General features: G+C 64.3%; 5 protein-coding genes and 2 long non-coding RNA genes across 20 annotated transcripts in view; 2 read left to right on the forward strand and 5 right to left on the reverse strand.

Moving 5' to 3' along the window:
- MICALL2 (MICAL like 2) overlaps positions 1-13182 on the reverse strand; it is a 19572-nt gene extending 6390 nt beyond the window's left edge. Inside the window, exons 1-7 of one of the 3 annotated variants that reach the window (XM_047838889.1) lie at positions 12843-12979; positions 6699-6782; positions 6289-6337; positions 4217-4358; positions 3155-3342; positions 2252-2367; positions 1200-1976 (exon numbers count right to left, since the gene is read on the reverse strand). In XM_047838889.1, the coding sequence (XP_047694845.1) occupies positions 1200-1976; positions 2252-2367; positions 3155-3342; positions 4217-4301 (1166 nt within the window). In that variant the 5' untranslated portion in view covers positions 4302-4358; positions 6289-6337; positions 6699-6782; positions 12843-12979. Of the gene's footprint in view, positions 1-1199; positions 1977-2251; positions 2368-3154; positions 3343-4216; positions 4359-4534; positions 4927-6288; positions 6338-6698; positions 6783-12842 lie in introns of those variants that run through there. The other 2 variants (XM_047838888.1, XM_047838890.1) reach the window with 2 other exon arrangements.
- Positions 13183-13464: 282 nt separating this feature from the next.
- LOC125154476 (uncharacterized) lies at positions 13465-18100 on the forward strand. Its single transcript, XR_007147805.1, has 3 exons — positions 13465-14234; positions 15742-15997; positions 16529-18100. It is a non-coding gene; the product is annotated as an uncharacterized LOC125154476 (long non-coding RNA).
- Positions 18101-22583: 4483 nt separating this feature from the next.
- Positions 22584-52288, reverse strand: INTS1 (integrator complex subunit 1). Its single transcript, XM_047839240.1, is given in 48 exon segments — positions 22584-22874; positions 22970-23079; positions 23231-23322; positions 23625-23695; positions 24602-24715; positions 25316-25428; positions 25751-25878; positions 26506-26698; positions 27055-27188; positions 27959-28082; positions 28173-28399; positions 28477-28564; positions 29083-29213; positions 29866-29989; positions 30110-30275; positions 30507-30647; positions 30913-31072; positions 31569-31823; positions 32502-32626; positions 32864-32962; positions 33295-33441; positions 34151-34312; positions 35294-35405; positions 35496-35663; positions 36682-36786; positions 36880-37059; positions 37447-37596; positions 37681-37860; positions 38114-38243; positions 38480-38677; positions 39600-39660; positions 39828-39919; positions 42712-42808; positions 43346-43360; positions 43363-43502; positions 44067-44144; positions 44493-44613; positions 45219-45327; positions 45852-46028; positions 46920-47061; positions 47161-47306; positions 47391-47577; positions 47690-47795; positions 47939-48098; positions 48360-48497; positions 48584-48780; positions 51108-51398; positions 51938-52288. Coding segments are annotated over 48 exon segments (6558 nt in total). The 5' UTR covers positions 51996-52288; the 3' UTR covers positions 22584-22758.
- Positions 52289-62757: 10469 nt separating this feature from the next.
- MAFK (MAF bZIP transcription factor K) lies at positions 62758-84591 on the forward strand. Of its 7 annotated transcripts, XM_047839245.1 has the most exons (4): positions 78537-78556; positions 78954-79098; positions 80743-80822; positions 82047-84591. In XM_047839245.1, exons 2-4 carry the CDS (start codon positions 79017-79019, stop codon positions 82479-82481), a joined length of 597 nt encoding a protein of 198 aa, XP_047695201.1. In that variant the 5' UTR covers positions 78537-78556; positions 78954-79016; the 3' UTR covers positions 82482-84591. The 7 variants fall into 7 exon arrangements, with proteins under 7 accessions (XP_047695204.1, XP_047695203.1, XP_047695202.1 ...); XM_047839248.1 differs by lacking the exons at positions 78537-78556; positions 78954-79098 and adding an exon at positions 62758-62776; XM_047839247.1 differs by lacking the exons at positions 78537-78556; positions 78954-79098 and adding an exon at positions 72534-72731.
- LOC125154705 (uncharacterized) lies at positions 66307-74145 on the reverse strand. Its single transcript, XR_007147887.1, has 3 exons — positions 73332-74145; positions 71016-71177; positions 66307-68611 (listed from the first exon to the last, which is right to left on the reverse strand). It is a non-coding gene; the product is annotated as an uncharacterized LOC125154705 (long non-coding RNA).
- A 2553-nt stretch (positions 84592-87144) lies between the features above and the next one.
- Positions 87145-101187, reverse strand: TMEM184A (transmembrane protein 184A). 6 transcript variants are annotated; one of them, XM_047838398.1, is made up of 10 exons: positions 99119-101183; positions 94572-94673; positions 93446-93646; positions 91153-91318; positions 90670-90760; positions 90485-90560; positions 90312-90403; positions 89331-89500; positions 88593-88787; positions 87145-87949 (listed from the first exon to the last, which is right to left on the reverse strand). In XM_047838398.1, exons 1-10 carry the CDS (start codon positions 99158-99160, stop codon positions 87714-87716), a joined length of 1371 nt encoding a protein of 456 aa, XP_047694354.1. In that variant the 5' UTR covers positions 99161-101183; the 3' UTR covers positions 87145-87713. The 6 variants fall into 6 exon arrangements, with proteins under 6 accessions (XP_047694354.1, XP_047694357.1, XP_047694358.1 ...); XM_047838399.1 differs by having other exon boundaries at positions 87807-88477; positions 99119-101187; XM_047838401.1 differs by lacking the exon at positions 94572-94673 and having other exon boundaries at positions 99119-101181.
- Positions 101188-101796: 609 nt separating this feature from the next.
- Positions 101797-104323, reverse strand: PSMG3 (proteasome assembly chaperone 3). The gene is made up of 3 exons (XM_047838404.1): positions 104198-104323; positions 102894-103133; positions 101797-102306 (listed from the first exon to the last, which is right to left on the reverse strand). Exons 2-3 carry the CDS (start codon positions 103107-103109, stop codon positions 102154-102156), a joined length of 369 nt encoding a protein of 122 aa, XP_047694360.1. The 5' UTR covers positions 103110-103133; positions 104198-104323; the 3' UTR covers positions 101797-102153.
- Between the last annotated feature and the right edge of the window lie 30822 nt (positions 104324-135145).

The following is a 135145-nucleotide window of genomic DNA, read 5'->3' on the forward strand; positions in this document are numbered from 1 at the left end:
GACCAGCCGGGCCTGCCTAGCCCCACCCTCAGCAACACGCTCGAGGCCTCCAGGGGGCTGCCTGTCACTGGGCCGCCCTGCATCCCCTGGGGCACACCTGCGTGCAGGGCGGCAAGCTGGGCGCCTCCTCCAGCCAGGGCAGCTGCTCTGTGCCCTGTTCTCCCTCTGAAGCCACTTTCTCTCCCCCCTGCTCTCTGAGCCCAGGGCAGCCAGGAGGAGCAGACACCCAGCCCGGGGTCCCCCGCGCAGAGCTCTCACACGGCCGAGCAGCCTTGGCCCCCAGGTGCCCGGACATCCCCCGGCCTGCAGCAGGGGGGCAGGCTCACCCTCCCTGGGCACCCCCAGCTGATCCAGAGGGGCCAGAATGCTCCCCCCAAAACAAGGGGCAGCACAAGGCGGCGGGCACAGCGGCAGCAGCCAGCCCGGCACGCGATCCCCTCGCTCACTAGGCCACCGTCGTGTGGTGAGTGGCGTCCCCCCCAAATTCAGGTCTACTCGGAAGGCCAGAGTGTGGCCTCATTTGGAAATAGAACCTTTGCAGATGGAATCAAGTTTAGATGAGGTCATCCTGGATTAGAGTGGGGGTGTCCTCATAAGAGACAGAGAAGTAGAAGACGGACACAGAGGGAAGAAGGCCAGGTGACCCTGGAGGCCAGGAGGGAGCGTGTGGCCACAGGCCGGGAACCGGGGCCACCGGGAGCTGGAAGAGGCGGCAGGGCCCCCCACCCCCGCCGGCCCTCGCGGGGAACGCCCACCTGGAGTTCAGCCTTCGGGCCTCAGGAACTGGGAGAGAACGGTTTTGTGTTGCTTTAGCCCCCAGCGCGTGGTGTGTGTCCCAGCAGCCTCGGGAAACTACCGCAGGGACCGTCTGACCCGTCAGAGCCTGCTGTGTCCGGTGTGCGACACGGGCGGGGGGGCTGAGCTCCGCCAAGGCCAGACTCGACACCGGGACCACTCACGGCCTCTGGCTCCCCATCGGGGGTCCTCAGGTGGATCTCAGGATGTGCCAGGGGGCGGCCCCCAAGAGTGTGTCCGGCACAACCCCCTCCTGCCGACCACCAGGCACTTTGGGCCCCAACTCATTTTCCCCATTTCCCAGCTGAGGAAACTGAGGCTGGGGAACACAGCCCCACAGTCAGTCCTACAGCCAGGCCAGGCCTGGAACCCTCCTTGGCTGCCCCCGCCCTGCCCCCACCCACCTGCCAGGCTCCTGAGCGCCGGTCTCCCTGAGCCCCGGCAGGGTCTTCTGCAGGAAGCTCAGTGCCTGTTCCCTGCCGCCGTCCCCAGAAGGCACATCCGCGGGAGCTGGGGCCCTGCCAGCTGGGCTGGGGGCAGCTGCGGGCGTCTGGAAGAAACTCTCCCGGGCCTGCTGTGTCCTGGAGGCCGATGGGGTCCAGTCTGGGGTGTCTGCCGGGACCGGAGACACTGGGCCCAACCTGAGCTTGGTCTGGGGGGCTGCCCCTTGGGGGGTCACCCGGCCTTGCAGCGTGGCTGGGCGAGAGTCTGGGGCACTTGGGGTCGCGGCAGGGTGGGGGCCGACTGCTGCCCTGTCCTGTCCCAGCGACGACCACCCTCTCGGGGAACTGTTGGCCACGGGCACGTTGGCTTTGCCACCCGGCGGGCCCGCCGAGGACCCGGCTGGGCTCCCCTCGTGGACGTGGGAGGAGGCGGTGGCCCGAGGCTCAGTCGTAGTGGGGGCGACACCTTTGGGAGTTGAGTTGCCCACCACAGGCTCCCAGGCCGCTGGCCTGGCCTTTGTCCCCGTGTCTCTGTGCCCATTTGCTTCTTGGGCCTTCCATGGGGCTCTGGGCGGCTTGGAGTCCAAGGGGACAGCCCTGGGCTGTTGGGGGGCCAAGCGCGGCAACGTGGGGCTTGCAGAGGTGGCTTCGGGGTGGTGGCTGGAACACACGAAGACGCCGGGCTCGGCGGTGGCCCTGTAGGCCCCCGAATGCAGTGTGTTGGAGCACTGCTTACACCTGGTGCAGGGCAGAGGAGGACCCGTGAGCAGGCTCCGGGCCGGCGTGCACTTCTCCATCACACGCTCTGCCGGGAGCGCACGCTCGTGGAACCCGGCGTCTGCTCATCCAGCAGACAGCCCTCCTCACGCACAGTGACCATTCTGAGTCACAGACCCCGCAAGGATCCTGCTGGGGGCTCAGATACCCAGGAAGCATCTGTGCCTGTCAGCACACACGCACACAGGGGCTCACAAACGTGCGCGTGTACACACGTGCACGTGCACAGGCCCTACCTGAAGCAGTTCCGGTGGTAGAGCCTCCCGTCAGCCAGGTGTCGTTGCACGAGGTGCACGTGTTTGCCACAGATCCCACAGGTGCTGCTGATGGAGCTGCCCGCCGAGGCCTGGCCCTGGGGGGGGGGGGGGGGGGGTGGAGGGGGAGGCTGACACGCCTGAGCCCCCAGCCCAGGCCAGTGTAGGTCGTGTGCCCCGGCCCTCCCTCCCGACAGCTGCCTCATCCGCGGCAAGATCCCGCTGCTTGGACCAGAGGGCTGAGGCCCCGAGGATAGCTGTCTGCCAGGCGCAGCCAGGATGGCCCATGCCCAGGCCGGCTGGACTCCCAAGTGCAGGGTCTGCAGCCCGGCCCAAGGAGAGGGGCTATAGGGACCTGACCTCGAGGGTCTGGGGGAACAGGAGACAGATTCGGGCCCTCCTGCTGCTCCGTCCCCCCCTTCCCTCCCCCCAGCAATCTTAAGGCTGGGGCCGCCGGCTGCTCAGTCCCTGGGACAGCAGGGGGCGCCCAACCACAGCATGTCACTCGTCCTCTGTCCCCACCTCTGAAAGTGGGGGCACCCTAAAGCGCTGGACAGGCAGGAAGGACACACCCAGGGCTCTTTCCTGACCCACCCGGGAGGCCAGAAACGGCTTAGGAACCAGAAAGTTCTGGGTTCAAGGTTCTAGCCCTGCTCAGAGCAGACCTAGACCTTCCTGGGCCTCAGTTTACCTATCTGTACAACGGGGATCATATCCCGACCACACAGGGTTGAAGGAGCTCGTGGAGTCACTCCCGGTGGGTTCCTGATAAACAGCAGCTAAGGCCGTGCCAGGGACCCAAGGGTCCTCCATCCCAGGTGCCCAGGGTGTAGAGGCCACACTCAGTCCCAAGAGCCAGAAGGAAGGCAGGGCCGGGGTGCTTACAATCTTCCGCAGGGGGCCCTCTGAACTCCCATCCTTCCACTGGGCGGCGGGCTTTGTGCTGGCTGGAGACAGTGGCCGGCCCTGGGCTGGGGTGGGTGAGGGTCTGGCCAGCTGGGGCAGGGCCTTCTTCCCAGACGGTTCCTCGTCGGAGTCCGACGGGGGCCGCTTGATACCGGCCATGCCCCCAACTGGCACCAGACACAGAGGGTCAGGCTCTGAAGTCATCTGGGCCCACCCCTGCTCTGGGTGCCCTGCAGATGCCAGTGCCCAACACGGGGCCCGGAGCCGGGGGTGTCGGGAAGGGCAGCTCCTGCTGTTCTGGGGGCCTGGGAGGGGCAGCCCCAGCAACCCCAAGTGCACATTCCCAGCAGGGGCCTGGCCTCACCCGTGCCCCTCCCTCTGGCTCTGAGAGCCCTGATCTGGGTCGGGAGAAATGGGACTTTTCTGTTTCTCCACAAAGTGGAAATATCAAGGCGGGGCTGGTCCTGTGCCCAGAGTTGTTCCGGGGATTTCTAAGGCTGGATGAGGAATGTGGGGGGAGGGGAGTGGCTGAGCTTCAGGGTGCATAAAGCAGCGGGAATCAAGTCCCTTGGGCCCGGCCCCGACCCTGCCCGGAGGACCCACCCGGCCAGGGTTAGCTTGGTGTCTGTAAGGCCAAATGTGGGGGGTTGGGGGGTGGGGCGGTGAGGGCCTCTGGAGTCAGGCCCGGGAGCCCACCCTGGGGTCCGCCAAGCCGCCTGAGGCAAGATTTGTGGGCATAGGCTCCAGGGGTGCAGATGGGCAAACCGAGGCCCAGAGGGGAAGGACAGGCAGGATCTGGGTTCATGCGTTCAGTGGGCAAGTGGGTGTGGGGCCGGGGACACCCGGACCCTTGCTCAACCCTTGCAGCAGCACAATGGGGGGCCGTGCTCCCCTGAGGGGAAGCATGGGGATCATGGGGGGCTCCACATGTGCGGCACCAGAGGGGTGCCAGAACAGACTGGCTTCCCACTTCCCGCCCCCGCCGGGCAATGCTGGGGGCCGGTGCTGAGCTGGCAGAGGAGGCCTCCAGCCCCGACTCACTAGGGGAGCGTCCATGGAAGTAGTTGTAGTACTGTGACACGTAGGTCAGGATGCTCAGCCGGTCGGGCACCTTCAGGGCCACCATGTCCTCAGCGTCCAGCAGGGCCGGGATGCCCAACTGCTCCTCGGCCACACGGAAGGCCTTGGGTGGGAGTGGGAGTAGTCAGCACGGGTGGGCTGGGAGACATTCCCCCCTCCCTCTCAGCCAGGCCACCAAGCTCCTCCCGGAAGGAGACCAGAAACCCCGTCAGGCCCAGAAAGCTCTGGGTTCAAAGTTCAAGGTCTGCTCAGACATGACCTCCCTGAGCCTCAGTTTACCGGTCTGTACAATGGGGATCACAGTGCGACCACACAGGACTGAAGTTGCTGGGGACTGGGTCTCAGACTTGGCCAGCCTGGCATCTCCTGCCTGTAGACACCCATCCCTCACCTGACAACCCTCAAGTCCCCATCTGGACCCTTCCCCTAAACTGCTGGTCTTTAGGTGTCCGAAACGGGGCTCCTGAGCCCTCCCAGACCTAAGCCCGCCCAGCGGTGATGTCCCTCCACACTCAGGTCAAAGATCTCCAATCTCCTTGGACTCCCCTTCAAAATACACCCCAAATCTGACTCCTCCTGCTGCCACCATCGTCTTCTCACCACCCACCCCAGTGTCAACATAGACCCTGCAGACCCCGAGCGCAGCCAGCACAGCAGCCCCCAGGGAGGAAGCCAAGTGCTTCCCTTGCCCTGCTCCGGCCACACCCCCACTCTGTTCAGGCCACACCCCCGCTCGGTCCGGGCCACGCCCTAAGTCTTCCAGCCACACCCCCACCCTTCCCACCACACCCCCTTCTGCTGTGGCCACGCCCCCACCCTGTTCCGGCCGCACCCCCTTCCTCCCGCTCCGGTCACGCCCTCACCGTTCTGGGCACGCCCTCACTCCGGTCCAGCCACACATCCCACTATGTTCCAGTCACGCCCCCACTCCGTTCTGGCCACACCCCTCTGCTCTGGCCACGCCCCACACTGTTCTGGACACGCCCCCTCCGTTCCAGCCACACCCCCACTCTGTTCCGGTCACGCCCCCATTCTGGCCGCGCCCCCCAGCCACCCCCCTCCCCGCTCTTACTCCTCCTAGCCAGGTGCCCTCCTGCCTAGTGCCCTGGTCCCTGGCAGTACCCCCACCAGGCCGCCCCTCCTCCAAGAGTCCACAGGGCCCCACTGTCACTGCAGAGGCCTGCCCTGCCCTGCTCATGAAGACCACGGTGGCATACACCTCCACTCCGTTGTCCCCACGTGTTCACTCCCGCACACATGCTCTAGTGCCCCAGCACAACTTCCTGTGACGATGGACCAGCTCTATTTCAAGCTGTCCAATGGGAGGGAATGTTTGAAGTGTGGACAGTGCTGCCGAGAAATTAAAGTTGTCATCTTATTACTTCTTAATTCAGTTACACTTAAATTGAAATCGTCCACCAGCCGAGCAGGGACCGCATGGGACACGCAGCTTTGACCTGCAGAGCTCCCTCTGTCACCCCCGCTGGAAAGCCAGCTCTGGACCCGCGGCCGCAGGGTGTGCGTCTGCCTGTCCCTCTGGGCGTCAGCCCATCGAGATAATGGGGCTAATTCTGCAGCAAAGAAACTGAGGCGAGGACAGGGCAGGGCCTGGCCAGCCAGCAGAGAGCGGCCACAGGCAGTGTGCTTGAGACCCTGGCGGCCAGTCTGACAGTCCAGCTCAGGGCGGTTGGTCCCCCACAGGGTGGGGAAGGGCCAAGCCAAGGGCCCCATCCTCCCAGAGCCACATCTGGACCCCACTCAGCTACTCGCAACCCCTTCCTTCCCCGACAGGAAAAAGGGGGCCGGGAGGGCCTGGGCATCAGACTGGAGGCTATTTCTGAGGTTGGGGTCACCCGGCTCAGGACCGGTTGCGGAACTCGGCAGCGTGCCTCCGGTCTCCATGTGCTCATCTGCCCTGGCAGCAACTACCACAGCTGCTCCCGGAGGTGCCCGAGGGTGGTCCACGGGACCTGGGTGCCGGCACAGGGCAGGCCCACCAAGCCAGCTTTGAGTCAGGAGCAGGGGGCACTCACCAGTTTGTTGTTCTCATAAATGTTTTCTTTCCTGAGAGCATCAAAGTTTCTGGAAGACAAAAATATAGGTGTCCAAAGCAGCTCAGAGGTGATCCTGCTGAAATAGGGAAACTGAGGCCAGGAGCGGCAGCTGGGAAGGAGTGAGGTCACACAGCAGCCACGAATGGGCTCGCTGGCCCAGCCTGGATAGTGGGCCTTCCTGGAGAGGCCAAGAGCAAAGCCAACATTCAGACACTCAGGCAAGCCCTGCACCAGGGCCAGGCTGGCCCGGGACTCGGTGCCCACACCCACACGGGCACATCTCAGCCCACTGCACCCCTGCAGGGTCGCTCAGAGCAGAAAACACAGCCAGGCCCAGCAGGGGCTCAGCCGGATGCAGGCTGACGTTTCTGGGAGGGCCGTTCAAATACCCATCTGTCTGTCCTCTCTGCCGTCTGTGGGGTCCTCAATGGCAGTTCTGCCCCTTCAGTGTGCACTGGATTGTTCGGGAAGCCCTGTGGTGTGGGGAAGGGCTCGGGCTGAAATCTGCGTCCCAACTCAGCCAGGCTGCACCGTCGGACCCTGGGGGAGCCCTCTCCTCTCTCGGCCCACGGTGCCCATCTGAGAGGGGGACAGCAGCTTCTGACCGCAGGCTGGGGGGCCCCAGCTGCAGCGGGTCCCAAAAGAGCAGGGCCAGGGCCCCGGGCCACGTGGCAGGGACGGGACGGGGCTGCCGTTGGCCCACCTCCCTCCTAGGAGGACCCCCCCTGCCGGCCTCCAGCCCCACGTCCATCGCCCTGGCTGGCTTTGGGGAAACCTCACTGTTTCCGCTCGGACCACCTCCCAGGTAACGTGTTCCAGATGCTAAGACCACCCCGTGAGCACAGAGGGTGCTTTTGTGCAAGGACAAGATGGCGGGCAGCGCTATCTCCAGATAGACATGGCCAGAGGGGGCGGGCATGGCAGCCTCCTGCTTCATCATCGAGGCCACATGAGCGCTTCACCCTGGGTCTGTCCCACCAGTGTCCATGGCGCGTGGAGTGGCTCGTCTCCATGCATCGCCCCAAGGGGTTCTTGGCAGGCCCCGGCCTCCAATCTCAGTGGCTTCCCTCCCTCCCCCACCCCATCCCTTTGAAAGCTCAATCTCTTTTCCAGACCTGCCCCGGGTCACTGACCCAAACGGCCGTGTCTCAGCAAGATGCCCCTGTGGCAGGAGGGCAGGGTCACAAGCTCTGTTTTGTCTCCAAACATGCAGGAGAAGGAGGTCCCCTGCCCCCTGCATCTGCCTTGGGGAGGGGGCTGCAGTGGCTGCATCCGGCAGATGTCGTGGGGGCCCTCTGTTCCCCCGGACCCTGAATGAGCATCTCAGCGCTCCAGGCAGGTCCCGGTGCCCACAATAGTGGTGCCAGCCCCTGCTGAGCAGGTCAAGGGGGTGTGGGTCTGAAGCTGCAGAAAGAATTGCCTTCCCACTCAAGTTCAAGGGCCACCACCCTCAGGACCCTGTCCCAGCCGCTTCCCTGGGCCCTCAAGGCCTCCACAGTGGAGCTGGACCACCCTGGCCAGTCTCATGGCTTTCACACCCCTCCTGAACCAAGCTCTCTACGGAGGGTCCTGCCCTCCCAGCCTCCCAAGCTTGGCTCACGCTGTTCCGGGAGGCTGGAACACAGTTTCCCTGCCTGACACACCCCACCGGGGTCCCTCCCTGCAGGCACCCTGCAGGTCCCTGAGTGGACACTTCTCTGCCTCTGGCTGGCGGCCCCATGAGCTCACATCCCCCGCAGCATGGGGTTCAGCCGGCATCGCCTTTGTCCCTGAGGCTGCCTGGCCTGGAGCTCTGGGGCCGGCGCGCTGGCAGAAATCTCCGGACTGAGCTGCCTTGCAAACCCCTTCAGAGAGAGCCAAGTAGAGACCACGCCCATCCCTCTCAGGAAGCCCGGTGTGACCAGCTTTCCGCCATGGGGGGGGGGGGGGGGAGGACTCTTGTTGAGAAGGGCTGAACCGTGCCCCCCCACCCAAAACGATCTGTTGGAGTCTTAATCCCCAGAACCTCAAAATGTGACCTTCTTTGGAAGCAGGGTCTTCTTTATAGACAGAATCCAGTTAAAATGAGGTCAGGAGGGTGGGCCCTATCCAAAATGGCTGGCGTCCTTATAAAAAGGGAAATCAGGACACAGACACGCACAAAGGGGAGACAATGGCCGTCCACAGCCAAGGGGGAGAGGCCTGGAGCCTCAGGAGGAGGCTGCCCTCGGGCACCTGACTCAGCCTCCTAGGGCAGGCCTGACAGACGGACAGCCCAGCTTTGGCCAACCCTCCGGAAGACGGCCAATCTGTGTGCAAGGCCTTGTTGGACCAGCATGCACGAGCTTCGCCCTCGCTGGCCCTCGGCGAGGCGGCTGCGGCCCAGGGCACTCCCCAAGTTAGATCATGTTTTAGTCAAACTCCCGTAATTTGAATTCAGGTTCTTTCTGGTAAAACTCCAAGGTACCTGCATACAGCTGGTGCACTATAAATGCTCTCTGATGAATGAGTTCTTCCAATGCTTGCCAAGCAAGGGGACTTTTCAGGCGTCTATTCTTTCAACGTGAGCCAGTGAACGCACCCATTGGGTCTATGTGGGCGTCGTGTAAACGCTGACCTGTCGGCCGTGTGCCAGGTGCCAGCATGCGTCCAGCCCTGGCCTGGCCTGGCGTGGCCCAGAGAGCCTGAGGCACGGGCCCTCCCCTGGCCACGGCTGACCAACACTGTTGACCTCCCACTGCTGAGACAGCCAGCCTCCTGCCTCCGGGCTTTTGGGGCTGTTGGGAATGTGTACCCCCTTCCAAATTCCTGGAGAGCTGACCTCACGCTGTTTATTTCCTGGAACAAAACGCAACCACGTGGGGGGTGGGCGCTGGGCTGGGAAGATGCCTTTTCCAGGTACCCTCAGCACATCTGGAATTAATCCCAGCGGGAAGGGGAGCGGACAGGAAGAGGGGAGACAATCTCAGAGATGTGTCTGTCTCCACAGAGATGGAGAGGGACAGAGACAAGACAGAAGCCACACGGCAGTGGGGAGGGAGACGCCGGGCAGATGCTAGCACAGACCTTGCGATAGAGTGCTCAGCCCGGGGAGACATGGGACATGACGAGGTACCAAGGCCCCAGGGAGAAGGTCTGGGGTGGGTGCAGGGCCCAGGCCCCACCCTCCTTGCACCTAGTGGGCAAGTCAGACACCTCAGCCTCACTGCCAGGCCGGAGCAAACCCTGACCCCCAACCTTGGCCCAGGGCAGGGCCCATCTGAGAGAGTCAGCCCTGGGGCTTCTGCGGTGGCCTGAGTGGGGCGTCACAGGGTGCCCGCGGCCCCTGCTGTGTCCATTCTGGAGAGTCTGGCCGGAAGGCGGTGGCGGGGGCCCGGGAAGCAGGCCCTCAGGCTGGGGAACAGAAGGCCTCTGTCCCCAGGAGGCTTCCTGCTGGCCAAGAGGCCGGCGTGGGAGGAGAGGCCAGCCCGGCCGCCTGGGCCCAGCCCACCCTCCGCTCCGGGCCAGGAAGAGGAACAGTAGTGTCTCCGAGCGTCTGCGTGGGGGGCCTCTCCTGACTCCGGGCTGCATGTGGTTCTCAGGGAGCCCTGCCATGGCCAAGGGGGGAGCCCCCAGCCCCTGCTGTGCCCCAGCACTGACACCTGACATCGGCCTCCCAGGCTGGAGGGACCTGGAGAAAGACCAGGTGCCCCTCCCCATGGGCCTGAGGGTCTGGGAGGCCCAGCGAGTGTGCAGCAGGAACCCCCCCCCGCCCCCCCACCGGCCTTGTTGACACACCGGCCTGGTCTGTCCGCTCCCCCTACAGACGGCCCAGGAGGAGGAGCCCACGGAAGCCCTGTGCCTGCTGCCCGGAAGGGCTCCTGCCCCTCCTCCCTGGCGGGAGCTGCTACCCCTGCCTCCTGCCTGTCCCCTGAAGCCCTCAGCCCCCTCTGGTCAGCCCAGAAGGGGCAGGAGCCCAGCCCTTACAGGTTTTCTGCCCCGAGGTGGGAAGGGGGCCGTTTGTCCTGGGCAGCTCCTGCGCTCACCTGCCTGCTGGGCAGAGGTCGGCATAGCCAGGGAAACAGACCCGAGGGCAGAGCAGCGGGCTCCCTTGAGGCCGATATGAGAGACCCCAGGGGCCCGGGCTGGTGCTGCCCGGCTAACTCCCAGTGGGGCCTCGCTGGGTGGGCCCACCCCCCAACCCATGCTCGCCTCCTGGTGTCCCCGCGGGGCCAGCACAGGTCACACGTGCCTCCCGGACCGGGGCCGCACGATCTCATGGGCGGAGGCAGAAGCAGAAGCGGACTTAGCGTCAGGGCAACACAATCGCCACCTGTCTGGCTGGGCGCCCGGCTCCTTCACAGCTGCTCCCGAGGAGGCCGCAGGGAGGAAGCAGCTTCTGTGCAGCAGGAAGGCTGGACGTGAGGCGCAGGGAAGGACTTCCTGGTGGCAAAGTCAGCTGCCGCCAGAGGGTCTCCGAAGGATGGGGAGCATGGGGGTGGGGGGGTCGCCCCCAGTCCGGCCTTGGAGGCGACCCTAGGAGGGCGGCACCCGGCACCTCTTCTTTACGGCTACCCCCCTGCCTGCACCCCCGGCCTCCTCCCCTCCCTCCTGCACACAGGGACCTGCAGGGCCCCCACCTGGCCAGGACACCTGCCAAACTCTTACTGTATCTACGGAGTCCCAAGTGCAAGCCCTCAACCGTAATAGCTCGGTCTGTACCAACTATGTGCTCATACCCACCACACACCTGTCGTGCCAGGTACAGTTCCAGGCACTGAGGATAAGCAGTGAACAAAAAAGACATCCCACCCTTCTGGAACTAAAAGCCCGGTGGGGACAGATGGACATTAACCAAGGCAGCAGTAACTGAGATTACCCGACGCCCTCAATGCCACTCCCTGAGGCAGGGGCCAAGTCCACTGTATTCAGTCTGCAGTGCAGGGTACAGAGCAGAAACTCATTAACGGTTAAATGAACAGTTATATGACGCCTGCCTGTGCCAGCGTGGTACACACCCACGTGCACGAGCCTGTGCTCATGCTCAGGCAGTGCATGCTGGGACAGGCTCAAGTGCCCCGCGCGCGCGCACACACACACACACACACACACACACACACAGGGGCCTCCGAACCAGCACTGCTAGAAGCAGACAGAAGCTCCAGGGGCTCCAAAAAGCCCCAACTCTGCAGCTATACCCGTGATGTGGTCCCAAGGCTCCCGGCCAGCAGACGGGCGTACCTTACTTCCCTACAATTGCAGACTTGTGCAGACCTCCAGGCTGCCTGGGCTCAGTCCCCAGCCAGCCTCACCAGGGACCTGCCCGCACCCAGGTGGGGGGGCTCGGCCTGTCCACCTCCTCTCCTCGTCCCATCCCCAGCCCACCTCCCCATCAAAGCTCAGCTTAGGGTGTTCACTGCCCAACGTCTTCTGCCTGCAGGCACATCCCTGGGCGGGGGGCACACACTGCTGCCCAAGTACCACATGGGGCGACTCCCCATGAAGCTCCACAAATGTCTTTCACAACCTTGGGCAGGAGGAGGAAATACGTGCAGGCCTCTTTCTCAAGACTAGCTTCCCGGTAGAGTGCCTGGGAGTACAGGTTACAGCTGGGTGAGGGGGAGGAGCCCCAAGTGCCAGCCTTGGCTCTGCAGATGTGCTCTGAGACCTGAACAAGGGTGCCTCATCTCTGGGCCTCAGTTTCCCTATCTGTACAGAGAGAGGCCTCACTGAGGAGCTGCCTCTGGCCCCTCGCAACCCTGAGACCTCCCTGGCAAACGCGCACCCCAAGCCACCCCTGGAACGAGCCATGACTTCTCAGAATGCTTTTAAACATTTGTTTCCAGGAGGCAAGTGGCTTTCTGAGGACAGCTCTGTCCCAGCAAGCCAGGTCCCAGCCGCCCAGCCGGAGCGTTTGCTGAGTGAATAACTGGTGGAATGGGTCCCAGGTGGGGACAAGGTCCAGCAACAAGTGCCAGCCACCACTCCAAGACCCTCCCTGGGGAGTCGCCTTAGTCCTCTCCCCTGCCCACGTGCCTTGGTTCCGGGGGATGGGAGCTCAGCCCCCATCTCATACCCTGTCACCCTGGGGTGCCCCGGCAGGCCTGCCCGCAAGACCCTGGGAAGTCTGGGGCTTCCAGCTCTGCGTCGGCCCCTCCCCCACGGCGCCCCGGGGCTGCATTCCCAAAGGTGCCTGGACCTGCTGGGGCAGGGTCAAGGGCATAGCGCCCTTGAAGCTCCCAGTAACCCACTCCCTGATGTGGTGAGTGGTCCCTGGGGCGGCGGGGCTCTCAGGCGGCGCAGAAGGGTAGCCCCGCCGGCCCTTTCCCAGGGAGACGCGCGGGGGGAGGAGTGGCTGTGGCCGGAGCCCGGACGCCGGCCTGACTCACGGACTGACTAAGTCAGCGGGGGCGGCCGGCAGGGCTGGCTCCGGCCCAGCACCGCTTGGTGGACGGGCGAACTGAGGCCACCGGGCGGGTCATGCCCGCAGGACCCCGCTCCGCGCGCCCTCCCCCACCCGCGCTCCCCGGCGCCAGCAGCCTGGGGCTCAGCTTCCCCGCCCGAGGTGCACTCACAGGAGGTCGGGCCGGTGGCGGTGCAGGATGGCGCAGAAGGCCAGGCCGTCGCGGAACGACGTGGTCATGTTGGTGATGCTCACGTCGCGGTAGCCCTCGCACTGCTGCCGGCACCACTGCTGCAGCGCCTTGATGGCGGCCATGCGGGCAGCGCGCGCGCCCCGGCGGCCGCGGGGCTCCAACCGCGCCTCCCGGAGCCGCGGACCGACGCCCGCGCCGACCGGCCGGACCGCCGACCTCGCCGCCGACCCCCGGCTCCGACCCGCCGCCCAAGCCCGGCCCCGGCCCCGGCCCCGAGCTTGGAGACGAAGAGGAGCCGCGGCCGCGCGGCCGGCGGGAGTGCAGCCCGAGCCAGCCCCCGGCAGGCCCCGCCCCCCGCCGGCCCCGCCCCCAGCCCCCTGCCCCGGCGAGACCCCGCCCCCGAGGCCCGCCTCCAAGGGCCGCGGCCCCGCCCCCTTCAGGCCGCGCCCCACCCAGTCCCGAGCGCAGACAACGGCCTCGAGCCGGCCACGCCCCCTACAGGCCCCGCCCCTCGAGGTCCCGCCCCCGCCCGGAGTCACGCCCACCCGCCTTCCCGCTCCTGTCCCGGGGTCCTGGCCTCCAGGGCTCCCGGGCGGCGTTGGACTTTCTTTTCAACCCCACACACCCCCACCCCCGCCGCCCGCTCTCGTGGAGAAGTGCAGGACAAAGCCCCTCTACAGACGGGGAAACTGAGGCTAATAAACGGTGGGGCGGTCAGGCCAGTCTTCGGCCCGGGGCACCCCCGGCCTCCCGGGAGGGCGCCCCCACCCCAGCGCGGGAGCTCCCCTCGCGTTTCTGGGCTTTCAGAGGACTTTTCCTCCTGGGTGCCCCTGCCGGCTGGGGTCCAGGCGAAGCCCGGCCTCTCGGTTTACAGAGCGCAGCTGAGGCTGAGAAAGGGGCGCGTGCCCGCGAGGCCAGCTGGCGGGGGCGGGGCGGGTCGGTCCGTCCCCAAGTCTGCCCCTTCGGGCCTGTCCACCGGGCTGTTCCGGGGCTCCACGCCCCTCGGGGGTCATGCTGGCCTGATGTTTCTGACTTTCCACTGGGTACCTCCCGTGGGGGCCCCAGTCACCTGGGCACATTCTCTGTGGAGCCCTGGCTGTGGCCTCGCACGCAGATGGACAGCCGGAAACAGTGGGCAGCAGAAATGTGAGATGACCTCAGCCACCCAGCCACCAGGCAAGGCTTGTCCAGACAAGGCCTGCGGGAAGGAAGGTGTTTCCTCATGATTGGCCCCTGGCAGGGCTGCAGGGAGGCCGCTCTGTGCCCACTAGAAGGAGCAGAAACGGCTTCGGGGCCCGAGCCAGCACGTGGCGTTCCAGCTCTTTCCTGTGGCCCAGCCCGGAGGGATGGACACTCCAGGTGCCTAACAGTGTGAGTGAAACCTGTGGGGAGGGGGTGTGCAAGCAGGTGCTAGACAGGGAGCTCCCGGCCCTGGACTCAAGGCGGACAGGACCCTGCCCTGCCCTGCCCCGCTGGGGCTTTCCCAGCAGGAGGACAAAGGACGATGTCCTGCTGGTTCAGCCAGGCGGGTGGCTGGTCCTGGAACCTAGAACGAACAGGGTTTTCCTGAGTCCGAGGGCAGCAGTTGGGAGAACTGGAAAAACCAGTGAGGAAGGGAAGGGCTGGTGGGGGCGGCAGGGGTCCGGCGGGTACAGGAGGGGCAGACAGGCCTGAGGCCCACCTCTCTCAGAAGGAAGTGGGGCGGGGGGGGGGGGGGCGGGCAGAGGTCTGGTCTTTGGGAGTTTAAGCTGCACTCTTGCCTTGCCGGTCACCACGCAGCCTCCTCTGGGGACAGTGACTTGGGGAGCAGCACTTGTAGTGTCCCCATGAGCACATCATGTCCTTCCATTAGCCCTGCTCCCCTCCGGGACCCCCAAACCAGCACACCCCTAGCCCACCCATTTCCTGCTGCCCCCCCTCTGGCCACCATAGTCCACCCTTCCCCAGCAGCTGAGGGATCTTTCTAGAGAGCCAATTGGCCAGGCGCTTTCCTGCTTGACCTGTGCAGCACTTGGAATAAAGTCCAGGCCCCTTGTCACGCCTCCTGGCCCTTATCACCCCTGCCACTCCCTGACCTCACCCTCCCCACGCACCCCCCCTTCCCCTTCTGGCCTCAGAACCTCTGACCTACTGGTCCCCTGAACTCAGCCACTCCTCCAGGACCCCAGACAGGCCCCACCCATGGCCAGCCACGCAGTCGTTGATGGCTCCTTCCTGCCGGTTGCTCAGGCCACAAGCCCGGGGTGCCCCTGTCATCCTGTCCTCTCGATGCCCACACGCAGTCCAGCAGAAAACCGGCCAGAGCCACCACCTGGTATGAGCCGGGATTTCTACAGAAACCCTCTAACAGCGCCTCCGCGGCCGCTTTGCCACCTACAATCCATTCTCAACACAAAATCTGTAACGGCGGGGGTGAGGGTGTGCCACACCTGCCCAAAGCCCTCCTCTGCACCCCCACCTGACGCACGAGGAAAGCGCGGTCCTTATGACGGGCCATCCACCCCTCCCTCCAGTCGGTGTCTTTCCTGCCTGTCCTCCTCCTACAACCACCCCTCAGACAGGCTCATGTTCCTGCCTCAGGACCTTTGCATTCACTCTTTTCTCTGCCTGGGCCGATTTTCTAGCCTCCCTTGCAGGTGCGGAGGGAGGGGGGCGTGCGACTGAGTTCTGGCTGATGGAGGTGGTAGGTATACCTCCAGACTAACCGTCTTCCCTGCCTGCTGGCCGCACGCACGGGACACTGCAGGGCTAGGCTGACCAGGAACGGCTGTGTTGGTCTCTGGACGAGGGGGAGGTTAACGTGCACTGGGCTCAGTTGCTGGGACTTGGGGATGTTTGTCACAGCAGCTAGCTGGCGTTCCTCTTCCGTTGCATGTAGGCAAGCAGAGGCAAAATTGCACCTGTGACGGCAGTCCAAGGGGACACGCAGTGTCACTCGTTCGGTGGTAAAAGAAGAGCCCTGTCTTGGTTCAGAAGGCAGGAGGGGCCGTCCCTGAGGAGGGAGCGTGACAGCTGAGACCTGAAGGAGAAGCACAGCTGATGTGGTCGGAGGGCAGCAAAGAATTTCCCAGGCACAGGGAATGGTGCGTGCAAAGGCCCTGAGGCGGGAATGAAGGTCGAAGGACTACAGAAAGGTGAGTGTAACTCCCACAGAGGAACTGGGGAGGGAGCAGGGCCGGCCAGGCTCCCTCCTCCAGCCCATCAATTTTCACAACCACTTTACCTTTGAATAGAACCACTCTTTATTTTTTATTTAAAAGAACTTTTTTGAGTTTATTTATTTTGAGAGAGCAGGGGAGGGGCAGAGGGCGAGAGGGAGAGAATCCCAAGCAGGCTCCACGATGTCAGCACAGAGCCGGATGCGGGGCTCGAACTCATCAGCTGTGAGATCATGACCTGAGCTGAAGTCGGACACTTATCTGAACCACCAGGTGTCCCTACAGCACCCTTTAAAAGCGGTCCGGGGGCACCTGGGTGGCTCAGTTGGTTGAGCATCGCACTTCGGCTCAGGTCACGATCTCGAGGTTCGTGAGTTCCAGCCCCACACTGGGATGGCTGCTGTCAGCACAGAGCCCACTTTGGATCCTCTGTTCCCCTCTCTCTGCCCCTCCCCAGCGTGTGCTCTCTCTCTCTCTCTCTCTCTCAAAAAAAAAAAAAAAAAATAGATAAAGGCTGAGCATACCTATCCTGCAGCCCAAGAAACTGAGGTTCCACAAGAGAAGGAGGAACCCCCTGTTCAGCCGGGAAGACCAGGCCCCGACACGGGGTGAGGACCTGAGGACTCTGGGTCAGCACAGGCCGGCGTCCCGCCCGAGTGGCCGCCCTGGTCGGGGGCAGGACTTCCGGGCCAGTCGGTCTTGATTCCCCCACCTCCTGCTTCCAGCACATTCTGCTTCTCTCAGTGATGGTGGGGGACCCACCCTGGGAGGACGAGGAGGGACAGGGCCAGAGGCATCACTAATCTCAATCCAGAAGCCAACTCTAGCTTGTGTGTCCACTTAGCTTCTGGAGGACGTGTGGGCCACAGGGCCCTGGGGAGGGTCGCAGCGGCGGGGCGCTCTAGACCCGTCACCTGGATTCAGCCCCCAAGAAACCGATTTGACCAGGACTGATGGGCCAAGCTGGAACAGAGTCGGGGTCACTCGCCCAAACACAGCAGGCCTGAGCCTCTGAGGCAGACGGGGAGAAGCCGGGCAAGAGGGAATGGGGGTGGGAGGCAAGAGAACAAAGGGAGGCCCTGGCCCTGCAGCTTTCCCTGCAGGACTTCTCAGAGCCTTTATGTCCTGCAGTACCCCAGGACTCCCAAGGGAACAGCCACACTGCACAGGGGTTCCCAAGCCGACCTGCCCACAGAACCCCTGCTGCAGGAACGTCTCACAGAAGCGGGCGCCCCGACTTCCTCAGGAAACACGGAGTGAGACGGGTGGGCTGAGGCCGGGCTGGAGTTCTCGCTCAGACACTGGTTTGCCCTGGGACCCTATGGAATCTGTTCAGGGTCACACAGGGCCTCTCATCCCTGGGCGTTTAGGGAGGAAGGGGCCAGGGGTGCCCCGTGGAAATAGGGCTCCCTGCCTGGGGCCACGCAATCATGGCAGTAGGAGACGCACCCTCATGGGGGAGAGGTGACCAGAGCCCCCCCCGCCTGAGTGGACGGAAGCCCCCTCACGTACGACCTGCACAGAGAGGACAGCTGGGGGGGGTCATACTGGCTTCACAGAACAGCCAAGGTTTGTCCCTCCCCCCACTTCCCAAGGCCACGGTCAGGTCGGCCAGGGGCTCGCTCAGGCGCTGTGGAGGCCAACGCCATGCCCGTGGCTCCAGGCGGGAGAGGGGGCTAGAAGCTGTGACACCTCATTTTAAGGGGCCACCCATTAATTAATTAGGCCCAATGAATAATTCATGCTGCCTTGGGTATATTAATAGCATATTTATATGGCGTGCTATGGATAGTATACATTCTTGTCTGAACACTTCACAAATAATTCATGACCCCGCTCCTTTCCTGGGCTCCGGGAGAACCTGGCCAGTGCTGAGGCTAGGGCTCGTGGGTTGCTTCCAACAGCCAAATTTTACATTTCATTATAAATGGCTTTGCTGGGCATGTCAGTAACTTTTACATTTCCATCCACTTTATTATTAATGGCTTTCCTGAACTGTAGCAGCCAGGCGTCGCGCACAATGCGTTATAAATATTTGATCCAGCATCTATAGCCCGCCATTTATCATTTATAACGGGTTACAAAAACATTATAAAACATTTACCGCACATTTATAGATCATTTTCGGCTACCACGATGATGTGTTATAAATACATTATTAATCCTCCTCACGCCATTTATAGGAGCCTCTTGTAATGAGGCCCGGCCTGCCCGGCCCCTGGTAAACAGAGCACACGCAGGGGCTGGTGGGGGCGGCCAGGCAGCAGCACCCGGCCGCCGACGGAAGCCCGGCCCCGCCTCTGATGGCTGTGCGTCCTTGGCCGGATCACAGCACGTCTCTGTTCACGGAACGGGTCATTTATTGAGCACTTTCCGGGTAGGACGCTGCTCGAGGGCCACCCTGAGCCCTGGGTGTTACCGGCAGGCCCATTTCAGAGATGTGCAGCCGGGCGGGGGTGGGGGGATTTGCCCAAGGCCACAGCCCAAGGGCTGAGCTGGCGTCAGACCCCGGGACGCTCTGTGCCACAGGTGTTGCCCATCCCCGGGCTGGGGCCTCCAGGGAGCAGGATTGGCGAGCTCCAGGCGGGGGAACTCAGATCCAGGGTGAGGAGCTCCTGGGGCCGGGGGTCCTCCAGGGCTGGCCTCTGACCTGGCAGCCCCTCGGCTCCCGCGGCCACACGCTTTGCCATCGCAAAGGCCCTCGGGGCTGCGATCCGACTGTAACGCTGCCCCGGGGAGCAGAGGGTCTCCGACCCAGCGGCCCCTCCACAGAACCCCAGCTCCAGCTCCGAATCCTCGGGAGGCCAGCAGGAGGCTGAGGACAGTGGCAGCGGCCCAGGTGTGCAGAGCAGGTGGCTGTCGGCCATCAGACGGTCAGAGGGACCCTGGGCCCTCCAGTGGGAAGTCCTGCGCCAACCCAGGTCCCCTCTCTGCGTGTGGCCCTGTGACCTTGGGGTGTGCGGCTCCCCCTGACTGCTCCTCCTAGGGCCTGAGCTCCGTCTGGAACAGTTGGGGCCAGGCCACTTCCTGCACAAATGTCCCCCCAGCCCCACCATGTGCAGGCCCCGCCCTTGTTCCACACCAAGAAGCCCCACAGTCCCCTCCAGGCCAGGAGGGCACCGGCAGAAAACCAGGGCTGTGGGCTCATCACTCACACTTGATAAAGGAGGAGAACCCTGTGGCCCCAACTGCAGGATGGTAAGTTGAGTCCTCACCTCAAAAACTCCTATTCATCCTTCAAGACCCACGTGACATTCTACCTTCTCCGAGGAACCCTTCCAGACTCCCCCTGGCATAGGCCTTGTGGGATCCAACCTCTGGTCTCTGGGGGCCCAGTCTGGGCCGGGCACGGGACCGGGGTCTGGTTGGTGAGGGAACTGGACAGGCCTCCCCCAGAGTGTTCCCAACAGGTCCCGGGGGAACAGGTCCCCCCTCCGACACCTGAAATAACCCTCCCTCTGCCCGGCTGGACCTATCCGGGTCAGTTCTGGGGTGCCCTGAAGAAGGAAATAGGAGAGATGATTCTGACCCTCGACAGGAGCGGATTTGCCCTGCGTGGGCCTCATGGCCCTCATCTGCGAAACGGGGGCATAAGCCAGCCCTCCCAGGGTAAACACAGGGGCACGGGCCCCGGGGAGCCTCGTGGGGAGAGATCTGGGCTGCCCGCGCCTTTCTGCCCCTGGCCTGCAGGACGAGGGCGTGTTTGTGGGTCAGGGCCCGCCCCTTCCCGGGACTGAAAATGAAACCAGGTGTTTTGTTTGGAAGCTGTTGGGGAAGCACCTGAAACCATCACCATGGCAACGCCTCACCCGGCCCCACCCCTTCCCACCTGCCTTAGGAAGCCCAGTGACCAGCAGCCCTTGCAGCCAGCCCGGCCTTTGCACAGGCATCCTCTGTCCTAGACTGAAGGGGGCCGAGAGTCTGGGGCTGGACTCCTGTGGAGTTGTCCGGGCCACACTGGCCCCAGCCATGGGGAGCTCACTACCGGGCTCAGCGCTGGCCCTCACTGATCCCAGAACAGACGGGCAGGGACCACAGGCCCCGCCCCCACTTCCCGCCCCCCTGCGTGGATTCCACACCTGTACCTGCCGGACCTCGGCTCGGGTGTCCCAAGTCTGCAGTGCGGCCACTGGAGATAGTGCCGTGAACACAGGCTCAGGCCCACACAGTGGACGCCAGGCCCCCACGCCGCCTCTGTGGCTGGCACCGTCCCCGGGGGAAGTGGAAAAGCCTGGCGTGTGCAAGGGCCAGGACCATCCGCCCCACGGGCGCCCCCACTGGAGTCACCCAGTCACGGTGCCTGGTACCAGCCCCCTGGACGCTGGCCAGCAGTCACAGGGACGCCGGGAGGATCCCCTCATCGGGGAGCAGGTGCCCTGTCGCCTGTGCCCGCCACCACGTGTTTCACGTGGGACACCTCCGCTCAGGTAGCCTCCATTTTCTTGCTGGGTTTCTGCAGCCCGTCAGCTAGAGACAAACTGAGGCCCAGAGAGGCCCAGGACTGTCCCCCCCGCCACCTCCCTGACACCCAAGGATCCCCTTCCCCAAACCCAGTCCAGCCTTCGGCGGGCCTCTGGTTACTGAGCGCGTGCGAGGGGACCCCCGCGGGGAGCCCGGGTTTGCGGGCTGGGGAGGAGCACACAGGCGGCCCGTGGGCCTTTGCCACAGCCCTGCCATCATGGAGGGACAGGCGGCAAGCAGGCCCCGAGCCCAGCGGTGCTGACCCGGGGTAGGGGGCACAGGACCCGGAGGTCCTACCTGGGCTGAGCTCAGGGGTCTCACTAAGCCTGTGCTGACAAAGCCCCGCCCACTCGGGCCTGGAGCTTGGGGGTGGGGCCCAGCAGGCAGGTGACCCGGCCCCCACACCTCCACTCCCTCGAGCACTTGCCCCGCACAGCCGTGGGCTGGGGGACACCGCAACCCCCGCACCGGGGCGCAGGCCTGGCCTCCGTCCGCCTCCACACTCCAGGGGCTCCACGGGCGGTGTGGCCAGGGTCAGGGGCACCGACTCTGCCCTTGAGCCCCCAGCACTCCCTCAGCCCAGCCGGGGCCCCACCAGAGACCTGGCCCGTCGCCCACCCCAGTGCCTCAGTTTCCTGGCGGGTGAGGGGAGACCGGTGCCGAAGGTAACAGCCAGCATCTCAGCAGCACCTTCCGTGTGATGGCGGAAACTGCACACCTGATTCGAAGCCCGCTGTCCCCTACAGGCCCCGCACGCGTGCCCAGGCCCCCTGCAGCCCCACCTCCATGGCCACTGCACACGCCCGGCCTGCCCGCCCGCTCCCTCGCGGGGACCCTTGGTCTTTGCCACGCTGGGGGACAAGGGCGGGATCTCGTGGCTGCTGGAGCCCCTGCCTCCTGCGCTTCTCCACCGGGAGGTTTCAGAACCTGCCGACACTGCTGTTCCATTGAGAGAACCAGGAGGGGAGGCAGCCCAGGCGGACAGGGGCCCAGGCTGTGCCCGGACCTGATCTCCCTCGGGGGCCTTGACCTTAGGCCCTGAGGTTGGTGAGACTGGGCAGGGAGGGGGCCCAGAGACTGCCCCCGAGAGCCTCCTCTGCCTCCTGGGATCCCTCACACACCCTGGTGCCGCGGTTCTGATGGGGGAGAGTCCCACCCTCCTGCGGGGGCTCCGGGTCACATGCTGTTGATGGGGCTTTCTGGCCATGAGGGTCCCAGCAGCCTGAATGGGTGCCCTCTCCAGTCGGGGTTGGGGGAGGGGTGCCGCCTCGGAGGCCGCCCTTCTGGGGTCTCAGGGCTGCACTGGGTGGGGGCTGGGATGCTAACTTCCGGGAGCTTGGGACCAGGGAGGCTGGGTGCTGGGAGCAAGGGTTCCGGGAAGGGGCGGGACGCCAGCCTTCTCCACACCGGGAGAGGCACTGCCGCTGTCCGCTGGGTGAAGTGAGGCCAGGCTGGGGCACAGGGGCTTCCGGGGCAAGGAGGTGACTCTCACACTCCCCAGGGCTAGTCTCCCTCCAGGGGCGGAAGTTCAGCCTGGACGTCTGCCTCCCGCCTCCTTGACCCAGCCCAGCACCTTTGGGGTCAGTTTGTTGGCCACGGCGCCCCCTGGTGGCCCCAGTGGAGCACAAGCGGGCAGGGGCGCCTGCTAGGGGGTGAGGAGGGGTGGGGTGCCGGAGTGGGTAGGGGTAAGGCGGGGTGGTATCTGTGCTGCTGATAAGCATGAAGGGGGTGGGGCCGACTTTATGGGGCGCTGTCCCTGCCCCTCAGGGCCCCTGGGGCCACATTCTCGGGCAGGGCGCCCAGCCTAGCACCCGCAGCTCCCTGGGGGAGCACTCGCGGGTGGGGACGCTCTGGGTGGCTCGGCCGGCACCGGCTTCCAGCCCTGGTGCCCTCAGCCAAGGGTCCTGGGCCTGTGGCCCCTCTGGGGAGCGAGGGGACCAGCCTCGGCCCAGGGGCTCCTACCCGACAGAAGTGCTCAGGGCCGGACAGGTGGAGCAGGACAGCAGGGAGCAGGGGCTGTGGCGGGCGGGCTCCCCCTCCCCGCCCCGCTCAACCCGCAGGCGTCTCAAGGGAGGCGAGCACCAGGCAGCCGACACTCAGGTAATTCACAACGTTTTATTTAAATCCAGCCCCTCTCCGAGGCTTGCCGGGGCGGCGGCATCCTCCTGCGCGGGGCCGCGGGCCCTGGACGCTGCCCCTGCCGGGCCCGGTGCTGGCTCGGCGCCCTCCCTGACCCGGAACCACCGGGCGGCCAGCAGACGGGCCCCCGCGCGGGCTCACATCACCGCCTCCATGTTCAGGATCCTCAGGGCCTCGGAGATCTGGACGCTGGTGTCCATCTGACCATACATGCCCACCAGGAAGGCCCGGTGCAGCAACACGGCCGCGTGCTCTGTGGGCGACACGGGACGGACGTCAGGGTCCCGACGGGCAGCGGACTGTGGGAAGCAGGGCGCCCGCTTCCCCGTGGGCCGGGTTGGGACTCACCCTGGCAGAGGAGGGTGTATTCTGGCAGGTTCCTGAGGGCCGTCTGCACCACCTCAAAGTCCCGGCTGCCCAGGCAGTACATGAACGTGGGCAAGAAGTCCGCCGCGATGCTGCAAAGACACGCGCTCAGACAGACGCCTCCCCCCTGCGCCCAAGACCACCCTGGAGCCCGCGGCCAGGCCCCGGAGGGGTTAACTGACCCCCGAGAGTCTGGTCCGGGGCTCCCTCGACCAGCAGGGTCAGGGCAGGCCCGGGGCTCACCTGGGGTTGTTCTGGATGGAGCGCAGGGCCAGGCCGAAGGCCAGGTGGCGACACGGCTCCTCGGCAGAACTCATCAGCCGCTGTAGACTGGTCTGCAGGGGTGGGGGCGTGACGGGAGCTCAGACTGCCAGTCCCCAGGCTCTCGGCCATCGGCCTCAGGACAGCGACAGCAGCGAGGGTCGGCAGGGGACCCTGCTCCCCCAGCCCCCACCCCCACGGCCTCGTAACACGAGGTGGGAGGCGTCGGCCGGCCGACCATAGGTTCCCAGAGCGAGGCTGGGCTCCCCGCTCCCTGGGAGCACCTGGGGCAGGGCCAGGCTCACACCTGGGCTGCCCCCATCCCCGCGGTGACCCGCTTCTGACAGAAGGCTGACCGGGCCCTCAGCTCCCTCACCGAGAAAAAGCCCAGAATCTCCGGTCTCCGCCGAGACATCTCATCTATGTCGCTCAGAACTTCCAACAGATCTAAGTGGGCAGAGGGAGCACGTGAGGGCCAGGCCTCGGCTGCTGGACCCGGGCGGGGACCTCTGTGTGCCCACGCAGCCCAGAGGCAGGAGCCCCAGCCCGCACCGTCCCCCATCCCGCCTGCCAGGCAGGGGCCGAGCAAGGACACCACCAGGACCCTGGCCGGTCCCCGGTCTGGTCTCTGCACAGGTTCCAACAGAGAGAGCTGTGGTGTTCCAGACGCGGTGCAGCCTATCAGAACGCTAGCACCAGTGCCCTCTGGAACCTTCCACACCACCCTTGGTGCCTGGTGAGCTTGGGAGGCCCCCAGCGCCTCGGGGTGAAGAGCACCTGGCGCCCAGTTCCATCAGGCCAACGACCCCACGCTGTAGGCACCGTTGACAAGGAAGCATCCAGAAGTACCGCGACCCCGCCACCCCCGACCCTTGTCCGGCAGAGGGAGGAGGCCAGGGATCTCCACTGGGACCGCCGTCCCCACTGCCCATCGCCGGCCATCCCAAGACACTCCTGCTGCCAGGTGGCGGCCAGCCCCTCACACCCCGCTCTGCTCCAGTCGGCTGATGCCCAGACACGCACCCGCCCCACAGCGTGCCCGGGAGCCCGAGCCGTTGCGGCCACCCAGCCCCTCTGCTCCCCGCCGGCCCTTCAGGCCTGCCCTCCGCGGGTGCCGCTCGGCTCTGGGGTCCCCGCTCTCCACCACATCCGCAGTCTGTGAGGCTGCCGGCAGGGCGGCCCGTCCCCACCTCAAGCCCCTGAGGAAAGAGCCCGGCTCCCCCCTCGGCAAGGACCCCACGCCTCTGGAGGGCCAGGTGTCCCGTCAGACCCAGGGCACCACGGGGCCACGACGGGTGCCCCCACCCGCCACAGGGCCGCCCCGGTCTGCAGGAGCCAGGCTCCCAAACTCACCCTCCACGGCCTGGCCCCGGGAGAGCCTCTTCATGTAGGGGGCCATCTCCGCTGCGGTCAGAGGGGTGGAGAGCGACACGCTGACCAGGGGCAGGGAGCCGGCCGAGCTCTCATCTGGAAGCCGGGAAGTCGGTGCCTTCAGGCCGGAAACAGAGCCACCCGGGCCGGGAGCACCCACCCGCCCGGAGGCGAGGCCTGCCGGCGCTCATCGCCATGGCTCCGGACCCTGCGCGTAAGCGGGGCCATCCCTGCCAAGCACCCGCGGAATCCCACGGGAGGGTGGAGGCTGCAGCCGCTGCCCCGGGGTGAGCACGCTGCCTGGGACACAGCGGGCACCCACTCAACGGGGGGTCGGCGAGCCCGCTGGGAGCTGCCCGGGAGATGGCACTTTCCGGCCCGAACCTGCCACCTGCCACACCCAGTGCGGGTTTTCTCTGCACCTGCCTGAGCGTGACCTCGAGGCTGGAGTGGCGACCCGCCCCGCCGCAGCCCTGGCACCCAGCGGGCGCCCAATAAAGGCACGCGCGGGCCCCACGGCAGACGTTTCTACAAACTCCACCAAATGATTCGGCGAAACTGGGGGCAGCACGAGGGCTCAGAGCCCAGCGACAGACTCCGCCTGGGGCACGGGGCCCGCCCGCTCCCTCACAGCTGCCCCTGTACGCCCCGCAGCCCCAGCCCCTTCCCGGCAGCGCCCCTGCGGGGCCCACTCACCCTCGCCCTCCTCGTCCAGGCCCCGGTCGGCTCTGCCGTCCCTACTGGGCAGGCTCAGCCCTGCGAGGAGGGACTTGAGAGTCACCAGATCGCTGCTGTCGAAGGACAGGTCGCTGGGGAGGACACAGGTTCTCCGTGAGGAAGACGCCACAGGGGCGGGATGGGCGGGTGTGGGAGGAGGCAAGGAGCTTCCGGGAGCGGGTTCAGAACAGAAGTGGGACTCGGCCGGAGCCCCCACCCGTCCCCACACCGGGCTCCAACCCTCAAACAGCGTCCGTTCCCAGCCACCACCCTGCCTCGGGGACCCCCCCGTCCCCCCTCCCCCGACCCGAGCACTGACTGCCCTCCCACAGCCTTCCCTCCGGCTGGGCTGGACCCACGCCTGCCGGAGCCCGTGCAGGCCGGACACACACACACACACACACACACACTCACTGCAGCGCGTCCGCGTGTTTCTGCAGGAAGGACACGGCCGCCGGGGCGTTGCAGGTCACGTACTTGTGGGTGAAGTGCACGAACTTGTGGATGAAGGGCGCCAGGTGGCGGGACGACTTTCTGTAGCTCTGCAAAGCGGAAGCCGGGTGCTCACAGCTGCGGCGCCCCCACCCTGCCCGCCACACCTGCCCTGGAGGCCTCAGGACGGACCCCCAGACGCCAGCAACGCCACCGTCTGCTGGCCGCCACGCTCAAGTCTCCAAAACGGCCTTGCCGTTCGTGAACTGCCAGCGTGGACAGGCAGACGTCTAGCTGGAGCGTGAAAGCAGATGGACGACAGACCCCAGGAAGGCAGGAAGGCCGCAGAGAGGGCTGTGCTGAGCCCCGGCTGCAGAACACGAGCTGTGTCCCCAGGCGCACGAGAAGCAGGGAGCTGGTGCCCAGGGTGGGGGGCAGAAACCACCGGGTAGGGGGCCTGGCCCTGCCCTTGCTGCGGTGACGCGGGCCAGCCCTGCCCTCCCACAGGCCCCAGGAGCCCTCACCCGACAGCCTCAGGCCGAAGGGGACGGAGGCAGGTCAGGCCTGGCCAGGCTGTGAGGGCAGAAGCGGGCGGAGGGTGGTGGGAGCCGTGGGGGTGCCAGTGGGCAGAGGAGGAACAAGGGCACACGGGCCTGGCCCGGGGGCGCCTCCCGGCCTGGGGGGAGCCCCACCACCAGCGGTGAAAGGCAGGAGGCCCAAGCTGGCGGCAGACCCACCAGAAGCAGGCGGACGAAGGAACGCAGACAGTCCCACAGCGCCCCCTGGTGCTCGCTCTGGAACACCTGCGGCTGCAGCAGCTCCAGGACCCCCAGCACGTGCAGGAAGAAGGTCAGGTGGTTCTGCTGCCGGAACTCCTGGAAGTTGAGGTGGGTGCGGCCGTGCAGGAGCGCGGCGATCATGGGCAGGTGCCTGGGGGCGACGAAGGGTGCTCGTGGGTGGTGGGTGGCCAAAACCCGCCCGTCCGGGCCCACCCCTAACAAGCTCCGGGGCACGCCCTGAGGGGCCGAACTGGCCACCCTGACCATCCCACCGGGTTCCAGGTCTACGAGGTGCTGTGTGTCCTGACCCGGCCTCTGGGGCTGTGCCCGGGCCCTCCCAGCTCAAACTCGGCTCAGCCAGGAAGAAGCCAACGGCCGCCACTGGGCCACGAGGGCCGGCAGCTTCCAGATGCAGAGCCCGCTCTTAAACCACCCGAGCGCAGGCAGGACGCGAGGAGCCACCAGACGCCCTGCCGGGGCCCCCAGAGCGCAGCCGGGCGCCCACACCTGAGCAGCAGGATGGGGTGGGCCACGGCCAGCTTCCGGCAGGCCATGTTAGCGTCGGCCACCCTGTTCTCTGACGACCTTGAGTCGCTGGTGTCTGCCAGGAGGGTGATGACGCGGTGGATGAGGCCGTCCAGCTGAGGGGATGGCGGGGTGAGGGTCAGGGGCCACCCGCAGAAGGCCCACACCTGGCCCCGGCCATGCAGCGGACCCAGGAAAGCTGTCCCCCTGTGCTTTCTGGGGCCACGTCAAACAGGCCGGAGCCAAAGCTTCCAGACAGCCTCGCACACAGAATTCAGTCACCCTCCACGTAAAACAGACACCCTCGGCTAAACGCCAAAGTGGTACATTGAGATAAAAAAGCAACACGGTGCGTAAAACACGATCTCAACTCTGCAAAGTGACACGGACAAAAAAGCGAACGAAACGGGGTTAGAGGGAACCAATTTCCCTACGTCGTGCTGAAAACACGGAAGGTGACAGATCCCGCCATGGAGGCAGGGGCGGGAGGCCTGCCGGATGCCTGGGCCCCCGCCGTGTATCTGCCCAAGGCAGCGGAGGTGAGCACCGCACACGGGCCGTGCCGCGTGACGGTCCCGGGGCCCACGGTGGGCGGGGGGCATGAGCAGGCGGGTCCGGCCACGCGGCGGACGACCCCACGGCCCAGGAAGGAGCGAGCCATCCGCGCACGCCAAGCACACCCGCTTCTCGGGACCACGCGGAGTGCAAGGTGGCCCACGAGCAGCGTGCGTCACCGCTCCACGGACAGAGGCTCCGGGGAGCGCAAAGGCCCGGGCGCTCACCGGGGAGGGTCTCGGGGGCCCGAAGGAGCGTCCCACTCGAGGCAGGCTTTCAGCACTCACCGCCGCCGGGGCTCGCCCCCGCCCCCCGCCCCCGCCCCGCTCACCTTGCAGGTGCTGCTGCCCGTGGCGCCTCCACTGTGCAGCAGGGCCTCCGGCACGGGCGCCCGCAGCTCCGGCCACTGCAGGTACAGCTGCACCAGCAGGTCCCGGCAGCGCCTGCCCGGCACGCTGTAAGAGACCGAGGCGCGGCTGCTGGGCGCACGGGGCTCCGCGGGCGGCAGCCTCGGGGCCCGCGGCCGGGGAGGGGGGCCCGCTCACCTGTCGCCCCACTGCTGGATGCAGCCCGTCAGGTGCGCCGTCACCGTCCTGATGCTCGCGTCGTCCCCGCGACAGCAGCGGAGCAACAGGGGCAGCCGGGCCTGGAGCAGACTGCAGGCGGCGGCGTCCCCGTCCTGGCTTCTGGCCTCCGCCTCCGCCAGGATCAGCTCCGCCAGGCCGACGAGTTCCGGCGCCCGGACCCGCAGCGCCAGCTCCTCCCGCCGCTTCTGCAACCGGCGACCGCCCGTCAGCGCCAGGCCGGAGCGGAGGCGCTGGCGCGGGCCTCGCCCCACCCGACACCTGCCTGAGGGGTGCGCTGGTCCCTTCCCTGCCAGATCCGCGGCACGTGGATGCAGGCCCACAGGAAGTCCAGCGACGCCGAAGGGTCGAACCTGCAAGGGCGCAGCAGCTCTGGCTCGGTTTCCAGGCGCAGAATGCAAACCACCGTCGCGACGAGAGAACGAAGGGCAGGACGTGACCGGCGGTGGAAAGTGTGCACCACGGACGTCTTTCCCGATGAGCTCTCTAGGTAAGGGCCACCCCGCCTCACCTGACCTCCCCGCATCTCACACCAGCAAAACGAACGGCCTGCCCACCCCCGGCACCTGGAACCCCTTGCACGTGGCGTGGACGGCAGCCACGGACACCCTCCGAGGAGAGGACGTTCTGTCTGTTGACCGTCTGCCCCGGTGGACGCCCGGGGCGGGGAAACTTGGACGGCGGGGGGAGGGTGTCTGTATCCCCAGGGTGGTGAGACCCACCGCAGGGCCCCCTTCCGGGTAAGAGCCCCAGGCACCCAAAGAAGCCAGGCGCGGTGGGGAGCACAGGATCAGATGTCCAGAGGCCCCTCAATGCCGCCCCCACGCTGCCTGGCCCTCAGGGAAGGGCGGGGGGGGGAGGGCACACACACCTCTGCTCCCGGTTTTTGCCCAGCAGGATGCGGATACACTGGTGCAACGTGGACCAGCTGGACTGGTGAGTGAGGAGGGCGAGCAGGTAGGGTCGGAAAGATGGCACCTGGGGGCCCGGATGACCTTTGCCCTGCGGAGGAAGGACACCTGGGCTGACCGGCCAGCCGTCCTCTGCCGAGTAGGGTCAGCAGACGACGCCCCACTCGAGCCACCGGGAAGCAGAGGGAGGAGGCCGTTCCCAGCGAGACCCGGAGCCCCCGCCTGGGAGGCAGTCCCGGCCACGTGGGGTCCAGCCGGAGTCGCCACAGCCAGAACGTGTGCTGGCCCGGACCGGCTTCTTGGGGACAGTGAGCGCAAACAGAACGACAAAGCCCAGATCCCCATCTCCTGCTCCAGAACCTCAGAAGCTGGTCCAAAGACCGCCACGGGCCGCAGGAGCACCTCGGGAGGCTCGGGGACGGAAGAGGGTGATCACCGCTGAGACTCCCCGCCCCCCCCCGCAAGGCCCCACAGCCTCCTTGGGGACCCATCCCGGGCGGGGAGCTGGGCTCTGCTCTCCATGAGGCTCGCCAGCGGTGCCTCCCGTCCCTGCACGAGGCCCTGGGCCACGCACTGCCGGTCCCACTCTGGGCCGCCCGCCCCAGCAACCCGACCTGACCGCTGCAGTCACTGCTCACAGGGGACGGGGCAACCCCCCCCCCCCCCGCCCCCCCGGGGCCGACGAAGGTCAGGCCTGGGCTTCCGCTGGGACCGAGGGAAAGCCGGGTCCGTGCGCAGCCCACCTTGCTCCGGGAGAAGAGCAGCCTCTGCTGTAGGTCGGGACAACTGCTGATCACCTCAGGGTCCAGCAGCTCCAGCCAGTCAACCAGGAGCCCGGAGCAGGGTCCCAGCTGCACGGTCTCCGGGCTGAAGGGAATGCAGGGCCGGGTCAGAAACGGCTGGCCTGGGGCGGGGGTGGGTGGACGTGGGGAGAGGTGGGGGGTGGCGCGGGCAGGCCACAGCAGCCCCCCAGCCCTGCCGGCCCACCTGCAGCTGTCGGCCTCGGGCTCCCCCGGGGCCGGGGGCTCCTTCTCCTGCAGCAGCAGGGAGCTCAGCACGGCCACGGGCCTCCAGGTCGGGGACGCAGTGGCAAAGAGAGCAGCCAGCAGCTCCTCCAGGTGGGGCGACCCCGCCTCAATCAGGCCCCGGAGGACTGCGGGGAAAAGAGCGTGTTCCACGTCACTCCAGCTCCAGGGACGGGCACGGGCGGGCCCCGGGCCACCTGACTCTGGGACAGACAGGCCAGGGCTCTTCGGCCAGGGGAGGAGCCTTCCGGCGGACCGCCGTTCCTGGCCACAGGCCCCATTTTGGGGGCACCTAGGAGAGGGACCTCTGGGCTCGGCAGCCAGGCTGGGGGTTCTCACAGTGCCCGGCCCCGAGTTACCTTTGCCGACGAGCTCGGGCTCCACGCCACACTTCTCCCCCGACCTGAGGGTGGCGACCACGGCCCGGACAGTAGAGTTGACCACCTCCGAGTCCCCGCGGAACGCCAAGGCCTCGGCGAGGCGCAGGAGCCCACTCCGTGCTGCAGGGAGGCGTGCGTGTGACCCGGGGTGTGGCGCAGGCCCCCGTCCCCGCTCCCCAGCCTGCCCGCCTCCCCGGCCCACCCCCCCGCCGACTTCCCGCTAAGGCTCCCGCTTTGTTCCCCACAGCCCCAGTTTTCCAATCCCTGGGCCACGTCCACGCTGACGCCCACGCAGGGCCCACACAGCCCAACGGCTGACACCCCCAAACGGACTGGGACCTCCCCACTGCCCCCGGGGGAGGGGCAGCAAGCCCGAGGCCCTCACCATCGCTGATCCTGCGGCGTGCCGAGTACTGGGCGGCGAACAGCTTGAGCTGGGCCTGCAGGGGTCCGCCCTCCCCGGCGGGGCCGTCCAGCCACTGCAGCATCTGCACGAGCACTTTGAGGAAGAGCGACGAGAAGCCAGTGTCCTGCGGCACACAGCGCTGTGGGGGGGGACCCGCAGCTCAGAGCCGGGACCTCTGACCCTTCCAAACCGCACAGCCGGCGAGCCATTCTCCCGTCTGCAACCGGCCCGGCTGCGGCTTGGGGAGGAAGAGGAAACGCCCCACGGGCGCACACACGAGTGACAGCACGCATGGACGCGGGCAGATGAGCAAGTTCGGCAGGGTCACCGAGTCGGGGTGACAGACGCGGACCGGGAACCCCCGCCCCCGGCTTACTGGGGCGCCTCCCCGAACAGAGGTGGGGCTCTACGCCCGGCTCTGCAGCCGCCAGCTCCCTCCCTGCCCTGGGAAGCCGAGGACGAAGGCCCGCACAGGGACGGCGTGAGGGCAGCTGGTGGGCAGGGCCGGGGCCAGCTCTGCGGAAGGCCCGGGACTCAGGGTGGACTCAAGGCCGAGGCCCCGGGCCCCGGAACGCGCGCAGCAACCCTCGCGCGGGACTCCCCGCGGGCCAGGCCTCTGCCGCACACGCGCCCACCTGGTACTGGGAGATCTGGCGCAGCAGAGGGCAGGCGAGGAAGTGGTTCCGGTGCATGGACATCACCAGGGCCCCGCCGTGCGGGGAGCCGAGCAGGGTGGCGACGGCCTGCAGGAGGTGCACCGTGACGCCGGACAGCTCGGGGCTCCCCTGGCGGAGTTGTGCCAGCTCCTGGCCCAGGGCCTGCTGCAGCGCGAGGGCGACGGGGCGGGCGCTGGAGCTCTGCCACCGCGGGCCCGGGCTCAGCGGGAAGATCTGGAGCAGAGGGAAGTGGGGGGGGCGTCAGGGCAGGCCGGTGGGGGAGAGCGGAAGCAGCCGGCGAGAGAGAGAGAGAGAGAGAGAGAGAGAGAGAGAGAGAGCGTGTGCCTGCTCGTGCAGGAAGACGCAAGCCTTCCGCAGGAACGTCACCATTTGGGGAGGCGAGAACGTGGCACGGAGGCCCCGGGCTTGCGGGGCTCGCCGTGCACACACGTGTCTGCAACGGGGAAAGCCCTAGGGGCAGGAAGCACGGCGGCGGCGGCCAGGGAGCGAGCGCTCCCAGGACCGTTCCGAGCGCGGACGACGGTGCACGACCCTGGACAGGCGTCCGCTCCGGCGGGCGAAATCGCACAGCACGAGCGATGCCCACGCGCAGCACGGCAAGGCGGCCCTCAGCGCTCGGGCCCCCGGAGCCGGTCTCAAGTGAAACACGCCAGGCAACCCACCTGAGGTGGGTTTTCCAGCTCCGTTCCAGCCGGGAAGCCAAGCGGCCGGGCCAGGGTCGTCTAGCGCCGGGGAGGGAGGCGCGGTTCTGACCCGGGCGGCTGGCTCCGGGGAGCCCTCCCCATCTGGATGTGGGCTCTGGGGTGGCGGCCCTTTCTCCGGGCGGGAGGAAGGACCGGGCAGCCCGGGGTGCCCCGCTTCTGGAGAGGCCGTCCCAGGCGGTGGTGGTACCTGCAGGACTGTGCTGGCCAAGTCGTCCTCGGGGCCGAGCACCCGCACCTGGGTCACAGCCCGGGTCCGCCCCTGGCCCGAAGGCTGCTCCGGGCTGCTTTTGGGTTTCGGCGCTTCGGCGCTGTCTGTGCGGAAAGGGGAACGGGCTTCAGCGGGTGACTCTTCCCAGCTGGCGTCCAGCGCGGGCCCGGCACCCGAGAGCAGGCCCCGCAGAGGGGCCCTCGCCCCCCAAGCCCCCCGCTGCACTCAGGCCGGCGGAGGCCCGGGAGGAGCAGGGCCTTCAGGTGGGATGTCAGATACCCGCCCGGGACGAGCGTGCCCCGGGTCCGCGTGCTGAGGTGTGGGTCGGGGTCGGGCAGTACCTCGTCGGGGAGGCAGGGAGGCCGTGAGCAGGGAATGGAAGGTCTGGCCTCCGGACGCTCCTCTCTCGTGCTGAACCTCCACCAGGTGAGCCATGTAATCTGGGAGCCAGCAGCCAGGTTATGTCCCCGCGCCCGCGGGAGCAAGCGCCTCCCCCCGCCCAACGCCCCGGCTTCCCGAGGCCCGAGCTTCCCGGAGGTTTCCGGAGCTGAGCCGCGGGACGTTTCACGAAGGGCCTGCTGGGGCCGAGTGCACCCCGCAGCGTCTCCCGCCTCCAACCCCGGCAGGCGCTGACACCCAGGCGATACTGGGACAGGGCGGCTGGGCTCCAGGCCGGACCTCCTGCCGGGAGTGCCGCCCTGCCCCCTAACGCTCACCGGGGTATGCCGCACATGGTCGGGGGTGGGGGGTGGGGGGGGTCCCTGGCTCTCACTCTTGTCCATGATGTTCTGCTCCAGCGTCTGGGGGTCGTGGGCCACCGCCTGGTCCAGGTACTGGAGCAGCTTGCTCATGCTGGACACAGGGATGCCGAAGGACTGCACGAACAGCAGCAGCTGCTGGGGCTCCAGGTCCTGCAAGGCTGAGAGGGACGCTCGCTCGGTGCCCCTCCTGCTCGGCACCCCGGCCCGCGGGGTCCTTCCTGAAGCCCCAGCCTCTCCCCACGAGGCTTACCACCGGCTTCCGCAGCTCACAACCCGGGGGGGGGGGGGGGGCACTGTGCCGGCCCTGCGCCCCCCTCCCCCCACCCCTGAGCCCTCTAGAACCATCCCTGGCTCCCTGCGGCTCCTTACAGCGTGTCCTTCCCTGCGCGTCACAGACTCGCCCCGCCACGCACGGAACCGCCTCCCGGGCTGCCCTCCACCTGCCCGGCGCTCCCTGCCAGACGCCGCGCTGGCCTCGTCTGGAAACAGCCTCCGGCAGGCCGCCCAGCCCCCACCGCATCCTTCCAGAGCCAGCGCAGAGGACCCAGCCCTTCCCGCTCCCCTCGAAACCCCCGGGCCGCTTTCCCTCTGTCCTCTGGCACCGCCCGCTTCCAGAGAGGCCTTGGCCTGCCTGCCCGACTGTGAGGGGCTGGCGGCCAGGGGCAGCGTGGCGCCCGCCCCAAAGCCCAGCACGGCTCCAGGCACACCGGGAGCCCCGTGGGCACCTGCTGAGTGGCGAACGCCCTGAGCCTCGGAGGCCAAGTCCCTCTCCCTGGTGTGCCACAGTGGGGGGCCGGGCTCACTGAGGTGGCAGGTGGCCGGGCCACCCCGGCGACAGACCCCGGGGCCCGGCTGGCCCACCCGTACCTGCGTCCACCAGGCGAGGAACCTCGGAGCGGATCATGCGCAGCTTGAGCCAGTCGGGCAGCAGCAGCGCCTCCTCCGACGTGTCCACCAGGAAGGCCGTGGGCAGAGGCTGCTTCTCCGGGAACCAGATGTCCAGCAGCGCCTGGAACTCGCCGTCCCCGGCTTCGGGAGAGACAACGTGGCGAGCAGTGTGACGGTTGGGCAGGGCCACCCCGAGCTCCGCGGTGAGACCCCTCCCCCCCAGGGCAGGAGGCCAGGGCCAGAAGAGCCCCAAGTGGGAACGGAGGCTGCGGAGGGACGGGAGGGGCGGCCTGCGCGCCGTGCCCGCCCCTCCTTGGTCTAACCCCACGATCTCCGCGACCCCGTTCCAGCTGAGGGCGCGGACTGTACCACGAGGCCGGCCTGTCTGCCACAGGGGCCTGTGTGAGACTCGGCCAGTGCTGTCCCTGGGCTCCCGCCCCTTCCCACCCCCAGGCCCCGCAGACGCCCCTGGGCTGACGCAGAGCCAGCCTCCCTTCCCTGCCCAAGGCTCACACGCTCCTGCCCTCCTGACAGGGGCCACCTTCCCAGCAGAGCCCACACGGCACTGACCCCAGCAAGGGGCCCCGTCCCTGCCCTGCACGCCCACAGGCAATGACGCGGCAGAACAGTCCGCGGCAGTTGGCCAGAAAGGCGCGAAGAGAAGGTCCCCGGGCCCTGGACACAGCACGCGGCCAGCACGGTGAGCGTCTGCTCAACAGGCAGCCCCGGGTTTACGCTCCCCGTTCCAGGAACCGCGGGCTTCCCTGGCTGGGCCGCGAAGGCCTGGACACACAGACGGGCATCACGTCCTGATGACGCGAGGCCACGGACCGGGGTGGTGAGGACGCGCCAGGGATCCGGGCTTCTTAATCCGAGGCGCTCGGCGGCTCAGGAGACCTCCCGCCACGCGGGGGCTCCGGAGCGCTCTCCCCGAAACTCTGGGTCAGCGAGACGGTCCCGTCTTCACCCTGTGGGGACCCCCGCTCAGAGCCCCCCGCGGGGGCCGCAGTGTTTCCCCCCACCTCTGCGCGACCCTGCCCGGCGGGGCTGGGGCTCAGGGGCACGAGGAAGAAGGCGGGGAGGCCGGGAGCCACCCCCCCCCCCCCCCCCCCGGCCACTCACCGCGGGGCGGCCCCAGCGTCAGGAGTATGACCATGGCGTGGACCACCAGGATGTGCATCGTGGCCGTCTCCCCGCCGGTCCAGCGCAGGAAGACCTGGTCCTGTGACTCCGACTGCAGGAGAGGAGGCGGCTGGCTGGGTGGTGGGGGGCCGCGGTGGGGGGGGGGGGGGGGCGGGCCCGGGGAGGGGGCCGCCAGCCTTACCCAGCTGTACACCTCCTCCCCTTCCTTGCTTTTGCGCATGCGCCGCACGTAGCGGGAGAAGATGGAGAGCAGGGCCACCAGCACGGCGTCCGACTCGGCGCTGCAGGAGCGCTTGGAGAACAGGTGGGACATGATGGTGGAGCGCTCCACGACCAGCCGCGCCACATCCTGGGGGCGGGGAGCACGGCAGTCAGAGGGCCTCCCGGGCCGGCCCCGCCGGCTCTCGTCGCCGCCACGCCAGCCCACCGCGAGGCCGCCCGCCGGGGCCGCACCACGTGAGCCCACGCAGCCACGTGCCGGCCAGGGCCGGGGTCGCCGGGACCAGCAGAGGGAGGGGCCCGCGTGCACACACAGGGACGAAACCACCAGGCAGGGCCGGGAACAGCAGGGTGGGACAGAAGCGAGGCAGACGCCCACCGGCCCGGACAGCGACCCAGATGTCACGGACGTCACCACCCGCCCTGCTCCTGCTCCTGCTCCTGCTCCGAGCAGGGAGGGGTGGGGGGGAGGGAAAGAGGGGGAAACGCTGACACCAGCCCTGGGCGGGAGCAAGAACTTCCTGCAGCACACAGGCCACGAGTGGTCCCCAGGCTGGCCCCTCGACGACGAACCCACACGTGGGGAGAACCCCACCTCCAGGGACCCCTAGCTGCCCGCCTGTGCCCTTGCTCCCTGCACCCATTCATCCCACAGAGCACCGGGCCCACGGGAGCCGCCTGAGGTCGGAGCCAGAGTGGGCAGACAGGACAGAAAGGTCAGGAGAAGGCCCGCCAGAAAGGGCAGGGGAGGAGGAAACACCCGTGCCCTGGGCCACCACCCTCCCTGCAGGGAATAAGAACACAGAAGAACACAGATGGGCTGGCCCGGCTCCTCGTCCTCCCTCCCTGAGCAAGTGCTCCCTGGGGGGTGGTTGTGGGGGGGGTGGGCAGGCAAACCCCACCTGCACAGCCCAGGCATCATCGGCCTGGGGACAAAGGGACACGGCCAGGCCTCGATGAGCACCACGGCCGCTCTGGCCGCGAACACACCTGAACCCTCACACCCTTGACACCTGCTCTGGGCAGAAGAGCCCTGGGAAGCAGGCTGGGCTCCTGCAGCGCCCCCCACCCCCCACCCCGGCCCAGGTGGCTGTGCCGCCCCCCACCCCCGCGACCTCTAGGTGCAGGGCCCCGCCCCACCCCCTCACCAGGGCCAGGTCGCTGTGCTGGCCCTGCTCCTCCACAGGCGTGTGTTGGGACAGGTAGACCAGGTAGGCGCTGATGGTCTGCGGGTCGGTCTCCATGTGGATGGCCTGGGGGAGGGGTGGTCGCATGAGCTCGTTCGCGGGGCAGCCCCCCGCTTCCGCTCGTGCCACTGGCGCCCCTCAGCCGCCCGGCAGCCGTACCTGCTGAAGCGCCAGGGCGGTGGAGGTCCGGACGCTGTCAAACAGGGGCAGCCTGGGCAGGTCCCGGAGCAGCCACTGGTAGCCCTGCAGCGTCTCTGTGTCCCCCGAGTCCTCCTCCATCGGGGGCTCCTTCTCCTCCCCGTCCCGCAGACTGCCCTCCGACAGCACCAGGGACAAGCCCTGCGAACAGACGCGTGCGTGGGCCGGACACGCTCCCTCAAAGCCCCCGGGGGCGGGACTGGCCTGGCTGGCAAAGACGCCGCGTCCCCTCAGAGACGCCTGAACCGACGAGAAGGCCGCAGCCGGAGCCGCATCTCTGGAAAGTCGTGCGACACCTCGAAAGAGGCGGCGAGACCGCTACTCCGTCACTAAGTCTCTCCCGGGAGCTCACGTCAGCGCCCGGGGAGGGATCACGGGCCAGCGGGACACAGGGTCTGCCTCTCCCGACCTCACCACCGCCACCCTTTCGACGCGAAACCGGCTAAGCAGCAGCCTAGGTGAGCGAGACTCCGGCCGGGGGCGCCAGGGAGCGGGGGCGGAGCAGAGCGGCCCCTCCCCGTGCCGCACCTTCATGGCCAGCACCCTGGAGGCCACCTGGGGAGAGCCGAGGCGCCGCAGGAAGTAGTCCAGCACCTCGCACGTGGTCTGCTCGTCGGCCTTGGGGCCCAGGAGTAGGTCCTGCAGGCGGCCCAGCAGCTGCCGCTGCTTCTGCTGCCTCTGCGGGGGCGAGGGGGCCGCTCAGGGGTCCGCGCGGCCGGGCGCGGGGCCGCGGCGGGCCTGGGGGCGCTTGGGGGCACCGACCTGACGCTTCCTGGCCTTCTGCTCCTTGCTCTCGCCCTCCTCCTCCTCCTCCCCGGACGTGGCGTCGTCGGCGGCGTCGTGCAGCAGGAACTCACACAGGCACTGCACCGGCAGCACGTCCAGGGAGCCCTCGCTCGACTGCACCAGGTCGGCCAGCCAGGGCATGGACTGCGACGAGGCCTGGCTGGGGCCACGGACACACTCAGCGGCGCCCCCGGCGGCCCGTCCGCCGGCCCCCACCCTCCTGAGGCCGTGGTTCCCGGCGGTTGTGCGGGCAGCTGCCTCACGCGGAGGGGACCCGTCCCCCCGGGTGGCCCCCGTGTCCCAGGGCGCTCCCTTCCGGCTCTGGCCTCACTTAGCCCGGAGCCGTGGTCCCAGCCCCCTCCCCCTTCCCCCACCCCCACCCCTCACCCCAGGGCCGCGGGGAACTCGCCTGCCTCTGGATGATGTTGAGGAGAAAGTCCGGGCTTCGGCTCCGACACAGCAGGTGCCCGAGGCGCAGGGACTGGTTGAGGCCTTTCACTTGATCCAGGATGTGGGGGGGAGGCCTCCGAGGGGGTCCCCTGAAGGTCCCCGAGGACGCGAGGGTGTCAGGGAGCCACTGGCGCGGCACCCAGGAGCAAGGGCGGCAGCCTCCCTCCCCGCCCGACAGCAGCCTCCCCGCGAGGGCCAGACAGCCCCTCCGCCCCGCCCCCAGCCGCTGAGCGCATTCAGTGTTTCCAGGGCCCGGCGCCAGGCAGAGGCCCAGGAGCTGCTCCACCGGCCTCGCCCCCACCCCGGGGACCCGGGCGCGACGTACTGAGGGTCCAGGCTGGTGAGCTGAGACAGGAGAAGGCTGCTGTTCTCGGTGATGGTCTGCTTGGTGGACGCGGCTGCCAGATGGCCCTCGAACGCCAGGATCTCCTGCTTCTCCCGCTGGGAGGTCTGCAGCTCCCGATTGATCATTTCCGTCCGCGTCTCCTCGTCCGTCAGCGTGCACGGCGGATAGGAGTAGTTACTGGGGACCAGACAGGAAGAACCCGGAGCCCTGCCCATCTGAGGCCCGCGGCCACCAGTCAGCGCACAGAGAAGGTCACGGGTGCTCACGAGGCCCCCGCCCTGTGCACGACCTCGGCCACCAAGCGCGTCAGAGAGCCTGGCCGGGCCATCGGCAACGCCGCCAGGTCTGGCCTCTGGGAGGGAGCCCCCACGCCGGCCACCCGCTCTCCTTCCACGGGACAGCACACCGGCCACCTCCAGAATCAGGCCCCACGGTGTCAGAATCCTGGACACCCGCTCACCCTGCGCCAGATCCCCTCCCCACGGGCAGGCGTTTCCAGCCCACGGGCGTCGCAGGTGGACCAGCTGCTCCCACAGGCACCTGCGGCTTCTCTGAGATACACGAGCTGCCTGCTGTCACACGTGCTGAGCTCAGACCCACCACCTGTGATGGCCGTTCGCGGCAGATCTGTCCCTGGGGCCTCTGCACCGGCCACAGGACAACCCCTCAGAATGGGCCACACACACCTGGTCACCGCGTACCACGGTGCGTACACGGTGGTCACCCAAGCTGACCCTAGGCCGTGTTCACGTCTGCAACCGTTAAACCACCTGGCCCACCGCGTGCCTGGTCTCCACACACCCCCACCGGCTCCTGGTGTGCCACCAGCCGTCAGCTGGCCTGCCCCCGCTGCTGTCACTGGAGAACCTCGGCCGCCAAGGCCCCACCTCAATCCTACTCCCTCCTCAGCCCACAGCGGGGAGGGGATGCTAACGCTTGCGGGCCCAGACTCGGAAACTCAAGCCCGCAAGAAAAGGAAACCCGAGTGGCCGTGCAACAGAGGACATGCTTCGGAGCGAGTCGGGGTTCCGGGATCGGCTCCGCTTCCCAGCGTCCCGCAGACGGGGCCCTGGCCCCAGCGGTGCGCGAGCCCACTTACTTGGTCATCACCATTTCCATGAGCATCTTCAGCGTGGGGTACTCCTCCCAGGCGGCCAGGCCTAGGGAGCAAGAGGAGACCAGGTGGCGGCCAGCCCACAGCCCCGCTGCCCCGCCTGGGTCCCGGCCTGGCTCTGCTGCAGGTCCCCACCCAGCACGACACCCCGACAGGAACAAAGAGCAACAGCCAGCTGGGACAACCGGAGCCTGCCAGGGAGGGGAGGCTCACCGATGTTCTCTGGGTTGAAGGCCGCGACAACCAGCAGGAGGGGCCACGCCTTCCAGTAGAGGGTCGAGATGGCCAGGTTCGGAGGCTGGTACCTGAAACGCAAGGACACCCACGGCTCGCTCTCGGCCGTGCAAGGGGGTGACGGGAATGGGTCCTGCCCAGGGTGGAACGGCCCGGAGACGACCTCCTGACCGACCAGCGAGGAAACGAAAGATCGCAAACCCCCGGGCCTGGTCCTCCCGCCACACCGGCATCCCCGGGAAGGGCACCGTGACCACCACCACGCTGCCCGGAGCCCCGCGCCGGGGCCGAGCCCAGGGACAGGTCCCGCGCATCGCCGAGTCCTGGCGTCCCGTCTACAACGTGGGGACGAAGGCAGTCGTGACGGCAAAGCTCAGTGTTAGTTAGCATTCATCTTGTGTCCACCAGAGGGCCAGAAACAAGCCTGGCCTCCACCTGTACGAACCTTGAAGTCATCCTTGTGACTGAAACGTCATGCTGACGACACGCTTACGACTAAACTATGGTTCTTTCAGGTAACAGGACAGAACGTTCCAGGTGACGCAACGGCACAATCGTCGTTAAGAAAGTAGCAGATCCGAGAAGCCGACTCGGGGAGATGGACAGCAGGCTGCCGTGTGAGGGTGATCAGGTCGGGAAGCAGGGCGCACCAGCACCCCAAGACACAAAGAAGCGAATCCCACGTGCGACCGATAACATCGGCAACAGAAAGATACGAAAGACGTCCCACGTCTGTGGACCAGACGCTGTCAGCGTGGCCATGCTCCCCGACGTCATCTACCCGTTCAAAGCAACACCCACCAAAATCCCCGATGGCTCTTCTCTGACAACGGACAAGCTGACCTGGAAATTCACACGGAAATACGAGGGCCCAGAACAGCCACGAGTCTTGAGGAAGAACAGCGAGAAGAGTCCCACTTCCCAATGTCAAGCCTCAGCACAACCCACGGGAACGATGACAGGGTGTTACCGACACGGGCAGACACACAGACCGCCTGAACGCGTGGGAGAGCCCACACATCTTGGTCACCCGATCGCCGACAAGGGCGACCAAACCTTCAACGGGAGAACGGACAGTCTTTTCGAGAAACGGCGACGGGACCGCTGGCCGTCCTCATGAAAGAGCGGGGAGCCGGACCCGTCGCTGACACCACACTGCCATCAGCTCAGGACGGTCGCAGACCCGAGCGTTACGAGCTAAAACCTGGAAGTTCTTAGGAGAACACACAGGAAAGGCCTGTGACCCCGGGTGGGGCAACGGTTTCCTGGGAAGGGCTCCAAGCCCACGCGGCGGCAGAGCGACACATGGGGCCACGTCATCGGGGCATCCCTGTGCGGGACAGAGCTGAGGCCCCAGGCCCACCACGCGTGCACATCCACCCACAGCGGAACAGAGTTCGACCCTGCCTCCGTCCACGCACAAACCAACTCGGAGGATCCAAGGCCTACATTCAAGACCTGAAACCGGAAAACAGAGCAAATCTTCCCGATCCTGGATGAGGAATGACACGTAAGGGGCACCTGGGTGGCTCAGTCGGTTAAGCCTCCGGCTCTTGTATTGGGCTCAGGTCACAATCTCACGGTTCGTGAGTTCGAGCCCCGCTCCGGGTGCTCGTGCTGACCGTGTGGAGCCTACTCAGGGTTCTCTGTCTCCCTTTCTGCTCCCCCCCCCCCCACAGTCTCTTACTCTCTGTCTCAAAATAAACTTACCAACAAAAAGAAATGACACAAGAGTACAAAAAACCGAACAAAAACAGACGAGCTAGACCTTCCCCGAATTAAAAGCCACTGTCTCCTAGTGTCTCCAAGGACACTGCTGACGGCGTGAACAGGAAAAACCACCTGCAGGTCACCTGTTCAGGGTCTAGGTCCACGATATATAAAGAACTCCCAAAACCCAACAACAAAAATTCAAACACCCAATAACGGACAAAGAACCCGAGCAACCCCTCTCCGGAGAAGACGTGCAAACGGCCAACAAGCGCACGAAGACCCTCGGCGCCCCGGGTGGTCGGGGAAGCGTGGATCTACACCACCTCCCGGTGCCGCCGTGCGCCAGCTGACAGCTCGGCGAGGACACGGCAGGCCCACAGCCCGCGGGCACGGCTGCTGGCAACGGAGATCCGCGAGGCCTGGCAGCTCCCCGGAAAGGTAAGCCAGCCCCCACGAAGAGAACCGGAAACACGCATGTGCACAAACACTCGGGTAGGAACGTGGCTGGCACGTTCGCGGCGGTCAGGGAGCACCCGCAAGCCCACCGCCCGACGGTGGTGAACACGACGCGGCGTCCCCCCGAAGCAGCGCCTCCCAGGTTAAGCGTCACGACGCGGGTGAACCTCGAAAACGGGCTGCCCGGTAACAGAGGCGGGACGCACAAGGTCACGACGTGTGCGTCTGTTTACGTGACGTGTCCCCAGAGTCACAGCCACGGGGACAGAGGGCAGATCAGTGGCTGCCTAAGGCAGCGTGGGGGTGGGGCAGGGACGGCTCCCGGGTACGGGCTTTTAGGGGCCAAAGCTGTTCTTCGCCCGGCCTGTGGCGATGGCGGCCCATCCCGGGAATTTACTAAAACCAACACGTCGGCAACACGAAGCGGGTGAAGCACACGCGGACGATCCCTCGAGAAGACACGTGAGAAAACGTGGAAGAGCAGGCGCGTCAGCCAACAGGGCGGGAGCGTCCGTGCTGAGCACAGAGCAACACGGACAGAGCAGGGGAACGCGTCCCCGGGGTGCAGGCGCGGGCAGGGAGGCAGGGAGGTAGGGGCCGCTCGGGTCAGTGCAGCCTCACGGGCGTCTGTAGGCCGGACGGGCCGGCGCAGGGGGGCGGCGGACGGGAGCCCGGCTGGGGGGAGGCGCCGTACCCAGGGGGCAGCTGAATGTTCTCGGGGTGGTGGTACGTGCACAGGTTCAGGACCGCGTCGATCAGCTGGATCCTCTCCACCTTCAGCACCTCCACATCTGAAACGCGGGAGCCACGCACAGGTTCAGGAGCCCGTCCGCGTGCCGGGGGCGGTGGGGGGATGTGGTGGTGCGCCACCGAGGCACGGGGTTTGGGCCACGGACAGACAGCCCGCAGACGGGGGCTAGCTCTCCAGAAGCCGAGGGCGGGCGGGGGCTGACGCGGGCATCCTGGGCACCGTGGGCCTGCCCGCCACACCGAGGGTCAGACGCCGGCCCGGCGGCAGCGAGGGGCGCCCGCCTCGCGAGCGGGGTTCGTGGGACCGCGGTGGCGGCCTGCACGGGGCCTCGGTTCATCACACGGACAACGTGTGCAGGTCCCAGGGCAGCTCCAGAAGTAGCACGCGGTGCGTCGCCACGGAAGGCGCAAACCTTCTGCCCGATCCCCGACTCCAGAGACCGGTGGGGTCCGGCGAGCCCGGGGCCACGGGGAGGAGCGGGCGCCTGGCTACAACCGTGGAGGCAGGCCCGCCCGAGCGGGGCGGTGGAGGCCGCCACCGAGGGGGGGCCCGGACAGAGTTTTGCGGGGACCCTCACCGTCGGCCTGCACGCTGCGGCCCGCCTCACCAGGTGGTCGGCAAGCTCCATGGCGTCCGCGGGCCCGAGCGGGAGGTCCCGGGACAGCCCGATGACCAGGATCCGCATCAGTGTGTCCTCCAGGATGGGCACCTCCGAGCAGAGGCGGAGGAAAAAGCTGCGGGCAGAGCAGGCAGGGGTGGGCTCGGCGGGGGCTGCACGTGCCCCACGGGAAGGAAAAGCCCCAGCTCCGAGGCTCGGCTGGACAGGGAAGAGGGCAGCCACCCCCTCCCCTGTCCCCTCGCTCCGGAGGCCCCTGTGGGCGAGGCCCGGCCGCGCCAGGGAAGAATGGGAGAAGGCGCCTCGCCCCCGGTGGCACAAACACACCAGGGCACCACCCACCACCCATTGAAGTGCGGCCCAAGGAGAGCACAGGGCACAGGAGGTAGGGACGAGCAAGCCGACGGGGCAGCAGGGGCCCAGTGATGAACACAGCTGGGGCATGGGGGACACACAGGGCAGGGTGGCCCTGGACCCGGGGAGATAGGGCCGTGACACTGACCCGGGGAGTGTGGCCGGCTGACCCCCTGGGAGTGGACAGCACGCCGGGGCTGGGGATCCAGAAGGAGATGAGGCACAGGGTGTGTTCGAGGGGGCCCCGCCTGTGTGGTCCTCCTGGGGCCGACCACCCCGCCCCCAGCCCCCCCCCCCCCCCACCCGCACACACAGCAGGTATGCTCACTTGCGGTCGCTCTCGGGTGGCCAGTTGTCCCACTTGTAGTAGGTCTCTGGCTGCTCCGTGAAGAGCACCTTGTGCAGGCTGCGGGGGACAGACGAGCTGTCGGGGCCGTGGGGACCTGGCGAGCTCCCCCGACCCCGCCAGGCCCCAGAAAGACACATCCCCCGCAGGTGTGGAAGCTGCCCACTCAAGGCGGATGCTCCCGTGGCGTCTTCCAGAGCCTCCCGCGGCTCCCCCCCGCCCCCCCCCCCCCTCCAGCGAGGCTGGCCAGACAGGACCCCGCCTCTGCCCTCACGGCGGCAGGCTCCGCCTGAGCCCCGACACCCCCAGGTGAGCCTATGGGACAGCTGCCTCCTGTTGGCTGAGCCCAGGGAAGGGGCTGCGGGGCTTTCCGGAGCGTCGTCCCAGCGGAGCGAGCCGGGCCCGTACCAGTGCACGTAGTCCTTGGGGGCAAGCTTGCTGATGGACGGGACGACAGTGTGCAGCCACCACACGGCGTCCCGCTGGATCGCGGCGATCTGGTTCTGGAAGGAGCGCAGCACCTCGAGGTCTGAAAAGGACACGCGGGATCACGGCCCGCCTGCACGGCAGCCGGAGGGGCCGGGTTCAAGGCGGGCCTGGGGGACACTCGGAGCATCCCAGCCGCACCCACCCACGGATTACGGAGAGGGACACAGAGGCGGACGGGGCACCCCGATGCGGCTGGAAGAACCCGCAGGGAGCACCGGACAAGCCTCCAGCGCGTGGAAGGAAACTTCAACGAGGTCTCAAATTCCCAATGATTTCACCCCTCGGGTTCTTCACAACCTCACTAAGGTAATCACTGGAAAGGTGTCTGCACCAGGCTTCCAGCAGGGTTCGTGACGAACCAAACAAGGCCGAGTTCACCGGCACCGCCCCGCTCCCCTCCTGTCCTTGGCTGCACGGCACGCTTGAAGTGAGGGAGACCGCAATTCGAGCAAGCAGGCGACCCGACCAGAGACCAGGCGGGCGCAGCTTCCGGGAGCCGCCCCCGGGAAGCCCCCGGGTCCCCAGGGTTCCTGGGGCAGGTCTGCTGGGCCTCGGGGGACGGCCTGCAGCCGCGGAAGCGGCCGCTGCCACCCTGCTGTCCCCACCCGTGACCCGAGCGGAGTCGGGCCTGTTTCGGGTCCTTACTCTTCTTCTCCCCTTTGTCCCAGGCGACACCAGCCTCCTTCACCTGGGCCGTGATGCCCAGCATCATGGACACCGCCAGCACGTCTGTGATGTGCACCACAAAGCGCTCCTGCAAGCACGGGGCAAGGTCTGTGCTCTGGAAGGGCCTGTGCCCGGGGGGCCTCGCTCAAGCCCCCGTACACAGGCGGCCAGGACAGGAGGACGCCCCGGGACCCTGTGCCCTGCGAGGGCCGGCGGGAGGAGGTCTGGGGACCAGGGCCTGGGCACACGCGGGAAGAAGGTTCAGCCAACAAAGCTGCCAACTTGCCGCGTGGCCCTCGAGGCCCTCCGCCACCTGCCCCCATCCTCCTCTTCCCCATCATCTCCCTCCACCCCCCAAAGTCTCAAATCTCCCTGGAGCAGACCACCCGCCCCCTCACAAACACGTCACCGCGGCCCCGGCTTCCTGGGCACACTGCCCCTCGGCTCCCCCCCACCCGCCCGCACGCCGAGCCGGGAGGTCGCCCACATGCGGCCAGGCACAGAACGTGACCCGTGTTGCCCTCTGGGGCCGGCCGCTGGGCACACGGGGCGCCAACCACAGACGGCCCGAGAGGTGGCCGCGCGCGGCAGCCGAGGGGACGGCGGCGGCACCTTGAACTCCATTTCCAGGTACGGCGCCTCCTTGCGCTCCTGCATGAGCCCCAGGCAGAAGGCCTGGAAGTTGACCTCGTGCTTGGTCTGTTTGACGATCTCGCGGAGCAGGGCCCGCGAGGCCCGCAGGTAGTCGTCCTTGTTGGTCAGCAGGTCCTGGAACACCATGGCCAGGAACTGCACGGAGAGAGGGGCACGTGGGGTCGCTCCCCACCGCCGTCAGCTTCCTTCCGCCCCCGGCCTGCTCTCAGGGCTCCCTCCGTCCTGCGGGAAGCTTCCCAGAACCCTTCCGGGAGAACGTCCTGCCCGATTCCCTGGAGCGCACGGGCACAAGCGGGCACCGCAAGGACAGCAGGCCGGCAGGGGACACATCTTTAGTTGTCCTGGCAGCCGGTTCGGAAGGGACCGGCCCTCATTAGACTAGGGGATGGACCAAGACGCGGTCCCCACCGCGGCAGCCGAGCTTCAGGGATGAACGCGCTGGCTCAGCCGGCCCAGCCCCCCTCATGCCTCATGCCGCACCGCAGGCCACGAGGACCAAGGAGCGGCCGTGACAACAGGGGCCTCGCCTACCGGCCACCCTGCACACAGCTGTTTCCAAGCCTAGCCCATTCCCTTAACAACAGCACTGCTCTTGCTCTCCCAGAGCACCCTGGGATCCCAGGGGCTCGCAGAGCTGCGCAGCGCCACAGACGCCTGCCCCACTGGGAGAGACCACCCCTCGGGCGGCCGGACGGGCCTTCGCTTGCAAACGGCTGTGTTTGTTAGTCCTCGGTGCCGCCCCCTCCGGAACGAATCCGGTTTTAGCTTCTAAGGAAGAGTCCCGTGACACGGCCGCACCTGCTCCGGAAATGATCGGGAGCGACCGTGGCTCACTGGGCCCTCTGTCCCCTTCCAGGGCTTTCTCCCCCGCGGCTCTGCACCACACCGCCGGCTCCGCCCAGATGCCCAGTCGCGCAGCCCGGAGCCCCCAAGTCCGGCGTGGGGCTCCCGGGCCGAGGCAGCCCCCACGCCGGGGGCCGCTCTCCTGCCCGCGAGCGCCAGGCCGCCCCGCGCACAGCGCCCTACCTTCGGCGCCAGCTCCGAGCTGTGCTGCAGCACCGTGTACAGGATCTGCATGTTGTTGGGGTTCCGCGCGTTGGAGAGCTCGTTGAAGACCACGAACTTGATGGTGGTGCCCAAGTTGTCCTTGTGCGCGCTCAGCAGCTCCCTGGACGCGAGCCGAGCCAAGGGGCCCTGATGCGGACTGCGGCCGCCCGCCCGCCACCCTGCCCTCCCGCCGCCCTCCTCGCTCCCACTTGGGCCGCACCTGATGCACAGCATGTAGTGGTTGAGGAGAACCTTGGGCTTGAGACGGATCTTGATCAGGTGGGAGATGACGTCCATGTCCTCGACGCCATGCGTGTTGCAGTTCATGCACACGGACATCAGCAGGTCCTGGGCCGGCCTGGTCAGCTGCGGGGACGTGAGGGGGTCCCCGTCAGCCTCGCACACAACTCGGCACCCACAGGACCCAGGCGGGGGGCTCCCCGCCCTCACCTTGGGGTTCTGGAGCCACATCTCCAGCCTCTGCACGGCCATCAGCCGCACCTCCTTGTACCCGCAGGTGGAGGTGAGCAGCCGCAGGAGGTTCCGCGAGACGTTGTCGATGGGCTGGCGCCGGTTGAGCTGGTCGCGGAGCATGTCGAGGACGTACTCCTCCACGCTCTCTGTGAGGTCGTCGTACCTAGGCCAGAGCGGGGAGGAAGGAAGGAGGGCCGGCTCTCCTCACGGGCCCAGCCCGTCTGCCTCCCGGCCGCCCGCGGGCCCTGCCGCTGGGGGCCGCACGGGGCGCCTACCTGGGCATGAGCTGGCCCTCCTGCTCGGGGCTGAGCTTCTCCTCGGCGATCAGGAGCTCCGTCTGGCTGTCCTCCTCCTCCGTGAGCGAGGGGTGAGGGCTGCCGCCTGCGCACAGAGCCACTCGTGGACACCCCCCCACCCCCAGCCGTCCCACGAGCACCCACCGGGTTCTGCGGAGGGAGGCGACCCCAGCCCTTCCCTCACGGGAACTCCGTCCTCTCCCCAGCCCGGCCACCGGTGTCTCTCACCAGCACTGAGATCCCCGCCGCTGCGCCCCACCTCCCCCTGCAAAAGCATGCTCTTGGGGGGCATCTTGGTGTTAAACGCCGTCTGGACGTTGTCCACGAATGTCTTGCAGTGCGGGCTGTCCACCCAGATCCGCTCCCCCAGGGAATCCTCGATGTACACCTGCACGCGACACACGTCCACGTTCCGTGCCCCAGCGGGCAGCTCGCTTCTGCCTGCCCTCCACCGCTCCCCGATGTCCCAGCTCCCTGGGCGGCGGGGGGCGGGGGCTCCCAGGGCGAACCCCCCACCCCCACCCCGCGGCGGCCCGCACAGGGGGGACGCCCCAGGCCGTTAGATATCCAGCCTCCGGCAAGCACGCACTCAGTGTTGCCCCTTCCTGCTCCCAGAGCCGCGCTGAGCTCCCAGAAGAGGCGGCCTCACCTTAACAAAGATCTCAGGCCAGTTCTCGTCCTCCTCGTACGCAGCCATGAGCAGGCTGCAGGCCAGCACGGACACCAGGCTGTTCCCCTTGGCCTTGAAGTTGATGGAGGCGTCGCGCCGCAGAAGGCTGCACAGAGCCTGCAGGAGGCGGTGCGTCGTCAGGGGAGGGGGGCAGGGGGGCAGGAGGGCGCCGGGGCCCGTCCCCTCCCACCCACAGCCCTCACCTCGATGACGCCCTCTGTGGCAAAGATGTTGGGCTTGATCTTGGCCAGGTACATGAGGCTCAGGTACAGCGCGCTGTCTGGCTTGGCCCGGGTGGCCTTGAGCTGCTTGACGGCCCCACACAGCACCCCCTCGATGCGGCCATCGTTGCCCTCGAGCTCAGCGGCCTCGATCTCGTCCAGCAGCACGGAGGGCGGGACTGGCAGGCACAGGAAGGGCCCTGTCAGGGCGGTCGGCCACAAGCAGAACCCGCCTTTGGGTCCCCCCCCTCCAAGACACGGGACGACAGGGCAAACCACCAGAAACCCAGCAAGCGGGGTCTCAGGGCTGTGTTGTGGCTGCCTCTTCCCCAAGAAGGACAACAGTAACCGCCAGGACGGGAGCAGGGCAGGAGCCGCTGGGCTCACGGGGCCGACCCAGCCGGCGACGGCCCGCAGCAGGGGCAGTGCCCCACAGCCTCAGAGCGCCGGCCCCGTCACCTCCAGGTGACTGGCTACCACGTCCCGCACGGCTACCCTGGAATTACCCGCTCCCAGAATACGTTTTTCTAGAAACGAGCCAACTTTTTCTAAGTGTTCCAATTGACTGACCCAACGCGGTTCACACTGTCGACTTTCCTAACTGCGGCTGCTTCTCTGGGGGTCTCCTCCCACCGCCGCTGACCACGCCTCTGCCTTCTCCCCAGACCTGGCCTGCAGGGGAGTTTCTGCCTTAACAGTCTCCGCAGAGCACCCTTTTTGGGTTTTGACCTTGTCCCCCGTGTTCACGTCCGCCATGTCTTCAGTCCTTCCCTCTTTCCGAACACCAACCTCCCCGCACAGTCAGCGGCGGCCTCGCTAAGCGTGCCTCCCGAAAGCATGTTGGGGCCACCACGTCTTCTCCTGGAGCCACCCGCTATCGCTCGGGTCCAGGTGTCTCCCACTCCCCCTTGCCGTCTGCTTTGACCAGAGATCCTTCCGGCTGTCTTTAAATACGCAAGCACACAGAGGGAGGCACTGCTGTCGACTGCTGAGTTCACCGAATGAGGACAGAGTCAGTGATATTCACTGAAGGCTTTCCGCGGGCCAAGGACAGCGGACGAGCAGGCAGGGCAGGTGGGCCAGACTCGCTGAAGACCTTGACGTCCCCCACGCCCGGGGCTACGCACAGCTACGTGCGGCCTCCTGTTTGCAAAGTGCCTCATCGCTCAGGATATGCTTTCCACACCGCATTCCACCTGCTCTCCAGAACCACCGTTTACGGGAGACGCACGGCTACTAACTGGGAGAGCCGTGGCCCGGGCAGGAGCCTCAGCCCTGTGTGTGCTTTTAGTGTCCGCCTGCCCTCACTGCCAGGGGAGGGCGCCTCGGGGCGGGGGGCTGCCGCCCCACGAGGCTCGGGCCTGGACTGGAGGCCTGACTCGTCTCCCAAAGCGCAGCTGGCCCCAGCTGTGCCTTCTGCTCCCCATGCCCCAGGGCTCCCTACCGCCAACCGAATCAGGCACAAGCATCTCTCCTGCGGCCAGCCTCGATTCTCGCCCCGTGCGCTGCCGGGACCTAGCCCATTCCCGGCACGCTTTCCTCTCTGGAACGCAGGCCTCTGCCTGGCGGTTTACTCCCCAACATCCTCGAGCACCTGTCAAGATCCTAGCCAGCCTTTAAGGCTCACCTGCACCTTACATTTCCCTCGTGAGGCTTCTCTCTGCCAACACTGTCACGTGAGTACCTGTGTGTTCCAAACCTGGGGCTGGCTGGGTATTTGACGGATCTGATCTACGTGGCCTCATGGAGCAGCTAAAGTTAATCACTGGGAATATGGCACAGAAAAGCAGGAGCGATCTCAGATGCGCGCAGCTCAAAGCCTTTCCGTAAATAACAGAACTAACGTACTTTCTCTTGATGTTAATGTCGTAGCGTTTCCTGCCCCGTTGGCGAGGATCACCGAAGTGCGGGCAGAGGGGGACTCCCCAGAACACAGGGCCCCCTCTGGTCTGCCTCGGTGACTGCTGACCCCCAGTGCCCAGAGCGGAGGCGAGCCAAGGACAGAAGCTGCTCACGGAGCACAGTGGCTGGCAGTACGGCCAGTCATACTCCGAGCCAGCCCCCGCAGAGGGGCTGAAGAGCAGAGAGAGCGAAGCCCATCCGCTTTCCAGCAGACGGCGCACGGGCACAAGCTGGGCGCGCTTCACGGGTAAGGATCCCGAACCGTGGGTCACCCTAACCTCAGAGAAGGCCGCTGAGGCTCACTGCAGCGACGTGCCCGCTGTGGACACCTGCTCCTGCAGCAGGCGGGGGCCCGAGACCCCCCTGTGCCAAGCCCTAGCCCGCATTAACACTTCCCGGTCTCCGTCCCCGTCACGAGCTGGCCGGCTCGAGGCGGGTGGAGGCGCCTGCGTGAGAAGCGCTTTGGGGAACAAACTGGCAGAGGACTCCTCTCCACCCTTCTGCCTGTGCCGCACCCACGCTAAGCCTGGAAGTGGCCTCTCCTGAGCCCCCGGCAGACGAGCTGTGGGGCCTGCTCTCCGCCAAGTCCGGACACCGGCTTTACCTTCGATCGGGACCACAGACGGTTCTTTAATCGACGGAGAGATAGCGCGTTTTTCCGCGACTGCAGCCTCAGCCAGGCGCCCCAGGGCACTCAGAGGGGGTGTGGAGGAGAGTTTGGGGCGTTTGGTGAGGCCGGTCAGCGCTGAGGCACCGGCCAAAGCGGCTGCGGCGTCCCGCTTGCGCTCCGAAGGCAGGCCGGAAGGGGCAGGCTTCAGCAGGGTGGACGCCGTTTTCGATTCATTGGCCTGACCCTTTGAGCCCAGAGCAATGAAGTCGCCCGGCGGAGGGTGCCCTGCAGAGAGGGGAGATGGGGACACGTGCACCTTTACACCGGTGGGGGGGGGGGGGTGCGGGCGGAGAGAGGATGCTGCACAGGGACTCCAACCTCCCGCTTTCTCAGAGGGGCTCAGACGAGCGGCAGGGCAGGCAAGAAATCAGTTGCCAGCAAGCCCAGGGCAGAGCAGGGTCTGGTGCGGTCAGTCACGCGGTGCTGACTACAGACCAGACCAGACCCCTGCCTTGGGAGCGTCGGCTCACTTGGTCCCAACAAGATTCTGACACAGGCGCCCGTCCTCTCGCTTTGCAGAGGAGGAAAACGAGGCACCGAGACGTACAGTCACATGCGCCCGGCCACAGCGCTCGGCAGCCCGGCTCCGGCCTGTGCTGCCGCCCGCCCCCGGCCAGCGAGATCCTCAGCTGCTTCTCTGCAGCCTCGGGTGTGCCCCGAGAGGGAGTCCGCCTCCCGGAGGCGGTCGCAGCCGGCCCATCCGCCCAGGGACACCGTTCCAGACCCGACGCCCGGGAACCCGGGCCGCAGGCAGAAGCCCACACCTGAGGGCTTGGCCGCCGCGCTGGGCCTGCGGACCGTCGCGGGCTTGGCCCGGTTCATTCTGTCCCCCTCCCCGCGCTGCTCCTCGCCGCCGCGGTGTCACCCGAGGAGAAGGCCGGCGCGGATCCGCCGTCCCCTCGCTCGCTCATTCATTCATTCGCGCCCGGGCCGTCCGGGGCTGGGGCCTGCGGGCGAAGGGGCCGCGGCCCCGCAGGACGGAGCGACTCGGGGGCCGCGCGGGCCCCGCCTCGGATCCGCCGGGGAGGGATCGGTACCGCCGGCAGCCGCGGCCCGGCCCACACAGCACCCGCCCAGCGAACCGTCTCGGCGCCCCAGCCACGGCCGTCCCGGAACCGGAAGCCACCCTTGCCACCCTCGGCACCACGACTTCCAGAACAACCGGAAGCAAAACAGCACGGGTTGGGCGGGAGGCGCCTGCGCGGTGCTTGCAGCGCCCTCTGGCGGCGGGAGGCCGGCCGAACCTCGCTGCCGCCGACCTGAGTGGCACGTGCCCTCTGCAGGTGAGGGTGACGCGGTTCAGGGAGGGGGTCGCGGGGACTCCTGCACCTTCAGGGTCCTGCCCTCCCGTTTGGCTGTCAGAGGCCAGGTTTCTGGGATGCCCGCGTTGGGTCGAAGAGGGAGCCCGGGGCTGCGAATGGGCAGGCACGTCTGCAGCGGGGATCCCAGCCTCAGTTTCCCCGCCCGCACAGTGGGGCTCTGCTGCCTCTCCCAGGCCTTTTGGTGGCAGAGGACGTGTCCACTCTCCCAGAGTGAGGCTCCATGGCGACGAAACCCCACGCCCCCCCTCCTATCAGGGGTCACCGTGCGGTCCTCGGGTCTCCGGACCAGCCCCACCCTGCACCACGAACGAACGAGGCGGGAGCGACTGTCGGGCCCACAGTCTCACTGGCCAGCCAGGTGCCTTCCTGTGTAGAGTGGGCGGCCTGGCGTGAAGGGACAGGCCGTGGGAACCGCGAGCGAGGCACTCCTACCGGGCCTGAGCTTTGGCAAAGCAGCGGTCTGCAGTTAAGGGACCTTCCTCAGTGGCGGCTGCGGGTAGGGAAGGGCCGAGCCTCAGGGGAGGAGGAGGCAGTGGGGCCCAGGTGAAGACCTGCAAAGGGCGGTCGGTCAGTGTGGACGCGTAGCCAGCTGTGTCCGCAGGCGGGCAGTGACCGGACGGGGGAGACGGGCCCACCCTCGTGACGGTCACGTTCACAGGAATGGCTGTGGGTCCCCACGTGTGTCTCAGAGGGACACAGGAGGGCTCACCACTGCAAGCCGTTTAGCGAATGCTCTAAAGCAGGGGGCAGGGGCCTTGCTGGCCCCACCGGGGGTCACACGAGCGAGGATCCTTTGTCACGGCGGGGGGGGGGCCCTACTGGGAGCCCAGAGCCGTGCCCCGTGGCATGGCCAGTGGGGGCCCTTCTGCCAGGGGAGGGAGGCAGCAGTGGGGTCACCTTGCCAAGGGCAGTGGAGGGTGTAACTCAGAAAGCCCATGGGAGGTGACGGTGCCCCGTAGCGCCCCCCCCCCCCAAAAGAGGCGCCACGCTCCCTGCCGTGGTCGTTGTCCTTACTCAGAACCATGGGCCCCCGGAAGCGGCCGGCAGGTCCCGGGAGCTTGGCAGCCCAGGCCCTGCCCTCAGCAGGGGAAGGCTCTAAGGGCCAGGGCTGGAGGGTGGAGCCCCGGTCCTGGGATTGGTGCCGTTATAAGAAGCGCCCGGAGCTGGGAGACTTTTCCCCCACTCCTTCCCCAGCCCCCCAAGATGAGGACCCGACAAGGCGCCGTCTGCAAGCTGGGATGCGGGCTCCCACCAGTCACCAGGGCTGCGGCACCCGGATCTTGGACTCCCGGCCTCCAGAACCATGATGAGGAAATGTTTGCTCTTTGGCCCCCACCTGGTACCACGCCGTAGCCACCGCAGCCGAGACCCCGTCCGAAGCCCTCCTTCTGCCCACAGCAGGAGCGCACCTGCTTTTCTGGGGTGGGAGAGGGACGTGGGCCCTCATTCCAGCAGGTGGCCGTGACTCACAGTGCAGAGGCCGCCGGAGGCCTGGCGGTGTGCCAGCCACACCTGCCCGCAGCCCCCCACGTTCAGTCCCTGCCCTGCGGGAACACCAGGACCCCGGGCCGGCGCCCTGTGCGTGGGCTGGGAGGACAGGGTCACCGCCTGGTCCTCGGTCCTCAGCGTGGACACGGAGTAGGGCTCAGAGCGGAAGGGCAGCCGCTGCACCCGGCGAGGACAGACACCAACAAGTGCTGGCCAAGATGTGGCCCGGTGGCGGGAAGGGGCCGGGCTGCCCCGGGGCCCTGCCAGAGTGCTCCCGAGCGTGCACCCCAGAGAACTGGAAATGCTCAGATAAACGCCTTGCACACCCATGTTCCCGGCGACACTGTTCACAGCAGGCAGAAGGTAGAAACAAACGTCCAGCAACAGATGAACGGATAAACAGAAAGTGGTCTGCCCCCATGGTGGAATACTATTCAGCCATAAAAAGGAAGGAAGCACGATCCACGGCACGAAGAAGCTCAAAAACATGCACGTAAGACCACACATTGTCTGGTTCCATTGATATGAAAAGCCCAGGACAGGCAAATCCCCAAAGACGGAAGGCAGATTAGTGGGCGCTGGGGGTGGGGAGGGCAGTGGGGGGGGTTGCTGCTGAACGGGCACAGGGTTTCTCTCCGGTTGATAGAAACGCCTGGAATTTGAGGGTGGCTCTGGATGCACAACGCGTGAAAACACCAAAAGCCTCCAAATCATACACTTCAAAATGGTAAATGCTACGGTTTGTAGCCCAATACAGTTATCGAGAAAAGAGCCAGGAAAAACTTATTTTTCTCCAACCTCACTGATGTATAATTGGCAAAATTTGTGGGTATTTAAGGTACGATGTGCGACGTTTGATATGTGTACGCTTTGCGAAGCGACTATTACGATCCAGCTGATTAGCGTTCCCTTGTTCTCACACAGTTACATAGTTTTGGAGGGCAGTGAGGTTTTGAAACAAAGTTGTCTGAGATGCCAGCCTCTGTGCCCGCTCTGGAGCCTGCCGTGCCCGCTTCCCTCCCCGTCGCTGGGGTGGCGGCTCCTGGAACCCGCCCGCCGCTCCTGCTGAGCTCCAAGCTGTGACTCAGCCACTGTGCCACCTGACTGGGGGGGGGGGGGGGGTGCAGAGACAGACCACTGCTGCTGCCCTGCCCAGAGTGCAGACCCTGGAGCAAAGTGGTGACCGTTGTTCTTTTAAGCCCCTGAAGCCTAAATAAAATTTGAGGGCCGCCCGGGTGGCTCATTCAGTAAGTGTCCAACTTGGGTTCGGCACACATGATGATCTCACGATTCGTGGGTTCAAGCCCCACATCGGGCTCTGCACTGATGGCACAGAGCCTGCCTGGGATTCTCTGTCTCCCTCTGCCCTGCCTTTGCTTGCATGCTCTGTCTCTCTCTCTGTCTCTCTCTCAAAATAAATAAACAACGAAAAAGGAATCTTTTAAAACAAGTCGGGGGACGTGTTGTCAGAATTTGCAAGAATAGTACCGAGTACTAGACAGCCTTCATCCTGAATCCCTGAACATTGCTCTATCCCTTTCTCTCCATCCATTCATAATTTTTTCTGAACCATTTAAAAATGAGTAACAAAGATTCCTCTTCACCCGTAAATGCTTGAGTGTGTATTTCCTGAAAACTAGGAATTGTTTTATACAATAACCAGACTATTGTCAACATCAAGACATCAACATCAAAGCAATGCTTTTCATTAATCTGTGGCTTTATCAAGCCCCCATCCACTGTTCCAGCAATATCTTTAGGGCAGAGACAATCCAAGATTCTGCATTGCGTTCCATGGCCCATCCCCCCACCCCCACCCTTGTAGCCTTTCTTCTGGAATAGTCCCTGAGCCCTCCTGGGTAATTCATGACATTGGCTTGCTTTCTTTCTTTCTTTCTTTCTTTCTTTCTTTCTTTCTGTCTTTCTTTCTTTCTCTGTTTCTTTCTTTTAATTTTAGAGCGAGAGAGAGAGAGAAAATCCCAATCAGGCTCAATGCTCAGTGCAGAGCCCAACATAGGACTCGATCCCACCACCCTGGGATCGTGACCTAAGCAGAAATCAAGAGTCAGACACTCAACTGACCGAACCACCCAGGTGCCCCGACATTGACATTCTGGAAGGGTCCAGGCCTGTTACTGTGTAGAATTCTCCCCAATTCGGGCTTGTCTGCTGGTTCACAATTAGGCTCAGGTTACACATTTCCGGCAGGGATAGTGCAGAGACGCTGACTTCTTCCCCATCGGTAGTCACGTGACCTCACGTGTAACTTATCTCACTCCTGGCAATAACTTGATTACTTGGTTCGAGGGGTGTCTGCTGGATTTCTCCTGTCTTTCACCCTCCAAACGTCCAGCCACTCAGTTTCAGCTTCCCTGCTGACCTGTGCCCGACGCCGTCACGATGACCACAGTTGGCGGGAGGCGCTTTTGTGCTTGCCTCGTCCTCCCGCGTCCTCGTCCTATGTCGGGGGGAGCTGCCCTCCCCTCCCCTCCCCCCCCACCCCCGCCCCCAGCGCTGGCCCGTGACCTTCCCCTGAGGATGGACTGTGGATTCCTCATCCAGCAGATTCGATCCTTCGCTATCATTATTTATCGCAGGCACAAGACACTCCAGATCTGGACAGTGGGGTCCCGCGAGGCTGGCTTGTCGTCTAATGACGCGACTCCATCGTGAGCGAAGCTTGTCCTTACTTTTCGAAGCCACCGAGTGTGGAGGTTGTTTGGTACAGACGGCTGGGCTGGGCGGGTGGGAGGAGAGACGGAGGGGAGGCAGGTCACGGGAGAGGGGCAGGTGCCGGGCGAGCCCCGGGCAGGGGGCTGGGGCTGAGCGTCTCCTCCCACCGCCGACGGCTGCCAGCTTCCCCACCTGCGTAGGGAAGAGCCTCCTCCAAGCTTCCCCGGGCGGGCGGAGATGGGCCGTTGTGGGCGGCAGGGGCCCAGAGGAGGGCAAGAGGGGTCAAAGCAGAGCCAGACTCCCGAGTCTGCCGAGGTTCTGCCCAGTGCCAACCGCGTGCGGGGGGGAGATGGGAGAAACTGGGCTGTCCCCGACCTCTGACCTCTGACCCAGGATTGGAGACGCAGGCTCTGGCTTGACCACCCTGGAGGCAGTTTTCTTTGACGAAGAAGCTCGCCCGTTGGGGGGGTCTCAGGGTCCGGGCGCAGGGGGACCGCCTCTGCCCAGGTCCTGCAGACCTCCCCGCCCAGGACCCGCCACCGCGTGCTGCCTGCAGGACCCCCGGAAACACGCCCCTCTTCTGCCTCGAAACCTCCCAGCCCCACCCCTTCCTCCGAGAAGCTCTCCGGGTTCCCTCCCTGGGCAGGCCGTGCTGCTCTTCTGCTACTGCGTCCGCCATAGAAGCTGCACCCTGGACTCCGCCGCGGTTCGTGGGGGTGGGGAGGGCTCGCGGGGACTCTGAGGCGGCCCCGTCCCAGAACCAAGTGCAGGGGCCTGGGCCGGGCCCAGGGGTCTGCCTTCCACGGCCTCCCGTGGGTGCCAACACAGGTGCCTCCCTGAGACGCGCCGTGTCGCGTCCCGGGGCTGCCGTGGCAAACGCCGCAGACCGAGGCCCAAACCGCGGGGGATTATTCTCTGCAGGTGCGGGGGGCCCGGGTCGGAGGTCAAGGTGTCAGGGCCGTGCTCCCCCTCCGGCTCCGGGGGAGGGTCCTTCCGCGTTCCTCCGGCTCCCGGCGGCAGCTGGCGCTCGTCGCTCGCTCAGGGAGGAGCTGGCATCCCCAGCCCTTGCCGCCTCTTTCCGTGGCCTCTGCGTCCGTGTCTCCCCTGTCCTGTCAGTGGCTGAGGGCCACCCCGATCCAGGGTGATCTCAGACCCTCACCTGACTCGGACCGTCAAAGACCGCTTCCAAATGTGGCCCGACTGTGTGGGGCCACCGCCCGGGGAGCGTGGGTGTGTGTCCCTGGCCGCCACCTGCCGGCGCTTCGTGGGGCTCTGCTCTCTGGACTCTGCTCTTGCTGTTTCCCACGTCAGGAGCCCCCCCACTCCCACGTCAGAAGCCCCCCCACGTCAGGAGCCCCCCCGCTCCCACGTCAGGAGCCCCCCCACGTCAGGAGCCCCCCCCACTCCTACGTCAGGAGCCCCCCCACGTCAGAGCCCCCCCTGCAGTCCCACGTCAGGAGCCCCCCACTCCCACATCAGAGCCCCCCCGCTCCCACGTCAGGAGCCCCCCCATGTCAGGAGCCCGCCACTCCCACATCAGAGCCCCCCACTCCCACGTCAGGAGCCCCCCCCGCAGTCCCACATCAGGAGCCCCCCACTCCCACATCAGGAGCCCCCCCATGTCAGGAGCCCGCCACTCCCACATCAGAGCCCCCCACTCCCACGTCAGGAGCCCCCCCATGTCAGGAGCCCCCCCCGCAGTCCCACATCGGGAGCCCCCCACTCCCACATCAGGAGCCCCCCTACTCCCACGTCAGGAGCTGCCCCCCCACGTCAGGACCCCCCCTCCCCGCACTCCCACGACAGGAGCCCCACCCCTGCACTCCCACGTCAGGAGCCCCCCACTCCCACTCCCATGTCAGGAGCCTCCCCCCGCTCCCACTCCCACATCAGAGCCCCCCCTCCCATAGCCGCCCTTATCCATCACCGGTCTTTGCTCGTGTGGCCTTCTTCCTTCGCCCCCACACCCACGGCCCCAACCCCCCTGGACCTAGCTGGCACCTGACAACCTCCTGTCACTGCTGAACCGCTGTTCGTCCCCCAGTGGGCGGCCTGCAGCACTGTCCTTGCGGCCTCCTGCTGCATCCAAGGGCCACCCGCCAGGACCAAGGAACAGCACCCACAGGGCGAGGTCCCGGTCAGGGAAGCCGGGAGCGTCAGGAGCTGGCACAAGCCTGAGGGGCGCGTCAGGGGGGCAGCCGCTTTCATCTTTACCGCGTCCCAGGGTCATGGCGAGAACCGTACCCGCACCTGGCCCTGACCTGGCGACTGGTGGTACGGATGACACCAAGGCCGGGGGGGGGGGGGGAGGGGGCATTCCCTGCAGCAGGGACCAGACGGGCAGCTCCTCCCAGAAGCTGAAATGCCAGGCTGGGTGGCCGCAGGGTGAGGGAGGGACGGAGGTAAACAGGGACCTGCCAGCCCCCAGGGGAGACAGTGAGAGTGGCGGGCCTGCAGCTGCCTGTGGCCTAACTGCCTCCGGGCCAGGAAGCAGCTGGGGCCCGGGCAGGGGCCCCGGCCGGTCAGTGTCCCCAGCCCCAGCCCAGGCCTGGCCCTTCCTGGCACTCAGGGTGGGGGGACGGGGAGAGGAGACCCAGGGCTCCCCGGGGCGCTGGTCGGTTCCCAACTACCTCGCCCACTAAATTTAGAAACTGCTTCACCCCTGCCGGAAGCCCCACCAGTCTGGTGCCTGAGTCTCAAAGCCATTAGTCAGCGGTTATCAGGACCTAGATGCCCGTGTGCTGGGGGGGAGGGGGGGCTGGGGCAAGTTCAGAGACCCCTCTATGCTCAGTCGGAGGTTTCTGGAATTTCCTCTGCTAGCGAACAGTCCGTTGCAGAGCATGGGACGCCGGAATCCGCCCGCGAGACGCCCCTGCGGTGAGGCTGGAGGGCTGCATGTGAGGGGGCCGTAGGGACCCCGCTCTGCCAGTGCCCAGGAAGGCCGGGCCCTGGCAGCCGGGCCGAGCGGTGTGATATCTGAGACTCGGCCGGGCAGCGAGCGGAAGCTCCGGGGAGGCAGCCTCTGGCTGGAGGCGGGAAGTACTTTCCAACAATTGTCTGAAAATAGAACGGGCTGGCTCACGAGGAAATGAGTCCCCCGTCACGGGAAGGGAGCAAGCAGCCGCAGGAACAGGCACGGGAATCCGAGCTCTCTGACCCCGGGAGGCCCTGAGTCCTGGGTTTCTCACCTGCGGGCACCCCCAACTGTTCGGGGGGGGGGGTAGAGGTAGAGGAAGCAGGACTGGGGTCCAGGCACCTAGCACCCAAACGTGCTGCCGGGAGGAAACACTGGTGGTGGCAGAGAGCAGTTTCTCCGGGACCCCGGGTGCGCAGAGCAAAGAGTCGCTGCGGGGAACGCGCCTGGTCCCATGGCAACTGTGCCCCTCTGGCCGGGCCTCAGTTTCCCTTTGTCCTCAATTAGGGTCAGGGTAGAGGCCCTCGACGTCACACGCTGATGTCCCAGGGCTCAGGAGCTCGTGCTCTGGAGACCCCACCCCGCGTAAGCCACACTCCGGGGACCCAGGCTGAGGCTGAGTTCGGGGCCACCCAGCTCTGGGCTCCGGAGTGAAAATGCAGGGGAGCCGGCTGTGGTCTCCCCACCCCTGCAAGCCTTTGAGGGGGCACACTTGTGTCAGCCACAAAGGGCAGGGCAGATGAAAGCTGGGTGCCCCCGGGGCCCCTCTGCATGGCTTGTCTCTATGGGACCCGGGGCTTCTGGGGGACACAGTTTAGGAACCAGTGCAAGCAGGGCCGTGGACTAAGGAGTAGGGAGTCCCTTAGCCCAGCGACACACTCCCAGCTAGCACCTCACCCACATTCCAAAGTTTCCCCTGGAAAGGCTGAAGCTGCAGAGGGGACGTAGGGTTTCTTTGTTTTTTGTGTTTCTTTTTTTTAATTAAAAAAATATATATTTATTTATTTGAGAGAGAGAGAGGCAGAGAGAATGTGAGACACAGAATCGGAAGCAGCTCCAGGCTCTGAGCTGTCAGCACAGAGCCCGACGCGGGGCTGGAACTCACGAACCGTGAGATCATGACCTGAGCCGAAGTCAAGAGTTGGACGTTTAACCAGCTGAGCCCCCCAGGCACCCCTAGGCTTTCTTTGGTGGAAGCTCTTGGGGACACCCTGTGACCGGTCAGCAGTGGGGGAGCGGGGGGGCAGAGGCCAAGGGCATGGGGCTGGGTAGAGATCCCAGCCCACGTCAGGCAGGACCGGAAGGTGGCATGGATGGGGAAAGTCTCGTCCCCCAGATGCGGCATCTTCTCAGGGGATGACAGTCCCTCGGCCTGTGCCCCCTCCTTCTCTCTTGGTCCGGGGGCTGAGTGGGAGTGGGGTGGGGTGGGGTGGGGTGGGGTGGGAGGGACCCAGAGCAGTGACTGCAGCCCTCCCGCCCTGCACAGCACAGACCTGACTTCACACTTTGTCTCACTGTCCCTATAAGCCCTCCAAGTGTCCCCAACGGTGTCCTATTGGGGGCGGGGGGGGGGGCTACACGTGGTTTTCTTTCCTTGTTTGGGGTTCAAGTTTTCTGCAAAGAGCATATTAGTAGGTTTGAAACAAGAAAAAGACCCTCATTCGCTTTTCTTAAAAGTAAATAAATACGTAAAATAAACCTCCGAGGAATTCCACGCGGTGTCCTGACGGCAGCCGCAGCCCGTGTTTCCTTCGCAGAAAAGTGCCACCACACACTCGTCCTGCGCCCCGCGCCCTGACTTTCGGTGCAGACATTCTGGTCAGGGACAAGGTGTCCCAGGTTGGGGCGAGTCCAAAGTGACCTCGGGCTCAGTGGAGGCACAGAAAGGAGGGTCCAGATCTTGGCATCTTGACGTCAGGTGCAAAGTGGCGTTTCTCGTGGTATCGATCATTTACAACCGACGGTTCCACCGGATCCTCTGCTGTGATGTGTTACGGCCGGATCGACGGGGCTCGGCTGGGTGCTTCTCGTCCTCGAGCGTCTCTGCTCACCTGCTCGTGACTCGGGCTTCCACAGCACGTGGCTCTGGGTTCCCAGAGCTGCTTTGCGCTGTGATGCATTAAAATAAGAAAGATACGTCCGTCTTCCTCCCTCCCTCCCCCCGCCCCCCACCCCGGGTTCCTAAAAGCCTTGGTGTTTCCTGAATGGTGGGAACGTCTTTTGTCATCCCCGATGAGCCAGCCCTGACCTTACCCGAGTTTGCGCTCAGGAGGTGACTGCTGGTGGGGCCGTCAGCTTCGGGGGCGGGGGAAGGCCGTGGCCGTGACCGTGGCCGGCGTGATTAGAGGCCTCGGCCCCCAGGGAGGGGGCGGAGGCGGCTGCTCCGGGGCGATGGGCAAACCCAAGGATGTGGAGGATGTGCCGCGGGGGCGGCGGCCTGGGCAGGGTGCAAAGGCCCTCGTCCCTCTTCTCTTTTCTGGTCCATGCGTGTCCTCCTCTGATGCGTGTCCTCCTCTGACTGTTCCTGCCCTGTTTCCTTCACAGTAACGCTGTCACCCTATGCGTGACGCTCTCACATCGTGAGCAGCACTGTGATGGCTTCCATCGCAGAGAATTACTGACCCCGAATCTGTCGTCAACCGGGCAGCAACGGGCGCAGCCTGGGGACCCGGGGCTTGTGCAGGCGTCCGGGGACATGGGGGCAGCTTGGGGACGGAGCCCCTCACCTGTGCTCTGTGCCGGTGCCTCGTGGAGACGGAACTGAATCGTGCGACGCCCAGCCGGGGCTGGAGAGCGGGAGAAATGGTTGGCGTTTGGGAAAACGCAACGATTTGTTTCGCGACCCGGCCTTCGCGACGCCGGACGTGACGCCCGCCGTCCTCTGTCGGCCGAGGCCGTGGGGAAGGTCTGGCCAGGCTCCTGGTGGGAAGGCACCGTCCCGGCATCCCCAGAAGGTGCAGCTTGCTGTGGTCACGGAGCTTGGCTCCCGGCCGGCCCCGGTAAGGGCCACGCCCTCCGACGTGGACACGCAGCTTGTCTCCGTTTGGCAAGACCAGAATAAATGCCTGTGCCCGGGCCTCTCGCCGGAACCAGAGTCCCCCCGCTCACAAGTGTCCAGGCCCCAGTCCTGGCTCCCTGACGCTCCGTAACGTGGGGACGGCAGAGCCCCCGTGCCCGGCTCCTGGGAAGGGTCTGATGAATCCACAGTAAGTACCTCCCCCGGGGTGTGGGGCACGAGAGCGAGAGAATCCGCGGCTGCTCATCGATACCGTTGCGGTCGTCCGGGGGCGAGCGAAATGGCTGTCCCGCTGTGACTTCCACGTCCCGCGAGTCACATTCGGTGCCAGACCATTCTCTGTCTGAGGGGCCTGCTGGCAGCCGACAAGCTGGAGATTCTACCAGGAGGCAGCAGGAACCTCGCCGGACTGCAGAGAGGACGGACCTGCCGCCCGGGGCAGGTGGGAGGGGTCGGGAGAAGTTTGTTCTTCAGGAATCTTGACCTGGTTGCTCTCAGAGTGTTGAATGGAAGTCAACTTTATTACTTCTTCAATACCATCATCCTGGCGACGGGGGTCTTTTCGTTTGGGAGCGTTCTGCAGCTTACAAAGAGCTCACTGCGTCTGACCCTCAGGCAGTCCTCCTCCCAGTTTAGGGACGTGGAGGCAGGCTCGGAGATCGGGCGTCCCGCCCAAGGCCACACAGCCGCCCAGTGCCAGGGTGCTCCCTCCGGACCTGCGGTGAGGGAGGGGCCCCTCTGCCCCCACTAGCGGGAGAAAGATGGGTTTCCAGACTGGCCCCTCCCCAAGCCGAGCCGACCCAGGCCTCCACCCCAGAAGTGAGCCGGGGACAAGCAGACGGCGGGTCTCAGCCACCCCAGAGTCACCCGGTAGCCATCGCTGCTTCCTGGTAGAGGACCCAGGGTTGGGGGGGGGGCGGTGTTCCCCTGCAGGGAAAAGGGTGGGACCTGCACGCGCTGGGGACGGGCTGAGGCCCTGGAGACTCCCCAGCGAGGCTGAGGACGGGCCCTGAGAGCAGGTGGACCCCGCCGAGGCAGAGCTGCCGGCTCCCCGGGCGCGGGGAGGGGGGCTTCCCCGGCCAAGCTTCATCCTCCGGGGCAGTCGTGGCCGGGAGGGCCGAGGAAGGGGCGTCGCGAGCACCAGCACCGCCTGCCCTGCGCTGACGCATGACTCATCCGTTCCGGGTCAGCAAACATCCGCCTGCAAAGGCTTCCCCCTCACAGGGCGTGGGGCGCAAACACCCCGCCCCGCTGACTTCCCAGAGGGCCCGGCTCGCCCGCCCTACCTTGTCCCCCAGGCCCGGCTGTCCGAGGTCCAACCCCCACCTTTCCGGGGCCAGGGTGCCCCCTGGGGGGGGGGTGCTGGAGTTGGCCTGGCCCCTGCCTCTCCCCTTCCCCCGGAGGAGTCAAACTCGGGACCTCGGGGTCCCTCCCGTTCCCCGGACCTCCGCCAGGGCCACCTGAGTCCGCCGCGCGGCGCTGCCAACGTGTGATTCTCTGGAAGGAGGGCGGGGCCGCGCGCACAGGGGTCGAGGAGCAGGTGGCGCCTCTCGCGGGGGCTCCGACGGGCGCTTTATCTGGTGCGAGCCGACGCTCGTTCTGACCTTGTCCTTCCTGCGGCGTCCGCCTGGCAGGTACAGACAGACACACGGACACACGGGGGTCTCCCTCCCTCCTGGCGCCGCAGGTGGCGCAGGCCACCCACTCACGCGGCGCTCACGAGACTCCCGCGCCCGCGCACGTGACCTGGCGTGTGCCTTGCGTGGGGCGCCCGGGTGCCCGCGTCCCGCCGCTCACCTGGCCGATCCCTTAGCGAGGACGTGGCCGCCTCACCTTTTGCTGTCACGACCTGCGCCCCCGCGATGAGCCGCGCACGCCCCAGGTCTCACACGTGAGCAGGTGCACCTGTGGCAGCCAGCCCTGGGAGGGGGGAGGCCGGGTCTGGGGACGGGCAGGGTCTCCGGGGAAGGAGCCCCCGGATTCCCCTCCTGCACCCCCACCGGCGGCCGCGGCCGCCTGCTCCCCACGCCTTGCCTGACGGCGACGTCTGATTCTGGATTCTGATGGCCGCGAAATGGGATTTCGATACCGTGTTAACGTGCACCGCTCTGATCACGCTCAGCTTTCTCTGTGTTTGTCATTGTATGTTTTTTCCTGAGGGATCTGTTCATATCCTCTGCCCCTTTTTATCGCTTCCTTTTATAATCCTAGGAGCCTTTTGTAGATTAGGGAGATAGACCTTTGTGATGTGGGTTGCCAATATTTTTCCCTAGTGTATACTTTATGTTGTGACTTTGCTCATGGTGATTTTTGCCTTAAATCTTTTTTAGTGTGTCTGGGGGTTTATTTTAGAGAGAAAGAGCAGGTGAGCAGGAGAGAGGGGCATAGAGAGAGAAAGAGAGAGAGAAAAAAATCTTAAGCACAATCCATGCTTAGCATGGTGGTGTGGGGCTTGATCCCATGACCCTGGGATCATGACCTAAGCTGAAATCAAGAGTCGGAGGCTCAACCGACTGAGCCACTCAGGCGCTCCCAGGGCCTGGGTCTTTAACTGTGATTTAAAAACATTTTTCCTGCTCCAGAGTTTTCTAAGGAGTCATTCGTGTTTTCTGCAAATATTTTAATGTTTTTTTTAATTCATTTTTTATTGCAGGAAAATATTTATAAGGTTTACTATTTTTTTTTTAAGTTTATTTACTTATTTTGAGAGAATGAGAGCAGGGAGGGGCAGAGAGAGAGAGAGAGAGAGAATCCCAAGCAGGTTCCGGGCTGTCCTTGCAAAGCCTGACGTGAGGCGTGAACTCACGAACTGTGAGATCATGACCCGAGCTGAAACCAAGGGTCGGACGCCTAACTGACTGGGCCACCCAGGCGCCCCAAGATTTCCATTTTCAGCCCTTTTAAGCGCACAGCTGAGTGGCACCCAGTATGTTCTCGTTGTGCAAGCCTTTCCACAGCCCATTTCCAGAAGGTTTTCATCACTTAATGGCTTCTTCTTAAGAACGTCAGGTCTCTGGTCCATTGGAAATGTACAATACTGATGTGCGGTGAGGACCTCTTTTTGCAAATGGTCGTCACGCTGTTTCTACGTGACTCATTGAAAAACCCACCTTCCTTCTATTTTTCCGAGCCCGTTTTACAGTTGGGGAAACTGAGGCCAGGACTGTGCAGTGAGGAGTCCCCGGGTCACACCTGCACCCTCCACCTCGTCCCAGCCACCCAGGGTCCGGCTCTTCCTGCCTTCGGGGAGCTGATGTGGGAGAACCTCGGAGCTGCTCTCAGAAACCAAACGTTCTAGAAGACGCTGAGGTCCAGATAGGGGAAAGTGGACGCGAGGAACCAAATCGTTCCCAACCCGAGGGGCCGGCAGCCCCAGCTTTCCTCTGAGGAGGCCCCTTGCGCATCCGAGGGGACGTCGGGGAGGGGGTGGGGGATCGACCCTGGAGCGATGGGCCGGTGTTGAGGCGGTCAGCAAACACCCGTGTGCCCGGTTAGCCCCCGAGGCCCGCCACGCCCAGTGAGAACGAGGTCGCTCAGGAAGAGGCCCATTTCTCCAGGCGGCTTCCTGAATGCCAAGCCACGCTGCGGCGCTAACCGTGGACCACAGGCCCACAAACTTCCTGGCACTTTCTCCTGCCTGTTTCCTAGAATCCCCCCCACAAGTCAACTGAGGCTCTTGAACGCCCCTCAGCAGGTGCAGCCGTGCCCACGGGAGGCCTGTGGTCGCCCCCAGAGCCCTGGCGAGTTTCCTCTGTTCCTCGTCCGGAACTCAGACGTGCAGCCTCGTTGAGGCAGCTCACTTTTTCTGCAAGACGGACCCAGGAACGGTCAAGGGGCTCAGCCTCCCATCCTAGTGCTGGGGGGGGGGGGGGTGGCGTTGGTGGGCTGGCGGGCCATGTGACTTGGGAGGCGCCAGACATCCCTACCTAACAGAAGTAAATAAAACCAACGGATGGCCAAAGCCGTCATTGTTGAGTTTGTTGTGTATACACCAAAAAGACAGTTGGCAAAGCCGGGAACACTCAAACCAAAACACAGAAGGGGGCTCGGGGGGTGTCCTTAGGGAGCGGCTTCTATGGTGAGAAAGCAGTGTTCATTCTCCACAGGGATTGGTTTTCGTATCAGAATTTTCCTCAACGGCAGGGAATTGGTTAGCGGTCCTCTCACATCAACCTCGGGAAAGAGAGGAAGCTTTGCTCTGATTTTCAGAGGCACAATCAAGAAGTGACTTGGGTCAACTTAGCCTTGCAAAGTCTGCTACCTCAGCTTCGTTGGTATGACCAAACTGGTGGTGTCTGTTCAGGGAGTTTGCAAGGTGGGTCTCTGTTTGTTTTGGATTTTGACAGAGGGGTCCCCTTTCTGGTGGCTCTGTCAGTGGGGTTCCCTCACCTTCAGACTTGCTGAGTCCTCAGGCCCAAGGGCCGTGGTCGCAGTCTCCATCATTTCTGTGGTTCTTGTTGATTTCATCCAGGGGATTGGTCCTAATGGGTACCATTCGGCACACCAGGAGCTGCCTACCGCATTTCAAACCCTGGAGAGTGTACAAGGTACTGGAGAGGCCAGCATGATGACCGTAAGGGCAGCAATACCCGAGGACTGAAAAGTTCCCCGGAGCCGAGGTTCCCAGGAGCGAAGATGTCACAATTCAAATACATTAAATGGGTTATATTTTTTTAAAGTTATTTTTCAAAAGCATGCATAATGTCTTAACAGTCGCATCGCCCAACAGTTGCTTAGGACAGGGTGAACTTGAGGGTGTTGGCCAGTGCCTCAGTTGGGCTCCATCTAAATCAGGCCTCTATACGACGCGAGCGAGCGGGTAGTTTAACGACAGAGATTTCTACGGCAACAAAAGAAAAAGGTTAATATTTCAAGCAAATTACAAATTCAGTTTCTGAGTTTGGAGAGCGGCTGGTTGAGTTTGCAGACGTCGGGGTTGGAGACTCTTCAGATGAGGCGAGAGCAGGGCAGTGGTGATCTGACCGTTTCTCTAGCTTGTGGCATGAATGTGCCTGGGGATCTTTCCAAGCAGTCACACGGCCCCAGGCACGGGTCGCCGTCCACACACGAGCTGTTGTGCTGAGCTCTCCGAAGTTGATATCGAGTTGTCCAGCGTTGGGCAAAGGATGGTTTTAGTTTCATAAAGATTCCAAGTCCAGAGAATGGGAGAATTGGAAATGTTAGTTTGGAAAATTCTAGCCAAATTTTGGAGGAAACCGGAAGAATTCAGGATGCAGTCCAGATTACAGGTAGAAAACAAAATCTCAGAGACAAGAAACAGCACTAGAATCTGATATCCACAAAGATGTATTATCGAAGCCTATTTTTCTCTCTGTAATCATCCCCTGTCTATCAAAGATAACCACAGTAAGACTAATTTGCTTGCAAATTAAGACTGTTTCCAAATACTTGGTATGATTATTTACATAAGTACACAGGAATAGTGATTGATCACATAGGTGCTTTTCAAAAATGTTTATTTGTTTTTGAGAGAGAGAGAGAGAGAGAGAGAGAGAGAACAGGGGAGGGGCAAAGAGAGACGGAGACACAGAATCCGAAGCAGGCTCCAGGCTCTGAACTGTCAAGGCAGAGCCTGAAGAGGGGCTCAAACCCGTGAACCATGAGATCATGACCTGAGCCGAAGTTGGATGCTTAACCAACTGAGCCACCCAGGGGCCCCCTTATAGGTGCTTTTAAATCTACCTTGCTGGAATGTTTCATAAAGGAACTCAGATTAGACTTTCAAAAGCATCTCCAGGCCAGGAAGCCAAGCCAGTTTTGTCTTGTTATAGGGAGAACAGATTATTTTTAAACTTATGCAAACACACATATTGTCATGAAAAATGAGAGTATTTAATTAAAAAATAAAACAATTTAAAAAGAGAATAGTAAGAGTTTCTAATTTCTGGAGGAATGGGGGGAGGGGGAAGAAAAATGTTTCAACCTTTGTTGCAAAGATACACTTTACCAAACTGTTGTGAGTCATAGATAACTTCAGACAGAGGAGAAAAAGGATCCTTTACATCTGGAAAACAAGACATTAAAGAACCAGCAACGCTGTAAATGAAGTCGTCCAAATTACAGTCATCTCTATCAGTTTGTTCAGTGTTTTGTAATTAACAAAATTGTTTTGCTTCATTTTGAGTTAGCGGCTTTACGACTCAATCAGTTTTCCATTAAAGTTTCAGAAATCCTCACTCAGTTCAGTGCTATGGTCTTGAGGTTTTCAGAGAACCTGCATTCTGGACTGCTTGTTAGGGTTGTTCCCATGAATGTCTTTGTAAAGGAAGCATTTTTGCAGGAACGTTTTTTGTGAAAGCATCAGAATAAAACAGTAAGTGTCTGTAAATGGCAAAAGGCTTAAAAATGGCCATGGTTAAAGATGTAGTGGGAGTTCATTATAATGCCTTTGACAAGGAAATTTGGTTCTTATTTAAAAAAAAATTTATGTTCATTTTTGAGACAGGGAGAGAGAGAGAGAGAGAGAGAGCAAGCAGGGGAGGGGCAGAGAGAGAGGGAGACCCAGAATCTGAAGCAGGTCAGCACAGAGCCTGATGTGGGGCTCGAACTCACGAACCCTGAGATCATGACCTGAGCTGAAGTTGGATACTCAACCGACTGAGCCACCCAGAAGCCCCAGAAATTTGGTTATTTTATGTGACATACATTTTAAAACAATAACCTGAATTATGACATAACATTATAGCAGGACATGTCAGACTTTAAGAATTTCATGGAATTTCTGGAATGCTTATATTACTAACATATATTTATACAGATATCAGCTAAAGACTTCATTCTTTATTTGACAATGCTTCCCATGGAATGTAACAAAACATAATTTGTTCAGCATCTCTTTTATAAGGAGAGGGAACGAATCTTTTGAGATAGTCTAGGGATCCTTTTTAAAATCCCAAAGTTAGTTTGGGGTCAAAAGGACTTCATTTAGAATTTGATATGTGATAAATTTGTCAAAAATATCCAAAAGGTTTAAAACACGTGATCAAACAGGATCAGAGTTCACTGTGAAAACAGTAAAGTACTTAGTTATTCATTCCTACCAAGTGACAATTAAAATTTCAGAGGCAGGTACAGAAAGTTACAGAGTTGCAAAAATGAAACTCAGTTCTTTTAATACAGAGGACTCAGTTATTTTCCTACCTAATCCAAGACTTGGTAAGGACAAAGCACATGAAATTATTTTCATAAAATACAGAATCTTTGCTTTGCAGGCAAAATACATTAAAAGTACAGAAACACCTTTGTTTACAATTTCTTGTTAGGGGCAGACTGACAATCTAAAAAAAATGTGATTTTAACAGCAAAAACCAAATTCTAATTTTGTACCATGTACTTTTGATATTACAATTCTTTTTTTTTAATTTAAAAAAATTTTTTTTCAACGTTTTTTTTGGGACAGAGAGAGACAGAGCATGAACAGGGGAGGGGCAGAGAGAGAGGGAGACACAGAATCGGAAACAGGCTCCAGGCTCCGAGCCATCAGCCCAGAGCCCGACGCGGGGCTCGAACTCCCGGACCGCGAGATCGTGACCTGGCTGAAGTCGGACGCTTAACCGACTGCGCCACCCAGGCACCCCTTTTTTAATTTTTTTTAAACGTTTATTTATTTTTGAGACAGAGAGAGACAGAGCATGAACGGGGGAGGGGCAGAGAGAGAGGGAGACACAGAATTGGAAGCAGGCTCCAGGCTCTGAGCCATCAGCCCAGAGCCCGACACGGGGCTCGAACTCACGGACCACGAGATCGTGACTTGAGCTGAAGTCAGACACTTAACCGACTGAGCCACCCAGGCGCCCCCCCCCCTTTTTTTTAATTTTAAGTAGGCTCCACGCTCAACACAGGGCTTGAACACACAACCCCGAGATCAAGAGTGGCATGCTCCATTGACTGAGCCAGCCAGGCTCTCCTAAAATCCTTTTTTTTTTTTTAAGTTAAATAAATCCATTCCAATCTTAGCTTGACTTCACATTAAATTCCTTTTTCAAGATCTCTTTCCACAAATCTGCAACATTCTTTAACCATTTAGATCTTGTCCTTTTTCCCTTCTTATTCTGGAACAATCATTTTAATTCAAGACAAAATTACTTCCTTTCTCCCTTACCCCCCCCCCCGCCAAAAAAAGAAAAACCAAAACCAAAAAAAAAAAAAAAACCCAAAACAATAACAACAAAAACCCATCTCCTTCATACCTTATTCAAAAACAAGACAGAGAAAATGGAATGCATTCTTTGATTGGCAAACAGAAGCTGCTAAAGGACAAAATGACTCCAAAACACAGCTCCAAAAGGGTCCTTACAGGATGCAAATAGAGAGTCTTGCACACAAACACTGGCCATCTGAGCAGGCATGCACAATAAAGTTGGTCAGCTTAGAACCTAAGAGAGAGAGCTCAGATTCGAGAGACTCACCTTCACTCTTCAGGGTCGACAAGAAAGTGGTGAGCTCAGTGGGCTCTGTGGGTGCCAGGGTCTGTTTGCTCAGCAGCCTCGGGGTCTGTGTGTGGGGTGGGGGTGGGGGGCGCTGTCTTCTGTTTGAATCCCACTTCTGACACCATGAAACGTCAAAAGTCCCTATGTAACAGAAGTAAATAAAACCAACGAATGGCCAAAGCCGTCATTATTGAGTTTGTTGTGTATATGCCAAAAAGACAGTTGGAAAATCCAGGAACACTCAAACCAAAACACGGAATGGGGCTCAGGGGGGTGTCCTTAAAGAGCAGCTTCTATGGTGAGAAAGCACAGTGTTCATTCTCCACAGGGATTGGTTTTCATATCAGAATTTTCCTAAGCGATGGAATTGGCTAGTGGCCCTTTCACATCAACCTCAGAAAAGAGAGTAAGCTTTGCTTCTGATTTTCAGAGGCACAGCAAGAAATGACTTGGGTCAACTTAACCTTGCAAAATCCACTACCTTAGCTTCGTTGGTATGACCAAACTGGTGGTGTCTGTTCAGGGAGTTTGCAAGGTTGGTCTCTGTTTGTTTTGGATTTTGACAGTGGGGTCCTCTCTCCAGCTCTGTCCTCCACCTGGGACAGGACCAGGCTGCTCGCTCCTGGAGGAGCCGGGCCCTGATCTGAGGCCAGAACATCCTTCCGTGCCTGCCTTTGCTGGGCCTGTGTTTCTCCACTGAAACCATGAGCTGGGGCTTCAGCTGGGCACCGTTCCCCAGGCTCCTGAGTTTCTGAGACTTTCACAGGGGATGTAGGTCAAAGCCATTTATCATCATTTCACCTTGCCGTCTTTCCTATAATGGAGAAGAATCCTCCTTATCCAAAGAGAAATTCCTGGGGATGTCTAAGGCCCGGGGTGGAGGCAATGCCAGGTGCCCTTCCCTCATTTGCAGGGCCTGCTTGCCCTTGGACAGGGTGGTGGGCACTGTGATGCATTCACTCATCTCCTGTGATAGACACCGCGACCCTGAGGCTGGCCCTAGCGTCGAGCGCCCCGTCCTCGGAGAGCGAGCGTACTCCAGCTCGACTCCCTTTGTCTCCCGAGGACTCTGATGGGGCTGAGGGCCCGCGCGCCCGGCCACCTGGGAAGTAGGTGCTCAGGGAGAAGAGCAACGAGGCCAGGAGCGCCGTTGTGGGCAACAGGGGTGCTCCCGGGCAGGCTTCCTCAGCCGGAGGACTGTCACTACGCGGGGCGCACGACACCTGCGGGCACAGGTGCAGGCGCGGGAGCGGCGAGCCGGCGGCTCCCGCAGCCGCAACACTGCGGGATCCGGAACAGCGACTCGGGGGGCGCGCGGGGCAGCGGTGGACGAGGGGCGGGGCCTAGGGGCGGGGCCTGACCATGGGCGGGGCCGGGGGGCGGGCCGGGCGGCGGCGGCGCGCGGTGGGCGGGGCCGCGGGCGGGAGGGCGGGCGGGCCGGGCGGCGGCGCGCGGTGGGCGGGGCGGCGTGACGCGCGCCGACGCCGATCCCGGAAGCGGTGTCAGATGCTGGGGAGCCGGGCGGGCGGGCTGGCGGCGGGCGGCGGGGGGGACTTGTTGTTCTTCGCGAAGTCGGAGCCCCAGCGCGCGGCCGAGGCGGCGGCCGAGAGGAAGCGCGAGAGTGAGCGCGAGCGCGAGGAGAGCGCGTGCCCGCGAGGAGCCGCCGCGCGCCCGCGCCCCCCCGCGCGACGCCAGGTGAGGAGCAGCCGCGTCGGGCCGGGCCGGGGGCCGGGGGCCGGGGCCGGGGCCGGGGCGGGGGCGGGTCGGGGCCGCGCGCCGCTGAGTCACCGGTGCCTCGGACCCGCGGCGAAGTTGGGCGGGACCCCGAGACCCCGGCCCGCGCACCTGCCGTCAGGTGCCCAACCGCGAGCGCGCCGCGCGGGCCGGGGCTTTTCTTTCTCGGGCCCAGGAGCGCGCCCCCGCCCCCCGCCCCCCGCCCGCCCCTTGTCCGAGCCGGAGGCGGTGCCCCCCCCTCCACCCCGGGGGGGCGGCCTAGGGAGCCCGGACGTTCCTGCGGGCCCGGCGCCCCTGCCCTGCCCTGCCCTCCCCACCTGCTTCGCCTTTAGCCCGCCGAGGTCCGCTGCGAGGCGGGAAGGCGGGGGCGAAAATACACGGCCACGTGTAGGGGAGCGCGTGGTCGCGCAGGGCCCACCCGGCCGCGTCCACCTGGGTGCTTCCGCCGGCTCGGCGGGTGCTGCCCTGCCCCGCGGTGGCTTCCACCCGCGCTCCGGGGGAGGGGGCGGGAGGGCAAGGAGAAGGGGACTCATGACCGATGTCACGTTCTGAGCAGCTGACCTGCCAGGGGTTCCCCGGAGGGAGGCCCTGATGTGGAAGCTTTGGGTGGGGAGGGGGACAGGGCGAACGTGTCCCTTCTCCCGAGCCCCGTGGTTCTCAGTTTTCTCATCGGTGAGTGGGGGGCTCCATCTCCTCTAAGTCGGACCGCGGCTTCCTCTGTGATCCTGCCGCGTTCGGGACACAGTGTGCCAGGGTGCCGGCTTCCGCACACCTTTCCGGGAGCCTGGGGAGGGTACAGGAAACGTGTCTCTCTCCACCTAGGTCTCCCTTAGGTAAAAGAAACCGCTCTGCCTGCTGTCTCTGATCGTACTGCTCCTCGCCACGTGTTGTGGCGTCTTTTGACAAAGACTCCACATTGGTGGAGTTGGTGTTTGGGGCCGCTGGAAGTTCCTGCTCTCCGAGCTGTGTTAATGATTATGCTGCTGTTTACCTGTCGCGCCGCTCTCGTGGCGGGGGCAGAAGTGCTCCCCTGCCAAATGAATTGTCAGTGTGGAAGATCCGGCCACCTTCCCTCACCAGGTGCCGGCAGGGGAAGCTCCCTGGTCTCCAACACCCACGCCCCACACAGCAGATAGAGTCAGTGGGTTCCCGCAAGTGTGGCTTGGGTGTCCCTTCTCCCTGCCCCTTCTCCCTTATTGGCCTCGGTGAGGATTTGCCCTTACAGCCCTCACTGCACAGGTATCTTGATAAAGCGCAGCCGTGTGCCGGCGGTCTCCGATCTGCCGCCTTCTGGGGCTGGGCTCTTTAAAGAGCGTCCGTCTAAGCAGGTGGGAGGGGTCCGGAAGCTGACGGTGGGCTGTGCAGGTAGGTGAGACTCGCTTGCCAGCCTCTCTCGCTTTGCTTTGCGCTTTGCGGGTAGCTGACCCCTCTGGAGGACTTCCCTCCCCAGGGCAAACCAGTGGGAATGCTTGAGTTTGAGCTCCCTAGGGGGGGTCTGCTTTGAGAACTTAACGAGGGGATCTCTCCTGGTTCCAAAATGAAGTTTACTAACTCGAAAACACAAAGCAAGTCTTCTCTCCGGAGCTCACTTGCCTTCCGCGCTTGAACGGAGCTGGACTTTAAGGGACGCGTTCCAAGTTCAGCCTCACTCACTTTCAAGGTGGTTGCTAAAAATGGGAGTTGAATCGGGGCTCCTCGGGGAAGTTGGTTCCGGGGCTCGCTGCGTTCCAGCCCCATCTCCAGCGCCCGGGCTGTGCTGAGCGAGGCCGCTTTCCGGACGTTCTCCGCGCCCCTGTCCACCGCGCTGTCCCTCTCGGGGCTCCGGTAGCTGAGTCTGTTTACCATCTCAGGCGGCGGACGAGTCCTGCCCGCGTCCTGGCTGTTCCCGAGTCTAAAGGTTTCTGGAGTGGACTTTCTGGCTTAGGGTCCAGTCCACACGGGAAATGGAACCCGGGCAGCTGTGAGCGTTCTCTGTGTGGCTGTTCCTCGGAGCAGTAAACAGTGACTCACCCTCCCCTCTGCTCCCCGCCTCCCTGCTCCCTGCTCAGGGAAGATGCGCTGCTCCCGTGTTTACTTTTGCTTTTTGTCAGTCATGTTTCCTCTTTCTTGCAGTTTCAGGAAATTGAAAGTGTTGTCTTCAAATCATAGAACTTCAGAACGGGTAGAAGCGAATGTAGGGATCGTGTCATACACGCACCCCCCACCCCCACCCCATTTTACCCAAGGACACCAAGCCCGAGGCCTCGGTACCTGGCCTGCGGCCGCGGAGTCTGACAGCCGGGGTCTGGGGTGGCACCCTGCCTGCTTTTCTGCGCTGCCTGTCGGCTGCCCTGGATGAGGGGAGGCTGGAGAGGTATTGAGGTGGGGCGCCCAGGCCCCGCTGCCCTCGGGTGCGGTGCTGACGCACGTCCCCAGGCAGCGTGCCTTTCACTCGCCAGGGGGTGCGGGGAGCAGGTGTAGGTGAGAATGTCCCCCGCCCTCCATCCAGCAGGGGAAGCGAGCCTTGGACGGAAAGATCAGGACCCAGTTTTGGGCACGGCCCTCGATGGAGGCTCAGGAGAGGGCATCCGCCTACCACGGGGAGAGCAGGAGGGGGCTTCGGCGAAGCAAGGGCTGGGGAAGGAGGGTGGGAGCCCAGCACAGACAGAGGGGAGGCTTGGAACGCAACAGGTGGTCCAGGCAGTGAGGGGCTCGGGAGGGACTTCAAGCAGGGGGTTTTTCTACCACCTTGAGGTGCTGCGTTTGAGGGACCGAGGTCCAGACGGAAGAAGCTGGGGCCTGAGCCAGGGAGTCCTGGAGGGCCAAGTCCAGCAGGCCCGGCTCAGCAGGTGGCCACGGAAGGAGGGACAAGGTCTTGGGGGCGACTGCTGCGTGAACGGCGCGATGGGTCATCACCTGAGCTGGAGACACAGGAGGAGGGCGGGTGTGAGGACAGGACACGTCTCTGGGGTCTGTCAGACACGCAAGCTGTCTCAGCCTGGCTGCACGTGGAGGTGGGGGGCTGGTGGGACCCCTGGGCAGCTGTGGAGCGAACAGAACCCCAAAGGGAGCTTAGAGACAGAAGGACCACCCAGAGGGGGGCCAGAGGAGTGGGGGGCCAGGGCGTGGCCGGGGAGGTGAGGCGCTCGGCCCGCTGTCAGCCTGGCAGCCGCCTGAGTCACCTCTGGACAGAGCCAGGATGACACAGCTTCCTCGAACCGCAAACACAAGGTGACCAGACGTCCTCCGAGCCAGGCAGACAGTCGTGTCTTGCCGGAGGGCGGCCGGCCAGGGCCGGCCTGCAGGCTGGGTGTGGGCCGGGCTGGTGGGGGGCCCGGCGAGGAGCGGCAGGACGCACCCCCACGTCGAGGGAGCCGGATGGGACACGGACATCCAGTGTCTGGGGTGGGCGGGGCGTGGGAGCCCTCCCGGTCCTCCTGGGGCCCGTCTTCGGTCGGGTGAGGCGTCAGCGTATGGGGCACGCTGGCCGTGCTGACCTTTGCTCGCGGGGCAGGTGCGTCCTGTGGCGCTGGCAGGAGGGGCGCTCGGCACCCCCGGGACAGAGGCGGTCACGTCAGCGTGGCTTGTGCCTTTGGGGTTTGCACCCATCGGGGGAGCGCAGACGTGCTCCACGACAGAGCCCCTTTCCTCCCTGCCTGTTTGCCCCCTGCCCCCTCCCTCTCCCTGGACCCGCCGCCCTGGGAGAGCCGGCGTGGAACAGTCGTCTGGGAGGGCCGGGTGCAGCCGGCCGGGGAGCGGTGGGCGCCCTCACTCCACACCGAGCGGGAACAGGTGTTTTCTGAGACCCCCCCTGCTAGGTGCCGGAGCTGTGGCTTCCTGTGCGCGTGAAGCTCCCCGTCTAGTCTAACCGACCTAAGAGCCCCGTGAGACCCTGAACCCTCTTTTCTGCCACACCATCTAGACCCAGGGCCGTTTGGCTGCGGCCATTGCTGCCGTCAGCCACCTGGCTTTACCGGTGGAGAAAGCGTCCCCCCGGGCCCCGAGCCTGGGTCCGGCCCCGCGAAAGCCGGAGCACAGCGGGGATGACCCGGGGCCGTGAGTCGCCCCAGATGAGCTGCGTCAGACGACGGGCGAGCCGTACACGTTTGCTGGGGGGGTAGAGGGGGTGAGATCCTGGCTTCTGGAAGGGCGGTCCCGTTGTTCGTGGGCCTCGGGAGGGAGGGCCGGCACCGGCTCCCTGACTTACTCTCAACGGTGCCGTCCCCAGAGCCGGGCCCGGTCCGGGCTGCTGGCACGTGTCTTTTAGAGCGGTCTCTGCCTTAAGCTCATGTAGGCGCGCTTCAGAGCGAATTTCTGGCGTTGGGTTGAAAACCGATCTCTTTAGTTGGGGAAGTGGTCGCCTGAAAGGTGTTCCAAGTTAGAAGTGCTGACCGCGCAGACTTTCTTGACCAGAAGCTTCTGGAGGGCTGTGGGAGACTGTCCGTGGTCTCACTGGGTGGACGGACAGGCAGGCGGGCACGGAGGAGACCCACCTACTCCTGGCCCCCCCGCCCCCCCGCCCCCCCACCGGCTCCGGCCACTGAGCCGCTCCCGTGACTTGACCGGAGTTCAGAAGAGCCGGCGGAGAGCGCGGGCTGCGTGCACGGCCCGGCTGGCGTTGCCGTGACTGATGGTTGTGGGGCCCGATCCCCGGAGCGACCTCTCGTGAAGCTGCCGGGGGCAGGGTGGGTGATTTCTTACACGGCGATGGGGCGTCCGGCCTGCGGCGGGAGGGGAGGGAGTTCGAGTGGCTGGCGCACCTGCCTCTCAGGCTGTGGCCTCTCACCCCGGCTGGGTTCCCCCCGAGTCTCAGAACACAGTTCTTCCTGCGTGCACTCTGGTGGCCGTGGAGGTGGCCTGAGGTGCAGCGGTTTATAAATACACGTTTTAGGGCAGTTGTTTTAAAATCCTTCGTCTTACACACCGTCACAAGCGCCAAACTTCTCTCTGAGCCTGTTTCCAGAAGCTGCCGCCGGGTTTTTGCCTTTCGTGCGGGAAGCGACCTCGGGTCACTACTGCGTGTACCTCGTGTGGCTTGGGTAGAGGTGAGCCCTTGTGCCCTTACTGTCCGGGTACTGAGATCTCGCAGGAAGGGCAGCCGGGGCCAACCCTGCGCTCCTGGAGCCCGGCCCCTGAACCTGCAGCCCAGGTCTGCACACCGCCTCTCGAGGCGGGAGGACACTCCTGTTTTCCGTCAGCCGGCGGAGACTTCCTGCGGGGCGGGTGCCTGAACAGGGGGCAGGAGCCAAGACCCGGTCCGCCCGAGGCCGTGGGGGTCGTGTCTTCGAGCGCGGGGCCGTGGGGCAGTGTCTGCTCCTGCCTGGGGCTTGCTCACCTGGCCCGGGGTCTCTGGCTTCTGGAGGGTGCCGGTCCAGGCCCCCGGAGCCCTGGGGGTTGAGAGGGAAGCCCCCCCCCCCCCCCCCCCCCAGTCAGGGCGTCTCCTTGAGTCACCTGCTCGGCTCCGCCGAGGCCTTTGCGAGGTGGACAGAACCCGGGGCCCCTGGTTCTGATGCTCTCATTTCCAGAGGAAGAGCGTAAGGCCGACAGAGAGAAGAGCTTTGCTGGCTTTTTCTCCAGCTTCGTGTCTACGTTTACTCCTGTTCTCTCAGGCCTCACGTTGTTCTTGTTGGACAGAAGGTCTGAGAACTGCAGGAAGTCCCCGGAGGTCAGACCCCCTCGTGGCGCCCGCCTCCCACAGAGATCCCTCCTCGCTTGGAGCCCAGGCCGGCCCGGGGGTCCCGCTTCTCCCGTCTCTGCCCGGGCTCTTGTCTGTGTCCTGCCCGCAGAAGGCCAGGCAGCTGGGCAAGGTGGGTTCAGAGCTGGTGGACTTAGGGCTTTCCCCAGGTGACCTTGACCTTGCAGACCTGCCAGCCGACCCTCATAGGTCTGTGTGGAGGGGAGGACGCGGAGCCCAGTCCTGTGTAGCTCCTGCTTACCTGGGCCTCCCCGCCCCGCGCTGTCACGGAGGGCAGGTCCCTAGAGGGGGCGGGGCGTCCCTGCCCTGAACGCAGCGCTGTGGCCCGGGGTCCTGGCTGAGCTGGCCCGTCATGGGCGGGGTGTGGGGGGGGTGGTGAGGCACAGAAACCCCTGTCTGGTAGGGGTCTGAGCGGAGGTCCCTCCTCCGCTGGGGCCGGGCTGGGCGGTCCGTGCAGGGTGGGAGGGCCTTGGGTCTGTGGGAATGTGAGCTCCTCGCTCTGTAAACAGGCGTGACTCACCACACAGCTATGCCCTGGCGGCCCAGGCCCTTGTGCGCTGACGTGTGCTGGAATGACACCCGGCCACCCCTCCTGCTCCCGTGGAAAAGTTTCTCATGGCTCTCCCCGCCGCCTGGCTCCTGCTGGCCCTCCAGGTGGCTTCTCTAGCATGGCTTTGACCCCGGGACCTGGAGGGAGGGGCACTCAGCGGGCCCGCCGTGCCCCTGCAGATGCTGGGGTTCAGGCCGCTGTCAGGAAGCAGCTCCTGTCTTCCCGCTGGGGTCATCCCACGCTGTAGTGCGTCTGCCTCCCGCGCGTGCGTGGGTGGCGCGGAGGAGCCAGAAGCCTCCTGAGGGTGCACCTGGCCCCGGCCCTGCTGCTGTCCTGCTCTCCATCATCCGTCGTCAGTGCCTGGGACAGTGGCCGTGTTGCCAGAGGCAACAGTGAACCAGGGGGTTTGGTGGCCCGGGTGCTGAGACCTGGGAGGCAGGTGGGCTGTTGGGGGTGGGTGGCGTCTAGGCTGTGCCGTAGCAAGGGTCCTGGGGCTGTGGGCGAAGGAGGGGTGGAGACCGTCCACCCGAGCCCCACTCACCCCCAGGGTGAAGGCTTTGGTGCGGCTCCGTCTCTGGGGCCCGGGTCCCCCCCCTTCCCCTGTGCGTTTTCTGATGTTCTCTCTGCTCAGTTCACCTTGCCTGGCGTTTGGAACGTGGACCCCGGTTCCTAAGCCAGCTACAGAATGTGCCAGCACGTCCAGAGCCCGGGCCCTCCCGCCCCCCACCCCAGCCGCCGGGGCACACTGGTTTGTTTACTGTCCCACAACCTGTGATGTCTGCACCGGCCTGCCCAAAGCCATTGTTGCTGTGGGCTTCTCTGTTTCCATGACGACCATCAGGGGCTGGCTACTTCCCAAGGTCGCCATGGCAACTATCAGAGGGGAATCATGCTTGGGATGCTTTGGCTGGCTTTTTCATGAATGATTAGAATGTGTGACACAATGCAGACGCCAAAACCAGAAGGGCGGGCAGTGGCGGGGAGGGGGGGTGCTGGCGGGCGGCGGGGACGGCTCCCGCCAGACAGCCGGTGAGCTCGAGCAGTGGCGGCCCCTACCTCCCGGATCCTGCGGGCCTCAGGTCAGGGCTGTGGGGCAGCCTAGGCGGGGGTGGTGATGTCACAGCTGCAGTGCCCTTTGCGGAGGTAGGTCTGCTAGGGAGGGTGGGGCTGCACCCGTCCCTGGGGGTGCGCTGGGCAAACGCAGGGGCTCCCCAAAGGGGCCCTTCCTCTCTGGAGCCAGGCGAGGTCAGGAGTCACGGGGGCTCTTGCCCGGGCAGGGTGCCGTCCTGGGGGCCAGCGGTGCTCCTCGTGTGCCGGGTGAGGCCGTTCTCGGGAGGGGGCTCTAGGTCCGCGCGCTCTGGCCCTTCAACGTGGCGTCCCGTGCCTCGAGGGTGCGAGCGGCTCAGCTCAGAGGGGGAGTCGGATGGGAGGCAGTGGCCGCCCGGGCCTGGTGCCCCCCCAGGCGGGTGGCTGCCAGCGTGGGGGCCGGGGTGGGTCTGGGTTGCTTCGTGGGCTGATGCTGGACTGGGCAGCGTGGCCGGGATGCCCACCCTGCGGGGAGCCCCCTCAGTCCCGGCTGCCTCCTGTCTTGTTTTCGGGGGGACGTGGACCGAGGAGCCGAGCCTCCTTGGAGCGTCTCTGTGGTGGGGACGTCCCCGCTTCAGGTCACGTGCGACGGCAGCCGGCCCCGTCCCCAGCCTGGCCAGAACCTCACCTCACTCATTTCTGTTTCTTGTCTGATTTTCTAGATCCAGTTTCCAAGCCCTTCTGTTCGGGTGACTGTGCCCAGGTTATGACGACTAATCCCAAACCAAACAAGGCATTAAAGGTAAGTGGGGTGGGGGTGGGCAGACCCCGTTTCTGCCTCGAGCTCAGGCTTGGGAAAGGTCCGTTCCGGCCCCAGCGGCCCCTCTTTCCCAGGACTGCCCTGAGTGTGAAGAGGGAGGCCCTGTCCCCTGCAGTCGGGTGGGGGCTGTTGGCCAGCAGAGCCGTGCCAGGGAGCTGGGGACAGGATTGGGTTGTGGCCTCAGGAGATGTGGGCCCTGGCGTCCACGGGGATGGCCTCCTTGGGAGGGAGTGGCAGGTGTGGATCCCTGCCTGCTAGGACATGCTCATCCCCGGCCCCCAGGGGTGGGCAGCATGGCCTCCGTCCCGCAGTACCACCGGCAGGGCGCGTGTCAACCTCGGCACTCCTGCTCGCGGGGCCCGGCTCCGACCAGGCCCGGCGTGCTGCCTCCCCGGGCCCTCCCAGCTTCTGAGGCTGGCGTGGGCTCCTGGATCGGCTATCTCGTCTTGGGAACAGAGCTGGGTCTGGCGGGACAGGGGACCTCCGTGCATTCGTGGGCCATGCACGTCGAAGCCCCTTCCGAGGCCCCACTTTGTCCGAGGGGTGTGGAAGGACAGGCTGCTGTGCCTCCCTGCGGCTCACCTGCCTGGGTGGACCCTGCACACCTGCCTGGGTCGCCCCCGTTCACCTTCCTGGGTCCCCCCCCCCCCCCCCACTCACCTGCCTGTGTTGGCCCCGCACACCTGCCTGCATTGGCCCTGGACACCTGCCTGGGTTCCCTGCTCACCTGCCTGTGTCGGCCCCGCACACCTGCCTGGGTCACCCCTGCTCACCTGCCTGCGTCGGTCCCGGACACCTGCCTGGGTTCCCCCTTTCACCTTCCTGGGTCCCCCCCCCCCACCTCACTCACCTGCCTGGGTTCCCCCCACACCTGCTTCGGCCCGCACCAGGCACTGGAGACTCACAGAGGGCTGCGCACGGGTGGGCCACAGCCTCGCAGGTTCTGGACGGCAGGTGGTAACCAGGTGACGGGCAGGCGTAGCGGGGATCCCCGTCAGGGAGCCACTCGCGTTCTGCCGCGTGCGTGACGTCGGGAGGCCCCCTGCCCCGACGGAGGCGTGAGGGCCGGCTTGGGGGGCAGAGAGGGTGCCTCCGGGTGTACCTGCTGCCCGGGACCAGGCTCTCGGCCACGCGGCCTCCGTTCGCGGGCAGACGCCGGGCCACCCCCTCCTCCGCGCTGACCGCCGTGCCGCGCGGCCCCCGCAGGTCAAGAAGGAGGCGGGCGAGAACGCCCCGGTGCTCAGCGATGACGAGCTGGTGTCCATGTCGGTGCGGGAGCTGAACCAGCACCTGCGGGGCCTCACCAAGGAGGAGGTGGCCCGCCTGAAGCAGCGCCGGCGCACGCTCAAGAACCGCGGCTACGCGGCCAGCTGCCGCATCAAGCGCGTGACGCAGAAGGAGGAGCTGGAGCGGCAGCGGGTGGAGCTGCAGCAGGAGGTGGAGAAGCTGGCGCGGGAGAACAGCAGCATGCGGCTGGAGCTCGACGCGCTGCGCTCCAAGTACGAGGCCCTGCAGACCTTCGCCCGCACCGTGGCCCGCGGGCCCGTCGCCCCCACCAAGGTGGCCACCACCAGCGTCATCACCATCGTCAAGTCCGCCGACGTCTCCTCCGCCTCCGTGCCCTTCTCGGCCGCCTCCTAGTGGCCCGCCGCCGGGAGGGGGGGGTGGTGGGCGGGGGGCGCCCCCCCGGGTGCCCGCCGGAGGGTCCGCGTGGCGCGGACCCCTTAACGCCCCAGTCGAAGCGCAGACTCCCGGCGGGGACGAGGCCGAGGGTGCGGCCGCAGATGGGGGTCTGGCGAGCCCGCGGGCCGCACGCCTTCCCGCACGCACGCGCACGCACGCGCACGCACACAGCCGGCCCTCCCCCGGGCCCCGCCGGCTCTCTCCAGAAGGTCTCCGGGGGCGCGTGTCTTGCGCCGGGGGGCGTCGGGGCGTATGGAGGGAAGGTCCTCAGAAGGTCGCCGGCCCTGTGGCCCGGATGGCGGGGGCTCTGTCTGCCACCCCTCCCGAGAGTGGCCTGCCGTGGTCCAGCGGCCGGTGCGGGCACCCCCTCCCTGCCCTGACTGCGCTCTGGGTGCCTGGGGAGGAGCCGTTTGTCCCCGGTGGCGAACAGCACCCCGACCCTGCTTCAGCCCCACCAGAGGCCCGCGGCCCGCGAGGCGGAGGGAGGGGGGGCTGCGCTAGGACTGCGCGCGCCTGGGGGCGCGCCTGCCGTGACCCCCGCGTGCCGGCGGCGCGGGGCCTCGGAGGAGCGGGTTGGTCCGGGTGGTCCCTTGGGGGCCTCCGGGGTACACGTGCAGAGTTGCACGAGGACTCGGGAATTTCCCCTCTGTTGGACCGACCCCGGGGAGGTCCGCAGCGGGGAGCTGGCGGGGAGCCCTGCGCAGGGAGGGCCGGCAGGGTCCGGGGCGGAAGCGGAGCCATCCCTGCCGAGCAGGTGGGAAGTCGGCGGCGGCCTCGGGAGTGGGTTGTGGTCCCGCTGCCAGAGTGACCGGTGGAGTCCGAGGGTGAGGAGGGTGTGATGGCCAAGGAGGTGACTCTAGGCACCGGGCCAGGACCAGCCTTCTGGGGGCGCCCGGGTGGTCTGTTGGTGCAGAGGACAAGGGGACGCGGCCACCTTGGTGCTTATTCCTCGCCTGAAACTTTTACCTGTTCTTTCTTTCTGACACTTGGAGCCCCTGATGACCTCGGTGACCTTTGCTGGGGCTCCCGGCTTCCTCTTGGCCTGTCCCCCGCCACCTAGGGAGACCCCCAGCGAGCTGCAAGGCCCCTGTGCAGGAAGAGGCAGACTGGGCGGGACAGACGCCCGGAGAGCTCCCTACGGAAGACGTCTGGGTCTCTCCGGCAGCACTGCCGTGCGGCCTTGGCCTTCGCCTTGTCCTGGGGGAAGGTGAGGGGTCTGGGGCCTGCCGGATCCTTACGGAGCAAAAGGCCCAGTGTGTAAAAAAAAAATTTAAAAAAAAAAAAAAAAGCTGTCGATACCATAGCCATGGTAGGTAATCCACATTGGATATCAATAAGGACCACGGGGAAATATTTAAAAGAGAGAAAAGTATATATATATATAAAATTATATACACATTTTATCGTACAGATTTTTCGTAACTTTTTTCCTGTTTTTACTGTAAATCCCTAATCGAGCAGAGCTGCGGTTGGAGTAGGGGGGGTGGGGGCCGGGGTCTGTCGCCGCTGCCTGCTGCCCTCGGGAGTGCTGGCGCCCTGCATGCCCCCTCCCCCCCCCCCCCCCCGCCCCTGCCCAGAGGGGGCTTCTGTCACCGCCCGGGGCACCTCGCCATGCCTGCCCGCTCCTGGGGACCAGGGGCCAGGGAAGGAAGACCGGAGCATTCTCTCATGCCTTTCCTTTCAGCTCGTTGAGATTTCATTGTCCCCGTTTTAATGTATGGATTTGTTTTATTTAAAAGGCAAGGATCTCTGTCCCTTGGGTTTGTTTTCCTGATTCTCGTGCTTCAGACTCGGGGTCCTTCCCGAGGGAGGCAGGCTCTGTCCTCCCAGGGGGCAAGGCCTCCCATTTCCTGGCCTTGGTCACTCAGCTGTTCCATTTCAATATTTATTTTTGTGCTGCTTTTATCATGGTATAAATTATTGAGAAGAGACCCCACGTCGTGGTCCTTGTCCGTATGACATGTGCCCTGCGCCTGCCCTGTCCCCTCACGGCCACCACCTAATTTATTGCTGTACATCTCTGCTGTGACGCTTTTGTACCTTTGCAATAAAGAGTTTTCTGGTTTCAGACCCGCCTGGTCTTGTGATTGGTGCTTTGGGTTGAGTCCTCGAGTGCAGGGGCCGTGAATGTGCTGGGCCGCTGCACCCCCCCACATCCCAGCCCCCGACCCGGTCGCCCTCCCCTGCGATGGGTCTCCTTGGCTCCGGGGTCCGTCCGGTCAGCCACGGTGCGTGCAGGGGGTCAGGCTGGCAGAGCTGGCCAGCTGGCCTTCTGAATGGTGGGCACCATTCCTGAGGGTCCCATCCACCGAGACCAGGAGCCCCCCAGCCCTTGGGCAGCCCTCCCTCTCCAGCTGGGGCTGCTCCCTCCCACCCCCTTGGCGGCCTGTGCCCCCGTCTCAGCCCAGGTCTTACGGGAGGTGGGGAGAGAGACGTCTTGCCCGGGGTGGGCAGCGAGGTGCCCTGCCCGGTAGCCTAAAGGAAGTGGAGTGGAGGGCCCATCCTCTAGGGACGCTGTCCCCTCCTCACCGGTCTTCCCTTCCCACTGTTCCTCCAAGGGGTAGACGTGTCCGAGCTCAGCCTTAGCCGCCGAAGGAGGGTGGGCTGGTGGGTGCGGCCTTAGGGGTCTCCAAGCCCCACCAGCCCTCCCGCCACACCTCTGCCTGAGCTGACAGGGTGGCTCCTGCGGTCGCTTGTGGGCAGGGTGCTTCAGCGCCTTGGCTTTAACCTCTGAGTGACGGAGGGCCCGTTCCCTCCCCTTTCTAGCCTAGCGCTCCCTTCTGTGAACTCGGCAGGGGGCCGAGTGTGCCAGCACGATGGGGTCACCGTGGCCCACGGCTAAGCCAGACGCCCCCGAAGCCCGGCCTGTGCCTCCTGCGAGAGCCCTGGGGCGGCCAGGTGACCGTAGCTGGCAGCAAGCTTGGGGGTATGAGCTGGGGAGGCACGGACCCCAGCCCTGTTCCGGGCCCCTGGGAAGTAAGAGGTACCCCTCTGCCCCGCCCTGGCCACCCACCTCTTCAGGCTGCCTCCTTGGTGTTGGATTGTTGGGGCCATTTCCCACATGAGAGCACGGAGGCCAGGATAAGTTAGATAAGCCAGCCGCTCCTGGCCCTGTGCGGTGGGGCCCAGAACCGGAAGCCGGCCCTGCTGTCCTAGGTGGTGAGACGTACCTCCTTCCGCTCCTCCTCCAGAGCACCCAAGCTCCCCCCTGGCGGACGAGGCCGGTGAGGGGGGTGCAGCGGCTTTGACCTTGAGGCTCTGTGCTCCCCTGTGGGTGTCCAGGAGAAGCAGGGTCTGGTCTGGGCAGAGGTGTCTGTAGGGGCTGGACAGGTGGGAGAGCTGGCCTTTGGGAGGCTGGTCTGCCTCCTGCCGGCTCTGTGACCTCAGGCAAGTGGCTTAACCTCTCTGGGCCTTCGTCACCTTCCCTGCGGCTGTCGTGAGGACTAAGCGTAGGCCGGGTCCTACAGTGGGTGCTCGGTAAATGTGGACTCCCCTCACCCCAAAGTGCCAGGCTGACCAGGCTGCCCCCAGTGCACAGGCCTGGCCCGAGGGCGCCCCTGCAGCCAGGAGCCCGCAGTGCATCTGGTCTTTTGAAGGGGGTCTTGGCCCACTTACCCTGGTGCACATAGCCTTAGGCACCTTGGGCCCTAAAGGGGTGGCCCTTCCCGGGCACGGGCCTCTAGGACAGCCCCCTCCTTCGCTCATGGTGGGGCTGGCACCGTGCCTCGCCTCCTCCAGATAGCCTCCAGCCGTGGTCCACAGGTCTCTGCAGGAGGCGCCACGCCTGTCCCCAAACCTGCTGACTGCAGCCTGTGGGGCCCGAGCTGGGCGGACTCTGGTCCGCCAACTGCAGAGGGCATGATAAGGCGGGTGGGGGCCTCGCTCGGGGAGGCAGCCTGGCCTATCTTGCCGGGCAGCCCATCCGGGCCCTTGGAGAGGCTGTGGCCTTGAGTCCCGTGTCTCCAGGCCTAGGGAGCAAGGAGGCCGCGGGGTGAGCCCATGCTGGTAGTTGACTCCTGCCCTGCGGGGTCTCTGGACCCTCAGCGCCTTTCCCTCTTACCCCGGTGACGGGTTGGGAGGTTGTCACTGAGTGGCGCCCACCAGGCCGCTCTTGCCCGGCCTGCGGCCCTGGCTCCCCACATCCGCGGGCCCCTGCCCACGCCCCCTCCCAGACACAGGCCTTCCCGGAGGCCTCCCTACCCCACTGGCTGCTTCTGGCCCCTCTTTCATGTTTCCCAGGCCGCTCGGGTATGTCACAGCTTCTGGATGGCAGGGCCTGTGTCTCTCGGGGTGCTGGCCTGGCACACGGGAAGAGAGAAGGACGAGGGAAGGCAGGCTCCGGGTGTGACCCGTCTGTGCCCTGTGCCCTCTCCGGGCTTGCGTCCGTGGCCTTCATCCACCCACCGAGGGCGGGCTGGCAGGAGGCCCATCTTATGGAGGAAGGTGAGCATGACCCTGGGTCTCTCGGGGCCACAGGGCAGGGCGCTCCGTCCACGCGTGAGCTCTTTGCCCTGCTCTGAGCGTTGCCCGGGACACTTGCCCCGACACCCAGACTTAGCACAGTGGGGCTCCCGTGACCACCCACCGGGCGCCGACCCTGCAGGAACAGAGGCCACGGGAGTCACTAGAAAACGCAGGCTGTTTATGTATAAATAGGTGATGCCCCCAGGAGCCCCACACGCTTCGCGGGCTGCCCAGGGTGAAGGTTCTGTGCAGGTGGCCCTGGGCACCTCCCAGAGCCTCATCAGGCACGCCTTCCCCGGGTGGGGGCTTTTCAGGAGTCCCCAGGGCTGGAGGGGGTGCAAAGCAGCTCTGCCCAGCCCAGTCCCCTGCCCCCACCGGCCCGTAGCGCCTACAGCTCCAGTGTCCTCAGGCCGGGGCTGCCTCGCTCTCCCAGGGCCCAGAGTGAGGTCCGTCCATCCGCCCCTGCCCTGCCGGTGCCTGCCTCACGACAGCCCCATGACGGCCAGGTGAGCCCGGTGGGTTCCCGGTTCGTCAGATAAACTCAGGCGCCCTCTCCTGGGGCCACGGGCCTGCTGGCGGGAGGAAGGCTGGGAAGTGGTGCCACCGGCCTGGCACCAGGGCTCCCAGGAGGGGCTTCACCTTTGGCAAGAGGGTGAGGGGCCCTGTGCTTTCCCAGAGGCCTGGGCAGCCTGGTCCAGGCAGGTGGCCGGTGTCCCCGTGGCCCTCCTACAGGTCCTCTGCGGGGATCAGCATTCTCTTCTCCACGTTGCGACTCTTCCTGAGGCCGCCAGAGCCTCCAGCCACACTGGGGTGGGCACCAGGGCTCGGGGCCTCGTGAGTGGCCTGCTGGGTGTAGTGCTGATAGGCGGGTGAGAAGTTGTGGACGGCGTCCTGCACGATGTCCTGTGGGCTCATGGTCTCCTTGAGGCCGCTGGAGATGCTGTGCATGGGTGCCTCGGGGGCTGGGGGCAGACAGCACGTGGGTGGGGCCAGGGCGCCCTGAACCTGTTCCCCCCCACCCCCCCTGCCGCCCCCATCGGGGGCCTGGGCCCTGGGGACACGGCCCTGCCCCCACCGGCCTCGGGGCTGCCCAGGGCTGGGGTCTGGCATCCCCAGGCCCCGGGCTCGGCCAGTAGGGGGCACTTCAGGACCTCTGAATCCCAGCCTGGCTCCTCTACCCTGGGACTGTCCCAGCCGGGACTCCCCAGGGGCCACAGGGGGAAGCCGCCCAGGCTGGCTCCTGTCTTCCCTCCGGCCTACAGTGAGCCCTTCACACTTGTCACTTTAGGCTGCTGGAGCGGCCGCAGGCCATCTCTGCCGCTGAGCGTCGTTCGCTAGGGATGCCCGGGGCCCTGGGGCCCAGACGTCCAGTCCAGCCATTTCACCCCGAGCTCGGAGCCGTGCACCTCGCTGCCCCTGGGCCAGAAGCAGACGCCGCACCCGTCTAGCCTCCGATGGGGCTGTCTCCCTGTCCGTGTGGCTGACATCCCCTGGGACCGTGCAGGAGGGCGGGACAGAGATGTGGTGCGGCCAGAGGCAGGAGGAGCTGTCGGGGCCCGTCCACAGGCCCTCAGCACACCCCCACCCCCCATGGGGCCCGCGTACCTGGCGAGCTCTCCTTCTCCGCGTAGACCTGGACGGTGAAGGCGTAGCGCAGGGCGATGGAGGCAAACAGCATCTCGATGCAGATGATGAAGTTCTGGTAGCCCGCGGCCAGCGTGCCGGCCCCTACCTTGCTCCCGTCGATGACCTGGGCCTCAGGAATGACCCCACACTTCTCCAGGATGGCCAGCAGCATCCCTGGGGGGTGGTGACAGCCGCTCAGGCACCCGCCCTACACGGGCCTTGTGAGCTCAGCGGGATCTGCAGAGGGGACGAGGGTCAGGCCCTGGGACGTCCCATCCGTGTGGTCCTGTCCCACGGTGGGGGTTGGGGTGGCTGACATTCACGGGGAGGGATGCCTCCAAAGCCAAGTTCTCAGCACGGTGGCCATCTGGGCGCTCCCCAAGCGTCTGCCCTGACCTCCCTGGTCCCAGAGCTGGGGCCCGCCTGACACTTACCCCCCACCCCCGCCTCTGCAGGGTGGGGTCTGGGGGTGTCCCCAGCCTGGCCCAGGGCCTCTGCCTGTCCGTTCCATCCACCACAGGCCAGACCTACTGGACAGGGACTCGATATTTCCCCTGTGCCAGGGGCTGTGTGGCTTCTGGCTGAGGGAGCGGTAGTACTGACCTGTGCTACAACCAGAGAGACTGAGGCCAGGCCTAAGGGCACCCGGGGAACCGGGGCAGAGATGGGGTTGGGACAGGCTCTGGGCTCCAGTCCCTGCCCCAACAGCCCACCCACCCTGCCAGAAAGAGAGGAAGATGACGGCCTTGATGGTGAAGAACTTGAGGACAGGCTCGAAGGGCTGCAGGAGCTCCTTGGTGGCCAAGTAGAAAAGGAACAGGGCGTAGAGGGCCAGGCTGACAGAGACGTTGTAGACCAGGGTGATGTAGAGGTAGCCGCTGTGGATGCTGGGGCCAGAGCAGGGGTCGGGGGTCAGGGCAGGACCCTGCCCGTGCCCTCCCCACTGTCTCGGCCGAATCACTGGCCCGTGCGCTCCAGCCTGGGCACCGACAGTGACCCAGACCCGGACCTTCCCTGCGTGGCGGGTGGACGGTACCCAAGGGCAACAGCGAGGGAGCTGGGGTGCCCCCCACAGTGGTGAGGAGGTAGCCTTTCTCCCTGTGAAACCCTGTGTCCCTCTTCCTCTGTCCACCTGGGCACGGCCTGCGGGAGCGGGCCTCTACCTCGTGGACACACGGGCGGGTGTATGTGAACATGCGTGTGCATGTTGGTGTGACCTGTGGGTGTGTGTTCACGTGCACATGTCAGCGTTGTGTGTGCATAAGCATGTGAGCTGGGTCCGTGCGTGTGCACGGGCTGGCGTGGGTGTGGACACATGCGTGCAAGCTGGGTCTGTGTGTGCCTGTGCGTGTGCATGGGCTGGCGTGGGCGTGGACCTGGCACAGGGCTCCTGGTACCAGGGAGGTCCCCGGCGGCGCCCTGCGCCTGAGTGCCTTAACCCCCCCCCCCCCCCGCCTCGTTCTCCTCCGGGTGGGCCGGCTGCAGGCTGCGAGGTCCTGGGGTCCTTGGCACACGTGGGTCTGCCTGCCATGGCCTTGCCCTGGCGGGTTCCCGAGAGGAGGGCGAGGCCTGTCCGTTCGTATGGGGACTTGGCCCTGGGCTGAGCCCTCCCCCAGGCCCTGCCGGCCTCCGCCCAGCACGGTGCCCCCACCAGGCCGGGCCCGCCCCCTCCCCGCAGGCACATCGGCCTGGCCTTACTTGAAGTCCCCATCGTGGTATTTGCCGAACGCCTGCAGGACGATGGTGACCGCGGCCATGATGGGCTTCACGATGCAGAACTGCAGTGTGGCCTGGGTGGGGGAGGGGAGCGTGGGGGCGCTCAGGGCGGTGGCTGGGAGGGGAGGGCAGAGGCAGGCAAGACCCCCACTCACCTGCTTGCAGAAGCGAAGGAAGCCGATGGAGTAGGACATGCCCTGGAGGCAGCAGGTGCCGTAGATGCAGCTTGACCTGGGGTGACCAGTCCCTGAAGCAGGGCTCCGGGAGGACGCGTCCCCAGACCCACCCTGCTGCCCTGGGCGTGGAGGGACCCCCATGGGCTCCGGGGCGAGAGGCTTACCGGATGGGCTTCCCCCGAATCTCAGCCATGATGGCGCTCTCGCCCCCCAGGTACTGGAAACAGAGGCTCAGGAAGCTGTAAATGACAAAGGCTGCAGAGGGGCAGGGCAGGGTGGGCGGCAGTGAGCCTGGGCTCCCGGGGGACGCCCGGCTGCTGGAGGGCTTTCTGACCCCCTGTGTGCCCACACCCAGGACCCTCACTCAGCTTTGGGAGCCCACGCCATCCCCGGTGACCCCGGGGCGGGTGGAGCCCTCAGCGCTTCACTGAGGCAGCGATGCCCCACCCAGGGCCTGGACCCCGCCCTCGCATCCCGAATCCTGACCGTCAGGGGTCAGGCGTCAGGCGGCCGGTTCCCGCAGGGCTGGACCGGGCTGGACCGAGCCGTTCCCCGCCCCCTAGGGTGGGGTTCCCGGCCCCGGAGGGTGGGGTTCCGGAGCCGGCTCTGCGTCCCTCGGGCCCTCCCCGGAGCCAGGGGGCGCTCACCTTCATAGCAGTCACGCACCGAGGCGAAGTAGACGTAGTGCTGGTGGCCCCCCAGGAGGAGGAGGCTGAGCCAGGAGTCGAAGGCGTAGATGGGCACGATGAAGAGCAGGCGAATGATGTAGCGCTGCTCGTTGGGGACCGTGTAGGAGCGCAGGTGCAGGTAGATCTGGGCGGACAGAGCCAGGGAGGCGTGGGCGCGACGGGCCAGAGGGGCGGTGGGAGGCAGCAGCGAGGACTTCGCCGGGCGCGGCAGCCCCTTCTTAGCGGACACGCGCACGCACGCACGCACGCACTCGTGTGTTCACTCGTCCAAGGAGAATTTCCCTGGGGGAGGGGCCGCCCGTGGCCCCTGGGCGGGCAGTTTGGCATTTCAGCGTGGCGGGCCGTCGCCGGGGCCGGTGCCCTGACCCGTTTCCGGGATTTGTCCCTCGGAGCGGATACGCGGCCGAGGGGCCAGGCTGCCCGAGAGGAGCCCCACACAGCCAGCGGAGGGGGCGTCCTGAGATGCCCACGCGGGGACGTGCTCCAGCAGGTGCCGAGTAAACACCAGAAGACAAACCAAGGACGGCCCCGCACGCCTTGGAAACGCAGGGCAGACCCAAAAGGAAAGATCCCTGTCTTTCCGCGACGGTAGGAAGATACAGGTGACCACTGTTTATCGATAAACCTTTCCTGATTTTCCACGTCGTCTGTGAGGACGTGAAAAACCAGTGACAGGGTCTTCACGAGGAAGATGCACCAGGGAGCTGGGTATACAGGGCTGGCTGTGGTCCCACAGCACCTCTGGAAGGCTTCCCGGAGGAGGTGCCGTTCAGTGCCAGGCGGAGAGAGGGCAGTTGACGGGGAGGCTGTGTGTGGAGCCCCATGCGGACCCCACAGGGAGTGGCGGGGGCGGGGGACAGGTTCCTTATCAGTCCCTCAGTCCCAGCTGGCGCAGTGGGAGGGGCCCGGCATGACCAGCCAGTAGGAGACGGGGATTCTGCCCGGTGCTGGCGCTGCCCGGCTGGGTGGCCTTGGCAAGTACTCCCTGTGTTCTCCGGCCTTGCCTTCCCGTCTTTAAAGCGAGAGGCTGAGTCTCCCTCTGTCCTTCTGGGCTCTGGAAGGGCAGAGTCTAGCTGCCCTTGAGCTACAGGGGCCTGGCAGTGTGGGCGGGGACGGGAGCTGTGTTCCATGGTGGGGAGGGGGGGTCCCTGACTGCCCTGTCTAGGCGGTGGGGACCCAGGAAGCGCGCGCGCGCGCACACACACACACACACACACACACACACAGTCGCCAGCGCTGCAGGTTAGGGTTACACAGACGGGGAAGCCGAGACCCGGACACCCGGACCCAGGACTCTGCTGCTCTCTGCTCTATAAATCACAGCCTCCCCAAGACCCAGCACCGTTCCTCCACCGAGGAGTAGGCACCACCCGCCTGTGCGGTCTACCTGTCCAGGGGCGGTGCAAACACTGCCTCCTCCAGGCTGTCCTCCCTGATGGCCCCTGCCGCTCTCAGCTGCACTGTGCTCCACTGGCCCCCATCACACCCTTGTGTCTGCCATGTATTGTGATTTGAGGCCACACAGCAGGCAGCTCTCATCGAGATGGGAGTCTGCTCACCCCTCCGTGCCTTGGAGGCCTCTGGGCCACCCACCCCCCTGCCTGCTGGCCCGGAGCCCCCGCCAGTTGTTTCCTCCCCCAATGCCGGCTGCACTCCCCTGCAGGCCAGCTCTGCTCTCGGCACTGCCCCCCCTCACCCCCCCCCCCCCCGCCGCCTTCTCTGGCTCCCACACCCCCCAGGCTGAAAGCCAAACTCCGCTCTTGTGCGTCCTGAGTGCCCTCTGCCCAGACGGCCGGCTCCCTGGCCTCCCACCTCGCTGTCACCCCGGTGCCTCCCCGAATGTCCGTTCTCCACTGCCCGGCCCCTGCGCTCAGGCCCAAGACCTGCTGCCCGCGCCCGCTCTTCCTCGCTGCTGGGCGCGGCCATCCCCCCTCTGGGGGGCTGCCCCGTCTGCCGGGGTTTGTCACCGCCTGGGGCCGGGGGCTCCTCTGCTTCCCTGAATCTGAGGGGGCGGCCCCCCCGACGCCCTGTCCTCCCAGCCCAGCTCTGTCCCTGGCACAGACCTCCCATCCCTGGCTCCCACATGCCACGTTCTGGACAAGGCCCCCTCCCCTGCCCCTGTGCCCTGGCCTGCTGCCGCCTCTGATGTCTGCCCCAAGCTCATGGCTGGAGGTCCCAGATGCCAGCAGGGCCAGCCAGGACCATGTCCCACGGAGAGCGGGGACCCGGAGACGCAGAGGGGAGGGTTTACCTGGTGGCAGGTGAGCACCAGGGCGGTCCACACAAAGACCCCCGAGATGCCGCGGGCCAACGCGGTGGTGAGGAAGAGCCGGGAGGCGCCCTGGGAGCTGTTCCCCATGCGGTCCATCTGTGGCCCGGCGGGCACGGTGGGCACAGCCGGCCCGGGGCTGGGCCGTGGCCATGTTCCCAGGAGCCCCGAGGCGTTAGTCATCTGCAGAGGTGAGAGAGGATGCAGGGAGGAGTGAGGGCAAAGGTGCACCCAGGCGGCTGGGAGCAGCCCCGGAGCAGCCCGGGGAGGAGGGAGCGGGGGCAGGGAGGGGGCAGCCGTCGCTGCAGGCGGAGCCGGAGTCTGACCGGCTGGCCCGCTCCCCTGACCCCGGGCAGCCCTGGGCAGCTCCGTGCGCAGGAACTCGGCTCCAAGGCCTGGGCCCGGGACGCCCTCCTTCCCTGGGGTGGTGCCCGCCTCCACTGCTCGGGTTTGCGGGGACCCCACACGTTAGGGGCCGGAGGTGTCTGGGAAAGTGGGGGAGCCCCCGTTGCCCTGGCTCCCCGGGGTGGAGTCGGACAGCACTGCCCGCGGCAGCCGATGGGGAGTTCGGCCCGGCACCCACCGGCTCCCCGGAACCTGCCGGACTGTCGGGGTGCCAGCTTTGCTGCGGGGCCATTCTCTGCCCCGAGCCCGCTCGCCGGCCCCGGATGCCAGTTCTCTAGCTGCTTGCCGGCCACCTGGGGCACCGGGCACCTCCCCCTCTCCCACCCAGGCCTTCCCTGGCCTCTCCCCCTCCCTCCGGCCCCACCGTAGCGACCCAGCGCCTACCTCTCAGGCAGGAAGCTCAGGCCCGGCCCTGGGAGGCCCGGCCTCCAGGGAAGCCTGGCTGGTCATTTGTGTGGCCACGTGGCCCTGGTGGCAGCCCCACGGGGGTGGGGAAGGGCTGCTATCTGGAGGCCCTATCGGGCTTGGGGAGGGGCGGCCACAGCCTCCTCTCCAGGGTAGCCCACCTGAGCTGCCGCCTGCAGGGAGGGGCCCAGCAGGAGTGGGAGGAGCTGAGGCCTGTCCCCTCCCCCCGCGGTTGACATTCTATCTTGGCCGCTGGCAGCTGGCTCCCAGGATCCTACAGGGCGCCAGGTGCCCTCACCTGCCTGTGCCAGCCGGTCAGGTGGCTCCTGCCTGGGCCCCAGGCGGCCAGGAGGGGTCTCGGTGGGTGGGGTGGGCGTGGGCTGCGTGGGGCCACGGGTTTCTGTGTGGGGCGATGACAAAGTTGTGGACTGAGGTAGGCAGGCCGCTGCACTAAATGCGGTGAAACTGTTTGCTTCAAGGATGGGTGAATTTGCGTTGTGAGAATCTCACCCTGTCCCCCACAGGTATGCTGGAAACACTCCAGGGTGGAGGGGTGGAGGGGGACAGACAGGTCACTGGGCTCACTGGGGGGCCTGGCTTCTGCTGCCCTGGGCTCAACCCTGAGCCCAGAGGCCCTCTGGGGAACGGCTGTCTCTGCTGTGTCTCTGGAGGGGGCGTCGGGGTCGGGGCCATACTCTAGTCGCAGATGTGTTCATGCTGCGGCCGTGGGTACCAGGACCAAGTGCCTGCTCTGTGCCCGTGATGGGGACACCCCGTCCGTGTCCTCTGTGCCACCTAACGCTCCCCGCAGACCTGGGCGATGGGGTCAAGGGCTGAATTGTTGGAACTTTCGTTCCCTTTTAGATATGGGGGTGGGGGGGCTCAGAGAGGTTCATCTGCGTGTCTGCAGCCCCACCCCTGCACACACCAGCCCCGGGGGAGCCCCCCGAGGACAGGCCTTGCCTGAGTCTGCCCCCCACTCTGCATCACCCCCAGCGGGCCTCCTCTGAGCACTGCCTGGAGCCTTCCACACCGACCTTTCTCCCAGCCGTCCCCTCGTCCCGCAGGCTTGCATGTCACCCACTCGGTCCTGTCCCCTCTTCAAATCCCACTTCTGTCCACCTGTTGGCTTTGTGCTGCCCCCCACCCCCTGCACAGGGGCTGCCGTGCCCATCCCCGGACGTGGGGGGTGGGCAGTCTGGTGTGCCCTGATCCCTCGATGCCAGCTCCCAGCCGGTGCCCCGGGACCCGCAGGAGCGTCCATCGGTGTGTGCAGGGTGGTGCTGCCGGCCGTGGACGTGGCTGTCATCTTTATGGGGCAATTCTGGAGGTAGCACCCATCGTCGCCCCTGGTGACAATAGCTTGGGGACCCTCGAGGGAGAAGACTCAGCTTCTGGGACATGGACGGCGCTGGCAGGGGCCTGGGGAACCCACTCGGGCTGCAGGCGGGGAAACAGGCCTACATCCTTCCCAGGCTGCTGCTGGAGTGACTGGGAATGCAGCAGGGGCACTGTGGTTAGATGTCAGAAGGACTTCCTAGCTGGAGTCAGCAGGCCCAGGCCTCTGGGAGGGCACTGAAGGGCCTGGCTTTGAGGAGGCTCGAGGCCTGGACCCTGGACCCAGATGGAGGGACTTTCCAAGCGCCGCCTTCTCAAAGGCAGAAACACTGTGGGGCACAGCGGCAGGTGGGGGCAAGGCATCCGGGATCCTCTTCTGCCCAAGGCCACCCCTGCTCTGACGGCGGAGGCCAGGTCTGCCCTCAAGTTTTCTTGTTCAGCCACTGCCTCCAGGAAGGCCTCCAGGGGTCCCCACTCCAGGGCCTCCTGCACACTCTGGGAAATGGCTGTGCTCAGGGGCCTTCCTACCAGCGCCAGCCATGCGTGCCCTTTAGAAGCCTGGGACCCTGCGAGGTGGGGGCCATCCCCTCCCCTCCTTCTCTGGGTCCTGACCTGTCGCTCAGGGGGAAGCCCCGGCCCTTGGGGCCTTGTTCTGCCTATGCCCTGGGCGGTCACCTTAGCAGAGACCTTCACCCCCCTGGGCCTTTGCTTCTCATCTGTGCGGACGAGTCTGAGTTCTCCCGCCGCTCCTTGGGGTACCGCCTGTCACTGGGGGCCTGGGCCTCGGCCTGCTCTCCCCCTCGGCCTGCTCTCAGTTCAGGGAAAGGGTCCGGCCCCAGGGCTCTCCCTGGAGAGAAGGAGCCTGGGTGGGTGGGGCATGGGAGGGCGGCAGGGGAAGGAGCCGGGTGGGGGCTGGGGTTCGGCCCTGGGGGCGTGGAGGCCAGGACGGCTGATTCCTCAGCCGCCTGGCTGCCCGTGGGGCTGTTTGAATGTGGCCTCACCCCTGGCCACGGGTGTCACGGTCCACGCACACTCAGGAGAGGTGGCGGGCCGGCCCGGCCTGATTTCCCTGCCTGGGGCTGGACGCTGACCGAGCCCGTCACAGGACGGACCTGCCTGCCCAGATCCGGGCGGCCAGGGCCTCTGACCCCTGTCTACAGTGACCAGGTGCCTGGACTCCCGGCAGGTCCTGGCTGGGCTGTGGGGCGGCTGAGACCTGGGAGCCCTCATCCCCACACCTGCCCTTCACCGCTGATGACCCACGGCCCGTGTCTCCTTGGCCTTCCTGCTGGCCCTGGACCTCCTTCCTCACCTGCCCTGCCAGGCCAGCCCCCTTCTCAGACGGGCCGCCACCTGGGGACATCACTGAAGGCTCGCAGCCCCTTCCCTGCCCCCCACCCCCACCCCTGGGCAGGCAGAGGCAGGGCTGGGGCACGGCGGTGGGGGCATCGAGACACCTCGCTCCCCCCAGGCCGGCCCCATCGGAGTGCTCTGACTCTCCCGGGGGCCCTCCCTGCCTGGCGCCTGGGGAGTGGCAGACAGGGTTTGCCATGAGCTTTTTTCTCTCGCTCATTCCGGGCCCCCTTACATGCTTGGGTGAGCAGGGAGGCTCCAGGATGCTGGCTCCTGACCTGGGCCAGGGCCCTGGGTCAGACGCACCGGGGTGGGACCCTGATGCGCCACTCTCTGTGTCCGTGACCTTGGGCAGACCCTGGTTCTCTCTGAACCTCGGTTCCCTCTGTGTTTGGAGCCCCCGCATGCCCCGGGCTCCCTGCCTCCTGTTTCTCTTGGAGGTGGCCACAGGCCGCTGGAGCCCAAGACAGCCCAAGACGGCCGCCTCAGTCCTGCTGTCCTGGCAGCCAGGTCGTCTGCGTAGGCTTCTCTCGTCATCTGGGCCAATCAGCCCCGGGGGACCCCAGCGTGGGATCTGGGGGCCTCCCTCCCTTCCTCTGGGGCTCCCCCGTCCTTCCTGCGCATTCCCGGGCGGCCCCCTCCTCTGTGCCGCCTCCGTCCCCAGAGAGAAGCCGTGTGTGCCCAGGGCCTGCCTGTACCTGCCTGTTGCCCCAGAGGTAGCTGGCTGTCCTGGGTGTGTACCTGGAGGCCCTCCTCCGTCTCTATGCGGGGCTGGGGTGGGGTGCTGGCCTGAGGACCCTTTCTGGCTACGAGGTGGCATCCTGGGGCCTGCCCTGGCCCTGTCCTCTTGAGGGGAGAAGGAGTGGGGCACAGACGCTGGGACTCCCAGAATTTCAAGGGGTGGGCGTTTTTCTCTGAGAGCCCCTGCCCCACTGGAGTGAATGGGACCCCGGCCTGGACCCCTCACCCCTCCCATGAACTGGGGCTCACAGCTCACCTCCATGGCGGCTCCTTCGGCTGTCCGGCCGGGCCCCTCGAGCAGCTCGGCGGCGGGGCCCCAGGCCGGGGAGGGGTGGCCGGGATGTCCAGCCCCACGGTGAGGCCTCCGGACCTCCGCGGTTCCTCCTCACGGCAGCCAGGGTCGGTCTGAGACGCTGTTGCTTCTGGGGAAGTCCTGGCCTTTCCCTGGACCCAGAAAACTCCTCCTTGCTGCCTGCCCACCTTGCCGGACCGGCCCTGCCTGCTGGGATGCCGCCCCGGAGCCACACCCTCTGCCCTGCCCTGCCACCGTCCAGCGGGGGCCACAAGCTGGCCTCAGGGTCCCTGCCATCTGGGTGTGGATCTCGTCGGGACCACTGACCCCCGTGGCTGCATCGCTAGTCTGTGTGGGCGGGAGTCTGACGCCCACCTCCTCTGGTGCAGTGAGGGTTAAATGGGGCGATGCTGTGGCCCCTGTCCCACTGGCTTCACCTGCACAGCCCTGAGCCTTGGTCTTCCCGGCTGCGAAGGGGGCTCAGGGGTCCGTGTGCTCCCAGGTCGTGTGCGGGTTGAGCGTGGGGCCTGCACAGCCCGGGAGCCGGCGCGGCCTGGGACTTCCTGTGGTTTCTCAGAGACCTCTGTTTCTCTCAGTGTCTCTCTCCCTCCCCTCCTTCCAGCTGCCTCCCTACTTTGGCCCGCCAGATCGCAAGGCCCAGGAACCGAGGTGGCCCGCGGGGTCCCCACCTGCCTTCACAACGGGTGGGCTCCTGTCCCTGAGCAGCCCAGCGCAGGGGTCCCAGCGCGCCTCCTCCAGAGACGTGGACCCCTAAGACTATCGGCCGCCGGCTCTCTGGCCTCTGGCCTGGGCTTCCTGGGGCCCACGGAGACACGGTCCCCATCAAAATGTCCCCAGACGTGGGCTTCCTCCCGAAAGCCCCCCCCCCCCCGCACCCTGTCCCCGGGGCTTCGGGGCCTCCCATCCTGTCACAGACCTCAGGGATTGATGCGTCCTCGCTTCCCACGAGCCAGTCCTCACCCCCCGCGACCGCGTCTGAGTGCTTCCTGTTGGGACGTGCACTAGCAGACCGCGGCGCAGAGCGCCTCCCTGCCGTCGTCCCCTGGGCACTCAGGGCCCTCGGATTTCACTCATCCATGGGCATCGTCTTGGCCACTTACCCGCGTGCCCCCCTCCTGGTTTCCAACTTCACTGCAGGGCATTAACGGAAGAGCCGGTCCCGCGAGCAGCGTCTGATGCCCCCGGTTAGTTGTCCTACCTGGTTTAGGGGGGACCGGGGCTCTGTCAAAGCCCTGGATAAGCAGCTCGGGGTGACAGCAGACAGCGGCTGCCCTCCCTGGCTTCTCTTGACCCCCAAGGGCACCTGCCGGCCCTTGGCTCGGAGCTGGATCCACGCCCCCACGTCCTCTAAGGAACTGGGGGGCATGCGAGGGAGGGGCCCGGGGGTCTCCACGTGCAGCTCAGTGGCGCTGGGCCGGCCAGATCGCGCCCTGTCGACCAAGGGCACGGCCTTGACAAAGGAGCCTCGTCTGGCAGTCTGGGCTGCAGGGGCTGGCAAACTGGCCCGAAACAAAGATCATGATTCACGCTGGGCCACAAATCACTGCAAGGCCGAACTGCAGTCTGACCGCTGGCTAAGCGCCACCCGCGTCCACGTCCGCGGAGCACACAGCCCCGCCTGCGGAAACCGAGGCTTCGCGGTCTCTGTCGAGTGCGTCCCTCTCCCCCAGAATCGTCGCAGCCGGGAGGGCGCGGCCGCGGCAAAGGGCAGAGTCCCGTGCCTGCATTTGCACGGCAGGGCGGCTTCCGGGCCGGGAGCCTCGAGTGTCGGTCTGTGTTTTACGAGCTTCGGGCCGCTGTCGATGACTTGAGGAAGGTGCTGGGGGCCTGGTTTCCATTACACGTCCACCGTCCAGGTGGGCGGCCGAGGGCCGGCCCCGCCCCGTGTCCCCAGCCCGCGTCCGCCAGCGCGCCCCTGCCTCTTCTCAGGGCGGCCACGTGACTCCGCCTCGGTTTCCCCCTCTGGCACACGTGGGTGACCAGGGTGGCCACCTCCCTCCAGTCTGAGTGAGGGCCGAGAAGGGTGGGCCCCAGAGCCTGGCCACGGTGCCAAGCAGCACGTGTGTGAGTCCTAGTTGCTGTGCATTTAGGGACCAAACAGAAAGCCAGAGGCTGCGGATCCGAAACCCAGGCTCAGACGGGACCCTACCCAAGCCTCAGGTCCCCTGCTTGTTACACAGGAGAAGTCATGACTGCACAGGGCAGACGCTGGTCCGAAGTGTTGACCTGAGGACACCAGGCCTCTGCTCCTGCTCTGGGGGGGCTGCCTCTCCGGGGGCCAGCTCCTCCCCTCCCACCTAAGGTCTCCCGTGCCCGCCCCCCGGGCTTCCTCGCTCTGGCCATGACATTACTGCCCACCCGTCAGGACACACGAGTCACCTTGGGGGTCCTCGTATGTGTGGAGATCCCTTCCCTTCTCCGGTCGGCTCCTGTGTCCTTAGAACCTGTGCCGGTCCCGGTCCCCCAAGCGGCCCACCAAGTGCGGTTTGGTGTGCAGGATCTTACCGGGGAAGGCCAGGGTGGGAGCGGTCAGGCTGGGGACACGGCTGCCCGAGACCAAGGGGGGGCGAAGCCGGCCACAAAGGAGTCCCGTGTCTCCCAGGGATGGGCCTGCCTCAGTTCCCCACCGTGTCCCTGACAGGTGCAGGCACCAGGAGGGGGCGGCGGGACCTTGGTCACTCAGGCTCCCCGTAGCAGCAGGTGAGTGAAGCGCCTTCCCCGTTTAGGAGTCGGTGCCGCCTCCAGGAAGTCTGGTTGGATTCCCTCGGCCAGTCTGTGCCCAGCACGGGCAGCGTCTGCCGAGGAAAAGAGCCCTCGAGGTTTCCCTCTGCCCCACCCTCGGCAAGCTCACGCTGGTCCGGAGGCTTCGGCCCCGTCTTTCCACTGCCCGCCCTGGAGGGTTTCTCAGGTTAAGACTCTCTGTTTCAGAACCGCCCCCCCAGCCCAGAAGGCCATCCTGGGCGCACGGGGATCCCCGCTGGTTTCTGCCTGCAGATCCTGAGCCCCCGCTCGCTCTCCCGCGGGCTTCTAGCTTGTGGGACAGACTCACGTGGTAGAACATCTAGCCTGCCAGCTTCTGGTGTGGCCAGTGACGTGCCCTTGTGGCCGGAGGGGGACAAGGGGAGCCCCGCGGGTCCCAGGCTGCCCTCCTGGAGGCCCAGCCGCACAAAGGCCCAACCCCGTAGCTCCGCCCGCCTGTGGAGGTGTTTCCTGGGATGATTTCCAAAAGGCAAACCCGCCTGACTCAAGGCCCGAGGCCTCAGAGGCCTCAGCATTCAGCACCAGAGGCCCCTGCCATCGGCCCCCTCCCCACCCTCGGGCTCTGCCAGCCCCAACGCCCTGGGGCCCGGGCTCAGCCGTGCCGTCCCACGCCGGACTTCTGTTTCCTGGCCTTTGCGCGCCCTTCCCCCAGCATTCAGGATTCCCTCCCTGGGCGCTCAGCGGGCCCACGGCCCTACCGTGGCTGGCCCCAGGCCCGCGGGGCGACATGAACAGCTCCCCGGCTCCTGAGGCTGGGGTCTGTGCCCCACACCCTCGCAGCGACTGCCGCCCAGCAGGACCGTGGGGAGTGTTCGCGGAAGGGAAGTTAACGGCTGCCCAGCAACGCGAACGCGCTCGGCGAAGTCAGAGGAAGAGGAGTGGGGTGAGCGTGTGCAGAGCGTGAAGTACACTGTGTTTCCTGCCGCACGAGGCTTCCTCCCGCCGGGCGCACCCGGAACGGAACTCGCGCCCTGTGACTGAAACTTCTCAGTCCTGCTAAGAAGGATGGTGAAGTCACTTAGGGTACGCGTTTATTTTTATTAGAAACAGCCGTCCTCCAACAGTTGCCCCCGCGTGTGGAGGACCAGGACTCTTACCTGATGACTCCTCTTTGGCCTCTCAAATAAATGCCACTACCCGGACCCTGCTGAGAACCATTCACAAGCCCCCCAAGACACATTGCATGGCTGTGCTCCCACCGGACTGCGGGTAACTCAGTGACCCAACCAACCAAGAGTACGCCTGAGGTGTGCGTATTTCTTCCGGCTCCGGGGACCCAGGCCAGACAGTTCCTCCTGCGGACCGGCCAGGGGAGGGCCTTCAAATCGAGAGGGTGTCGGGGTCTCCCTTTGGCCGCGCCGAGGAGCGGGCGTGGTCACCACACCTGGCAGGCCTGGATCACCTCCTTCAGGGCCTTCAGCCCCTCCACACTCCTGTCCTTCATGGCCATGGCCAGGAGCACCGCTCTGTTTCCCGCTTCTTGAGACACAAACGTCACCAGGTTCTTTGCAAAGACGTGGATGAGAGGCTGGTGAAGGAACGACAGAAACCATCTGAACCGCGAGTCTCTTTTCCCGTAGGATCCCACCTGGCTTCTACACCAGCCTCGGACCCCCACCCGGTAAGTGTGATGCGGCAGCAGTTCAGGGTTCAAGGAGGCTCCAGAACATTCCGGTCCTACACAAAATGCTAAACACGCACCATTATACTTATTTTCTCGGTGCCTTCTGATGCCCGGGTCCCTGCTGGCTGTCTCTAATCTAGGACTCCCAAAAGACGAGTGTGCCGGGCTAGGGGGCGGGGGTCTGTCCAATCTGCCAGGCCATCTTTCAGACCGAACAGGGACAGCCACTCGCTCCTCCAGGCCGCGGTGACAGGGTCAAGATGAAGGCGAGGCACCCGCACTACAAAATCAGTGTCTCTGCTTGTCTGCTGGATAAAGTCCCGACGGGCTGGGAAAGGCAGCCACCAAGCACGGGCACCAGGAAAGGCTGTCGCTGCTGGGGGGAAGGGGGGCAAGGGGGACTTGCCTACTGGCCAAACGGAGCCCCAGACGCGGTCCTTGCTCCCCCACCCCCCGCGCCCAGCGTGGGGACCCCTTCCCGGCCACTATACCTCGTCCTGCCCCAGAAGGACTCTAGTGGTGAGCACCGGCTTGCCGATGTCACCGGCCACGTCGCTGGGTTCCAGGGAGACCAGGGTGCCCATCTTCCCGAACTGGGTCACCAGCACCAGGATGTGACTGCTGAAGGCCGTGCACACCACCTGGGTGGGGACCCCGCACACCACTTCCGTCCTCTGTCGGGACATCAGCAGAGGTTTGCCTTCCATGGCGGGGTCTCCTCCGGGGCACTTCTGCGTTCGAACGGATAAGGGAATCAGACCGCGTCCCCGCGGCGCGCCGACGGCCGCGCGCACGCGCCCTGGCAGGTGAGGGTCCGCGCGGCCACCGGCTTCCCCTGGAGCCGGGGCGCCGCCCGCAGACGCACACGGGCAGGCGGCGGGCGAGGACCGGCGCCGCTCCCGGGCTCGAGCAGGGGACCGCGCTCCCGCCGACCCGTCCCACACGCCGTGCCGCCCGCGCTCACCGCGCCGCGCCCGGAAGTGACGCCCGCGGGCGACTGGGGGGGGGGGAGGGGGCGGTGGCCACCCGCTCGCCCCCGCGCCCCCGCCGGAAGTGCGGCTGCGGGCTTCCGGTCCCGCGCGGGCCTCCCTGCGGGTCCCGGAGCCGCCGGGTTCCGCGCTGCCGAGAGGGGCCGCGTGTTCGAGGCAGGGGGCTGCGGCCCGCGGGGCTCCGGCTGCGCGTCCTCGGCCGTCCCGGGGGAGCCCTGCGGCTCGGCGGTCGGGGCTCGCCTGGCTGTGGGCTGCGGGACCCGCGTGGCGGCCGGGGACGGGGCGGGGGGAGGGCTGTGGGAGAGGAGCCGACGCCGAGAGCGGGCCGTCAGGGCCCCGAGTGTGGCCCGCGGGCGTCCCAGTCCCGAGCCGGGGCGTCCTGCTGACCCTGGCCGGGCGGGGCGGCGCGGAGGCCCCTCGGCGAGGCCCGGGTCAGGGTGGGCGCGCCGCGGAGGCGGTCGGTGGGGTTCGGGGCGGTCTGTGGGGGCGAGGGGGGGGGGTCGGCGGGGTCGGGAGGGTGTTCAGCGGCGGGGGGGGGGGGGCGGCGTTCAGCGGGGACGGTCTCCGGGGATGGAGCGGACCCTCCACCCCACTCTCAGGGGGTCCCCAGCCCTCCGGGGATGCTGGCGGCCTATCAGAGGCCCATCTGCCCCCCACTCCCCTAGGCCAGCCTCCATGAGGCCGCAGTGGGTGCCGGGCATTGTGCTAAGTGCTGCCTGTGCAGTAACTCCGGGGTCTTAGCGCCACGTGGTAGAGCGCTCTCATCCCTGTCGCCTAAGCGGGCTGTTCTGGTTCGGGGAACTTACCCGAGGCCGCGGTCGGAGAGCTGTACGGCCTGGATCACCCTTGAGTACTGGTCTCAGGGCTCGAATGCCCGGGTATAGGGGAAGAGGAGGGACCAATGTGGCCCCTGTGGCCCGATGAATTCTGGCCCCTCCCCAGGATCTCTGAGAGCACCACCCCCCCCCCCCCCCCCCCCCCGCCACTCCTCTTTTTCCCCAAGCTGGAAGTTTTCTTGGCAGGGTGGGGGAGTCGCGCACTGATCGCTACTGCAGTGATTCGATTAGAGCCTCGAGACTTTTTCTCAGGGGACTAACGTGTCTTCAGAACCCCATACTCACTGTCCAGTGCCCTGCCGGCGGGGTCAGGGAGCGTGTCCCCTCCGTCTAGTGGGCCCACGTCACTGAGTCCCCTAGGAAATGTCAGCATCCCTAATCTTTCCCTTTTCTCCTGATTTGTTGACTCCTGTCCAATCCAGGTCAAGTCAAATGAAGCATGCACCTTGAAAACAACTTCTGGTGGCTTAAAATAAAAAGCATGTATACAAAACGTTATCAAAATAGAAATAAACATCAAAAGGAAATCTGTTTTTGAGCTTTCTTGCAGCCAGGTCACGGAAAGATTTTGACTTTCAAGGTTCGCATATTCCGAAAAGGGGAAGGATATCCGTTTCTCAGGAGAGCGTTTTCGTTGGGTCTAAATTTAAATGCACGTTCACCCACGCACACCCCAAAAGCAAATCGCAGGGGCATTGCTTTGTCATGGGAAGCCTTCGAAAGGTCCATTCACCCATTCACTGTTATTCACCTGTTCATGCAGCCTCTCTCTGGACAAGTTTGGCAAATGAACACAAGTTTGACAAATGGACACAAGTTTGACATCCTCCCCCGCCCCCCTGCCCCGCGGGGGGGGGGGGGACCCAACTCCAAGTTCTCACCTTTATAAAAGATGCCAAAGAACAAAGTGTTAACACTGTTAAGCAAATGCTTAAGTGCTGGTCAGTTGGCTGTTTTTTGGCCTGGATCTTGGATACGAACTGCATATGAAATAAACGGAGGGGCTTCCTCGTGGCCCAAGTGGACGTGTGGGCAGAACTTCTGCGCCTAGGATAATGGGGGATGACCTCATTGCCTGCCGCTGACCTCCAGTTTAAGGCGATAATTGAACTGGAAAGAAAGGTCCCTTAGGGGAGTTCACTTAAAACGAGAAGCAAGTAGTAATAGGGTCCATAATGGGGCAAAAGAGAATTTATCTTGAAAAATGGGGAAAGTGGGAAATATCTTGAATTTGTCTTCTCTTCAAGGAGTTTTAGGTTGTGAACGTAATTGTACATTAATGTGTAGAACAAGCAAAGAATCGGTGTTGATTTGGCGGGGCCCTGGTTTTTCCAACTAATTGCTTGGTAGCGATGTTCCCAGCTCTGTGATGCAGAGGGTTGGTTTGCCGTGCTGTACAGGGGCCCATTCAATTTCCCCAAGAGCCTCTCCTGATCCTTCCATAAGTCACTCCTTGTTGGAGAGCCGTCCTGTCCTGTCGCAGCCTCCAGGGCACCGCCAGGCCCTCCCGCACTTGCTGGCAGCTCTGGGAGCCATCAGAACCTCCCCTAGTATTCCATTCATGGGCTTTCTGGAATCTCGCGTTGTTCCTGAGATTTGCAACTGACTGTACAGTTGACTTGCGCTGTCCGTCCACAGCTCCGCAGCCGGGTTCCCGGGACTTTCGACGTCATGCGTGTGCGTGAGAGAGAGTTGGTGGGGGGACAGAGGGGTTCGGGAACCACACTGGGAGGGGTATTTAAGTGGAGCCCAGTTTTGTAAAGGGTCAATTCATTAGTGAAACTTTCTGCGTTAGGATGGTTCTGCTCCCTCCGCAGTCTGCCGGCACAAGGTCCTGAACTGTCCACGCTCAGGACCCCGGAATGGGCAAGACCTCGGGCCGCAGAGCCTGCCTCCTTGGCCCTTACTCACTTTGTGCTTTTGAGCAACTTTCCCTGTCCACCTCAGTTTCTCAGCTTAAAAATGGAGCTGACACTTGCGCCTGCCTCCTAGGATTGAGCGAGGTTCGTGTGCACGGATCCCCTGGAGCTTTATGAAGTTAGCTATGACTTTATCTTTATTTATATATTTATGTATTATTTATCTCGTTTATTATTTTTTTAAAATTTTTTTAACGTTTATTTATTTTTGAGACAGAGAGAGACAGAGCATGAACGGGGGAGGGGCAGAGAGAGAGGGAGACACAGAATCTGAAACAGGCTCCAGGCTCTGAGCTGTCAGCACAGAGCCCGACACGGGGCTCGAACTCATGGACCGCGAGATCGTGACCTGAGCCGAAGTTGGACGCTTAACCGACCGAGCCACCCAAGCGCCCCTCTCGTTTATTATTAACCACCTGTTCTCCCATCCTTAAGTAAGCACCATCCCGCTGCTACATGCCGGGCGAGGAACAGCCTCAGTGCGCACCAGTCTTTGGGACTCAGAGGGCCTCTGGTTGGAGGTGAGGTGCTTCTGGCCACCCTTGAACCTGCGGGAGGCTCTCCAACCTGCTGCCCCCAGGGTCTGCTCGAGCAAGGGTCCCGCAGAGCCTCCGGGTTCTGGGGAGACGTGGTCATAGGTGGAGCGGTGTTATCGGTATAGATGACTGTTCCTCTCACGGTCTCGGCCAGTCTCCCACGAGGGCCCGGGGACACAGAGGGTGGATGTGTGCGTTAGGATTCCTTCAGGCAGGTGGCAGACGCCATGTGAAACTGTCTCTTGCCCCCAAGGGGAACAGATGGGCTCCGTGGATGGCTCCGAGGCTGCCGTCCCTGCGTGCCAGTGAAATCACCAGCCTGGCTCACGTGCCCGTCCTTGACCAGTCACTGTTTGAAAAGCAGTTAATGTAAAAACAGCTCCCCGTGTGCTCGAGAGTTAGAAAATACTTCCCAGCGATGCGCATCAAAGAAGAAATCATCTTGGGGATGGTGAAACACCTAGAACCCGCCCCTGGAAACCACTCACCTACTTTGTGTTCCCGCAGATCGGCCGGGTGGGACATTTCCCGCAAGGGGACTCGTACTCCACGTGGCCTTTCACAGCCGGCTCCTTTTGCCCAGCGCCGTGCCGTGAAGGCTCGTCCACGCGTGGCAGGGTTTCGTTCCTTCCAGACGTGCCAGTCATTGGGAGGGCGAAACGAGGCCCCATGGCAGGAGGGCCCGGGGCAGGGCCTGGCACGCACAGGTGTGCAAGGTTTCCTTCCCTTCACGGGTCACCGGAATCAGCTGGCGACACCACATCCACGGCACCTCACGTGGCCGGTGGCTCCGAGCTCTGCGCACTGCTGGTGCTTGGGGGGCGCTGACGCGGAAGGGTGACAGCGTTAGCCCATCTTACCGGTCTCCTGACGCGTCCTGAGACAGGTCTGGGGATATCTACGCGGGCTTTGTCGACGCCGGGGCCGTGAGACCCTTGTGCCACGATCCCGTCCCCGGAGAAAGGCCGAGGTGGCGGAGAAGCTGGCCGTGGCTTGTCAAGACACCAACGTACAGGCACGTGGGCACGGCCACGTTCGAGGCTGTCTGCGGCCCTTTCTCCGTTTGGCGGCCTTGCAGCCACGGCTGGGGATGCTCTGCCCCGTGGGCCCTGGCGTTCAACCCCAGTTTATCGCTGTCCTCTCGGTGCCCCAGCTGGGAGGCCCGACGGCGACCCGGGGCCGTTGCCGGCACGGCAGAGTGTCCCTAGCACGACGGTCACAGACACCCTTGAACAAACAGCACAGAAATAGAGGCGATTCTAATTAGGGCTCTCTATAAGTCGGAAATTACCTTTAGCGGCACCCGGTTATCTAGAAAAACAATGAACAATTAATTTTTTCCAAACCAGGATTATCCAAGCGGAGGCAGGATATAAGAAACACGCCGCTGAGGCCTTTGGAGAAAAAAAGATTAAAGGCAACCAATTGAAAATCGCATATATTTTATTACAAAAACAAAGCCCCGGGTCTGTGTGAAATTCAAATTTTTCCCAAGGGAAATTAATGAATACCATTAAAACTGAGTCCAGTTTATAAGGATCCAGGGAGCGGTTCCTTTGGAAAGGGAATAAATCTTCTTCCCAGGGAGCATTTAAAGACCATTTCTGAAATGCCTGCAGCACAGGGTAAGAAGTAAAATCGTTATTTTCCTGCAGAGGCCGGTGGTGTTCCCTGTTGGGTGTAGCCTCGGCTCAGCCAGGGCCGGCAGGGGCTGTCTGGCCTAAGGAAGTCCCCAGCTTTGGAGTTTCGTGTCGAAGGGAGTGTTTTTATTTAACACCGCACAGTAAACACAAAGAAAATCCCTTGTTTTCGGACCCGATGCCATCACGGCACAGAACCGAGAGTTCAGCATGTCGTTTTGTTTTCTGCCGAACTGGGTCGAGCTCAGATATCGCGACGTTTTCGTTCGAGGAGCAAGCCTTTCCGCCCTCATTAGAAATCCGGAAAACTGCCTCGCACTTACATGTTTGTTTAGTTCTTTAAGAAATGAAACCTTAATCCGTGTACAATTTCTGAAAGCCTTTCTTTCAATATTTTAAGAAGTTATTTCCCCTGGCGAAGACGCGGTCTCGTCGCCCCGCGTTGAACCCGCGGCCAATCTTGCCAGCGTGCACGGAGGCTCGTCCTTGCTCCCGCCAGTGGTGCGCGTCAGGGGGCCTGAAAATGTGCTTGTCGACTCGGATCAAGTTCAAGTTGGCGTGCGGAGCTTTGGATTGAGGGGCCCGGGTGGGCGCGGAGCGGGAGGGGGCAGAGGGGCGGGATGGAGCCAGGGAACTCGAGCCCTGCCCCGGGGCTCTCTGGCACTAACCTGTGGCCTTAGACAACTCCCTTCTCCTTCCTGGGCCTCCACCTAAAGACCCTCATCTGTTAAATGGGCAAATTGGCCAGGTGGCCCCCAGGTGCCTCCCACCCACTCTTAGCTCACGCAGCACGGGGAGCGGGGAGGGTCCGCAGAGGAAGAGGCAGCCCAGAGGAGCACTGGCAGGGGGGGCCTGAGCAGATTCTGCCCCGGCAGGGACGGGGCAGGACGGGCTGGGAAGGCGGGAGGCGGCCTCGCTCTGCCCAGCTGTCCTGTGTCTGGGGGCTGTACCACGTGGAGGCTCCAAGAAGGCACATGGGTCACGGCTCGAGGACTTTCCGACCACTGGAGCTTTCCAGGAACGCCGGGGCCTCCCGTGGGCGGTGCTCGGTGTGCTTCCTTTGGAGGAATTGAGACCAGGCGGTCACTGGGGCCGGGACTTGTGCCAGCGCCGTGTGCGTTCCTTTGGGAGGCTGGACTCGGCGTTCTGAGGATGTTTGCATCCAGGTGTCTGTGGTTTTGTGTGTCCAAGCGGAACCGATCACCGCAGCGAGATATTACTAAGTCTACACGGCAGGTGACTGCACGCATCCGGTGTTCCGGGAAAGGCCGGGTTCCAGGCACAGGAAGCAGATCAGCGGTTGCAGAGCTGGGGGTCAGGGGCAGCTCTGGCTCCGGAGGGGACGGCGGGACTTCTGTGTCTTGACCGCGGCCGCGCTTCTGTGACTGCATTTGTCTGCGCGCGTGAAACCGTGCCTCGAGAGGGGACTTCGGGGGCTGCACGTAAAAAAGAGTGAGTAAATAATCGGGGCAGACAGACGCCACCCCCGGCCGGCGGCGCTGATGGGGAATCCCACCTCGGGCCCAGGGCAGGCTCCCGTTTGGAGAACTTAGAGCTCTGGTGCACTGGGCTCCCGCCCACGCCCGCACTGCTGTGTCCCACCCAGCTAGTGCCACCCACACAGCTCTGGTGTCCGCCTCCTCGTGCTCTGAAAGTGCTGTCGTCACCCGCCCGTCTGTCCATCTGTCCACCCATGTACCCACCCGTCTGTCCATCTCGTCACCCGTCCATCTGTCCACCTGTCCATCTGTCCACTCGTCCATCCATCTTCCCAGTTGTTCACCTGTCCACCTGTCCATCTGTCCTCTCATCGGTCCATCTGACCACCTGTCCATCCATGCGTCTGTCCACCCATCTGTCCATCGGTCTGCCTGTCCATCCATCCATTCGTCTGCCTGTCCACCCATCCGTGTGTCTGTCCACCTGTCCACCCGTCTGTTTGTTCGCCCATCTGTCCATCTGCCCACCTGTCCATTTGTCCGTCTGCCCACCCATCCATTCACCTGTTCATCCATCTGTCCCTCTGCCCACCTGTCTGTCCATCTGCCCACCCATCTGTCCATCTGACCACCTGTCCACCCATCCATGTGTGTGTCCACCCCATCCATCTATCTGTGCAGGAGAGACAGGTGTTGTGGTCCTGATGAGCACCTCCTGCTCGGAGCTGATCGGCGGGCTCTCTGGATGCAGAGACGAGACAGAAAAGGGGCCCATAGCTGCAGGTGCAGGAGCGTCAGGTGACACAGGCACGCCGCCACCCCCAAGGACAGGGCAGGTAGTCACTGAAGGGCCCTGCGAGGAGGAAGGGGTCCCTAGGAACGCAGCCGTGGGGGAGGACAGGGTGCGGCGGCCCCAGAGGCCCCGGACACGCAGGGCCCAGCGTGACACTGTCCTGGAGGTCATTCTGGGATGGCAGCGGGTGTCGATTGGGCGGGACTTCCCACGTTCACATACGGATGTGCTCTTTGTACTCTTATCGCCAGCATTTTTGTTCTTATAGCCGGGAAAGAAGGCGGGGAAGGATGTGTACTTCCGGCCCTCGTAGCCGGGAAACGTGCGTCCTGTAGACGCACCCGCAGCCCCCGAGATGAATCCAGCAGGGGGTTTGGGCCGCTTGTTGGCAGGGAAAGGGCGGGAGGGAGGGCTGCCGCCCCAGACCCCGGGAAGGCCATGGGGGGAGCCTGTGCTACCAGTTAGCACCTCTAGGGGGCAGCAGAGGCCACAGAACGCTCTGGCCCGCGGAGCCTGTGTGAGTAGAGGATGTGAGGTCGTCCTGTCCTGTCGTCCTCGTCCTCGCTCCCCACGGGGGATGAGGGGCCCCTGCTTCCTCAGGCGCTTCCCGCCCACGCGCCCTTGATCCTGCCGGGAGCCAGCTCCCTGTCTGTCACTCTGTCTCTGTTCCCGTCTGGACCTCTTGCTCCCCTTCTCTCTGTCTCTGTCTGCCTCTGTCTCTCTCTCATCTGGATGTCTCTCTTCCCCAGCGGTACAGTCACCTAATAACAAAAGTCTTGAAGGTGTAATTTATGTCACGGGCACCCACGGAGCCCGTCCTGAGGGCCAGACCCGGTGCCACCGTGCGGTAAGGGTAGCGAGAGGGCGCAGGCCCGCTGTGATCCTCCAGGGGGCGTCAGGTGCGCACAGTAGCAGGGTTAAAATTCAGGCCGAACCGTGAGCATCCGAAATCAGGAGCAGGAATCCTAAACTGCACTGGACAGTCACGGCCATAATGAAAGCAAAGTGGGTGCACGCTGGCCTCTGCCTTCCCCACGGTCACGATTATTGGGCCTCAAGATTAGCCTTGACCTTCCTGGTAACCACAGGGAAAAGGGATCAGGTACCCAGGTGTGTAGGTGGAGGTTCAGGGGACCCAGCGCCCTACGGGGTCAGCCCTGCTCCCGTTCCCCTTCTCCGTGCACATCGGTCACGGCCGCCCCCGCCTCGCCAGAGCCCCTGCCTGCGGCGTCTCCCCCACGGTCCCCCTCCCCACGGCCCCACCATGCCCTCCGTCCCCAGAGGACAAGCCCCCGCGGCCCCTCGCCTCCTGCTGCCTTCGCTCTTACCCACCTGTCTTTCTTGGCTCACGGACCACACACTTTTTTTTGGTAATTTTTAATTGTGGTAAAATAAATCTAAAACTTAGCATTTCAACTGCTTCTAAGTGAGCAGCTCAGGGGCACCGAGCACATTCACGCTGCTGTGCAGCTGCCCCACCGTCCGGCTCCAGAACGTTCCATCTCCCCACACTGAGACTCTGTCCCGTTACGCACGGACCCGCACTTGCTCCGCCAGCCCTGACCCACCGTCTCCTCCGTGTGTATGAGTCTGATGACCCCGGGACCTCGAGTGAGTGGGTCCCAGTGCGTGTCCTCCCGTGTCGGCTTGTGTCCCTCACCACGGTGTCTGCAGGGTCCGCCCATGGTGGAGCAGGTGCCGGAACTTCCTTCGTTTTTAAGGCTGAATCGCGTGCCCAGGTGTGGACGGACCGCATATGTACCCACTCCCGGGGCTCTGGGGGTACAGCGGTGCCTGGGGCATTCGAAGGTGGGCCGCTCATCTTCCTGGCTCCTGCCTCCCCGTGGAGGGTCAGAAGAACCTCTCCTGCCCTCTAGTGAGCGGAGGGAGGCAGGGCTGGCAGCAGCCTCTTGCACACTAGGGGACGTCCCCCACTCTGGTTTCCCTCTGCAGCCCCCCAGGGGCCACGGCCCCCCCGAAAGGCTGCACTCTGGGAGCACGGGGCCCTGGAACCAGAGAAAAGAACACAGGGGTTGGGCTTAAACTCGTTAAACCCAATGAACCCTCCCGCCGCACGACCCCAGTCTGTGCCAGGCCTTTTAATCTCGTTCGGCCTCGGGATAATTTGTTTAGCTGTGCTGATCAGTTGAAGGTTAATTCAATTTGACTTGGGTTATTTATTTGTGCCTGGATTTGCTAAGTGTCGTTGGAGGCACACGAGGTCTTTGTTAGGGCGGTGAGATGGCTTCATTAGGGGTCGGCCACTCCTGCCCGGGGGCCCCCTTGCTCTTCTCCGAACATCCAGGCTCCTTCCTGCCCGGGGAGGGGGTGGCAGCCTGGGGGGCTGGGGGGAGGGGCCCTGAGCCGAGGGTCTGGAGACCTGGCTCTGGTCTCGGCTCCGATGGTGGCCGCCTGTGGTCAAGTAACCAGTCCCGCGTGAGTTGGGGTGACCTGCTTTCCTGGACTTGTCACCTCGGGAGAACCCCAGAGGCACCCACCTCCCTGAGCCACAGACCGGGGGTGGGCTTCGCGAGCTCCGTGAGTGCCCCTGCCCCACCCGTGACTCGTGCACAGGGACACCGTGGTCACAGGAAGGGTAGGCCGGGTCACCGCCCAGAGCCGGGATCTCTCTCTCTCTCTGGGCAGCTGTGAGGGATGCCCACCCAGGCTGAGCGGGGCCTGGCGGTTTGTTGTTTCCTGTGCTGGGATCAGATGTCCCAGGTTCCTCCTCTCGGTGCTGTGACCCAGCCGCCTTGGCTCTGCAGGCCCCAGGGCTGGTACCTGGGGCGGTGAGGGGGGTGGGCAATGGTCCGAGGTCCTCTGTAGCAGGCAGGCAGATGTGCCGTGGAAGGAAGGGAGAGTTCCGGGTGCAGCTGGAGGGCCCAGGCCACAAAGGTAGTGACTGAGGTAGAGGGGGGGACAGGCGAGGCCCCCCACCCCCCCAGAGGCTGCCAGCCGGGCCGGGCGCTGACAGCCAGGACGTGCACTGTCTCTGACGTCGGGGCCCGGAGCAGGCGAGGTGGGGGAGGTCTATCCCTTCCAGAAGAGAAACCTGACCCAGAGTGGAGGCGTTCCTTGCGGCCTCATTTCCTGAACAAGAGCCAGCATGCTGTGTTCTAAGAGCTCAGGGGGTCTCGGGGACAGGCCGGTCCCTTAGCTGAACAGTGGAGGAAACTGAGGCCCAGGGAGGGGACACGGCACAGTGCGCCGGGGCAGAGCGCGGGCCAGACAGGAAGACACTGGTGATGACCCAGGAGCCAAGCGCTCTGTGTGCAGACATCACTTGTAAACACCTTGCAGCCGCCCGGGGAGGGGTGGGAACTAGGACCCCTGTGCCCGGGGAGGACATAGAGGCTCAGAGAGGTTGGGTGATGTGTCTGAGGTCACACAGCTGCCCTGCTGTGGAGCTATGGGCCCGGCTGAAGCCCATACCTGGAGCCCTGCACCTGCCTGTGCTGGGCAAGTGTCAGGACCATTCTGGGGAAGACATGGTGGCGGGAGTTCCTCCCCAAGACACAGGCCCCAAGAGCAGGCTCTGAGCAGCAGTGCTGTCCTGGGAGGGGACTTCGGGGAACCCCATCGAGGAGGAGCGAGACAGGGGAGGGGTGAGCGCCATCGAGGTTTGCCTTCTCGCAGTTCCCACCAACTGGGGGGGGGCGGTCCCCACTCTGGGCTCCCGTGCTGTCCCGCATTTCCATCATCGCTCCCCCAAGGACATGATGTGATCGCTGCCTGGTGACCTGTATGTGTCCCCTCCGTCCGTGAGCCCCGCAGGGCAGGCTGTGTTGCTGACTCACCTGAACGTCCCCAGCTCCCAGCATGCTGTGGGTACAGGGGGAGGGTCCTACCTTGTCCTGGGTCAGCGCCTTGACCGTCTGTCTCACCCTGTGTTCCCGGCATCCATGCTGCGTGACAGGCCATCCCACCAGCCGCTCTGCTGGAGCTCACGGTGTTGTGGATCGGGATTCGGGCTGGGCTCGGCCGGGACTGTCCACTGGGGTTCCCACCCACGGCCTCTGGGGGTGGCTGGACCTCCTATGTGGCAGCTCAGGGCTCCCTGAGCCCGTGTCCTGAGAGGCAAGGGGCAGAGGCTGCCCGTGGACATCCTGCTCCCTACTCTTTCTCTGTTTTTTTTTTTTATATGTTTTTAGTGTTTATTTTTTAGAGAGAGAGAGGCAGAATGTGAGCGGGGGAGGGGCAGAGAGCGAGGGAGACACAGAATCGGAAGCAGGCTCCAGGCTCCGAGCTGTCAGCACAGAGCCCGATGTGGGGCTCGAACTCACAGACCGTGAGATCATGACCTGAGCCGAAGTCGGACGCTCGACCGACCGAGCCACCCAGGTGACCCTCTCTCGGTGTTTTCATTGTGGTGAAACACACAGAATGTAATACTTGCCGGTTTAACCATTTTTACACATACAGTCTCATGGCGTTAAATACACTCACGCGTCACCACCGTCTGCACCTGAAAGCTCTCCTTCACCCGCGACAGTGTCTGTCCCCATCACACACACCCCGGCTGCTTCCCCACCGTCCTCTCTCTGCGTCTGTGAGCTGACGACTCCAGGGGCCCCACGCAAGTGGGGTCCCGCGGTCTGCAGTGTCCTAGGGCTCATCCACGCCGCAGCAGGTGTGAGGCTGCGTGGTAGTCCACGGTGTTGGCTGGGCCCGGTTTGTTCGTCTGTCCACGGACGCTGGGGTCGCCTCCACCTTTTGGTTGCTGTGGCCACAGGTCACGAGCCTGAGTCCCCTGTGCTCACAGGAGCACAGAGGAGCGGGCGTAGGCTGCCTGTCAGCTGGAGGGCGCCAGGAATCTGCAGCTGCCTTTAATCCACAACAGCACGCTGTGCGGAGAGAGAGGCCGCCTGGACACTTTGGCCACGGAGCCATCAGGCGGCGGCGGTGGAGATGGCGGGTGGTGGGGGATGGTGGGGGTGCGGGCCCCAGTGGCTGGGGAGTGGCAGAGACCAGGCCAGATCTGGGGGTGGGTCGAGGCCAGCGCCTGGCCGTAGGGCTGCCGAGAAAAGAAAGGAGGGCCCAGAGTCTTCTGGAGAGGGCTGGGGCCTGCGTCCTGGAGGAACAGCGCTGTGGCTTCTGGGAAACTCCCCGGGGGCGAATTTCAGAGCAGAGGCGCTACAGGCTGGGTGTGCCACTGTCGTAAGACAGCAGAACAGGGCCCCCCTCCAGGACGCTGAGAGGAACCGAGAGACACCTCCTGTTTGGCTCACGGTCGAGGAGGAGGTGGTGAGGGGGCCAGCCACCCTTGCTCCTGGTCCCAAGGCAGCTCGAGGTCGTGCCCACCAGGGTCAAAGTCGGGAGAGCTCGGGAGGGTGCTGCCGGAGAAGGGCCCCGGGGAGCCCTTGGGGGTTGGCCGGGCTGAGAACCGCCTGGGGTGCGAGTCGGGGCCGGGGCTCTGCACGTGCTCCCGTGGTTGTGGGCCGGGTCCCCACTGGCGTGGCCAGGCCCACGCGCTCAGCAGCTGCGTCTGGTGCCTGTCCTAGGGGCTGGCCCTGGCGCTGGGCCCGCTCTCCCACACACGGGGCCTCTGCCTGTGGAAGACCAGACGGGCTCCCTTGCAGGGTCGCCTGGGGACAGCCTTCCAGGGGACACAGGCAGAAGCTGTGGGGCCTCTCTAGGCCCAAGTACGGAGTGGGTGTGACCCCCCCCGCCCCCCACCCCCGCATCCCACTGGCCACAGGGAGACATGGGATGGCGCAGACCACAGGGGAGGGGATGTGGATCCTACCTATGGTGGGGACAACCACCATGCCCGCCTTGGAAGGCACTTTGCCACCTGGACTCCTGGCTGTCCCGTGTGCGGTGGCACCGGGCCACGCGGCCACGGGGGCAGGATGCTGCCCTCCCTGTGCCGGCCCGCCCCCTCCTGTCCATCCTCGTCCATCAGGACGGGGAGTTGGGGGGGCTGTGCCGGGCGCCGAGAGACCACAGAGGCCCTGCCTGGGCAGAGCGGCTGTCGAGTTCGAGAGAGAACAGACAAAGAAGCCATGCGTCTACACCCGCGCACAATGGCTGCTGAGCCTGATGAGGGGGAGTCAGGGGGGCCGCTTTGGACTCGGGGCCCCGGGGAAGTCTCCAGGCACTGCAGTGGGAGGGACACAGGCCACGATACGGGATGGAGGGGGTGCCGAAGCAGCTTGGGGCGGGGGGGGGGGGGGGGATGACTGCACAGGGTGGAGACCAGGCCCCGCGTTGAGCCGCTACGTAATGAGCACGTCCAGTGCTCCCGTGTCCTGCCCTGGCGGGTAGATCAGGAAGGGAAGAGGGAGTCAGGGAGGACGGTGTGAACATAAAGACAGACCCCCTCCCAAGATGATGTCCCCCCCACAACTTCACCCCCTCCGTGGGCAGGAAGCGTCTCTGGTGTCCCAGGAGGACCGCGGGGGGTCTGGATCTCCCTGCGTGTTTTCAGCCCATTCCACGGATTGTTATTTCGCTTGTGAAGTCGCACAGTGGGGTCCGCGGGGCTTTCATCTACAGAGGCCTTGCAAACGTCGGTCACTCAAAGTTAATTAAAGCATTTTAATCTCCGAATGCCTCCAGGCTGCAATATTCCCTTCCCGAGTCAGCCGAGAGAAAAACAGCCCTGTTTGCGGGAAAGCTCCCGGAGACGCGGGGCGCCGAGCCTGGGATCTGATCTCCTGCTCTTCGCGCTTGGGGACCGTTCACAATGCAGCGCGGCAGACGACAGGTATTTGGGGAGGGGCGATGGGGCCCCTGTGCTCCAGGCTGGTGCTCTGTCCCCACGGCTGTTTCGGCCAAGAGAGGGGGTGTGTCTGGCCGGAAGGGCTGGGGCCGAACGCATCTCTCGGGGGAGGGGGCGCTGAGAGAGGCAGGAATGCACACAGGCTGAACGCGTGGCTCCCACGCGTGGATGCCTGAAGTCTGAAGACTGTTCGTCCCGAGCGAGGGGACTTCTGATCGGTCTGCCTGATCCCCACTGTTGCCGAGCACATGCTCTGCCAGGCACGTGCAGGCTCTGCGCCTCCTGGGGACAAAGAGACAATGCACAGCCTTCATGGACTTTGTCTTCCACGGGGCAGAGGGACGGGGAGGCTGAGTGGTAAGCGAGCCCGTTACACGTGGGGATCCCGCCACGAAGGGGCCAAGGCGGAGGCGGGCGATGGTGTTGGGGATGGTCGGAGGAGGAGGTGACATTTCAGCTGAGACCTGAAGGCCGAGCAGAAGTCAGCCGGGTGCAGGCTGAAAACGCCTTCTGGGCAGAGGTGGTTCCCCTGGAGACTCGCTGGGAAGGTCTGCTCCAGGCCCCTCTCCCAGCGTCCCCTGCTGCTGACCGTCCTGGGTTGTCCTGGCCTCCGCTTCTGGAGTCACATGGCTGCCTTCTCCCCGTGTCTCTGGGTCTCGGGCCTCCCTCTGCCTTTCTCTCGTAAGGACACCTGTCGTTGGATTTAGGGCCCGCCCTCAAGCCAGGATGCGCCCATCTCGAGATCCTGCACTTAATTACATCTGCAAAGACCCTTTCTCCAAATAAGGTCCCTTCACAGTTTCTGGAATTCTGTGGCCGGACATGTGTTTTTAGGGGCTACCCCTGGACTCCCGCAGGCAGCGTGTGGTCGGGGAGTTGTAGGACCCTGACAAGATGAATGAGCACAGAGCCAGGGCCAGGTGAGAACGGCCGCGGGCCCAGGGAAGGGGTTCACTTAATTCCGCGCGCAGCTGGTGGCGGGCAGGGATTTGCGAGGGATTGACCCTGTCTGATCTCTCTAGAAAAACTGACCCGGCTGGAGCATGCAGAGCAGACGGTAGGGACAGGAGCAGCGGGGTGCCCGGGGATGAGGCCGGGCACCTGGGGCAGGGGTCAAGGCGGCTCACACCAGGGGAGGGGGCTGGATTCCCGACTCGGCCTGGAGGTTTGCTGAAGGAGCGTGTGGCCCGGGAGAGAGAGGAGTCGGCCTCCAAGGCTTCCGCGGGGACCGCCGGCGGCCAGGGCCTCTCCCCGTGGCTTTGGGGAGAACCGCGTGGTGACAAGCGGCAAGGCCCGTGGGGAAGGCAGACCCGAGTCCCTGGTTTGCCGGGGGGACCCGGATGTGGCGGCCGGCAGGCCCAAAGGAGCGCGTGCGGTCCCGAGGCCCGGGTCTGGACGGGGTGCGATGCCTCCTTCATACGTTCGTTAGAAAATAGCACCTCTTTTAGGGGCGCCGGGGTGGGGGGGGGGGCTTCGTCGGTCGAGCGTCCGACTTCGGCTCGGGTCATGATCTCTCGGCCCGGAGTTCAAGCCTCGCGTCGGGCTGTGTGCTGACAGCTCGGAGCCTGGAGCCTGCTTCGCGTTCTGTGTCTCCCTGTCTCCCTGTCTCTCTCAAAGATAAATAAACATTGGAAATGAAAGGAGAAAAGAACACCGCTCGCTGACCCCGCGGACTGTGTCACTCTACTTCTCCTGTGTTCTGGGGGGTGTTTGAGAAGCAGAGGCGGGGGGGGGTCGCCTTGTGACCCCAGTGAGCACCCGCTCCCCCCAGCCCTCCTTTCTCCCCCATGTCATGGTCCCTACGACTGCTTTCCACCCTCAGACCCTGAGGTTCTCCCCGTGTTCGAGAGAAGCTTCTGGAAGCCCGCTGCCTCACCAGGCTTGCTCTCTGGTGTAAACTCTGCTTCAGCCAGGAGGTTGAATGAGCAATGAGGATTCTTTGGATTCGTTATGCTCTCCGAGTCTGAGTGCCTCTCCCCTGCGGGACCAGCAATGTCAGAAACGCAGCCTTTGGGAGGTGGGGTGGCGGGCTCAGCGGGCCGCGGCTGGCCAGGCGGGCTCAGCGGGTGTCAGGGGCAGAGGGGAGGAGGTGTGTGGGGGCAGCCGGGGGCCTCCGTGCACGCGGGGTGTGTGTGGGCCCTGACCCCGGGATTCAGAAAGCTGATGTTGTCCAGGCCTCCAGGGCCTGGCGTACCCTGACCACTCCCCTAAACACAGGGGATACACGGGGGGATCCTCGCTAACATACAAGGAGAAGTAACAGCGCCTGCTACACGGGGCTGCTGGCAGAATGTTCGCGAAGCACCGTTTTGCGTGGACCAGGATGGAGAGAAGCCCCCTGGCTAAGCCTGACTAAGCAGGCTGCGGGGGGTGGGGCGGCTGGCTGGGTCAGGGAGCGTTCGACCAGGCTGCAGGGCCGGTGGTGAGGCTGGGGTGCCCTTCCGGGGATCGGAAGTCCAAGGCCAAGGTGTCCCCTGGGAGCCCAGGGTGAGGCCAGGGTGACTCCGAACCCCAGAGGGAGGCTCTGATGACGGGGCCGTCGCTCTGGCAGTGAGCCGTGGCGGCTGGTGTGCAAGTCTGTGGGTGTGCTGGGCTCCCGGGGAGTAGCAACCGAGGGAGGGAGGCCCTGGGGTGACGCTGGCACAGCCACGGAGAACCAGCCCCCAGTCGGGAGGCATTCCGGGAGCCGGGACTCGGAGGCAGGGAGGCGTCAGTGCTGAGTCTGGGGTGAGGGAAGCTTGGCCGTCGGTCTCGGTGCGGCCTTGAAGGAGCCGTACAACCCCGGGCGGGTCCCTCGCTGCCTTTGCACAGCAGTGTCTTTCTCGGCAAGGCCGGGCACTGAGGGGGCGCTGAGGGTTACAGATCCTGTGGCTACACCACCGGCCCGAGCAGGGGTGCAGCCCCTCAGGGCAGGTGGCGTCCCATCGTTAACCTGTGTTTACTTGCACAGGGACCGTGGCGCGGGCCCTCTGCTGTCCTGGGGACCACGAGGGAGGGTGAAGTCACCTTCCAGGAGCTCACCTCCTCGTTGGGGGGACAGACGCCCCAAGCAGCTTGGGTCTAGTGCCGTGATGGGGGCTGCGGGCTCCGGGGGCAGGGAGCAGAGGTTCCCGGGGGAAGGGTCCAGAGAACGCTCTCCCAGTGTAGACCTGATGATTGGGTAGGTCTTCAGGTGAAGATACGCAGAGAGTTCCAGAAAGGGAGACATATGTGCATAGGCCTAGAGGTGAGAGAGAGTCCTCCGCGACGGCCCCTCCCGGACTTGTCAGTTGAGGGAGGTGCGTTTCCATCGTGGAGGGTCCGGCCACCTCTCTCCAGTCCCGCTGGTGTCGACAGGGGCCTCATCGGGCAGAGCTGACTCCACTGACTGTCCCCAAGCCCATCTTCCTGGCCTGACCACATCTCCCTAACTTCTTCCGGAGGAGCAAGTAATTAGGATTTCAGAACAAGATCCACTCACAGGCGCCAGGAATCCTGCGGGTGTCCCGTGTGGTCCCGTGAGGCCGCGGCACGGTTTCTGTAGGAAATGAACCAGCCTTGGAGCTTCTGGCCCTGACGGGCCCTGTTTGCCCATGCGGGCAGGGGCTGGGGAGGTGGTGACACGAGCCGTCTGCGGACGCAGGGCACGAGGCATTTGGCGGGCACCGGACTCCGTGTATGGTTTACGGGCTGGGCGCCTGCGGGCTGGGCGCATGCGATCACGTCCCCACGGAGGAGAAAACTGAGGCACGGCTCTCACGCCTCTGACCCGGATGCTTCGCCGTGCTCCGCCGATGTTCTTCCTCACCTTGTTCGCACCCACGTGTGATGCTGTACGTTCTGGCACTGACAAGACAGTCGTGTTCTCACGTCCCCTCGACATCTCCGTCTCTAGGGCTGAGCCCCGAGCCTCAAGGCCCCAGGGTGGGGACGGAGGGAGGAGCCCCCGTCCCGGAGCCCTGTTGGACGTGTGGGGCCAAGCCAAGGCCGACGCGGTGCAGCACAGACCTCGGCTCTGTCCTGGTGACGGGCATGTGGGGAGGAGAGGCAGAGGGGACGGAGCGGAGAAGCCGGGAGCTCCCCCCCACCCCCCGCCTGCAGAGCTGGGGTCCAACCCTTAGAAGCACCCGTCTGGGTGTGGGGACACATTCTCAAGTCTCATGTGTGGGAAGGTGGGGCGGGGCCTCTGCCCTGGTGCGGTGCGGGGAGACCCAGGGCCCCTCGGGGGACCCTGCCCCCTTCCCGCACGACACGGGACAGAGGGTCTGTGGGAAGAAGCCGGGAAGATGGGTCGCACGGGGTCCTGGCTCCGTGTGCCCTGTCTGAGTGCTCAGTGCCTGGCAGATCGGCAGAAGCAGGCCGCGAGGGTGAGGAGGCCACGGCCCGGGAGGACGTCGTGACCGGGCAGACGGCCTTGAGAGAGGGCGATGCGGGGCCCTCCTCGTGGACGTGGCAGGGGGCGGACGGCAGGCCCTCGCCCTCCCCCCGACGTCCCTACAGAACTTGATGTGCTCATGAGCTTGGCAAGCGTCTCTCTCCCGGCTTTTAATTTGTGGGAGAAGCGACCTTTTATATTTCAGATCACATGAAGTTAATTTGCACTGCAGTTCAAGAGAGCTCCTGAGAAGGTACGAATGTGATTTCCTACCAGCTGTTACTGTAGGACGGAACACGACAGAAATGATGAGAAGCAAGGATTCATTTTTAGACAGGAAAGAAGCACACGGTCTCTCCCTGGGGCCCGCCCAGGCCGGCAGCAATCAGACGGGAAGAACCCGAGGGAGCAAGAGGGCCAACCGCTCACCTTGTGCGATGTCCCTGACCCACAGCTGTCCTAGTTCTGTTTGAATACCCCCAGCGATGGAGAGCTCACTACCTCCGGAGCAGCCGCTTCTAACGCTGGTCAGGTTTGGCTGTTAGAAGGTCTTTTCTTTTCTTAAGTTTATTTTCATTTATTTTGCTAGAACGCAAGCAGGGGAGGGGCAGGGAGAGAGGGAGACGGAGCACCAAGCAGACTGCACGCCGTCAACACAGAGCCCGATGTGGGGCCCGGTCCCACGAAACGTGCGATCAGGACACGAGCCGAAACCAGGAGTCAGAGGTGTAACCGACCGAGCCACCCAGGCGCCCCGAGAAGGTCTTTTCAATGTCAGGTACGATCTGCTTTTGTCAGCTGTGTTCTGTCGTCTGAAGATGCACAAAATCAACCCCTCGCCCTCCTCATGCTGGCCTTTCCAGTGTTTGAGTGAGCGACACGCCTAGCTTTTCTGCTGAGCCCCTCTGGTTCCTCACCCACGCGTCCCGAAGCTGATGTCCAGGGCTTACCGCCCTGTCCCTGGGGATGTCCTGGTGTGCCAATGTCCCTAAAGTGAGGCACTTAGACCAGATACAACGTTCCTTTTTCCGGCTGATTGGCCAAGATTGCTATCATATTCCTACTTCCGGGCACCATACCTCCGGCCAGACGGCCAAAGGTCACATTCATGGCGAGCCTTCCGAGAGTACTGCTGGGGCGCCCGGTCGGGGGGGGTGTGTCCGTGGAGAAACTTCCATGTGCCCGGTCCTGTGCCAGTCACAGGGGTCAGGGCAGGGGAGGCAGCCTGCAGGGGGCGTGAATCGGGTCCACCATCCGATCCGGTGGAGTGAATGCTAATGGCTGTTGGTTTTCGGACGAAGCCACCAGCCCGTGCTGGCCCAGCTGATGTGTGTTCCTCGGGGCACAGAGCCGGTCCCCTGACTCAGGCGAGACCGTTCAGATGGGGGGTTGCGGATGAGGGGTCCCCACCTGCAGGTAGACGTGAGGTTGCCCTCTTCCCCGCGGGGTCTGCGAAACCTGACGGTCGTCTGCAAAGAAAGGAGAGAGGTGGGGTGGGCAGGGAGTGGGGAGAGAAGGGTAGCACGTGAAGAAAAGGAGACAGAAGCGGGGGTGGCCGCGCACCGAGAGCCCACTGTGTCACCCAACCTCCCAGCCATGTAGAACTGGAACGTCCCATTGGGGGAAGCAGGGGTGCTGGGGAGCTGGTCCTGGGATCCCCGATGTCCTTGGGACTTGCCTCAACCTTGTGTGAAGATGTGGGCCAAGCCGGAGGCTTTGTGTCCTCTCCGGGTGGGCGTGGCCTGGGCCCCAGGGCCAAGCGGTTCGCCCTTTATGACCCCAGCCTCCGACGTCTTCAGAGCATCTGTTACTGGGTGAACTGTGTCACCTCCAAATCTGTACGTTGCAGACCCTAGTCCCAGATGCCCAGAACGTGACTGTATTCAGAGGCAGGGTCATCAAAGAGGTGGCTGAGTTCAGAGGAGATCGTCAGGGTGGCCCTCAGCTGATGTGACTGGTGCCCTCTAGAGAAGAGGCGATCAGGGCACAGACCTGCACGGGGGGTCGACCGTGTGGGGTCACGGGGAGAGGACGCCGTCCACACGCCGAGGAGGGAGGCCTCGCTCTGGCCTCCAGACCTGGGGGACGTACATTTCTGTGGGCCGAGCCGCCCGCCTGTTATCTTTGTTAGGGCCCCCCAACCGGCTGACGGTGTCTCTTCAGACATACTGTGTCCATCTGGGTGATGACAAAGGCCTGTCCGGGTTAAAGGAGGGGACACGGAGATCCCCACCTCCTGGCGGGAGAGACTCTGGAGGAGAATGTGGCGCGGGGACTGTCGTCTGTTTGAAGACATCTGTCACATAGCAGCTCCCCACAACTCTGAGGGGAACCCGCGTGGGGTTCAGGCAGGTGGCGTGGGAGGGGTGGGCCTGGGGTGGTGTCAGGGGCAGGTCGGCGGCCCAGACACCTGGAGAACAGGAGTGAGGCCGGACGGGAGCCCTGAACCCACTGGGCCAGGCCAGGGTGTCGACAGAGCGCAGCCTGCTGCAACAGTTGTCAACGCTTGTGATGTGGGCCTTGGGGCCGTACCTGGGGACCCTTCAGAGCACAATTCCCAGCCCTCTGACTTCAGAATGTGAGTTCTGGGAGAGCCGAGAGGCCACCCACCCTCCTGCAGCTGGAAGATGCCTCCCTCCCCCGGTCACAGTGCGCTGAGGTCCCCCAGGAAGGCCCTCTGGGCACCAGGCCCATGACCACAGTCCTTAGCACAGGTAGTGCTTCCCGGGAGCCCTCACTGGGGACACAGGCAGAGAACGACCTGGAGGTGAAGGCAGGGGTTCTGGGCTCGAGTCCCCAGAGCAGAGTGAGGCCCCGATGTGGGAGAGGAGGGGAGCGTCCAGGGGCCAGTGGGAGCCGGGGGTCCCGGATCTCCCTCCAGGTCTCACCTGGGCCCGGCGGACGGGAGCCAGATTCACCACCTCAACAGCAAGACTCCTTCCTTCTTCCGTTTTTCCTCTTCCTGGTGCCTTGGGTTCCTCACTCACGCACTCGTTCACACACTTGTTCACTCACTAGTTCATGCACTCATTCACTCACTCATTCACTCCCTCATTCATTCATGCACTGACTCATTCACTCATTCATACACTCATTCATTTATTCATGCACTGACTCAGTCATTCACCCCTCACTCATTCCTGCCTTCACTCATTTGCTCACTCATTCACTCCCTCACTCATTCATGCCTTCACTGATTCACTCACTCATTCACTCATGCACTTGTGCACTGACTCATTCATTCATACACTGACTCATGCACTCACTCGTTCACTCTCGTTCATTCATGCACAGACTCATTCACTCATTCATGCATGTCCTCATTCAGGCACATACTCATTCATTCATGCACTGACTCATGCACTCACTCATTCATATGCTCATTCATTCATACTCCAACTCATTCATGCACTCACTGGTTCACTCTCATTCATTCATTCATGGACTCATTTACTCATTCATACATTCATTCATTCATCATGCACTGACTCAGTCTTTTACCTCTCATTCATGCCTTCACTCATTTGCTCACTCATTCACACACTCATTCAGTCATTCATGCACTAACTCATTCACACATTCTCTCACTCATTTATGCCTTCACTGATTCACTCCTGCACTCATTCATTCATGCACTGATTCATTCATGCGCTCACTCTCATTCATTCATGGCCTCATTCACTCATTCATTCATACACTGACTCATTCATTCACTCACTCATTCATGCACTGATTCATTCACGCCCTCATTCATGCACTCATTTATGCTCTCATTCATTCATTCATGCCCTGACTCATTCCTTCTTGCACTGACTTGTTCACTCATTCATGCACTGATTCATTCACTCATTCACTCACTCACACTTGCACGACAGACCCTTCGGTGCCACAGGACGAGGATGTGAACAAAAAAGGCATCCCAGTCTCCCGGGACCCACAGACTGTGGCATGGATCTCCAAAATAGATTCCTTTCAAAACAGTTCGGGGCTCCGATGGCCAGACAGAGTTGCCACGTGACCTGGCAGTTCCAGCGCTGGACGCACCCAGGAGCGATGGAAACGCGCTGACACCCATGCTCACCACAGCACGCGCACAGCCGCCAAAGCGTGGGTCACCTGAGTGCCCCGCACAGATGAATGGACGATGCCACGCGGTCTGCCCACACGACGGAGTGTTACCTGGGAAAGAGGATGGAGGACGTCTGACACTCGCTTCAGCGGGGGTGGATCCCGGAAACGTGCTCCGTGAAGGAAGCCTGCCACAACAGAGCATGTGGCATCCCCCTCCATGGATGCGGCGTGTCCAGAACAGGCCGGTCCACAGGCAGCGCGTCGCCGGTTCGCGGGCCTGGAAGGGACGGGGGCGCGGGGGTGACGGCTCAGGAGTGCGGGGTGTCTGTTCGGGGTGAGGAAAACACTGCAGAGCGGACTGTTGGTGCTGGATGTGCGGCCCCACAGACGTACTGAGAGCCGCTGAATTATGCGCTGAGCGGGTGAGAGGCAGGGCATGCGAGCTGTGTCTCAGTAAAGCTGCTAAAACATAACAGCGCCTACCTTCAGGGGGTTGTTAAAGTTAGTCGTTATTTCCCATAGATTATTTAGAATAGTGCCTGGCACTTGCTAAATGCTTGATAAGTGTTAGTCGTTAAAAATAATAAATTCCTTTTATGCACCCGAAGCCCTCCCTGCCTCCTCCAAGGAGCCTGCCAGGCCTGGACAGCCGGGGCCTCCTCCTTGCCTCCCGTCCATGGCCAGTCACCCCTTTGATTTCCTTTCCCATCTGAGTTTCAGACAATTTTTGACAGAGACAGAGTGAGAGTGGGGGAGGGGCAGAGAGAGAGAGGGAGACACAGAATCGGAAGCAGGCTCCAGGCCCTGAGCTGTCAGCACAGAGCCCGACGCGGGGCTCGAACCCACAAACTGCGAGTTCATGACCTGAGCCAAAGTCGGACGCTCGACCGACGAGCCACCCAGGCGCCCCCTAGCAGTCACCTTTGAGGGGCCCCTCCTCCCCCCTCAGTGCCCCCTCCCCGCCCTCACTTGTCTCTGAGCCCCGCTCCCCTGCCCTTCCAATTCAGGGGAGGCCGGCCTCCAGTCACACCCGGGTGGACAGGCACCCTCGAGCCTGGGTCCTGCCCCTGGCACCCGTCTGGGGGCTGCCTCCACAAAGCGTGTCCATTTCTGACCTGAAGGACAGGCTGGGGGATCCACAGGTGAACGTTTGCAGATATCGTCAAACAGGCAGAACGGCTAATAATTTAGATGATGTTGAAACTATCCAGCTTTGAGTAAATTACAGGAATAAAATGAGATTTATTATGGGCAAAGCCAGAGCAATCCCACCAAAGAGGAAGAATCAGAAATAGAAAAAGAAGACGTTTGGAATGCTGGAAACACGGGGAAGGACGGGGCAGCAGACTCTGACGAGCGATTACACGTTCATCCCCGTAGCGAGCGCTCTGGGTCCACGGGGGCCGTGCAGCGTTCCTTCCGGGCTCCCGCTGGTCATCCTGCCTGGGCTCATGGGCCGCGGGCCCCAAGTCCCAAGAGAGCAGAGGCCCAGCCAGAGAAGCGGGCACTCGGGGCATAGTTGCATGCAGCATCTTTGTGTGAACTGTGTACCTACTACGTGCCGGACACACGGCTGGAGCACTTTAGAATACGCTGTGGAGCGCGAATTAGGGGCCGGGCCTTCCCAGCGGCATCTCAACCAGAGCTGCAAATGGTTCTGTTTGCAGGGGCCCTCACTCCTAATTTATGGGTGAGCGGCCAGGCTCCGAGAAGTTGGGCGACTTGCCCAAGGTCACACGGCCAGGAAGGGGTGGGACCAAGGTGTGGGCACAGAGTTGCTGAGTTCCAGAGCCCGTAATTCTTGGGAGTGTTCAACGACTGTGCCGAGGGCACGCAGCGCACACGAGTGGGGGGCGGCGGAGTCCTGTGAGGAGGTGAACCCACGGGCCGTGCGGAGGGGGGCAGTGCGTGGAGGCCACTGTAACCCACTGTGGCCTGGTGGTCGGGGCAGGCCGATGAGAAGCTGAGCCAGGAGTCGGCCAATTCACGGGCACGCGTTAGGGCAGCAATGCTCCAAGCGGACGAAACAGCCAGTTCAAAGGCCGGGCGTCCTTGGAGAGGTGCAAGTGACTGCTTCCCAACTGGGCCTCTGGCGTGAAGGGGACAGTTGGGGACAGTACGCCAGGGAGAGAGTGCGGATGGTGTCTTGGACGCTGGGGCACTTTGGGGGTGGTGTTTAACAGGCAGGGCAGGAGATCAGGTCTGTGCTTCAGAAAGATCTCAAAACTGGATCAAGGGGTTTGTTCCCGAGGCGGAGAGATGGGCCAGGCTGTCGTAGAAGATGTCCCTCAGGGCTTGTAAGCCAGGGGAGCTGGCCTCCAGTAAGTGTGAGTGACAAGGGGAATCTAGTGGCTCAGCTAACCGGGAAATCCGGGGCTTCAGGCATGGCTGGATCTGAGCGCACAGTCATTTTCTGTCTTTCTCTCCCCGCCTCCCTCCCCCGCCTCTCCCCTCTGAGTCCCTCTGAGGATGAGTGTCCTTTATGCCGCTGTAGCTGGGGACAGTGGCCGCCAGAAGTCCCCACCTTCTATCCTCCTGGGAATCACTACCTCTGGAAGAGAGCTCTTGGAAAAGGTGGGGTCATGTGCTGTCCCTGAGCCGGTCACTTTGAGCCTGGGGAGAGTGGATTCTTCGAGTGGTCAACTTGGTCACCTGCTTGGGGGGGGTCGAGCCCGTGGCTGAGAGCACCACCCAGACTCCACAGGCCCCGGGAGGGCTGGATTCCCCAGGAGACACCCGTGCCTGGCTCACTGTGGGCAGGGGGGCAGCGGGGAGAGCCTTGCGCCAACCCTGGGGAGCAAGGCAAAGACTGGCTTCCAGGGACACTTAGAAGGTCAGCTTGGCGGATCCGGTGGCATTGGCAGATGTGGGAAGAGGGTGGGACCTGGCAGTGATTTCTAGGCTCCTGGTTTGATTACCTGATGAGGTGGTCGTGCTGTCTGCTGATGTGGGGGCAAAGGGGGGGATTTCAGGTATGTCTTACTTAAGGTGCTGGCAGGACACCTAGGGGCCTGGTGTCCAAAGAGAAGTCCAGGCCGGAGAGCCACGTGGGGATCATCGCTCGGGGGCGGTGGCTGTTGGAGCCAAGGTCGTGGGTGGGTCCTGGTCCCGAGGGGCCGGGCATCTGCTGGTCGTGTCTTTGGGGGGTGGAGAGAGGGCGCAGAGGGTCAGGGGGTCAAGAGGAGAAGTGTGGGGGGGAGGGGGTGGATGCCGATGTCCCAGAGCCAAGGAAAGAGTTTCCAGACGGACGGAGAAGGTGATCAGCCAGCTGTCTCATTGCCACGGCAGTGGCTTCCCGGGCTGGCGACCCCGTACCCACTCACACCTCTGTCTCGGGACGTCTTGGAGGGGCTCGTGGGCCCCTGGGAGAAGGGAAGGGTCTGGAGGGAGCGGGGCATCAGGCCCACAAAGCCAGCTGGGTTCAGGGCAGGGTCGCCAGGCAGGCTCGGGGCCCCCAGGGCTGGAGTGTGGCGGATGGAGCGTGGCTTGTACCCCCTTTCTGGGGCCCCTGATCTTGACGCAGACAGCCCCGGGCTTCCTCATAGACCCCTGCTGTTGGGCTGTCCTGGTGGCCCCCAGTGCCTGCTGTGGTTGCGTGGCCAGCCTGGACCCCCCAAAGGAGGCAGGTGGCAGGGCCCAGAGCCCTCCCACTCTCCCCTGTCTTTCCGGCGGCCTGGCCTGCACAAGGGGGGCCTGCACCAGAGAGCCTCTGGGAGGAGGGCTGAGCCAGTGGTGTAGCCCGTTTTGCACTCAAGGAGAGTGAGGCCGAGAGTGGTCGGCTTAGAGGAGGCGGCCGCTCATCTCCGATGGAGGCGGTCTAATGCTCTGGGTGGCTTTCCCCGACACTTGATGAGACCCCTCAGATGCCCCACGGAGCAGACGCTGGTGACCAGGGAGGGGAGAGGCCCCTCTGCGCCAGGGAGCTTGATGAGCCCTGAGGGTGGGGGCCTGAGAGGGGACGGGCCAGCCCCTGGAGGGAGGGTGGGGTCTGAGAGGGGACGGGCCAGCCCCTGGAGGGAGGGTGGGGGCCTGAGAGGGGACGGGCCAGCCCCCAGAGCCGCCTCGGGCCCAGCCGGCCGGGGGAAGACTGGGAGGTGTGTGGAGCAGGGTCTGGGGCAGTGGTCCCGGGGGTTTGGGACCGGCCACTGGGGCCTCACAGTGCGGCTGATGATGGCCAAACACCAGAGTTGCCTCACATAGCCCCGTCAGGGGCGCCGTGCCAATTACCACTGAGCCGAGTGCGTCGTCAGCTTCCCAGGCGTCAGGAACCCAATTAGGGGTGTCTCAGATCCGGTCAGGCGGCTCTGTCCGTTGTCCTAGCCGCGGGAGCTGGGCTGTGCCGGGCACCTGCCATGCGCTGACGAGCTGTAACGTGGCTTCACCAGGCAGGGGCTGGGTTACACGGGCACCGCAAGGGTGGGCGTGGAGCACGGCCAGCTGGGGAAGGGGGGCTTGGCGGATGACCGGCCGGTCAGTGTGGATCTCGGCACGAGGGTCCTTTCTGCCGGGGAGCGGGGTGAGGGGCGGTGGTCTGGGCTAGGAGACGGTCCCAGAGGCTACATTCGCACCAGACTTGGTCCCCAGGGGCCATCTGGTCTGCCCTGGGCTCTATGGCGGGAGAGACACAGGTCCTCGAGGTGGGCTCTGTTAGCAGGTGGTCTCTCGTTGGCCTGGGGGACAGGAGGGGACACGGTCCCGGCCCCGCGGTGCCCATAGCCCGACGCACCACGCCGTCTGCCCCCAGACCAGGTCTGCTTACACCCTGCGGCTCCCGCTGGAGGGACAAGGACTCGTCCAGCTTGGCCAGGTGCTTGCTCTGAGCCAGCGGACACGGGCTCGCTGTTAGGGGCTGAATCGCATCCCCTCCCCAATCCGTGTGTCAAAGTCCTAATGCCCAGTCCCTCACAAGTGACCGAGTCTGGAGGCAGGGCCCTTGGGCTGAAATGAGGCTGTTAGGGTGGCCTTGTCCCATGCAGCTGGTGGGGTTACCCAAACGTTCGTTCCGGAGGCCATTCGTCTCTGGCCCTGCCGAAACCCGAGGAGTGAGGTTTGTAGGGCGGTGGCAGCTTCCGGTGGGTGGAGCAGCTGGAGACGGTTGTTTCATTCACTGGCTGTGCTCTGAGTCTGTGCTGCGCGCCCGGCACTATCTGCCGGGAGAGACAGGCGGGCAACGAGGAAACCAACAACAGAGATCGTTCCGGGCAGCGGGACGTGCTCCGACGACGGCCCAATGCGGCGCCCGCGATAGGAGGTGACTTAACGGGATGGTCAGGGCCGCGCCCTCACAAGAACGGCACATCCGGAAGAAGAGCATTCCGGGCAGAAGACACAGCCGGTGCAAAGGCCCTGGGGTGGAAACAGATGTGGTGCGGGTCCCAGAGGTGGCCTGCGCGGCGGTCACTGGCGCGTGGCGAACCGAGGGCAGGGAGGCGGAAAAGGAAGCCAAAGTCGATAGTGCCTTGTACGTGGGCCAGGGTAGGGAGCGCGGCGAGAAGCCGCTGGGGGTTTGAGCTGGGGAGTGACGTGATCTGTGTTATGAAAGATTGAGCTGACGTCTCCCTGGAGGGCGGAAGGCGGGGAGAGGGGTGGGGGGGGATCAGCGAGAGGCCACCAGAGTGACCCGGAGAGAGACAGGGTGTCGGCCACTGGCAGGAGGGAAGGGGATTGGGGGCTGGTTTCAAGCCAGAGCCCATTGGGGGTTGCTTCTGGGTTGGAGGGGAGGTCAGACCGGGGAGAGGTCAAGGGCTGGGGCCCGAGCCTCCAGGGAAGCTGGCGCCCTTGCCCAGACGGAGTGGACATCCAGCTGCTTTGGGCACAATCAGCGTGAACAGATCTGAAGTGTGGACGGCGGATCTGAGGCCCTGGCCTGCAGGAGGGGCGGTGCCCCGGCCGGCCTGGGGGGCAGTGGGGTCGGGGCGGATGTGAAGCCAGGCTCGGTCCCTCCCCACATGAGTGTGGCCTCAGGCGGTGGTTCCTCGCTGGGGCGATGGGGGCACAGCTCCTCCTCCAGCGGGCTGTGGCGAACAGCCCTGCCCAGACCTCCCTGCCCCGCCCCGCCCCCCCCTGCAACCCCCATCCCCTGTCAGACTCTCCCCCACTGCAGGCTCCAACCCCCCAGATGCCGGGCATGTGGGTGGCGCACTGCCTCCCTTCTCCTCCCGCCAACTCGAGGCTCGTGACCTGGAACACTCTGGGGTTGCGGCCACCCCGCAGCCTCCAGGGGTCAGGAGGGTCCCGATAGAGCGGGGGTCTGTCCCCGGGACCCGAGTGTCTTCAAGGGGCCCTGGTGGATGTGAAGAGGCCTCTCGTGGGGGCTTTAATTGGCATTTTCCCATCGATCGTGCGCGCAGGACGGGTCCCCTCCCTCCTGGGCTCGCCGAGGGCTCGTCTTTCTTACTGACCTGGAAGAGCCCTCCAGCCGCGCCCGTGTTAACGCTCTGTTCGCGGGTGTGTGTTGTGATCTCTTCTGCGTATCCGCCGCTGTCCGTGTGCCTCCTTTGTGGCGTGTTTTGTCACACAAACTTTTCTAATTTTGCTCTAGTTGCATTGATCGATCTTCCCTGGCATGACTTGTGTGTTCCGTGTGTGTTTCAGGAACTTGCCCTGCTCAGAGGTCGTAAACAGGTTTGCCTGCACGTTGAGGTCTCTTGCCCCCTGTAACGAGTTCTGTAACGGCACGAGGTAGGGATCTCGTTTAGTCCTTCCCAGCCGGTTCGCCAGGTTCCCCCGACGCAGTTATTACACCATCCATCTTTCCCTTCCCGATGGTTTGGCCGCCGCCGCCGGCCCCGGGTGCGCTTCTTCGTGCGGCCCTCCTCGCTCTCGGTCTGGTCGGCTCGGTGCCTCCTCGTGATAAATGGGGTGATCTGAGTTTCTGGCGGCCCCAGGGGAGGAGCCGGGGGAACCTACAAGCAGAGAGCAGTAAGGAGGCCACACCAGTTGTCAGTGGGGGGGATGCCGGGAAGAGGTGGCAGGTGGGTGATTCCAGGGGAGGGGGGATGGGCGTGCGGGATACTAAACAGCGTTAAGCGGGAAGCGCAGCCTGACTTTCAGAAGGGACAGGCAACACTTGGGTTCCGTTGTCCGTGTTCTCTGATAGAAGCTTCCTGGCCCCCTGAAAAGCTTTGAGGCACGGGGCCAGGGCTCACTCTAGTCAGCAGAGTGGGGACCAGCCCCGGGACCCTGGGTTTTCAGTGGGCTCCCCGCCCCCCCCCTGCCCCCGCAGGACAGCTGGCCCTACCGGTGGGGAGGGGACACGTGGAGACCTCTGGCGAGGCCCCCCCTTCGCTCAGGTTCCAGGCTTCACACCACAGCGGCCTGGGGCGCTGGCCTGGCTCACAGCAATCAGGGGCCGCCCAGCAGGTGCGTAGGGCAGGGGTCCTGGAGCCTTGGGATGGGGGTGTCAGCCCCGGGACTGCAGTAACGGACCACCACGGATGGGGCGGCTTAAACACAGAAATTAATTTTCTCACGTCCTGGAGGCTGAAGCGCGAGACCCAGGCGTGGGCAGGGCTGGCTTCTGCTGGGGCCTCTCTCCGTGGCCCTGTGCATGTCGCGTTCTCCCCGTGTCCTCATGCGGTCGTCGCCCTGCGCGTGTCTGCATCCTGATCTCCTCTCAGATCACCCTCGTGATCTATTACACCCTCCTTGCCTCTCCATGCTGAGACGCTGGGGCTGGGACTCAACATGCGAACTCGGGGAGGACACAGCTCAGCCCTGGGGGGCGGGGTGCAGGGAGGAGTAATGTGGGGGTGGAGTGTAAGGGTAGTGGGTCTGGAGCAGAGAGGGCTGGGCCCCCGTCACCTGCTCTGAGCCCTGGGGGGACTCTGGGGCTGGGGGAGCACGTGCACGCTGTGGCACACTGCACGTGGTGATGCGGGTCTGGAGGGGGGAGGCGCGGGGGGAGGTGCAGGCCAGTGGGGGTTGGGGCACCGCCTGGGGTCCCTCCTGCCGGCACAGTGGGGGCTGGCCTGCTGTCCCCAGCCTGCAAAGTGGAGGAGAAGGAGCAGAGAGAGCCACTGGAGGCCATGTGGCCACAGGCACGAGGAGGCCTTGGGGGGCCTTTGAGGACTGGGGACCACGCCCAAGGGCCAGCAGCACGATGTCCCCTGGCAGGTGGCACGGAGAGCCAGCCACTCACACATGCGCATTTGAGAACTCAGACCCAAATCTGTAAGGAGAAGCGAGGGGCTCAGGCGGACTGAGGCCGCGTTCCCCCCCTCCGGGGGAAGAGGTATCTCGGGGCCTCCCGGCAGCAGGGTCACAGGGAATCAGAAATTGTCCTCGGCTCGGGGGCCAGAGGTGGCTCTGCACAGCGTCCATCTTTTGCTTCTCCTGGGTCTTCTCGTTTGGTCCAGAGCTTGGGCTTAAGTCTCCGGGAAAGACCAGTCCCCTCCGAGGCGGGAAGGAAGGGTAGATAGGCTTCAGGCCGGTCCAGCATGTGGCGCCTGGGAAGGGGGTGGTCCCTGCCCAGCCTGTCTCCCCACCTGCTCTCTCCTGGGCCTGTGAGTGGATCTGAAGCCCGAGAGCCTTGGCCCAGGGCTGGGGGTGGGGAGGGCAGGGGGATAACGGATAACGGGATCCCGGGGCGGCTTGTGTGTGTGTGTTGGGGGTGTTGAGCCTGGGTGGGGAGAGGTGAACAGTAGCCCCTCCCCGGGGGCCAGCAGGGCGCCGAGCACAGAAGGGCCCCGTGTGTGGCCTGCCCTGGGCTCGGCGTGGGCCTGGTGCGTCCCTCGCAGCCTCCCCGGAGATTAGGTGAGAGGCCAGCCTGCTGAGCCCCTGGGCATTAGGCGTCTCCTTCTGACCTTGAGAGGATTTGATGCAGGCTCGGGTGGGGGGAGGCTGCTGAGGTCACCAGAGGTCCCAAACGGTGCCCAGACGTGCCCTTTGTTTGAAAAGCACACTTTTGTTTTTAAATTAGAATTAACTGCCAAGATTAAAAATGGGAGACATTATACATTAAAATCTCATTTCTAGCTTTAAACAATTTTTTTTTTTTTTACTGTTTATTTTTGAGAGAGAGAGACAGAGAGACAGAGCGTGAGAGGGGGAGGGGCAGGGAGAGAGGGAGACACAGAATCTGAAGCAGGCTCCAGGCTCCGAGCTGTCAGCACAGAACCCGACGTGGGACTCGAACCCACAAACCTCGAGACCGTGACCTGAGCCGAAGTCGGACGCTGAACTGACTGCGCCCCAGGCGCCCCATTTCTAGTTTTTTTTAGGAAACAGAAACACGAGGCCCTGGGGACCCTGGCTCCTTTCAGGTCCTGCTCAAACACTGCAGGTGCCTCGTGCTCAGCCTTCAGGGTCTGCTGCCCCTGGCCCGGCTCCCGGCTCAGGGCTGCCCCCTGCTGCCTGCACCTGGAGCCCTTGCTGCGGCCGGTCCCCAGCCTCACGCCCGGTGAAGCCGTCACCCTCCATCACCTTCCCCGAGAGGCTGTCC

This window comes from Prionailurus viverrinus, chromosome E3 (genome assembly GCF_022837055.1).
Source record: "Prionailurus viverrinus isolate Anna chromosome E3, UM_Priviv_1.0, whole genome shotgun sequence".
NCBI lineage: Eukaryota > Metazoa > Chordata > Mammalia > Carnivora > Felidae > Prionailurus > Prionailurus viverrinus.

Bases quoted from the DNA above. Each gene is read 5' to 3' on its own strand.
- MAFK (XM_047839241.1), top strand. From the start codon at position 80,418: ATGGGAGGCAGTGGCCGCCCGGGCCTGGTGCCCCCCCAGGCGGGTGGC. The intron at 80,823-82,046 runs GTAAGTGGGGTG...CGGCCCCCGCAG, and splicing joins AACCAAACAAGGCATTAAAG to GTCAAGAAGGAGGCGGGCGA.
- TMEM184A (XM_047838398.1), bottom strand. From the start codon at position 99,160: ATGCCCTGCAGTGAAGTTGGAAACCAGGAGGGGGGCACGCGG. The intron at 90,561-90,669 runs GTAAGCCTCTCG...TGGTCACCCCAG, and splicing joins ATTCGGGGGAAGCCCATCCG to GTCAAGCTGCATCTACGGCA. The intron at 87,950-88,592 runs GTACGCGGGCCC...GTCTGCCCCCAG, and splicing joins GGAGAAGGAGAGCTCGCCAG to CCCCCGAGGCACCCATGCAC.
- PSMG3 (XM_047838404.1), bottom strand. From the start codon at position 103,109: ATGGAAGGCAAACCTCTGCTGATGTCCCGACAGAGGACGGAAGTGGTG. The intron at 102,307-102,893 runs GTATAGTGGCCG...TTCCTTCACCAG, and splicing joins TCCTTCTGGGGCAGGACGAG to CCTCTCATCCACGTCTTTGC.